Source organism: Lepidochelys kempii, chromosome 21, assembly GCF_965140285.1.
Source record: "Lepidochelys kempii isolate rLepKem1 chromosome 21, rLepKem1.hap1, whole genome shotgun sequence".
Taxonomy (NCBI): Eukaryota; Metazoa; Chordata; order Testudines; family Cheloniidae; genus Lepidochelys; species Lepidochelys kempii.
In genome coordinates, this window is record NC_136400.1 from 12,073,507 (window position 1) to 12,215,356 (window position 141,850).

General features: G+C 51.2%; 3 protein-coding genes, 1 long non-coding RNA gene and 1 pseudogene across 5 annotated transcripts; 3 read left to right on the forward strand and 2 right to left on the reverse strand.

The window, feature by feature from the left end:
• The first annotated feature begins 17,936 nt into the window (after positions 1-17,936).
• LOC140901412 (uncharacterized) lies at positions 17,937-31,724 on the forward strand. Its single transcript, XR_012155842.2, has 3 exons — positions 17,937-18,148; positions 23,489-23,596; positions 24,738-31,724. It is a non-coding gene; the product is annotated as an uncharacterized LOC140901412 (long non-coding RNA).
• TBC1D22B (TBC1 domain family member 22B) lies at positions 25,473-62,677 on the reverse strand. 2 transcript variants are annotated; one of them, XM_073320223.2, is made up of 13 exons: positions 62,407-62,674; positions 56,536-56,592; positions 55,114-55,418; positions 52,354-52,533; positions 51,927-51,997; positions 49,904-50,032; positions 49,293-49,358; positions 47,126-47,240; positions 32,235-32,341; positions 30,658-30,733; positions 28,041-28,168; positions 27,647-27,742; positions 25,473-26,484 (listed from the first exon to the last, which is right to left on the reverse strand). In XM_073320223.2, exons 1-13 carry the CDS (start codon positions 62,460-62,462, stop codon positions 26,356-26,358), a joined length of 1,515 nt encoding a protein of 504 aa, XP_073176324.1. In that variant the 5' UTR covers positions 62,463-62,674; the 3' UTR covers positions 25,473-26,355. The 2 variants fall into 2 exon arrangements, with proteins under 2 accessions (XP_073176324.1, XP_073176325.1); XM_073320224.2 differs by having other exon boundaries at positions 26,397-26,484; positions 27,647-27,864; positions 62,407-62,677.
• A 14,847-nt stretch (positions 62,678-77,524) lies between these two features.
• Positions 77,525-78,103, forward strand: TMEM217 (transmembrane protein 217). The gene has a single exon (XM_073320410.1). The coding sequence runs from the start codon at positions 77,525-77,527 to the stop codon at positions 78,101-78,103; it is 579 nt and encodes a 192-aa protein (XP_073176511.1).
• A 3,311-nt stretch (positions 78,104-81,414) lies between these two features.
• Positions 81,415-87,412, reverse strand: PIM1 (Pim-1 proto-oncogene, serine/threonine kinase). Its single transcript, XM_073319834.2, has 6 exons — positions 87,095-87,412; positions 86,632-86,738; positions 86,346-86,396; positions 85,827-86,193; positions 83,573-83,749; positions 81,415-82,833 (listed from the first exon to the last, which is right to left on the reverse strand). Exons 1-6 carry the CDS (start codon positions 87,171-87,173, stop codon positions 82,676-82,678), a joined length of 939 nt encoding a protein of 312 aa, XP_073175935.1. The 5' UTR covers positions 87,174-87,412; the 3' UTR covers positions 81,415-82,675.
• A 40,606-nt stretch (positions 87,413-128,018) lies between these two features.
• On the forward strand, positions 128,019-128,432 carry LOC140901456 (protein phosphatase 1 regulatory subunit 14A pseudogene; annotated as a pseudogene).
• Positions 128,433-141,850: the final 13,418 nt, after the last annotated feature.

The following is a 141,850-nucleotide window of genomic DNA, read 5'->3' on the forward strand; positions in this document are numbered from 1 at the left end:
GCTCCAGGGACGGAGCACTTTAGAGGTGCGTTGTGTTATCGCTGACATCAGCTGAGACCTGATGAAGAGCTCCGGGTGGCTCGAAAGCTTGTGTCCAGTAAAAGCTATCACCTCCCCCACCCTGTCTCGCCAACTGACCAGAGTAGGCAGGAGTGGATAAATGCAACACTCCCAAGGCAGCACCTGCGACTGGGCTAAGGAGGAAATACCAGGGGGCTAGTGATCTGTCCCCCTTCCCAGACCTGGCTCTGTGCCACAGCGGAGAAGAATGAGCCCCACCACCTGGGCTTGCATCTCCCACTCAGAAACCGGACATCAGCGGAAGCTGGGGACACTCCAGCACCTCTCAGGATCAGGCCTCATGCCATGGGGAGAGCGCTCACATGGCCTGGTGATTCTGAAGCACTGTAAGTGGACAGCAGATGTTTGGTGAGGGGCTGAGACCCCAGGGGGCCTTTGCTACCAGTGAGCAGGGCCATTGCTTTGTCAATTAATCTGCCTTTCCAGTTGGATTCAGCAAGGAGCTGGCAATCCCTCTCCTGCCTCCCCTCGCCCGCCCTGAGTTTAGCAGGCAGCTCTCACGCTTGTCCGTCCTCAGGAGGGGGAACGCAAGACAGTCTGGGTTGCCAACGAGTGCCAGACCGGCTCCACAGAGGCATCAGTCACTGGCACCCGTTGTCTGCACAGGGGCCAAGTGTGTGCTCAGACGAGAAAACAAGCTGGACGTGGCCATCGCCGCAGGACCAGCTGTCGGCGGCTAGCTGTCTTCAAACCAGAGTCACTAGCACTAAAATAACAGCAACAACACTCTGCATCTCTGCAGGCCTGTTTATTTGACAATCTCTACGTGCTTTACAGACATTAGCCCCACCCCCCAGCCCTTCGGGAGGCAGGTGCTTTCTGTTAGCCCTGTATTGCAGATGGGGAAACTGAGGCACAGGAAAGCTAAGTGACTTATACCAGGTCACAAAGTGTTAGAGTCGAGGCTAGAATCCAGAAGTCCTGAAGCCCTGTCCTTTTCTCTCACTAACAGGTCACTCTCCTTTCGGGAGTGACACTACCTGATCCTGCCCCTTTGGCTCTCCTTGAATGTATTAGGCCAAAGGAACCAAATTGCTCAGCGGATAATAGCTGAGGGTGGTGCAGAAGAAGCTCATAATCAGCTGATTGTAAGCCACGCTGTGTCCCCCTCTAGTGGTGACTAGGATTTGAACACAAGAGGGTGGGGGTGCTACAAGCCTTTGGGTCCTGCTTTGAGATCCCGCGGTCGCGGGTTCGATCCCTGCTTAGTGACTCAGCCAGGGGCACAGTGGAACAGGAGCAATATTGATTCTCTGACACTCTTTATACCACACCCTCTTGAGGCCTTCTGAACTCATGACAGTGTCTCAAGTCTAGAAATGCTGTCAGGAGTGAGTCTGAGGACCCGCTGGCGGGGGGAATGGGTTTATGATACTTGTTGGGTGAGGCTGGCACCCCGGCACCCACTGGGGCCCGCTCAGCGTCCGAAGCACTCGCTCCCCCAGATGGAAACATTGGGCGGAAGGGGAGCCGCTCTGGCGCAGCACGGGATGACATTTTGAAATCCACCCGTCGGGATTTGACCTTTAATCCAGAGCAATGTTGACATTTCTAGGATGTCAGAAGAAATCAAGCCTGCTTGACTAAGTGCAGAGTGGGGCAGGGATTGGAGGGGGTTGAAATGGCAGCGTGATGCTACCGGAGATGGGGTTGGGAAGGGGTGTCGCTCCCTGGACGCCTGCATCCACGGGAACTGGGGCTCTCGCCAGCCAGGGGCTGAGTGCTAACCCACACACAGATGCAGCAACCAGCACCACTGCTTATGGCCCATGAGACCCCTGTGCAGCCTGCAGAGGACCGAGAGCCTGATCCTGTGCAGTACTGAGCTCCCCCAGCTCCCACAGGGGTCGGTGGGAGTGGTATTGATTTCATGGGCCTAAATACCTTTGAGGATCTGGGCCTCTCAGGATCAGTCCCTTATATATCCCCTGACACTCGGGCCAGGCTTTAATCTCCTCCCAGTCCATCCCCACACAGATTCGTTTTAGTGGGGGAGGGTTAATTTGCCTCATACCCACCCACTAGACCGAGGTCCTGTTCCCAGTCAAGTCCAATGGCAAAACAGCCCTTGATATCAAGGAGAAAAGTAATGGGTGCTTTAATGCCACACTGGAGGCAGTGTGGCCTAGTGCAGGGAGCCTGGGACTCAGGAGACCTGGGTTCTAATCCTTCCTCTTGCCTGCTGGGTGATCTTGGGCACGTCACTGCCCCGCTCAGTGCCTCAGTTTCCCTATATGCAAAATGGAGAGAATGTTCCTGACCCCCTTTGTAAAGCACTTTGAGATTATGGATGAAAAGAGGTAGGCATTACTAGATTAATGTGCTTCCTGGAGAGTGCTAATTACTCATCCCCTCTCCCCCCCACCGGCCCATGCTGGTGTAACTCCCATTTCTGTGTTTTATTTCATGGGGTTCAGCCTGTAACCCTTATGGCTGTAATTCCAGCTGCTGTTGCTAGTGGTGCTCCCACAGGGGGCAGTACAGAGCCTGGCGGGAGGGCAGTTGCCATTTCAGCCCCCTAGAGGGAGCGTGGGAAGTTTGTGCCCATGCCCAGTAGCTGTTTGGAAGCTGGAGTGGAAGGCTCCATTAAGGGCAGCATCCCCGCTTGTGCCCACATCTCCCCTTAGTTAGAAGCTGGGAGCTCTGCCGGGGTCAGGTGCAGCCTAGACCTGCAGGGAGGAGGCAGAGCTGCCAGGGGTGACCCAGACTGAGCTGTGGGGTGGATCTCAGTGCAGTTCCCTCTAATTGCACGGGTTAGTTGGATGTTACGGGTCTGCAGCAGGCAGGGCTATGCGAAGGTGTCTGTACAGTCCTTCGTCCCAAGAAGGAAAATAAGTTGGTTTTTATATTGCAGTGGATTAGGGACTGGGAAATTAGCTACTTGCCTGAAAGCGTGGGGCCTTACCTGTGTTAGAAGTCAGTAGGTTTCAGTGGTAACCGTGTAAGTAAGCGGGGCAGTTGTGTTTGTGGGACTGTATCCATTGTGGAAGCACAGAGCATGACCCTGTGCCGTGACTGGTAGAGCAGCTCTCCAGCCCCGCCCTGCAGGGAGAAGATAGAGCTGCTGGGGGTAACCCAGACGGGTCTGTGGGGTGGATCTACCGTTCCGGGCAGTGCCTCATTACAAGGGACGTCTCTTGTCTTTTCATCGCTGTTCCACAAGAACGGGAGTTGCTGAGTGCTACCAAAAGCAGCAAGAAATATCCCTGGTGAAAGTAAGTGAGTCCTGCTTAGTGTTATTATGAATAGTGGTGATAATAATAATAATATCAGGAGGGGGAGGTGCTAAGAAAACAATCCCTTGTTTTGAAATACAATGTTGGCAAGCCTGGTTGGATCTCCGTACAGGTTCCTGTAATTTTACACAAGTCAGTGGGATCGAGATGGGGAAGACCCCATAAAGGCGTAATCGCAGACTGGAGGCCAGATGTCTTCAGGAGGTGTGTCTGAAGCAGAGACTGTGCGTGAGCCTGACAACTGCACGCATTGTCCGGTTTCTCCCTTTTTTGCTGGAAGTTGCGTCTGTGCCCAGTAATATGGATGCTGAAACAACTGAGTATGTAGGACAGCCATATGTTTTATTTTAATTGTCACCATAATACGCAGGGCGAGCCTACGTGAAAGCAGATCTCCAGTTGTCAGAGGTCCCAGCCCCTGCATTGATTTGGGAAGGTAGTCTCTGGATTTGGGGTTTAGGCCCTGTGTTCTGTCCTTCATGTCAGAGGAAAAACAGCACAGCTCTAGTTAGTGATGTTAGTTTACCCAGGGGCCTTTGCAGTTGCGGTGGTGCAATGGCTTATCCGTCGAGTGTTATTTGTAAGAAGGAATTAGAAATTAGTGTCTGTGTGTGTGTGAATCCGATTATAATTTCCACTGTTAGTATTTAAAAGGTGTTTTTAGAAAACCCAGCCGTTGTCCCTCTTGCAAGGATAGGAATTCATGATCTGTGCAAATACTTTGTCAAAGAGAAGAATGCTGCGGCACAGAATTGGCAAGTCAACTGACTTACCTCCCCTCTACCCAGGTTATACTGGGACTTAGTCTCCCAGATTCTTGGTGGTGCTTTGCAGGGCCGGGGCTCTGCAGCCACATCCTCCGGGGAGGGTGGGATCATGCTGCTCCATTATCCCTGCTCCCTGTTTCCCATCGCTGGGATGGAGCAAATGCCCCAGCACTGGCTGTGCGTCCCAGCCTCATCTGCTTGCTCCGGGGGAATTCACACTGGAGTGCATAGGCTCACCCCAAAGGCTTTCTTCCCAAACCACAAATACCGGGATGCCTTGCCACCCACAACACTAACCCCTGTGCCTTCCCCTTTCAATCCCTGCTTCGCTGGAGGAAAACCTCTGGAATGAAATCACTCGTGTTGGAATTAACACAGGGCCTGCCCTTTACTGGGATCAATCTCATTTGCCGTAGGCAGGTATTACTGGATAATTCCAGCCCTGGGGTTTTGGCCGTCCCTATGGGCCAGGTTGTGCCTCTCTTAATCACGGTGAGCAGCATCTTGCTCTGTGAGCAGCCCCATTGAGTTCGGCAGGAGAACTGGCAGGGTGAGGCACTGGTCACTCCAAGTAGCCCTGGCCCTGGATGGGGTAGTGAGGAAAGAACCAACATCCTTATTGATTGAGGCTGAGCTTTGCAAAGGGAGTTAGACACCCAATGAGTTTTCGAGCGACGTAAGCATCCAATGCCCTTAGGCAGCTTTGTAATAATCAGCCTTGATTCTTAGCAGGTCCTCAGAGGAAAGATATCCCTGAGAGAGGAAGGATAGAATATTTCCTCCCCTGAGTCTCTCCAGGGCTGTCACCTGTGCTGTCATGGTGCCCCTGGTGGATCGCTCTTTGCAATGGGTGACGTGGGGCTTTGCTGGCCTTCCCATTCTGCAGAGCACTTTGTAAGAGAAGGGTCTCCACTGCTTGGCTGCTAAGATATTTCCCTCCGCTGGTCCAACACGAAGAGCTCCAGGGGCCACAAGTAACCCATTGGTCACTGCCTCATCAGAGACCACTTACAAACTGGGGCAGGACATTGCAGCCCCACCGAGGGGACCTCGGTGACACACAAGAGTTTAGTCTCCTGAGGCCTGAAATGCTTTAGTTTAACCCAAGTCACTAGGGTCAGTGCAGGAGAAACAGAATGAAATCGACGGGGTTGTGGTGGGAGGTCGGGCGAGATGATTTGGCAGTCCCTTCTGCCCTGAAACTCTCTGGAACTGTGACACACACGCTTGGAAACAATAACTACGTAAGTGCTGACAGAAATCTTGACAGCACTTAGGCAGTCAGTGTGCTGCGGCCACTGTTGGTGATGTTGACCAGTATTGTCTCGTTGTTTCCTTGTGCTTCCCTGCCTGTATCCACCTGTTGGCCTTTGCCTTTTACTTAAATTGTAAACTCTTTGAGGCAGGGACTGTCTTTTTGTTCCATGTTTATACAGCCCTAGCCCAGTGGGGACCTGCTCTAGGACTGTGGTTCCTGGGTACTACTGCATTGCAAATAATGAATTATAATAATCAATCATAATAATGGCTGGGTGCTGTTAAGCAGCTGCCAGGTCTCACCCAGAGGTGGCTGCATCTGAGTGGTGGGCAAAGCAACCCTTATGCATGAGTTATATATTAGAATGACAGCCACGCTCTGCACTTCTCAAACATCTTTCCTTCGAGGATCGCACGCTGCCTTACTGTGACAGAATGCCTTCACACCTGGCACACTATTTTGTAATAATCTTTGTACAAAATATGCCTTGTAAGGTATAATTTGAAAACCAATAACTTGCTGATCAGTAATGTCATGGTGAAACTCCGGAGACTTTTAAATAGGGTCATCTGAGCTATTTTATCCAGCGCTCCAAATGGAAAGTGCATGGGGCTCTCCCACCCCAAACAACCAATTCACTAAAAAACTAACCTGGAATAACAACAACAATGGTCTGGCATTCATGGCAACCCTACAGTAAACAAACGAGTGAAGGAACAGCAATCAAGATGCAGGACTAGCTGCCACAGAGCTGTAACAGGGCAGTGGGATTTATTTTACAGACAGAATCAGCATCTCTCTCGCTGATGATTTATAGCCCTGACAGCTCAGGCTTGCTCTGGCTAGAGTGAACCAAACTTATCTGCGTCCATGCCCCTCTCCGTATCAGGAATTCAGTCTTTATCTGGACCAGTGTGGTCCAATGGATAAGGCACTGGCCTGGGAGTCAGGAGGGCTGGGTTCTAGCCCAGTTGTGTTACTAACTGAGTATGTGTCCTTCAGCAAATCAATCTGCCACTCCCGCCTTGTCTCATTAGGCTAGAAACTCTTCAGGGCAGGGACTGGGACTGGCTGTTCCCACTGTCACGCACAGCACCTTACACGAGTAAGTTAGTGTCTCTAGGCACTGATGAAATACTGACAGTGGCAGGAGCCCCCCAGGCAGCTGCTAGGCGCTCAGCTGTCGTGAATGGGGCTGAATAGCCTCGATTCTTCATTTTAACCCGGCGCCTTAAACTTCCCGCAGTGCGTGCCGTGTGGTTGAACTGGCTCAGCCTTTGATTTACTTCTGCAGCAGCTTCCCCAGACAGCTGCCAGGGTTGCCTTTCAGGCGTCCTCAGTCTTTTCTAATCAGCCTCACTTGGTTGGCACATCCGAGGCTTTGCTTGGGAATACAATTCAATTAAGGCTTTCACGCTTTTGAAATGGAAATTCCTCCACGAGCTGACGGGCCTTCCTGCCAGTGGGCTCTGCTGTACCTGACAGCAGCCTCCTGGGAGGTGGGGGGAATAAAGGAAACCCTGTTGGTTTCTTGGGAAGGGGTTGGCCTGTCTCCTTGCAGCTTGACTTTCTGCTCTCCCTTGCCACAGAGCTCCGCTCATCAGCTCCTGAACAATGACACAAGGTCTCCGGCGCATCTGGGAGGTGTCAGAGCAGGGATCTGATCTCTGCTTTCTAAGGGAACTCATGTCACAGCAGTCTCCTTCCCTCTGTCCCTCTGTACATACCGCAAAGGAGGACTAAGCAGAAAGGGTCGGACATCAAGAGCAGATGGATGGCGCTAGCCAAGTTCTTTCCCGCCCCCACCTCCCTGCTGTATATTTCAGTCCTTCCCCCATGTGCCTGATCTCTTTTCAACCACATTTATGGCATTGGCTTTGATGGTCTCTCTCAGCAACTTAACCCCTTGTTTACTTCCTTCTGGTGCTATGGGTCGGCTTCAAATGCCCCACACATCCTTTCCTCCCAGGGTACAGTTCTTTGATAGCTCGGAAATCATCCAGGGTTGTTTTTATGCCCAAACATCCTGCCGCTGGAAAGGGGAGCAAAAGAACTCAGCATCTCCTAGAGAAAGGCGGAGGAGGCGGTTGCGGTTGGTGATTTCTATTCGCTCCTCCTGTGGCTGCATCTAACGCTAAACTGAGCCTTTTCTACTGCGGCCAGGCACCAGGCTGAGAGTTAAAAGGTTTGCTCCCCCCAAACCCTTGAGCTGCCTGGAGGCGGCCGCAGCATTGGTTTGCTTTCCTGCAAACAAAAGGAGTTAGAGGGAGGGAAATGAATACTGGGGCTGCTCATTCCGAGGAGTTATTTTTGGCTAGTTGATCTTCACAGGTAGGCACATCAGGTTAGCTTCAGCTGCTCTGTAGCCGCCCCACTGAGCTGACAGCGCCCAGACTACAGCCCCCTGGGCCTGCATGGCACCCCATTGACTTCAGAGCTCATGGCAGGATCAGGCCCCGGAGTCTTATGTATCATCCTCTGCCTACCTGGAGCCCCAGTTCGGATCTGATCCGAAGCCCATTGGGAGTCTCTGTGTTGACTCAGGGAGCGGTGTCCTGCTTCAGTGCACTTCCCATGTGGTACTTCAATATAATTGCACCTAGCTCTTACCCAAGGCTTTTCATCCATAGGGCCCAAAGAAGCGCTTTACAAAGCAGGTCAGGATCACGATCCCGGGGGAACTGAGGAACCAGCCTGGGGAAACTGAGGCGCCAGGAGGTGAAGTGACTTTCCCAAGGTCGCCCAGTAGCAGAGCTGGCATTAGCATCCAGGTGTCCTGAGTTGTAGGCCAGTGCTCTGTCTTGTAGGCTACCCTGTCTAGTCTTGAAACTCCAGTGCTCTGTTCAAAGTCATTTTAGAATAGCCATGGTCCGTCTACCTGTTAGAGAATTACAGAAATGTGGGGCTGGAAGGGACCTTGAGAGGTCATCTACCCCATGCCGAGCCCCGGACCAGTGTTTCTCAACAACCAGTCCATGAACTGGCACCGATCCTTGAGATTTTTCTGACACAGTTTAGGAAGGCAGCAAGCTGGTCCCTGGTATCAAAAAGGGTGAGAAACACTGACCAAGACCATCCCTGACAGGTATTTGTCTAACCTCGTCTTTAAAACCACCAACCACAAAGATTCCACATCCCCATTGGTAACCTGTCCCCGTGCTTAGCAATCTTTAGAGTCAGAAAGTTTTTCCTAATACCCAGCTTCAATCTCCCTGCTTGCAAAATAAGCTGCTTCCTTCTTGTCCTGCTCTTGGTGGACATGGGGAACAATGGATTGCCGTTCTAACCCTCACCTCTTCTCGTTGAATCAGAAGGAATCGTAACCAGGAGTTGACTCAGCACTTTTGATGCTGTTCTCTTTCTTGCTGAATTTCACTCCATTTGAGCCAGGCAGACGGTTAATGGCTTTGCAGCCAGGTCACCATTTGCAGCCCCGGGCCTGGCCTGATTTCATGCCGGGAATTTAGCATCTCAAGGAAGGGAGCTGTTCACTTTAGCACAGTTGATATCCCCCATCAAGGGTATCCAGTGCACAGAAGGAACAGAGCCAGGATTCTACCCACCATGCTAGCGCTTCCCCCCTCCCCCATCCTTAAACCAATAAGCACAAAAGGGGAAACTTCTCAAGTGTGTTTGACAACCTTAAGGTCCTTGTCAATTCAGGGCATTTGCCTCCATTCCGGGCAGCTGCACCCATGTGAACCCCTAGTGCAGAGAGGCAAAGCTCTTTGCACCAATGCTCACTTTTGCTTGAAACTTGCCACCGCAAGGTGTGTCCTTGGCGGTCCCTCGGCCTCTCCTGTTCTTTGCCTGGGGCACATGCAGTTGTCTCCCGAGGACTGAAATGCTTTAGTTGAACTCAAGTTATTTGGGCTCAGTGCAGAGGGATTTGGGTGCAATGGAACAGCCTTTGCTATGCAAGAGGTCAGCTCTATGCATCTATGAAACAGGGATCAAGTCCCCCTGGTGCAAACGGCAGCTTTGTCTGTCTGTGTGAGGGGCTGGCCTCAATGCAGGTGCCACCAGTGGCTGGAATCGGGGCAGATCCCCATTGCAGCTGAGGCCTCGATATCATCCGCAGCATGTCCTTGAACATCACCAGTAAGAAAGCTCCATGGCACCAATTCTACCTTCAATGCCTCCCATCTCTGCCCCCTCTCTGGCGCTGCCTCTGATGGATTTCCGCTGCTATAACCACCTGGGGGTAAGCAAGCGATTCCAGTGCAGATTCACAAGCGGGAATAGACTCCAGCTTGCTCTTGCCTGAGCTCTGCCGGGCGAAGGAGCGTAAAAGGCAGGAAAGATCTTATTTATCACTGAGGCCAGCGGGTAGGAGTGACCCTCACTGGGAACAGATCTGTTGGGTAGCATGGGGCCATTTCTACATCGTCGCTTTTCAAAACAGAACTGCCCTGAAAGCGACAGAGGCAAATGCGTTATGCAATGCGTCTGCTCTGCATCCCCTTGCAGCTCGCGGTCGTAGGTCATGAGTGAGGTGCAAGAGGCAACCGGAGTACAGCAGGGAAGGTTGGAGCCGCTAACGGGGGCGTTCAGAGAGGCTGCAGCGAGGTGGGACTAGACCCAGCTGTAGGATGGAAAGCAGCGAGGGGGTAACGCGGCCCAGGAGAAGAGCAGAGGGTATCGATAGCAGCGCAATAACAGAGGCTGTTGGGCCCTTGCAGCCAGGACATGGCCAGATACGGCAGAAGGGAATGCAGCCTAGCCACGGCCAGAGGTGACCAATCAGGCCAGAAAGTGGCGAAGGTGCAGGCTGGGGACTGTGGAAAAATCCCCATCTCTGAGAGCCGTCTGCTCTCCCGATATCTGCGGCGGTATTAATTAGATAATGCGAGAGCGAAGCAGGCCATTAGCAATCAATTACAACAAAGCGCTGGCAATAAATGCAGATAATTAGGCTCCCAAAAAGTAATTACGTTTGTTCCACTCCAGTGAACTTTTTATTTTAATAGTAATTAACTCCGGCTGGGGGCAGGGAGGGGAGGTTTTCATGACCTGCTGCGACCAGCCCAGTCTGCATGAAAAATGGAGGGTGTCTTCTTCCAGCTATGGACTTTCCCTGCTCTCCTTGAAACTTTTATATGCTGGAGGCCGCTCCAAACAGATCTTTTTTGGGTCACATTTTCCAGATAGGCGTCACCTAGGACGTGGAACCCGAGGATTTACCACAGATCATCATCATGCTCTTTTGCCCGGTCAAACTATCCCTGAAGTTTCCTAAAGCCTCGTGGGATAATTTGCTTGGAGACATGGGCGGCAGCTTTCGTTGCCACTGAACATGGCCAAATGAGGCATCTCAAGCCGCAGAGGGTGCTGCTAATGAGAATGCCATCAGCTGATTTATCCCTTTGACTAGAGGAACTTCTATGACCCTGTAGCATGAGTCCACAGAGCAGCTGTCTGTGCCCCTGGACCTGTTCTCCAAGAGGAAATGTTTGTAAACTACATTAATTTTTCAGGCTCGCCTGAGGAGCCAGTTGGCCTTTTGTTCACTCGTGCATTACTCAAACCACAATCAGCCCTATGACTGAGTGACAGCAACCTCTCTGTCTCTGTTTAAAAGAAACTCCACATCAAAGGGTATCCATCCAAGCCAAGGAAGGCCTTCGTATATATTTGAAAACACAATAACATAGGAATTATGAAACATACAGGCTTCAAAGCAGCAACATCCCTTCCCCTGCCTACGAAACATCGTGTGACCAATACAGCTTAACCGTCCCACCAAGAGACTTGAGTGAATTTGGTGTTGATGAAACGTGGTGGATTGACAGCTTTGGGCCAGTTCTGCACTAGAGATCTGAGCCATTGGTAATCTGACTGGTACCATTGCATTTAGGGTAAATTGGCTGAAATTGGCAACAAGGGGCCAGTCGCCGTGAGGGGTGCGGCTGGTAAAGGTGGATTGCAAAGTCTCATTACAGTTGAGAGTGATTAGAGTAAACTTCAGAGGATGCACACAGCCACCTCTGATGTAAGACCTTTTTCAACTGTACATTCATAATAAGTCTCCCTTAACTCATGTGTTCAGTTTCTGTTACTTGAAAACGTGGTGTTAAAGTATAAATATTGTAGCCAGTTACTTCATTCTATCATTCATTTATTGTGTGTTGTGTGATGTTAAGTTTACCTAACATACCATGTAATATATAATCATTGTATGTTGAATAGACTGAAGTGGTAGGATTATAGGCCTATAAGATTGATCAGTAATTAGAAGGGATAAATATGTATTAGGTATCTAAGTAAATAGGGCTGAAATGTGAGGCCTACAGGCTGAGGCCTGTATGATTTTAGCTTAGCCATACTACGCCTTAGAATTAAGAAAGGCTTGACATAAATGACCAAAGAATAACCCGATGCCATAAGATTACAGGGGAAAAATGTACCAATGGGTGATATTGCGAAAAATTAGCCGTAAGATTCATTTTAGATCACAAAATGCCCGAGAGGTACCTTTTTTCTAACACATGCCTTACCCGCAGGATGCAGGTTGTGCATCAGTACTAACGAGAATAAAAGGAACTACACACAACCTATGAGAAATGCGGTACCCCAATATTCTTGGAGACACAATATGAATGAGGAAAAAGAGGGTTGACACTTTCACACACAGGCATAGTCAGAATCACATTGAAAAAGAGGGTGCCCAGATTGGGAAAATTGAGTTCCCTATGGGAAAATTCCAACAGGAACCATCCCTCTCCTGATGATCAATTAATGAGAGATCCATCAGACCGTAAGACTATCTAGGAGGATGTGAGTATGACTGTAGCTATAATTTGTGCGTGGATATGTGTAGGATTTATCTATACTTGAATAGTCATAACTTTGCTGGTAATTTAATAAAATTTAGAAAGGCTGTTAGACATTGTTCTTGTGACTGTCTGTGTTGCTTTCCTTGTTCCTAGAGGCTCTAGATCTGAAACAAGTGGCAGAGGTAACTTTCATTCTGTTGAGACTGAGACCGTAGCCAGTGGTGTAAAACGACATTATTAAATCCACTTTAACTAAAATAAAAGGTCACAATATCCCTACATTCTGGTCTTAAACAATGGGAATCAAGCAGCATGGATACAATGCATCAGAAGAGAAGAAAGCATGCCATATAAAGAGGTGTGACCAAAGCATTTCTGGATCTAGCATCTATGGAATGCAGGTAGGAAGGACTCTTGGTCTCTTGACCCCTTCAGTATTTCTGTTCTTCAAAACAAGCACAAGGAATTATCACGTAGAGTTTACTAAGGGCCACGTTCTTAGCTGGTATAAACTGGGGCAGCTTCATTCTTCACCTCAATCGAGCTACACCATTTTACACCAACTAAGAATCTGGCCCTAGAAACATTGTTCTGATTCTCCACCCACACTGTTCAGTGTTAGTCAGAACTGGAACCTGGAAGAAAGAAGAACATAAACTTTCCATGCTCGTTCATTTCTAGGAACATTTTAGTCTAGTCGATGAAATACCAGACACCCTTTTTGTGCTAACTGTTATGGCTTTTCATGATTAAAATGATCACCCCTTCCTGCTAGATACTGAAAGCATAAATTTCTTCCACTTATGCCTCTGAGAAGATTTAGAACATTGCTCTGCTGTGTCTGCAGGATAATTATTATGATTAAAACACATATATAACACTGTAAATAGCTAGCGTCAAGTAGGTTCCTCTCCAGTCTTCAGCATTCTGATGCCAAACTGATTACCCTTTAAATTACATGTGGTATATAACCGAATTCTGAATCCACTCCCAGATCTCGATTGTGTCAATATTCCTGTCTAGATTTCCTTGCCATTCTTTATTTCTGTGCTTTGGAAAATAAGACTATAGTACTTTGCATTACCAGCTGAGGGGAGGGTACAGCCAGTGGTGAGCTGGAGCCGGTTCCCACTGGTTTGCTAGAACCGGTTGTTAAATTTAGAAGCCCTTTTAGAACCGGTTCTAAAAGGACTTCTAAATTTAACAACTGGCCAAAAGTGGCGCCTTAGGTGCCGACTCCGTGGGTACTCCGGGGCTGGAGCACCCACGGGGGAAAATTTGGTGGGTGCAGAGCCCCCACCGGCAGCTCTCCGCCCCACCCCGCGCCCGGCCCCAGCTCACCTCCGCTCCACCTCCGCCCCTGAACGCACCGCCCCGCTCTGCTTCTCCACCCCTGCTTCCCGTGAATCAGCTGTTCTCGCGGGAAGCCGGGGAGGGCTGAGAAGAAGGCGGTGGCTTCGCGCTCAGTCCCAGGGAGGTGGAGGCGGAGTGGAGGTGAGCTGGGGCAGGGGTGGGGGTGCGAGGAGGGCCACCTGCACCGCAGCAGGTAACCTGGGGGTGGGGGGCACGCAGGGGAACCGCTCTCCACCCCAGCTCGCCTCTGCCTCCCTGGGACTGAGCACGAAGCCGCCGCCTGCTTCTCAGCCCTCCCCGGCTTCCTCTCCCTGTGGGTGCTCCAGCCCCGGAGCACCCACGGAGTCCTTTTGATGTGATCAGTCGGGGGAGCGGCTGCTTCCCCTGTTCCCCCCCAGCTACGATCCCCAGGGACCTGCCAGCTGCTTCCTGGGAGCTGCTCCAGGTAAGCACCGCTGGGACTCTCCACCTCGCCCGCCAGCCAGTCCCTCTGGCTCTTAGGGGCGGGGTGAGCACCCACTACGGTGGCCCACGAGACCCTCCTGTCCAGTTCTGGGGGCAGTCAGGGGACAGGGGAGGGGGGTGGATGGGGCAGGGGTCCGGGGGGGGCATCAAGAAACGCGGTGGATTGGATGGGGCAGGAGTCCTGGGGGGCACGGGTGGGCCACGACCCCCTGGTGTGGTGAGGAGAGAACCGGTTGTTAAGATTTTGGCAGCTCATCACTGGGTACAGCACCTCTCTTAAGGTCTGATCCACAATGGTTGTTTATCCCCATTTCAGCTACTGTTTTTTGCTGCACAAGTGCAAACCCTTAGCGTAGATGGGGTAAATTGCTATCAATCACTGTTTTCATCCATGCATCTAATACTGGTTTCAAGCAGGGGTAAAGTGCACCAGTGCAAATTGCAGTTTATAGCCTGTCTACCTAGGAGTTTGCACCAGTGCAGCTATCCTGGGGGCTGTCTAGCAGTGGCTTAAACCTCCCATGTAGCCACGGTCTTTGATTCAGTTAGAAGCCTGGTACATAAATTGCCCTAAACTGTTGAGATTGGAGAGGAACTAAGCATTTCATGTATCAGCTTGATTGTGGACCCCTTCCTTTTAGGCTAACGCTAAACTACGTGCTTTTCCTTCTGTCAAATTAGCTGAATTGTTTACATGCAGGATGTTTCGAAGGTGCAGTAATTCGAGAGACACATAGTCTGGATTCAGAGTAGCAGCCATGTTAGTAGGTATCCGCAAAAAGAACAGGAGGACTTAGAATACCAGAGTTGGAAGGGACCTCAGGAGGTCATCTAGTCCAACCCCCTGCTCAAAGCAGGACCAATCCCCAATTAAATCATCCCAGCCAGGGCTTTGTCAAGCCTGACCTTAACTTCTAAGGAAGGAGATTCTACCACCTCCCTAGGTAACGCATTCCAGTGTTTCACCACTCTCCTAGTGAAAAAGTTTTTCCTAATATCCAACCTAAACCTCCCCCACTGCAACTTGAGACCATTACTCCTTGTCCTGTCCTCTTCTACCACTGAGAATAGTCTAGAACCATCCTCTCTGGAACCACCTCTCAGGTAGTTGAAAGCAGCTATCAAATCCCCCCTCATTCTTCTCTTCTGCAGACTAAACAATCCCAGTTCCCTCAGCCTCTCCTCATAAGTCATGTGTTCCAGACCCCTAATCATTTTGTTGCCCTTCGCTGGACTCTCTCCAATTTATCCACATCCTTCTTGTAGTGTGGGGCCCAAAACTGGACACAGTACTCCAGATGAGGCCTCACCAATGTCGAATAGAGGGGAATGATCACGTCCCTCGATCTGCTGGCAATGTCCCTACTTATACATCCCAAAATGCCATTGGCCTTCTTGGCAACAAGGGCACACTGCTGACTCATATCCAGCTTCTCGTCCACTGTCACCCCTAGGTCCTTTTCCGCAGAACTGCTGCCTAGCCATTCGGTCCCTAGTCTGTAGCTGTGCATTGGGTTCTTCCGTCCTAAGTGCAGGACCCTGCACTTATCCTTATTGAACCTAATCAGATTTCTTTTGGCCCAATCCTCCAATTTGTCTAGGTCCCTCTGTATCCTATCCCTCCCCTCCAGCGTATCTACCACTCCTCCCAGTTTAGTATCATCCGCAAATTTGCTGAGAGTGCAATCCACACCATCCTCCAGATCATTTATGAAGATATTGAACAAAACCGGCCCCAGGACCGACCCCTGGGGCACTCCACTTGACACCGGCTGCCAACTAGACATGGAGCCATTGATCACTACCCGTTGAGCCCGACAATCTAGCCAACTTTCTACCCACCTTATAGTGCATTCATCCAGCCCATACTTCTTTAACTTGCTGACAAGAATACTGTGGGAGACCGTGTCAAAAGCTTTGCTAAAGTCAAGAAACAATACATCCACTGCTTTCCCTTCATCCACAGAACCAGTAATCTCATCATAGAAGGCGATTAGATTAGTCAGGCATGACCTTCCCTTGGTGAATCCATGCTGACTGTTTCTGATCACTTTCCTCTCATGTAAGTGCTTCAGGATTGATTCTTTGAGGACCTACTCCATGATTTTTCCGGGGACTTGTGCACGTCCAGCTTTTCTAAATAGTCCCTAACCACCTCTTTCTCCACAGAGGGCTGGCCATCTATTCCCCATGTTGTAATGCCCAGCGCAGCAGTCTGGGAGCTGACCTTGTTAGTGAAGACAGAGACAAAAAAAGCATTGAGTACATTAGCTTTTTCCACAACCACTGTCACTAGGTTGCCTCACTCATTCAACTATAGGCTGAGCAAGTGCAGAATGGTGGTAGAATGTGCCTTTGGACGTTTAAAAGCTCGCTGGAGCTGTCAGACTTCAGCGCAACCAACATTCCCATTATTATTGCTGCTTGCCATGTGTTCCATAATATCTGTGAGAGTAAAGGGGAGACGTTTATGGTGGGGTGGGAGGTTGAGGCAAATCGCCTGGCATCCGATTTTGAGCAGCCAGACACCAGGGCGATTAGAAGAGCACAGCAAGGCGTGCTGCAGATCAGAGAGGCTTTGAAAACCAGTTTCATGACTGACCAGGCTTCAGTGTGACAGTTGTGTGTATTTCTGCTTGATGCAAACCAACTCCCTTTGTTAATTTTAATTTCCTTGTGGCACCTTAGAGACTAACCAATTTATTTGAGCGTAAGCTTTTGTGGGCTACAGCCCACTTCATCGGATGCATAGAATGGAACATATAGTAAGAAATACATACAGAGAACAAGAAAAGGTGGAAGTAGCCGTACCAACTGTAAGAGGCTAATTAATTAAGATGAGCTATTATCATCAGAAGAAAAAAACTTTTGTAGCTCATCTTAATTAATTAGCCTCTTACAGTTGGTACGGCTACTTCCACCTTTTCTTGTTCTCTGTATGTATATCTATCTATACATCTATCTTCTTACTATATGTTCCATTCTATGCATCCAATGAAGTGGGCTGTAGCCCACGAAAGCTTGCGCTCAAATAAATGTGTTAGTCTCTAAGGTGCCACAAGTCCTCCTGTTCTTTTTATAGTCTGGATTATTGTTCTTTTTATTCAAGATTTGCCAAGTAGATACTGGCCAATTTCTCTGCCAAGACAAGTAATAGGGAAGTAAACCATCACCTGCTGGCTTCAAACAAGTCCTTTACCACAATGGCTTTCAACTTGTGGTCCACAGACCTCTGCAGACTATGTCTAAGATTTCCAAAGGGGTCTGCACCCCCATTAAAATTTTTTTTAGGGGTCTTCAAATGAAAAAACGTTGAAAACCACTGCCCTACCGCTTCCTTCATAGCGGTAACAACGTCAGAGCAGACCTGTTGGAACGCTTCGTGTCTCAGCCTATTGACTGCTGTCGGACATAAAAAAACGAGAGCTCCTATCCATTCTACTCCAGCTTGCGTCTCATCCCCCAGCTATGATGGACAACCGCAGGAGAATACAGAAACCTTGGACAACCACCCTGGGGCATGTTCCGCTCGTGGACTGCAACCCCCACCATGCCACAGGGGACTGGGCACCCTACAGCTGACGTCCGCCTGATGGATTTTGCTCACACCACTTATAAAGGTTCTAAGAATAATCATGGGGTGGGCCAGACCAGGGCTCCATGTTCTGTGTAAAATCTGGTCTGCCCCTACCCAGCACACTGGGGGCAGGTCAGGGCTAGGAGCATGCACCAGGCTCTGCCCCCTGCACCCCACCGTCCCCTGCTCCCAGCCACAGGGGCCTCTCAGGGCACATGTCCATGTCAGGCTCTAGCCCCTTCGGCGCATGCGTATCCACCGCCTTAGCCCCAGCTCCTGCCCGAAGCACATGGCTTCGCTGGACTATGCTGCGCATGCGCCACCTGACCTCCAAGCGGCCGCTCTGAGTGCGCACGCGCCTTCCGCTCTCGGCCAGTGTTTCCCTCTCGGCCTCTGTAGTTTTGACTAATTAGCGAGCTTATTGGCCTACTCCGGGTCACGTGACCTGTTAATCGTCTGTGGCCGGGTGCGTGACGCCGCGGGAGCCCCAGTCCCGAGATGGCGGCCACCCGCTGCCGGCGGTTTCCGGAGCGCTGCGAGGAGTGGCCGCGGGAGGAGACCAAGCGGGCCCGGGACCTGGGCGCCTTCCCGCGGCAGCGGGGGCCCAGGCCTTCCGGGAGGGGGCGAGCACCCAGGTGAGCGCCGCGGGGCGGGAGCGCGGTCGCGCCCCCAGCTGGGCCGGGGGGGCCGGGGCCGGGGCCCTGGGGGGGAGACAGCCACGGCCCGCGCCTCGCAGCCCCCCCCCCAGCTACTCCCGGGCACCTACACCCCGTGCAGCCCCCCAGCCACCCCCGGCAGCCCCCCAGCCACCCCCGTGCACCCCCCAGCCACCCCCGGCTTCTCTCCCCTTCACAACCACTGCCCCCCCCAGGCCCCCAGCCCCACCCCAGCTACTGCCTGACACCTTCACCCCCTGCAGCCCCCCAGCCCTCCCCGGCCCTCACAGCTCCCCCCAGCTACTCCCGGGCACCTACACCCCCTGCAGCCCCCCAGCCACCCCCGGTTTATCTCCCCTTCACAACCACTGCCCCACAGCTCCCCTGCCCCCCCCCCAGGCCCTCACAAGCCCCCAGCCCCACCCCAGCTACTCCCGGACGCCTACACCCCGTGCAGCCCCCCAGCCACCCCCGGCTTCTCTCCCCTTCACAACCACTGCCCCACAGCCCCGCCCCCCCAGCTACTCCCGGACGCCTACACCCCGTGCAGCCCCCCTCCGGCTTCTCTCCCCTTCACAACCACTGCCCCCCAGGCCCCCCGGCCCTCACAGCCCCCAGGCACTCCCTGACACCTTCACCCCCTGCAGCCCCCCAGCCACCCCCAGCTTCTCTCCCCTTCACAACCACTGCCCCACAGCTCCCCTGCCCCCTCACAGGCCCCCAGCCCCACCCCAGCTACTGCCTGACACCTTCACCCCCTGCAGCCCCCCAGCTTCTCTCCCCTTCACAACCACTGCCCCACAGCCCCTCTGGCCCCTCACAGCCCCCCCCCCCCAGCTACTCCCGGGCACCTACACCCCGTGCAGCCCCCCAGCCACCCCCGGCTTCTCTCCCCTTCACAACCACTGCCCCCCAGCCCCGCCCCCCCTAGCTACTCCCGGACACCTACACCCCGTGCAGCCCCCCTCCGGCTTCTCTCCCCTTCACAACCACTGCCCCACAGCCCTCCCCGGCCCTCACAGCCCCCCCCAGCTACTCCCGGACGCCTACACCCCGTGCAGCCCCCCAGCCGCCCCCGCTTTATCTCCCCTTCACAACCACTGCCCCACAGCTCCCCTGCCCCCCCCCCACGCCCTCACAGGCCCCCAGCCCCACCCCAGCTACTGCCTGACACCTTCACCCCCTGCAGCCCCCCAGCCCTCCCCGGCCCTCACAGCCCCCCCCAGCTACTCCCGGACACCTACACCCCGTGCAGCCCCCCAGCCACCCCCGGCTTCTCTCCCCTTCACAACCACTGCCCCACAGCTCCCCTGCCCCACCCCAGGCCCTCACAGGCCCCCAGCCCCACCCCAGCTACTGCCTGACACCTTCACCCCCTGCAGCCCCCCAGCCCTCCCCGGCCCTCACAGCCCCCCCCAGCTACTCCCGGACACCTACACCCCGTGCAGCCCCCCAGCCACCCCCGGTTTATCTCCCCTTCACAACCACTGCCCCACAGCTCCCCTGCCCCCCCCCCCAGGCCCTCACAAGCCCCCAGCCCCACCCCAGCTACTGCCTGACACCTTCACCCCCTGCAGCCCCCCAGCCACCCCCGGCTTCTCTCCCCTTCACAACCACTGCCCCACAGCCCCGCCCCCCCAGCTACTCCCGGACACCTACACCCCGTGCAGCCCCCCTCCAGCTTCTCTCCCCTTCACAACCACTGCCCCCCAGGCCCCCCGGCCCTCACAGCCCCCAGGCACTCCCTGACACCTTCACCCCCTGCAGCCCCCAGCCACCCCCAGCTTCTCTTCCCTTCACAACCACTGCCCCACAGCTCCCCTGCCCCCTCACAGGCCCCCAGCCCCACCCCAGCTACTGCCTGACACCTTCACCCCCTGCAGCCCCCCAGCTTCTCTCCCCTTCACAACCACTGCCCCACAGCCCCTCTGGCCCCTCACAGCCCCCCCAGCTACTCCCTGACACCTACACCCCTGAAGCCCCCCCCACCGCCCCCGTCACCCCCTTACACCTGTACCCCATACACGCCCCTTCAGGCACCTTGCCTTACATCTCTGCCTGTTGTCACTGCCCCCCCATGCCCCTCACAGCCCCCCCCCACACACCTGTACCCCCTACACACCCCTTCAGCCACCTCTTCTCTTACATTTCTACCTGCAGTCACAGTCTTCTCCTCTGGCACCCCCAATCACCCCCTTACACCTATACCCCATAAGCACCCCTTTTAGCCCTACAGCCACCTCTTCTCTTACATCTCTACCTACAGCCACTGCTTCCCTGTCTATTGTCTGTTTTATTCACATGATTAAGATTTGCTGGGGGGGTTTTCTTCAGTGCTGTCTGCTACACATGTTGGTTGCTCTTTGTCGTTTGTTGAAACGTTTCCACTTTAATTATTAATTGGGCCAAAGCAAGAGGTAGCTCTGAGACGACTTCCTTAGTTCAGTGGTTATGGTACTGAGCTGTGATGTTGGAGGCCTTGGTTCAATTCCCACCTCTTCCTGCCACGAAGGGATTTGCTACCTAAGCTGTTTTGTTTTGTTTTAATTAAGTGAGCACAAGAGGAAAAAACTTAAAAATGAATCACTCTTGTCCCGGACCCCTGTCCAGACTATGGGAGATCCAGTCCCCCCTCTGCCAGGGGACTTGAACATGGATCTCCCACATCCCAGGGACCACCCCCCTGCACAGTGGGTGGTTCTTAATTCAAGCCCCCTTCCTTTCTCAGGAAGACAATGGCTCCTATGAATGAGAGGGGATTTAAACAAGGACCCCCCCACCTCAGTCACCTGGGAGAGAGGAGAACCCTCTTCAAACCCCTTCTAAGGGGCAGAGGGAGGACTCAAACCAGGATCGCCTGTATTCTGGGCGAGAGTCCTAGCCATGGGACTATAGAGTGATTCTAGCTTTTTAGTTGGCCCAATGAATAGTTTAATTAAAGTGGAACAGCCTCAATAGGCAAGACTGAGGGAGCTCCCTGTTCAGATCCCAGCTCCTCATCAGGCGGAGGGGGAATCAAACTAGGGTTGCTAGCATCCCAGTAGCAGACCCTGACCACTATGCTAGAGAGGGCTGCTCATGTCTGAGACTTGCTTGGGTCCAATTAATAGTGAATTAAAGTGGAACAGCTTCAGTAGGAAAGATTGAGGGATCTTGTTCCACATGAACACTGCTCATTTTTGCCCCTAGCATTGTGCAAAAGAGAGATTTCGTCCCATCCCAAGAACAAGCATGAAATATCAGCTGGGGTGTGTCAGTAACCTAATTGCATGCTGTCATTTATAAGCCTGCTCCCATTATCTACAGAGTGAGCAGTTTTGAGGGCAAAGAGGCAAAACACTCCGACCTGGTCATCTATCAAAGATGATCCAACAGTCTTGGGAGGTAGCTACGTCTCTGCCTGTTGATGGCTTTCTAAATTAGGACCATTACTTTGAATTCGTGGCATGGACAGACCTGACCTAGCCAGACAGATAAAGCACCAAGCAGTAGCTGACAAGTAGCCCTGGCTCAGTGTCATTAGCAAGATTTGAAGGTGGGTAACTGCAAGACAAGGCAACTGCACTTCTTCAGCGTCAGCAGCCTCTGACTCACTGGTATCTTTGTTGTACTGTGGGGAGAAGCAAGCAACTCTGGATAACATGCGCGAACACAAGTGAGCAACTGTCACCAACAATAGCCTCCTTCAGGCAGCACCTGAAAGGTGCAAATTATCAGTCATACATAATGGAATCATGCAACAGGTCAGTATCTTCAAGTGTCCCCTGTCAACAGGGGATGGGTAAGAGATAGCATGGGCCAGCCAGCTTCTAGAGTGATGATGCTGCCACCTGCTCCAGCCGCCATCCTCCCCTTTCTGCAGTGTAGTTGTGTGAGTAGCTGTGCAACAAGGAGATATAAGTGCTGCAGGGATTTGGGGCCTTCGAGGCTCGCAGCTGGGACAGTGACGAGTGTAGCAAACGTCTATTGAACACATCAGAGACAGATTCTGAGGGGTGTGTTAGAAACATTTCAACTCTCTGCCACTTACTGAGACTTTTTCTGAGTGAATATAGCTCAAAGGAGTGTTGCATTAGACATGCAGCAGCTCATAGTGATATGTAGGGTTACATAAGAGTATGTGGTTATACTTCGTTATTCACACATGACAGTCTACAGCCCTTCTACTAAGAGTCATTACTGTTCTGTAAGTAGCTTACGTGTACTGTCCTTGTATTCAGTGATAGGACGGAAGAACCCCATGCACCACTACAGACTAGGGACCGAGTGGCTAGGCAGCAGTTCTGCAGAAAAGGACCTAGGGGTTACGGTGGACGAGAAGCTGGATATTTTGGGCTGTATAAGTAGGGGCATTGCCAGCAGATTGAGGGACGTGATCATTCCCCCCATGTGACATTGATGAGGCTTCATCTGGAGTATCCAGTTCATCTGTGTCCAGTTTTGGGCCCCACACTACAAGAAGGATGTGAAAAATTGGAAAGCATCCACCGAAAGGCAACAAAAATGATTAGGGGACTGAAACACATGACTTCTGAGGAGAGGCTGAGGGGGGATTGTTTAGTCTGCGGAAGAGAAGAATGAGGGGAGATTTGATAGCTGCTTTCAACTACCTGAAAGGGGGTCCAAAGAGGATGGATCTAGACTGCTCTCAGTGGTAGCAGATGTCAGAACGAGGAGTAATGGTCTCAAGTTGCAGTGGGGGAAGGTCTAGGTTGGATATTAGGAAAAACTTTTTCACTAGGAGGGTGGTGAAGCACTGGAATGCGTTACCTAGGGAGGTGGTGGAATCTCCTTCCTTAGAGGTTTTTAAGGTCAGGCTTGACAAAGCCCTGGCTGGGATGATTTAGTTGGGGATTGGCCCTGCTTTGAGCAGGGGGTTGACTAGATGACCTCCTGAGGTCCCTTCCAACCCTGATAGTCTATGATTCTATGATAGTAAGGTAATTACAATTGTATTATGTGGGTTTTAGACTTTTCTCCAGCTGAGCACATAACATCAAAACTATATGTTTTATAATTAGCTGCAGAATGTCATAAAAATAGCAGACAGATAAAACTTTACTCAAACCAGTCCATTCTATAAATGACAAGATGTTGTGTGACTACACACTTTAGCTTTGACTGCAGGCCAAAAAGTATAGGAAAATGCATAAAATATATCAGCTGGGGTAAAGAGTTTCCAGACGTTCCAAAGCAGTACTATTTTGAGTACATAGTTGCATTATCAAATGTATTTAGAAGCTTTCTGCCAATTTTGATAAAATTAAAACGATGCTTCTACAAGTTATGGCCCTCTTTGTGATTTTATGATTTTTTCAGACAGGCACAAGAAGAGAAGTCACAGGTAGCAGGAGGCTGGATGGCTCAGGGGAAGGGTGAGAAGATGGAATCTTTCATCTTTAAGGTCCTGCTTTGAACCCAACTCAGGTCAGTATTGGCCAAAACTGTCACCATCTGAGGCGGCAGCATGGTCTAGTAGACAGGGCCCTTGCGAGGGAGTAAGACCTGGGGCAGTCACTCCCCACTGTCCCGGTCTTGTCTATTTAGATAGTGAGCTCTTCTTGTACTATGTGCACGTACAGCGCCTAGCACAATGGAGCCTCTAGGGTAATAGCCACTTGGTAGTCTAATGAATTGGTCCAGGTGCCAGTGGGTATATATCCCCCAGACCATTTCCCACGCTGTACCTGTCTCAGCACTGGGAACTTTAGCTTCTGTGGTGTTTACCGCAGCACATTTCCCCAGCAGTAAGATTCATGTGCAATCTTTAATTTAGAAGAGACGTAGGTTTTATGGAGTCTAGATTCACAGATTGTAAGTCCAGAAGGGACCATTATGATTATGTAGCCTGACTGACCTCCTGCATAACACAGGCCAGAGAACCTCAAGTATAGCAATGGCTGCATCAAACCCAATCATTTGTGAACTACAGCATATCTTTTAGAAAGACCTGGAGTTTTTAAAATCAAGACTGGAAGCAATAGAGGCTGTGGAGCTGGAAATTAATTCAGAGAAGAGAGGAAGCAATAGTCCATCTATTTGAAGTCCCTTAGTAAATAATAATTATCTTTAGCCCTTATATATATACATATATATATAGCTTGTCGTCCAAAAACCTCAAAGCACTTTAGAAAGGAAGTCAGTATCATTATCCCCATTTGACAGATGAGGCACAGGAGGTGAAGTGACTTGCCCAAGGTCACCCAACAATCCAGTGGCAGAGCTCCACTTACACCCCTTCTCTCCCCCTCCAACAAATCAAATAGCTTCTGGCACACATTTTAGTTGGGTTTTTGTTTTTAATTAGTCATGTTAAACTAATGACCATCGGGTCGCTCTCTCAGAGAAAACAACAAAAGGCACACACAAAAAAAGTAAAGTCAGAATGCCTGAGACAACAACTCCAGCTTAGGAAAGCAACTCTTGAGACGCTGGTTGGAGTTATATTGGCAACATGGCTCTCACATCCTCCGGCCTCGCCAGCAATTGTTATTTGACTAACGCCACTGGGACTCTCTTTCCAAAAGAACAACAACTCAAATAATAACCAGTGCGCTCTGGTCCCCAGGGAACATGCCGAGATCACCTCTTGGAGCAGGGGGAGGAACTCCCCCGTGAAGAAATCGGCCCCAAGAAATCAACATTTGGCACTGAAATGGCGCCTTCCGTCAGGAATAAAACGTTACATTAAAACATTCAAATTTGGGTTTTTAAAAGCACATTGAGGCAAGGTCTGTGTGTGGAGGGCAGAGAGGGAGGAGTCGTGGGGGCATAAGCCATCTCCTCTGTTCTCTCTGCTCCCTAGGAGTGCAGACAGACACACGAGAGCGCCCAGGCCTCTCTCTCTTCGTGGCCCTGAAGAGCCCATGGGACAATCCGATAGGGAGGCAGGAGAAAAGAAGCAGATTGATGCTCATTCCCCTTTAACAAGGATACTGCAGTGATGTACACTAATGGCCCAAGCCGCCACACTACGGTGCTTGGGGAGAGGTTACCGGAGTACTCTTCACAAGGGCATGGCCAAGTGTGGAGAAGGTTGGCCGACACCCCACAGTTCACATCCCGGCTCTTCAGGGGCTGCTCCTCCCCCATCTCCGCAAAATACCCAGCCCCTCTTGAAACTGATTTGTAAGTTTCTAGTCGAGTTTTCCTAATAGGAATTCGACACTCGTCTCTTAACGTGCTACTGCAGAAACGCCTACAGCTCGGCAACCCCGAACGCCAGGGAGACCGGAGCCCTCCCGTACTTGTACCTAGGCGGCCTTTGCACGCATGAGACGCATATTATAAATATAAAATCATATCTGCTACAAACAGAAGACGTATATTGTACATCTCTTACCCATATACACAAGACCACAATATACACATATGCCTTGGAGGACGAGGAGTGTCATCATGGAAAGAGGATTGTAAGAAGCACAGCTCCCCCCCTGCCAGCCCTGCTGGGGGGGTGGGGTGAGGGGCTGTGCGCACAGCAGGTCAGATCAGTCACAGGAGGAGTCTTGTCCAGTGGACATGTGTCACTCAGAACAGTGCATGGATGGGCCAGTCTCCCTCACACATGTGCATGCCCCACAAAATGCATTCACCATGTGCTGCATGAGAGGAAGAGAGAGAGTGCACAAGCCTGTCTCCCGTTACCCTTGAAGTGCTGCGTTTCTTCAGACACTTGGAGCGAAGCTAGGCCCTGAGAGCTTTTTGCATCCTACAGCACGGCTGCCCTCAGAAAGGGTTCCACCCAGGCAGGTCTCTGGTAAGGCATCTTCGTCTGGGAGTTGGATCAAACTGTGTCTGAAGAGAAAATGGACCCAGCTGGGAGCGTGTGCGCTTGGGTGGGCTAACAGGAGGCAGCAAGGCTCAGATGGCTGGTGACAGCCAGGCCTGCGGAGGCATCCAGAGGCTCAATCCTTGGCTCAGTTTATACTTAAAGCCCCAGAAGCTGCCACTCTTTGCCTCCTTTCTCCCCAGACTCGGGCCACCACAATGGCATGGAATACTGATGGTCGTTTGAGTGGCACATCCACACACGGAGTGGCAAGCAGGCAGACGTAAGAGTTAAGACAAAAGTCGATGTGAGCTTTGTACAGCTAGGAGTGGCTCCTGGCCAGCGCGTCCGAGGACGTCGACGATGAAATGCCACAGTGATTAGATCAGGCCGGGGTGGGGAGACCAAGTCCTGGCACCTATCGGCGGTAGTGATTGGGGGCATCCGCAAACATGTACTTGAGTCTGTAGGCTTCAGCAAGGAGGAGTCCAATCTCTTCGTTGCCCCAATGTATTGTTGGTAGGTTTTGTAACAACATTAGAAGACCCTGAAACAAGGGAAAAAGGGGTTCTTATTTTGGGAGGCAGTGGAGCAAGGATTCCAGCCGTAGGGCAAATTTAGATCTGGTATGAACAGGCACAGCAGCACTGAATCATGGTATGTTCTAGCTTTAGTATACAGAGCACTTTCCATCCATCAAAGTGCTTTACAAAGGTGGTTGAGGGGGAAACTGAGGCACAGAGCGGGGATGTGACTTGCCTGAGGTCATTCAGCAGGCCAGCAGCGGAGCTGGGAATAGGACCCAGGTCTCCTGAGTCCCAGTCAAGTGCCCTGTTCATGCTTACCATGCTGCCTCCATGATGTCAATGGAGTTGCACCTGTTTACACTAGATCTGAACATGGTCCTGAAGGCAGAGGTAGAGAGAGCCTCATCAACACTGCACATACGCAGACACACACCTCACTCCTGCATGCTGGCGGCCACCCAAAAGTGGACAGTGGACTCTTTATTAACCATGGAAAATGGAGTCCCATCCCCCTGCCCTTTTCCTGATGCACTGAAGCCTTCATACCTCACGTCTGCAGCACACAAGTCTTTATAGCGAACAAGCCTGATCTCAGCACACATGACGTGCTCCCTCTTTATCCAACTGGATTTCACATTCCCTGGTCTATTGAAACGATTGCAGTGCTCAGACCCCGGCAGCAGCAAAACCTGCTTACCCAGCTCTGTGTGAGAGTTGGATACACACCCTGGTATGCCCCTCTTCAGCTTCCAGGCTGCTTCCGGAGGGTCTCAGAGCACTTGTCAGAGGGGCACTAACGGAGCCTCACAACCCCACTGTGAAATACAGCATTAACACTCCAGCTTTACAGATGGGAACCACAGCACAAAGACACACAAGGTCAGACAGTGAGTCTGCAGCAGAGGATCCCAGAGCACCTGGCTCTGCCCTGTGCTCAGTGTAACCAATCACGTGTCCTCTATTAACGTGGTTATGGGACAGTCGTGCAGGGGTCCTCCAGTCAGAGGAGTTGAATGGTGACACCTGGGTGTAGATTTTATGATCTGATCTATCACTTGGGTGCAATCAACATGCGCACAGCCGCATGCGGTGCATCTCAGTGCCTGATGTTTAACCACTTACACGTAAACCACCCAACAGCGGCAATTATGTCGCCCGCCCTCCTCCCCACCAGGGATTCACCTGGAAGTCCTCCTCATCCAGGATCTCTTTCCGCCACTTGATCAGGAAGGCGGCACAGACATACAGGTGGAAATGGGAGAATCCTTCCGGCTCCGACTGGAAAGGACACAAAACTGGGTCAATCCTTGCAGCATGAGGATAGCACCGGCAAGCCCAGCGTAGCCTGCCTTTGCTCCAGGCTCTCCCCAGCAGGCCTGTGGCAGGCACTCAGGGCTGCACTGCACAACAAGGCAGACAAGAGGAAGGAGCAGGTCACTTTGCTGCTGCTGATCTCTCTGAGCGCAACAGCCTTCCCAGCACTGCAGCTGCCCCACGCCCACCACTGGGGAGGCTGTGCTGGGAGCCTGCCCGAGGGCAAAAAACGGGGAGGCTGGGAAGTTTTAGTCCTACATACCTGGTAGGTGTCCCACAGGCGGATAGTGCAGCGCAGGGGGAGCTCCCTCATCAGCAGATTGTTCATCCAGCGAAAGGCAAACTGCAGGTATTCGACCTCATATTTCCTAAAGTGATTGTGTACCTGCTCTGAAACAGCACATTCCATTACACATCTGGATCCCCATGGGGCCCAAGGCTCTGTGCCCTAATGCCCTGCGCCTCAAAGCACTCTCAGGACCAATCCCCTCCCCTGTCCAAATGCATTTCAACCCAATCCCCTCTCCCCATTAAACCAAGCCTCCTCCTACCATGTGCATTAAAGTCCCCTGTTCTGTTAAACGATGCCCCCTTCCACATGCATTTCAACCAAGTCCCCTCCCTTGCTAAACCTCAGTCCCTCCTACCATGTTTTCTCTTGCCAAATGACTCTGATTTGTGCCAAACTATGCCCTCGCCCACATGCCTTCCAGCCTAGCCCTCTCCCCTGCCAAGCCAGGACCCCAGCTGTGTCTCTTCCACCCGAGTCCCTTCTGCCTCCTAATCCACCCCACCAAAACCATGTCGCCTCCCACATGCCTTCCAGCCAACCCAACCCCCTTCCTCATCAAGCCACATCCATCCCAACTAATTCCGCCGCACTTCCCCTCTCCAAACCAAGCCCCACTTCCAGCCCCTTCCCATGGTTGGTATCCGGATCAGGACAGAGGCTACCATCTGGCACAACCACTGGTCTTTGGGAACCTCGTGGGGGGATGGGAGAGGAATTGTTACAGCGCAACCCTGCTCTCTGCCTCTGTGCGTATGCTAGAATTCCAGAGGGAAATCGTGTCCATCAACAGCTTCCACCCTGTTGGATACTCCACTTCTTCAAATAAAGACCCATCATATCACTGCAATCAGTGGTTACTAAACAGTAATAAGTCACCAGGACCAGATGCTATTCGCCCAAGACTTCTGAAGGAACTCAAATGTGAAATTGCAGAACTACTAACTGGTATGTAACGTATCATTTAAATCAGCTTCTGGACCAGATGACTGGAGGAGAGCTAATGTGACGTCAATCATTAAAAAAGGCTCCAGAGGTGATCCCGGCAAGTCTAACTTCAGTACCAGGAAAACTGGTTGAAACTATAGTTAAGAACAGAATTATCAGACACCTAGATGAACACTATTGGCTGGGGAAGAGTCAACATGGTTTTTGTAAAGGGAAATCATGCCTCACCGATCTACTAGAATTCTTTGAGGGGGTCAACAAGAATGTGGAGAAGGGTGATCCAGTGGATATAGTTTACTTAGATTTTCAGAAAGCCTTTGACAGGGTCCCTCACCAAAGGCTCTTAAGCAAAGTAAGGAGTCATGGGATAAGAGAGAAGGTTTTCCCATGGATCAGTAACTGGTTAAAAGATAGGAGACAAAGGGTAGGAATGAATGGTCAGTTTTCAGAATGGAGAGAGGTAAATAGTGGTGTCCCCAAGGGGTCTGTACTGGGACCAGTGCTGTTCAACATATTCCTAAACGATCTGGAAAAAGGTGTAAATAGTGAGGTGGCAAAATTTGCAGATGATACAAAACTACTCAAGCTAGTTAAGTCCAAAGCAGACTGTGAAGAGTTACAAAGAGATCTCACAATACTGGGTGGCTGGGCAACAAAATGGCAGATTAAATTCAATGCACATTGGAAAACATAATCCCAACTATACTGATAAAATGATGGGGTCTAAATTAGCTATTACCAGTCAAGAAAGATCTTTGAGTCATTGTGGTTAGTTCTCTGAAAACATCCACTCAGTGTGCAGCGGCTGTCAAAAGAGCTAACAGAATGTTGGGAATCGTTAGGAAAGGGGTAGATAATAAGACAGAAAATATCATGTTGCCTCTATATAAATCCACGGTACGCCCACATCTTGAATACTGCATGCAGATGTGGTCGCCCCATCTCAAAAAAGATATATTGGAATTGGAAAGGGTTCAGAAAAGGACAACAAAAATGATTGGGGTATGGAACAGCTTCCATATGAGAAGAGATTAGTGAAACTGGGACTTTCAGCTTGGACAAGAGATGACTAAGGGGGGATATAATAGAGGTCTATAAAATCATGGCGGGTGTGGAGAAAGTACGTGGAGAAAGTAAATAAGGAAGTGTTATTTACTCCTTCTCAGAACACAAGAACTAGGGGTCACCAAATGAAATCAATAGGCAGCAGGTTTAAAACAAATAAAAGGAAGTATTTCTTTACACAGCACAGAGTTGACCTGGGGAACTCTGCCAGAGGATGTTGTGAAGGCCAAGACTATAACAGGGTTCAAAAAAGAACTAGATAAATTCCTGGAGGATAGGTCCATCAATGGCTATTAGGCAGGATGGGCAGGGATGGTGTCCCTAGCCTCTGTTTGCCAGACGCTGGGAATGGGTGACAGGAGATGGATCACTTGATGATTCCCTGTTCTGTTCATTCCCTCTGAGGCACCTGGCATTGGCCACTGTCGGAAGACAGGATACTGGGCTGGATAGACCTTTGGTCTGACCCAGTATGGCCGTTCTTATGAGCAAACTGCAGGGGGTGAGGAACAAGAGCTGTGCACAGCAAGACCTCCCCCTCCTGCCTTGCTCCCATTCGGCTCTCCTCACCACCTACCATCTATCCGGCTGACGAGCTCCTCCAGTGCTTTGACCTTCTTCTGGATCCCGGGCTGTGCAAAGGTGTAGTTATCCTGCAGGAAGACAGTGAGAGTCAAGGGCAGCAGCTACTGTAGTGAAAGCATCCTGGAGCTTGGAACCCAGCTAAAAGACCTGCTCTCCTTCTGCCTACTCCTGGGATCACTGAGATCAGCTGTCACACTTTTGCTAAGAGTCCCTGGATGTGAATTGTCCAGGAGACAGTGCGTTTGGGGTGGTGGGATCCTCTGCTCTGGAATTCACCTCCCTGTTGGGGAAGATTGCTGCCCTTCCAGGCCCAGTGTAAGCCAGACTCCCTGGAAAACATGAGCATTAGGGTTTTGCTTAGTGAGGCAGGGTGGTCTAGTAGTTAGATATACAGACTGAGAATCAGGAGACCTGAGGTGAAATCCTGACCCTACTGGGCTTTTTGCTGTAGACTTCCATAGGACCAGGCTTTCCCGCCTGGATTCTATTCCCAACTCACGCTGTAACTCTAGGTGAGTCCCTCAACCCCTCTGTGCCTCAGTTTCCCCATCTGTAAAGCAGGGGCAATTTTTTAAGGTGCTTTGAGATCCCCCAATTGGTGCTAAGTGGTAATTACTCTATTTTAAGTGGAAGGTGTTCGACTTTGATGTGTGTCTCATTGTGTGTTTTGTTTCTTGCTGCATACGGGGCGCTCAGATCACAAGAGAGCACACTTGAGAAATCTCTAAATAAGTGAATTTGTGTCAGGGAGCAAGGAAAGCGATTTGGAGCTTACAGAGAAAAATTCCTTTTTAATGGAGACATACATAGGCAGAGAACGAGAGAGTACTTAATTCTCGCTTTATTAGGAAGGTCGATCCTGATAAAAGAGGGGAGTGTTTTTAATAAAGAAGACAGAGGACATCTATCATTGCCACTTGTAAGTCCATGTGTCTTTGTGGGACCCTGATCAAGTTGGTCCGCAGGCCTGTGTGGGACCACAAGCCAAGGCGGGTGGGTAGAAGTCTGCAGCAATATGGGGCAATGAGAAGCAGAGACGTGAGGAGCCGCACGTGACTGGGGAACAAGATGCATGAGAGATCAGAGAGCATACGCATGGAGACAGCTCTCATCAGAGAGGAGGGGTGGTGGATGTGGGAGTCAGTGTGTGGAGAAGTAGGATACCAGCCAACTGTTGAACAAGCAGTTTCAGAAGTCAGGCTAGAAGGGGGTCAAGAATAATCTCGGCACAACAGCCCTCTGAGGAACGACCTTCATTTTACTGAGAGGGGACTAGACACAGATAAGTGACTTGGACAAGGCCACTGAGTAATCAGTAGCTGAGCCAGGATTAGAACTCGGAAGTTCCTGGCTTTGAGTCCCCAGCCTCTAAAACTAGACAGGACGCAGCTTGTAACCAGAGGGGTTAGGTACAGGGAGATCACTAGGAATGTCACTCAGATTGGGGGTGCGGCCTGAGGGTAGAACAGATGGCTACCCAAAAACAGAGGGAGGACACTGGGATTGCTACCTAAGGGAGAGGGAGGAGCAGAGAGAAATCTGCTCAGGCCCATTTCCCGGTGCACTTACCTGTATGCCATCCAGTAGTTTGCTCATACACCAGAAGCTGTCGGCTTCAATGCTCCGCAACACATCCTGAGACAGGGTCGTCACGTCAAAGTTCTCCACATCCTCTTCTGTAAAACAAGGGGGAAGAGAATCCAGAGGACGTGTCTCCAAGGGTGTGGGGAGAGGAGGAGAGAGGATGCATGAGTGCCTCGTATCTTTAAGAGGATCCTTTAATGTGGAGGGATGCCAGGCTGAGTTCCCCGTAGTGCCACCATCCTTGCTGCAAACACATTTCTGTGTTCCTGGTGCAACCTACCCTTGGCTTTGAGTCACTCTTCTGCTGCCAGGATCAAGGGGGAAAGGGGTGGGTAGAACTGGTTCTAGAAGCCAGAGCTGCTATGAACAAGATTGGTAACGAAGCTGTGCAGCACAGCAAAACATCAGCCCGGGAAATCTGGAAAGCCCAGTCCCCCTGCGTGTGGGACAACCACGCTGCCTGGGGATCACCTGTAACACAATTATGCTTTGTAGGGCGGTAGTGTCTATGAGCCCCAAGCGCAGACCAAAACCCCGTTGTGCCAAGCGCTGCACAAACGGCGAACAAACAGTGCTTACAATCTAACAGTGCACCTTACCGTGACAGGAGAGCTGAGCCCAGAGCTACAGTGCCATTCCCTAGATAAGCCAGTAAAGACGCTCCAATGGCTGTGGGTTCCTTACCGGCTCTGGTCCTACTGGCTAGAATATGTACCAACATACCATCCCCAGGCACCACATCAAGGTCACCACAACCAACAAGTCGCTTCCTTGCTTACAACTAGGCTGGGCAGAATTCGATTTTTATTTTTGAGAATATTGAGGTTCATTTGTAAGCATTTTCATCAGTTTCAGCTGTCACCGTTGGGAAATTGGGGGGGGGGGGGGTGCCAAGCAATCATTATTTAATGACAATAGGCATTGAGATTCCCAAAGTGAAAGCTCTATAACCATTAAAACACAAACTGTCAACATCACATGTCAGAATATGCAAAATAAATATCCTTAATCAACAAATCACGTGTTTTGACTGCTCATTTGCTAGCCCATATGGAAGAAGCCTAATTCAAAAGCCTAACTCCCTGGATTTTTGACTCTTAAGTTCTTAAGCAACTCGCCTAGCTCTGCATTTTGATTATTATTGCTGGAAATATTTTTTGTGGGTTTGCGTACACTGAAATTGACGTTTCTCTATATTTACCAATAAAAACCTGATCCATCCATGCCTACTTACAGCTCGCCTTTAAGAGTATTGGTGGTGTATTAAAGCAAAGTCCCTAAAGTCAGGCCTGCAGGTCCAAGAGGACCAGCCATCTCCTTGGATCAGAGAAACAGTTTATCTGGAAGCTGGGTGGGGAAGATCAAGGAGACCAGGCTGGGAGGAAAAGCCTGTCCAATGGGGTATTTTGGGGGGCGGGGGAGTTTGCCCCATTTATAATCCTAATTCATCCCTGTAGGCCATGGGGATGGCAGGATGGTCACACAGCAACTCCCTTTGTGAAAGCAGGGGGATCATGCCCTAATCCAAGCTGAGAGAGATGCCCCAAGAGAAGCACACAGCATAGTTCTAAAGCCTGGGATTCAGATAGGGATGAGGAAAATGCCACCAGCCACGCAAAGCCTTGTGTTCCTTTGCAAAGGCAGAGAAGGGGCTCCCTTGATTGCATATTTGATCTGGGTTTGGTTCCTCCAGAGGCTGCTTGCAGCAGTTTCTCCTCGGGCTCCTTCCTACTACACTGATTACCAAGGCAGAAACCCCAGAGCTTTAAAGGCAGCAGAGAAATTACCAGCATGCCAGCTCTCTGCGTTCAGTGGCGAGTGCCCTGCTAATAGATCTGACAGCTAGTGGAGAAAGTGCTCCTGATGGGCTGGTTTTGCTGTTAGGACTGAGTGGGAGGCTAAACGTTGCCCTCCTCATACAGCCACCAGAAAGATAACGACAGGCCACTCGAGCCTCACGCAGAGTTAACAGCTGCTGAGCAACTGATCTAGTTCTTTGAAGGCAGGTTAAAGGGGTGGAGAGCTCGAGCCCAGAGGAAAGTCAGCAGCCCTGGCATGCAGAACCGACAGCAAGCCCTATGGAGGCAATTCAGGAAGGGAGGGACCCAATGACACTGCTGCTTCTGCCTCTTTATAGCAAAAGCTGCGTTAAAGTTAGAGTGCCTTTCACACCAAACAGCTTCACACCCCAAATCAATTCACCCACCAGTGACATGCACCCACCTCTGCGGTGGAGGGCAGCACTGTTTAACAGGAAGCAGCACCACAGGGCAGAAAGGAGAGAAGACTACTATCATGGCAGGGGAGATTTCAGGTACATGGAATTTAATTGCCTGAACTGGAATTTGGCTGAGATACACGGGTCTTTAATGATGCAAAGCAATCAGGGCCTTGATTGTATCTGGAAGAGGGTAACATACCATAAAGGGAACAGCGCCATCTACTGGATCACGAGCAGCCACGTGGCAGAACATGGGTTTGACTGGGAGCAGTCAAGTCTGATGCTGCTTCGATTGTCTGAGGAGATCACAACCCAAGTTATCCTGTCTCCGCAGGGGAAACCTGCCATTTGGCTGAAGTTTCATAGATTCCAGGGCCAGAAGGAATCATTGTGATCTAGTTGGACCTCCCTGTGTAACACAGGCCAGAGAACTGCCCCTAAATATTTGTTTGAATTAGAGCAGATCTGTTTAAAAAAATATTCAATCTTGATTTAAAAATCACCAGTGCTGGAGAATCCACCATGACCCTTGGTATGCTGTTCCCCTGGTTAATTACCCTCACTGTTAAAAATGTACCCCCTCATTTCCAGTCTGCACAGAACACCAAGAGGCAGGACTTGTGTACTACCACGGCCTGCAGATCCCAGTCTTCTGCCTAGGCCTGACAACCACCACCCCACTGCTGGCCTGCAGAAAGTGCGTGTTGGATTTATAGAGGATTCATTTGAGCACCAGGCACAATGTCGTTCCTACAGGAGGGGCATGCCCGGCTCTCACAGTCTACTTCCTGTAGGCCTGACTTCTGCTCAGTTTGGTTCTGGGTCTGCACAGCTATCGTTCATGGTTTTATGGAGGAGAAGGCCCAAAGAGATGCACCATGCTTGGCTACAGAGCCAGCCTGCCAATGGCCCCAAATGGCATACGTACAGGAACCACTTGAGACCTGAATGCTGCCAAGGTACCTCCTCTGGTGACCCTTTCCCTTCTAGCATCTCCCCTCATCAGTATCCCAAAAAGCCCTGCAGGGTGGGATGGGCTCTTACTCCAGGGAGCAGCCGGGTCATTCCGTCCACTGCCCTGCCCTCAGATCACTCCCTTGCCCAGTACATGCTTCTGCTTCCAGGCAGATGGGGAGTGGGGATAGTCAATGGCACCTGTGCAGTCTAGTCTCCCCCCCCCCCTGCAGTGCCCAAAACCAGTTGCTCCTTCAGTCAACACAAGTACTGATGAAGACGATGGTATGCTGTGCCCCTCTATAGCTCCTTTAATCTAAGCAGCTCCAAGGGGCTTTTCCCACAAGTCACCCTGTGCCCCTAGGAAACCGGGAAGCCTCGTGACCCCTCCGGCTACTAATGGGCAAACGGAGGCAGGGAGAAATTAAGTGACTTGCCCACAGTCACCCAGCGTGTCGCAAACAGCATTAGAATCCGTGATTTGGGACTTCCAGTTCCATCCCCCCCTCCCTTGCCAGGAAGCGGAGACCCCAGCTGCAATTCACAAGTCCCTCCAGAGCGCAGCCCAGGGTTTGGAGAAGCCAGTATAAAAGGCTACTGGATAAAAAAATCAACATGGGCCTTGGAACTAACATGAGCATCTCTAACGCCAGCTCGTTGTGAAACCAGCCGCTCTGCTGGGATGAGAAGCCCTGCTCCCAGCAGGAGAGGCAGCTGCTCAGCTGCTCCAGAACCAGCTGCATCATAAATACAGATCTCCTTTGGGCCTGGGGTGCGAGCAGCATGTCCCGTGGACTTCTATACTCTGCATAAGCCTCTCTTCTCTCTGCATTTCTAGCCTTAGACCCAGCCGTTCTCAGGGCAGAAAAGGCTGTGGTCCGATTCCACATCAAGGTAAGACGGAGGCCCCGTGAGAAAGGGAGGGCTGAGTAATCGGAATGCTACACATCACTGGTATTGCTCCCCCAGCTCTTCCTGGGCAAGTGATGCTTGTCTAAGAGCAGAGACGCTGATCTAGGCTACATTAGAGAAACGTAGATCCTGAACGTGCCCAAACGCCTGGGAGCTAGACATGCAGATTTCATGAACCTCATGCTCAGGGTATAAGCCAATCTCTAGTTACTAGGAGGAAACCTAACGAGGGTGGGGGAGAAGAGAGGGATTATCCCACAGCTGCCTCAGGTGCGGTTTCTTGAACCTTCCTCTAAAAGCACATGTAAGAGAAAATCCTGATCCAGATGGCGCAATGGTTAGGCCATCACGAGGGACGTTTAAACACGCATCTGAGAAGTTGTCTCATCAGCTCCCCACCCATTGCAGTTCCATCCTTTAAACAAGATCTCACGACCAGGGTTTATCCCGGCAGCTGTAGGCAACCTTTCTCCTCCCCCCACTGCTGCTTCTCTCCACCCCAGAGACAGCTGCAGTTCAGTGATGTTTGGAATAAACGGTGCTGCAGGAAGCATGGTCTGGTGGTTAAAGCCAGAGAGAGCTGGCTTCTATTTCTGGGGCTGCCACAGACAATCACACCCTTCTCTGCCTCAGCGTCCCTGTCTGTAAAACAGGGCTCATACCTCCCTACCTCGCAGGGCTGGCAGGAGACTCGGGGCCCCTCTTCCAGAGATGCAGAAGCGCCTGCGTCTCCCCTCGATCACCACTTGCACTGCAGGTGCAGAGCACTTCTCAAAATCAGGCCCCAGTGAAAATAAGGGACGAGGATTATCAGCTCCTTGGGGCAGGGCCGTCTTTTTGTTCTGGGTTTGTACAGCACCTAGCGCAATGGGGTCCTGCACGTTGCCACAACAGACATAATGAATGGTAGGTGCCCAACTCCCCTTGAAACTGAAAGGGCACTGCATTCTCCCACCCTTCCTGTCTAATGGGCTCCTCAGAGGGAAAGTCCTAGAGACGTGCAGTGAATTGGGTGCGGGCTGAGAGCTTAAATCACTGATGCCCATTTCCAGTTAGTGGAGGAACCGGATTCACCTTTCCCTTTCACATCTCCCCTTCCAATCGCCTGTGACAGCCCTCCACCACAGCAGGGCAGATTGCACGGGAAGCCCACTGGCCTCGCAGCAGCAAGGGAATGGAGAGAGCAGCGGGGCCCTAAGCACGACAACGCCAGCGGACAGGGAATGGCAGCGAGGCACTGAGAGGCGGCTGCTGGAGTCTCTGACAGACGCTTGGTCAGCACAGCTAGGGGATTTTTGGGGAGGCTCGTGACCAGGCCCGCAAAGGTCTGAAAGTTAAATCTGGCTCGGAGCAATTAGCTCTGATGAACTGACAGCGGCGCCTCTGCTGTGCAGCTCCAAAAGCACCCCTTCCCTCTGCCGTGCAGCTCCAAAAGCACCCCTTCCCTCTGCCCCTCCCCGTGCAAAACGTGAAAGGAGAGCTCCAGTACCTGCAACCAGCCTTGTGCATTAGAGGGGCAGCATGGAAGATTCTCTTCTGGGCATTGGGGGGGGGCGCATGGGTGGACTCAAGATTTTCACAGACTAGTTTTTCCGAATCCAGCTAATTAGGATCACAGCAGGCAAACGCCGCTGTGGGTTCAGTCCTTGAAGGGTATGCAGAGCGTGAAAGGCAGTTCATCACTTTTAACAGGTCCGTGAGCCACTGGAAAGGGGCGGGAGGAGAGTTTCAAACCCAGATCAGTGCGTGACGAGAAGTTGTGAGCAGCACAGTGAGACAACGCTGCCTTACACACAAGGCAGTGCTGCTCCAGGCACAATCCAGAGACTGCACTACACAAGGCAAGAGCACATCGGGACTCTCACCCAGCACCTGGTCCTTGAAGTCAGGGCATTGGGAGAAGGGCAGTGTGACCTAGTGGATAGGGCACCAGACAGCATCAGGAGACCTGAGTCCCATTGCTGGGTCTGGGCAAGTTGCTGTGCCTTTCTGTGCCTCAGTTTCTCCACTCACTCAGTCTTATCTAGTTAGATTGTAAGCTCTTTAGGGCAGAGGCTGCCTGCATCTGTTCTGTATCTAGCCCAATGCAGCCACCAGAGGCTACTGTAATGCTAATTAACAACAAGAAGATGAGCAAATTCATTTCTCAAACCCACCCTGGCCCTGAAATTCTTTATTTACTGCTGCTTAGGAATCAATGCAAGAAGAGGGGAAATGAAAATTCAAATGAAAGAACTGCCTGTGCCCCACTTAGCCCAGCCCAGCTTTGGGAAGGGGGGTTGTTCTGTCCCCTTCCTCGGTGCTTCGCTTGTGCTAAAAAAGCTGTCAGTGACTCACCCTAGGGGATCCTGACCCCTAACTAGCTTAAGAAGTTAGTTTCAGGTTCACCCAGCAGCCACCATGGCTCATGTCTCTACCTGGGGCGGTTTGGCCTGGAACCAACCCCAAAGCTGAGGTTTATAACTGACAGACTCGTATTTAATCCTTTGTTAATTTCTGCTTATCATCTAACAACAGGATTAGTAGGAAGCAGGTTCTCTGGCTCTGGATAGTTTTCATAAGCACGGGGATTGTTTTAATGTGTCTTCTCCCTTCCCCTTCTCCAGTGGTTCAGAGACCCAAAGGATTGTGTTAGTATTTTAAAACTTAGCATCTTTCCTTCATGACTCCCCCACATCGGTCCAGAGCAGATGATTACACATCCAGAGGGAGACCTCCACCACACACCTACATGCTGTGGAAGTGATGCTCCTAATTCTGGCACACTGGCAGTTGGTTCACCTTGAAACTAGGGGAGGGAACATCAGGCTGCTGAAAGACACCATCTTTCAGATGCCAGGTTCCAACCCAGTCCTGACCAGCAATGGCCACGGAACATCTCATGGCACTGCTCACAATTGGAGCGCCCAGCTGGATTCTGCCACCTTCAATTTCAGTCGGGTACAGCACTCTGCTTCTTGTCCCAAGCTAAACTCGGGCAGAGTTGCTGTGCACCAACACCTGCTACTTTCCCCCCCCCCCCCCCCAGAGGTGGCTGCAGCTCACTGACTCAGCCGTGAGCTCTCTGTACGTTTGTATTTTTATTTCTACAGTACCCTGGGAGCGTCTGATGCTTTGCAGACCAAAAAAAACAGAAACCAAGTCTCTGCCCTGGGGTGCTTCCAGTTCAGCTCAGACCAAGGACAGGTAAGAACATCAAAATGAAGGAGGAAGGTTAGCGTACAAAGGACAAAAGGGGAGAAGTGGTGGATCACAGATCAGAATGGGAGGGGCAAATTAAGGCACAAGACTGAGGGCGCAGTTCACATATCCATGTTGGTCTTGCAGGGAGACGGTATCTCTGCCCAGGAACTCAGTATTATTCAATGGACTTCCCCCTGCAGGGCAAGAAACCTCCAAGGCCAGGAGCCCTGGAAAGCCAGGACAGTAAACGCAAGTGGGCTGGGGAAGCTTGCACCATGCCTGGCTGTGCCGTACCAAGCTTGGGGCAATGCTGGTAAAGGAAGAGAGCCTGCGGCACACGTCCCGCTCCATCCTTCAGAACTGCCACTCACAGCACAGATCCCCGCTGACTGGTTCGGAGGCAAGTGGCACAATCAGAAGGGAGGCACGAGCCAACTGTCCTGGCAAACAGAAGCTTTGATAAACCATCAGCACAAACAGCGGTTCCGCGGGATCATTAAAAAGGTCCCGCATAAAGAACCTGGCTCTGACCGAAACTGAAAAGGAGCCAACAGCGGAGCGGCAGCCACGCGGCTCTGGGGTGCAGGAGGTTCTAGCGTGGCTGGGGCTGTCGCTGCAGCACAGGGTGCCTGGCGTAGTGTTCGGAGCATGCCCAGCTCCCTGCTGTGCCAGGCATCCCGCTGGGGAAAATAACGCTCCTGGCAGTGGCATCAAACTGCCCCACCCAGGGGCTGCAGTAGGGGATCTGGTTGGGTAGCTGATGAAACTGACGAACCCCGGAATTCCAGACCACCAGCCCCAGCACCTTCCTGTGAACTTTGACCCATCTCCGTTCCCACTAAGGGATGGATATTCCAATTCTAATCACGGCATCCCAACTGTGGGGTAGGTTGCTGTCTCTGTATTATGGGCCGGGTGCAGGGGCTTGCTGGATATTTACACCTGTTCCTCGGTGCACAGCTCTGCTAGGGATTGGATGTGTGTACAATGATGGTAGAATGACTTTTCTAGTGGCTTGGTCAAAGGCAGACTCCTGGCTTGGCAAGTGTAGGATAAAAAGGGCCCAGCCTGAAACATGCATACTGCTATGTCTAGCATTTGGCTAGTTGAGTCTAATGCCACCACTGACAGTCAGGTCCAGGGGCCACTCAGGACTCTGTACAAGCACCACTCACAGTAGCTGGATAGTTCTCTATTAGTTGCTGTGAAATAGGTAGTGTCCTGATTACCATCAGTAGGCTTCAGAGTTAACACTAACTGGGATGTACAGGGGCAGTCTAGAGGGATTGTTCTTATTTGAAGACTTGGAAAACAAACAAAACAATACACAGAACTGACAGGTTCCTTTAGCAACTGCCAGAAGCTAGAAACTTACAGTTATTAAAATATAAACATCAACCTAACAACAGAAACTAGTGGGAACGGTAAGCAGTGCTGGTACAGTGCCCTGGCCAATACCAGCTCCAGCCAACAAGGAGAGAGAGTCACCTTTACAACCTTCTTCGGATTTAAAGGAGCCGTATGCATCCCTAGTCCCATTGCTGCCATTACCCTACCCTGCTGCTTCTCTGAAAGAAAGGCAACCCTGGCGGCTGCAGAAATCTTCCTTCCCTAGGAGGTCGTCGTGGGGTAAGCACAGTGCTTGGGTTGTTAAGCAGCCCATGACGTTCTCTGTAAGAACTGGCACATTCAACCCCAATGCCCCTGACCCCCTGAACTCTCCCCTGCCTGCCCTAACTCAGCTCGGTTTGCTATGGGCTGGTAAACTGAGGCTGCATTTCACCCAGAGGTGGCTGCAGGGAGGCCAGGGCACAGTGTGTAAAGTGCTCAGAGAGGAGCTTGACGAGCACAAGATGAGCAGCAGTGATTCCTGGGAATTACATGTACCATATCCTTGCCTCCTTCCTGGGCCACGTGCAGCCACCTGCGCTGGAATGAGCCATCTGCACACAGTACTCGAAGGCCAGCTTGCATCTCCTGATTGACCACTCAGCCTCACACGCCTGCCCCACCTGCAGGACACAAGACAGCAGGCACAGCTGCTGCTGCTTCTGCAGCCTTGATGCCTCCCACAAGCGTGTCTGTCTCAAGGCACCAGCTGAAACAAGCAGCGCTCAGCACTCTTCAGCTGCAGCCATTGATCGGATGGGAGCAGCAGTCGCTCCAGAGATAGATCTGTTGCTGGCGGAGGCCCAAGGCGTCCGAGGGCTCTGCCAGCTCGCTGAGGCAGCTGCGTTTGGTGCAGCAGGCTGATACAGAACATCTTGGGAACACACAAACCGACTCACTGCTGTGGAGGCAAGGATGGGACTGAGGGACTCAGCTGCAACCCACCTACTAAAGATCTCAAAGCTGTGAGCAAGGGGGGGAGCGGGGCAAGGGAGACAAGACGACCTTCAGCAGAAAGCAAATGCAGAGACAGGGCTGTTCTCCAACCCAACACCACCTCACTGGGAAGGAAACAGGCAGCAGGAAATGGCATCGGGGAACTGACCCCAAGAAGCTCCCCAGGCAGGAAGTAAAAGACTAACCTGCCCTTGATTGACCTGAGAGGCCATCACCCAGGACAGGCACACGTGGCCGGAGCACTGCAGCCAAATATACCTCTCAGCAGACAGTGCGTCGAGTGACTACACCATGAGAAAACCCAACCCCCCCTCCCTTCTATTTCCTTTAAGCACCAATGAAAGGGACCAGAGCTACAGTCCAAGGAGACCCAAGTCCTGTACCACAGAGACAGCAGTAGCATCCGCCACAGCACTGTGTCAGCACGTATCACCCTGGAGCAAGCTTGATGGCTGCTGGAAGGGAGCGGAGTTCCATCTCCGGCCAATCCAAGCATTAGCCTCCCTACTGCCAGAAGAGCCCATGGGAGGGAGGTTAACAGTCCCTGTTGGCTGGGAACTGGACCGAGACCCAGCAGCTCCTGTTAGTAAGGTGACAGCCAGAAGAGAGCAGAAACTGAGGTCATTCCCAGCCTGGCCTGGAGGAGAACCAGCCATCAAGAGAGGCCAGGCTCCAGATTCCACTACCAGTCATGACTGCTTCGCCCCCAGAGTCTCCCACATTCAGCAGCTGCTCATTCCACAGGCAGTGCTGGGTGTTACAGAACTGGGACCCCCACCCAGGACATGGCATTTCTAGCTTTCGAAACAACCCCGGGCTAAGAAGGCCCGAGCCCCTTGTGGAGGGGTTTCTTTTGATCACATGTAAAAAACTTTGAGGGTAGCTATTGGCTAGTGCCTTGTCAAAACAGCATCTTACTCCCTGATCTGTTCATACCACGGCTGGACAAGTGTCAAACCTGGCAGCAGACCCCTCCCACTGCACGCTGACAGAGCCTTTCGCCCAAGACGTGTTTCTGCGGGAGGTCCCTATTTCATAGATGGGAGGAAAACCCCGCAGTGAGTGACCAGCGAAGGTCACACAGGGAATTGGGTCTCCTGACTCCCTGTTCTAACCACTAGACCACCCTGCCTCACCCGTGGCTAATGAAGTGAGCCAAGTTATGACTGCAGAGCGTTTACTGCTAGTGACAGCCTCAGAGGAGGGAAGCTGCTGGCTTTAAGCTTGTGAACGGAGCACTTTTGATACTGAAGCCATTGAGGGAGTAGACAGTGCCCTCCCTGTGTCTTTTATGATGTCACGTAACCATAACTTCCATGCACGGCTTCTCCCAGGACCTCCCCTCCCACTCCTTCCTACTAGTTGGAGTGAACCCAGACAAGCTTCTTGGAGAGATGGTTCTGGCTGCTGCTTGTTTTAACTCTTGGCCTGGCCCTTTTACTGATTGCGACCGAGAAGCTGATCAGCCGGAGACATGTATTGACCAGCCGATCAGTTAAGAGGAGAGGTTGTAACTGACCTGTATGAAAGCCACTGCTGTGTTGGCTTGGAATACAATACCTGCCCAGGCATGAGGAAGGTTAAGGAGTCCCAGTGACCTTCCAAGCTGGGCTCATCTATCACTGGGGGGGGCAGATGCTAAAGGAGAAACTAGTAAGTCTAACAGTAAAAGGCTCTGCTGTCAGCTTGGACTTGTGCTGAACAGTTATTTCCCGACAGCACCCTGGGAGCTGCTTTGGTCCTGCTGACTCAGCTGGCTGCAGGCTCTGCTGTCAGGGGAGGGAGGCGTTTGGAAAGCATGCAAGTCAGAGATCTGGAGAGGGTAGTGAGCAGCCAACTACATGAACTTGCAGTAGACTATGATGCGAGGAGAAAAAGCGGTTCTTTTAGGCTGCACATACCGAGCGACTTCTAAGAGCCAGCCACACAAGGGATGTGGTGGGGCAGGCAGTTGTCTGAGTAGGAAAAGGAGCTGAATGGGGGGTTTCAGATGGTCCATGGTGGGTAGGAATAATGGGATGAAGTGAAAGAGAAAGCTCTTCCCAAGGGGATCTGTTCGGCTGAGGTACAGGCCCTAGGGTAAGTGATGAGAGCACCATAACGGAACACCAGCTTGGACAAACAGGTTTGGAAGATGAGCTTTTTATCAGTAAATAATCTGTCAATTTCATCTTACACATCTAAACCAATGAAAAATCTTCTCAGCGATAATCAAAGTTTACAGATGGGAAAATGCAGCTGAGAATTTAGTAGAGTTTGATTTAAGGCCATTTCCTTCGTATATTTTGATCTGTGATGTTGACATTTGTGTTTTAATGGTTATAAAGCATTAAACTGTTTGGATCTCAGTATCTATGGTCATTATTGTCTAATTCCCTCTCCACTGCCTGACCTCCCAACCCCAAAGTTTCCCCACAACTGGGAACATTTAAAATAAATTGAAAAAAATGCTTAAAATGAACATTGATATTATCCACCAAACTTAATCGAATTCTGCCAAGCTTAACTATGAAGAGACAATCTTGCAATGGTTGGGGACTGTCAAAGGACTAGATCGTCTAGTTGCCTCCTTCCCATGGCTGTAGTCCTCAGAAGTTAGCAATCGCATTCCTTACAATAGGGCTCTGGGGACCATTTACTCCATCAAAATGAACACAGACTACCTCAATCCTTTTCCTTTCAAGCCACCTGCCAGATTCACCACTAGAGGAGACTGTCCATTGCTGGCTCATCCACTTGCAAAGAACACCCCCCCCTCCAGATGTCTGCAGAGGTGTGAAAGCAAGTGGGGAGTATGAGAGGTTACTGCTCTGATGGTCGAGCACCATCTTCCAGTAACTACCCCGGCCAGGTCCCCTCCGCTACCACTCTGATTCAGATGCTATCCACAGGCATGACACAACGCTGCAGGTACATGCAATATACTCAGAGGGTGTAGGAGCGCAGCAGGGCCACCCTGCTGTGGGGGTGGCTCTTTGGGTCTGTGCTGCACGTATCCCAGAGAGCGAAAGCATGTACTTCCTGGGGACAATACCCTGTGAGACGCGCCTTTAAAGAGCGCAAGCCACAGGGCACAAGGAAGAGTTGCCCCAGAGGGGTATGTCTCCTTACAATGAAAATCCACCCAGGGGACCTTAGTATAACAGGCATAAGTCTCTCCACGTTACAAGCTATGCAAAGCTGAATGCTCAGAGTGGAGTCTCTTCATTCACTCCTGTTGCAAAAGCCCAGGTACTACCCCAGCCCTTCCTGATCCTTGGGATCACAGGGGTGAATGACTGACAGAGCAAGAGAACCTCCAGCACAAACCTTTCCAGGAATCACCTGCTCTTGTACCTGCCAGCAAGGGCTGCTGCCCTAGGAACAACCCCGGCTCCACACCACCAAGTGAGCAGTAAGTAGGTGAACTTGGGGCTAAGTAGCACTATGTAGCACCAGTCCAGTGTAGCCAGACACCGTGCAGGGTTCTCCCACCTCTCTAGGCCAGTCGATCTCTGGAGACATGCAGCGCAAGCCACTCATCCTTCCCCAGGCCTTTGTTGAGCAAAAGCTTGCCACAGAGTCAGACCACTATCTCCTTAAGAGACTAGAGGTCATTTCACTTGTGATCCAAACTAGATTTGAACCCAGGTCTCCAGAGGTGAAAGACTGAAGCGTTAAGCAGCTGTGCTCCTGGAACCAACTCGGTGAAAGGGCTAATCTCTCAAGCCGAAAATTTTCCTCTCTCTCATGTTTCAGGAGCAGCTTCTATCAGGAGGGAGCTGTTCAGGGAGAAGGCTTTGAGCTTAAGGGCTAACAGGAGTGAAACCCAGTCAGGGCCTGTCACTGTGTGAAACAGACATTCAGACTAGCATGTCTGTTACAGCACAGACTCCATACTGTGTGGCCCTATGGCATTTTCAACCGCAAGAGACCAGCCCCATTACCCACTGGCGATGGACACAGTGTACCAGAAGTTTTAGACTAGTCCTGCACTCAGCCAGGTAATTCACTCTGCCGCACAGCTCTGCCTCTAACCCAGCCGATCAGACCAGAATGATGAGCCACAGCGGGGACTTGGGGCCATCATGCACCATGGTGTCAGTATATTAACGCCTAGAGAGCACTCAGTTACAGACTAGCCAGGGGCCTGCTCTTAGTCGCTTCCAGGACACAAGTTTGTTCCTTTTGTGGATACTTAAAGGAAATTCACTAGGGCAAAAAACAGCAAGCCCCTTTAGGTTTTGTGCCATTGTTTCCCCAAATCATTACGCAGAGCACAATCCTGCTAGATGCTGAGCACCCTCAGCTCCCACTGAATGCAAGTTGAAAGGACTCAGCCCCTCACAGGATCAGGCCCTTGGAATCAAACACTGTCAACTCAGTGTAGGCTTGCAGGGACTGATCCAAAGCCCAGCGAAGTCAGAGGGAGTCTTTCCATTGACTTCAGGGTACTTTGTATCAGGCCCTTCATGGGAGTTTGAAGATACGCTTAACCTCATGACAGACTAGCCATCCCGTTTCTAATAAGGTTTTCTAAACCCCTATGTTTAAAAAGCGGCCACAAAAGCTTTTGTGGGGCAAGGAGCAGTTTGACTTTAAACATTCTCCTGCAATGCAGTGAACCCAAACAAGACAGCAGAGACTAGAGAACTGGCATTTCAAGTGCAGACCAGACACAGTAGTGAAACTGACCAGCTAACAAGGTGAAAACTTAAAAAACCCCCACCAAAAAAACCACAAAAAACGAACATAAAACCAGAAGAGCAGAAGTGGGAGAAGTCAATTCATGTTTTAGAAGCTCTCCGGTTGAATCAGCTGTGGCTGCATAAGTAACACAGAGCACCAATCTTATTTTAATTTTTCAATTTAAACAGGGTCCCTTTATAGCTCATGTGCTCGGGCGCTGAGTGCGTGCCAGCTTGGGAATTCCAGCCAGAAGAGCAAGAAAAATGCAGTTATGGGTTTGAGCAAAGCCTCAAAACGAATAAAAGGCTTCACTGTGTGGAAAACTACAGCCGGATTAAGCGCATTCAAATGTAAATACACACTCGGCACTTTCGCCTCTGCCGAGCCCTGTACACTAGGTGGCTAAAGCCAATCCAAAAGGAGGAGAAAAGTGGCAGGAAGGTTAAGGTGCAGCTCCAGCTTTGTGCAGCAGCTGAATAGCAAAGAGATCCTCTCCAGCAGGATTAGCTTGTCTGAGCCTAACAATTCAGAACCACTGCAGCAGCACCATCTCAAAGGCAATTGCACGTTCTGAGCGTCAGATGTCACTTACCAACATGTTCGGAGAGGAACACGACAAAGAATGGAGTGACCAGGTCATTAATCCCTTGGACGTAGCCACTGGCTGGGTGTCGGATGGCCCAGATAAACAGGATTCTTTCAAAGATCTAGGAAAAGCAAGGAGGAAAGCCAGACATCTGTGTTAGCCAGGCCCAGAGGAGAGGCAGAGAAGCATGCATAATAGACAGATGGGGCAGGGCAAGGGGTCAGTGGGGGAGATCATGGTTTGGCAGAGCCATTCCTAGCAGCAACGCTGATAGGATAAAAAAGTAAGCAAGCTAAAGAACCAGGACTCCCTGGGGTGTATATGAAGCACAGCTCCCACTCTCAGCCCAGCCCATACCTCCCCAAACCTCAGCATTAGGTTTCCTTGGTGAGTGAACACAGAGCCTGAGTTTCTAAGATCCAGATGCAGCCCTAGATGTGGTGTCAGGCCCTTCCAAAGGCCAGGTAGAGTTTTCACGGTATTACCAGAGCTGTCTGACTGCTAAAAATTGCCAGAGTGAGTTACCCAAGACATTTGCCTCACACAAGCCTGACCACTGTTAGCTCCCAGCTAAGCCAGTTCCCGGCTGTGGAGCATCCAAGTTAGAAGCCAGGCTAGGGTGTCTCTTTACTGCAGTAGCACATCCTTGTTATGGCCCCCAAAGTAGTTCTACAAGTCGGGCACCCAAGGGCTTTTCTGATTTCCTGGAGAGTTACAGAGCATGCTGTGACTGACTCCATACAGGCTTCTTCCCAAGTATCCCTGTGCCTAGGCTCCAGAATCCCATGCCCTCTTCTAGTATGTCAATAGCCTGTGATCTGAGTCTCTAGTGGGGAGAGAGATGTCAGGTTCCCGGTGCCCTGGCAGAGCTCTTCCTAAGTCCTTGAGTTCCTCCTACAACATACACTAGTGAGTCCTCTCAGGAAACTGGCAGACCAAGAACTCTGCCCTAAGTGCAGATCAGTTCCGTTCAATCTGATCAAGCTGCTTGTACCTCCTAGCAACCCCGCTAAATCTTGGGTGTCTCATACAACAGAGGCTGGGATTCTCATGCCTGCTCCCACCAGGGAAAGGCTTGCACATCCAACTTTGATGGCCAGGCTTTAATGTAGCCTACTCTGGCACGATGGCCTTGGGCTGGTTTCAAAGAGCACTTCAGATTTTTGACCAACTCTGAGTTACCTTTAGCCAACTATATCAATCTGTGCCCTTCATAATTGGAGCTCCTGGCCAGAGTCCCTAGAGCAAATCTTTAAAATAGGTCTCCAAAAAGTTTAAAGGCTAAAGGAACTTCCCCAATAAAGTCATAGGGCACGTTAGGACTGGTCTACGCTGGGACACTTACCCGCAGAACTGTACCAATATAGTATTACTGCTATAACCCTCCACCAGCACACCCTTATTCTGGAATCCCAGGCTAACCTGAGCCAGGCCCCTAAGTTTCTTTCAAAGCATGACAGAGCCCAGTCGTGGTTTTGTTCCTTCAAAAGAAGAGCCCACACCAAACACACTCTTGCCACACGGTAAAAGGGACTGGATGTGCCATCCAACAGCTAGAACAGCTAGCTGTTAGTATGGCACAGCTATTTGTAGTCAGATGGATAGAGCACTGGATTGGAACATAAGAGACTCTGCCAGCAAATCACTTCCCCCCTTTGTCTTCTCTATTTTCATGGTAGACTCTCTCAGGCAGGCACCGTCATTTACTGTGTGCTTGTACAGCACTAAGCACAAGGGAGTCCCAATCTCGGTTGGGATGCCAACACCTCCTCCCCACCCCCCCAGTACTACCCAGAGGAAACACCCAGCCTTGTGCAAGATCCCCCTTCCCATGGGGTGCTGGTGTCTGAATGGTGGGGTGGCTACATTTACATCCAACATCCCCCTCCAAACAGATGTGGTAAGGCTGATCCTAAACTGCATATTAGAAAGGGGGGAGGCCTGCCCTGGGTGGAGGCAAGTCCCCAAATCCAGATGACTAGATTAACTCCACCGGGCTCCATTGGAATGGCCCTCTCAGCACAGAATACGTGCCCCTAGGAGCACGCCCCAAAGCCAGATAGACCTGGTGCCCTGGGTGGAACGGAAGCGTCTCCCGCTAGAAGCCCATGGTCACCAGCAGGACTTGGCCTGCCCCACTGCAGGGAAGCTAGAGAGACTCATCCCGCCTCACCTCCTGGACTAGCGGCTGCTGGAAGAGTGGGATGAGAGGGTTTGTCCTGGGAATGTCGATGTGGATCTGAAAAGGAGAGAGGCAGAGCGGGTTAGACACACTGACCTCGTGGGGAGGAGAGGGAGCTGCGATTCGAGGCGCTGATGGAGAGGAAAGAGGCCAAATCCCTCAGCCGCCCCACAGGGACAGACCTTGCTTAGAGGCAGAGGGAAGTGCCTAAACTCTAGTCCCCACCGCTCAATTCTGGGGAAGGGGGAGCAGCTAGAAGGGCTAGCAATCGGTGCACGGGCGACAAATCCAGCCGATGAGAACCACTGATGCATCTGATACAGCCGCTAACAAGGCAGGATGGGGCACAACACCCTGCCCTCACTGGGGGAGATGGACTCCACCTTGTACGGGTTGCCCCAGCTCTAGCTGCTGTGATCCTATGCAGGCCAGAGAGCAGTGGCAAGCACAAGAGGCAGAACGGGGAAGAAAGGAAGCGTCATACTGGGGGGGAGCGGGGGAGAGGAGGAGAAAGGGGGGGGGAGGCTGGCCGGCAGGAGGGCCTCACCCTTGGGTGCAGGAACCCAAAGGAGGAGGAGGAGCAGCAGCAGCAAGGCCTGTACCTGCCGGTAGGTGTCCTGATGATGCTCTTCATTCCTGGAATCGTAATACTGCTCAATGAAGCCGAAATACTCCTCCCGCTTGCGCTGCAAGGTCAGCTTCCTCCGCTCCTTGTTCGCAGGGAGATAGCCCTGCGGCAGAAAGCAGCCTGTCACAGTAGGTCCCCTTCCCCTCTCCCTCCTGCCCCAACCACGGTCAGTCCCCTGCAATCCTGCCAAGCAGCAGTTTGTCCAGGAAGCGCTTCCAGCCTGCATGCAAAGGTTGGAGGAGGGGAATTCTCCAGAGCTTCAATGCTCCCAGCATATGTCTGATATCCTTCCTGCCTGACCCCAGGGCAACCTGCCAACACCCTGCTGCATGAGATCTGATTGCTTGTTTCCACACGAATAGCTGAAGACCGCGCTCTCTAAAGCTACAGGAAGATACCGAACAGGTGTGCGAAGCGGCAAGTAGGGCTCCACTCCAAGCAGGAGGCAAGACCACACTGACATGGGCGTTCAGATCATGCGGTGCATGAAGGTGCTGGATAGCACCTGTGTGTTAGCTAGAGCCTGTGAGATTTGGTGAGGAAAGGGGCTGAGGCGGAGAAAATGAACTTGTAGCATACACAAGATGAGAGCTCCGCTGAGGGAGAACTCGTCGGCTTTAACACTGAGGCCAAACTAGCCTTCATTGTATTTTAACATGGCTTGTTACTGACTGCGCTGATCCCCACTGCACGGTCATGCCCATTTCAGGGTGCCCATCAGCGACCTCAGAAAGCGTGGGGTTTGAAGGTCAGGAATATCAGATCTCCACTTCCCCGGGTTTGCTGCAGGACTCCACAGTGAATTGGAGAACTGGCAGCATTGAGACATCCCACCCGACTCCAAAACCTGTGTGACTGCGGGGAGGAATTTTTAAGCATGACAGATGTTAGCCGTGCAGCTCAAGGAAGTGCTGGAAGGTGCTCACGTACTGTGGTGCTGAGTGTGACAAACTATTCTGTGCTAGAGAGTCCATTAAAAAGAGGGAAGCCGCCAAGCAGGGAGGCTCTCTCTGCTGGAAAAATTAGGCCATTTTAGATCACAAAGGAGCAGCAAATGAGACAGGCAACAAAAAAAAAAAATCTTTGCAGATTCCTCTTACAGGCTTGGCCCAAGGCCATTCAATGTGGTTGGTGGGGTCACCGCTCTGCGCACCGTCTGCATTCACATGCACCAGTGTACACCTCAGTGGCATGCTAGTGACGCTCTCAGACCCTGCTGCTGGTTTCTGGAGCTGGAGCAAAGTATGACCACATCACCTTGCTGAGGTCCCTGCCCTCCACCCATCTGGGAGTTCAGGCCTTGAGGCTCTCCCCTTGTCATCTGACCCTAGACCCCTCGCTCCTTAGGTGCCTCTGTCTCCTCCTCAAGTTCTTGAGCTTTCTCCTCCTAACAGTCAGATCAGCCTCCCATTCTCCAGCCGGTAAGTGACCCCCCTTCCCTAAAGCCCATTTATTCCAATGAGCCTCCCGCACGGAGGAGCTCTGCGCCTGGAATCTTATTTGCCCAGGTGAGACCGCAGGCTCCTCAGGGCAGGGCTCTCCGTTCCGTTCTGCCATACACCTTTAAGGTGTCCTGCAAAGAAGAGTTTGGATTCTTTGCTGGGTAGCATATAGTGTGGCCTGCACAGGAAAGGGCAATTTATACATAAGGAACGGCTCCATACTCAAGGTCATGGACCACCATGGAACTGGGCAGTCCCATGTCTAGATAGTCATACATGGATTTGCCCCGGGGCCATGCACTGAGCTGATCGGACCTAGTTCAATGCACACAGGAGCATTCATGTTTAGCAAGCCTAAGGCATGTTCATTTGCACGCCCTTCTGTGTGTACACATCCCCCCGTGGGCCTCTGGGCTGCCATCACCCTCATGCGCCCGTTGATTGTGGCACCGGGGCAGATTTGAAGGTGTCGTGCCGGGTGTTGCTGCACCCAGCTCCATGCGAGGCTGCTCAGCCTTTCCCCAGGAACCCCGGGCCGCAGTGGTCGGCACTCACCGACAGGAGTCGCCATGTCACAGGCCGGACCTCTCTGGGCACGCCAGGCCAGCTGCATTTCCTCAGCTCATCTGCAAATGGACAGTGGTGTCAATGGATTAGATCCCAGGCACGTCCCGAATGAGGTCCCCGGCTAGGTAGAGCTACACCTAAAAGGAGAGGAAACCCCAGTCTGCTCCTGCAGGCTCCGGATACGCTGAGCCCCCAGGGAGGCTCCATGTCTCTGATGCCTGGGACACAAGTGCAGAACAAGCACGCTCATTGATAACATCGACAGGAGACCAGCCCAGCCCAGCCGAACCAGCCTCCAAAAGACCCAGAGGCCCTCAGCAATCCCATCCATCACCCCAGTGACACTGGCCCACATCTGACTGGCACAGAAGTGCCCTCGTGACCCACCCACCTTTCCACCTAGCCCCGCACTCACCCAGGTCCGTGTTGTGGCTGGAGAGGAGCTGCCGGAACTTCTCCAGGCGTGTTTTCTCCCGCACTGTCATTGGGGGAGCCCCCGACGCGTTCTGGTCAGAGATGCGGGCGACAAGTGGAATGATGGGTCTGAGTGGGAGGGACTGCTGTTTGTGCAGGGTGTTCCGCATGCAGACATCCTCTGGAAGAGGGTTCAGATGTGCTGTGAGCAGGGGCGGGGGGGGGGGATGGCCGCGTGCAGTAGCAGTTAAAGCACAGAACTGGGGTCAGGAGATCTAGGTTCTACTCCTCATTCTCCTACTAATCCACGCCTCAGTTTCCCCACCTGCATAATGGGGATAAATCCCTCCCTCAGAATTCATTCCCTCACATTTGTACAAGTGCTTTGGTATCCTCAGATGGAATGGAAGTATCTCAGGAGCCCCCAAACAAAGGAGAGTCCCCCCAGGGTCAAGCTGCTCTCTAGTCACTGGAAAATGCTTGAAAAAAGTTTACTGGTCGAGAAAGAATTTGATCTGGTCTCTTGAGTGCACCCAGGCACCTGCCGAGATCCCCACCCTTAGAATCGGAGTGTTTCAGGCCAAAAGGGCCCACCAGATCACCTAGTCTGACCACCTGTATGGCACAGGCCACCCCTCCGCCCCCACTAAACCTAACTACTGAAACTAGACCAAAGTGTCTCAGCCCACAGGAGACTGGATTGTTATATTCCACAGGCAGAGAATAGGAGGGACCGAGGTGCACCAGTGCCTGAAGCCCCCGCAATGGCAGGGAACTGAATACGCAAGAGATACCCAGATAATCCTGGCAAGTGACTTGCCCTCACATGCTGCAGAGGAAGGTGAAAACGCCCCCACAGTCACTGCCGATCTGACCTGCTGGAAAGTCCCTTCTCAACCCCCAACAGGATCAGTTAGACCCTGAACATTTGATTAAGAACCAGCCAGCCAAGCACCTAAGACAGACAATGTTCAGTGCCACCTCAGAGACCCGGCCCTCCCCATCTTCAGCTGTGGCCAAATCTGGTATTTTACAGGAAGGAGACCAAAAGAAAAAAATAATCGGAATACGTTGACCCCTGCAGGTGATGGACGCCCTGAAGCATGAGATTTTGGGAACATAAGACAAACCAAAAGGAGGCCCCAGGGCTGCCAAGCCCAGCACTCTGCCATCACTAGCAACCCAGCCCTACAATCCCACTCACGCATTTGTCCAGCTCTCTCTTCACTAATTATATTGTTTGCCCAGCCCCCCCAGAACTGCTAAGTCTCCCATAATTCCCAATGACCATCTCACTGGCTTTCCCCCACCCTGTACCACATCCACACTCCCACTGTTGGAGAGCCAGGCATCCCCGCTTTCCGGTAGCGGCTCTCACACTTTCATACCATGAACCACTGATCCAGCCTGAGGAAGTCACAGCGCAGAGAGGGGATGCCAGGAGGGCCTGGCTGCAATCCCATCAGCCAGGATGGAACAAGGCCAGCTCCCTGCAGCCGTTCTTCCATCACTTCCTCCTTATCGACCCTTTCCTCTCACTCCTGATGTTCGTCCTCTCCTTCCTTCCCCCCTTTTGCATGCAGCATGCCTGCCTGCCACTCGACCAGCACTCCACCACAACTCAGAGCGGGAGGGGGCTTGGGAGTCCCAGGGAAACCGACCTTGAAGTTTACCCCACCTTGCCTCCTTTAGCCTACCAAGCAGTCAGAGCTTGAATAGAAATGGAGCCATTACATGGCCTCTGATGCCACCTAGTGGCTGGACTCATCTGCTGTCTCCTTTTCACATGGTGAGTATCTCGTCCGGCATTTCTAGGTCCACTGGCAGCACAGAAGGACACGTTTAGACGACCTCAGACTTTAAGGCCAGAAAGGACCATCATGATCATCTAGTCTGACCACCTGCACATCGCAGGCCACAGAACCTACCCATCCACTCCTGGAATAGACCCCCAACCTCTCAGTTACAGAAGTCCTCAAATCAAGGTTTAAAGACTTCAAGTTACAGAGAATCCACCATTTACACTAGTTTAAACCCACAAGTGACCCATGCCCCATGTTGCAGAGGAAGGCAAAACCCCCACAAGGTTTCTGCCAATCTGACCTGTGGGAAAATTCCTTCCTGACCCCAAATCTGGCAATCAGTTAGACCCTGAGCATGTGGGCAAGACCCATAAGGCAGACACCTGGGAAAGAATTCTCTGTAGTAACTCAGAGCCCTCCCCATCTAGTGTCCTGTCACCCTGCAGCCTCTGATCAGACACTGACAGATAAAGCAGTCACATGCCTGGAATCAGACCAGGGTGCAGCACTGATGTGGCAAGACACTCAAGCCAGAGGAGTTAATCTAGTGCACCAAGTACAGCGCTCCGGCTGGGCAATCAGGCTAGGAACAAGGCAAAGCGTCCCATCAGACTCAAAGGATCCCATTCCGACCTGTTCCAAGTGGGCGCAACTCCACCAGAGCTGTATCCGCTTAGGAAAGGTCTGAATTTGGCCCAGAGATTCCAAGAGCAGCACATGGGGTTCCAAAGAGCCATAGGCAGAGCATCTCTGACAAGGCTGAATCAGATGGCCTAGATTTGAAGCACTGGAATAGAATGGAGGATCACCTGGGCAAACCAAAGCTTTGAAATTAGTAGCTGGAGGCTGAATTCCACAGTCAACCAATACAGCATGTGGGCACTAGCTTCAAAGGCAGACAGCTAGGATAGCATATGAGCAACAGACTGGTGACTGCCTCTGGAGAGAGGCTCTCTTACCAGGTGATCTGGACAGCTGGGCCTCGCTGCTGGACTTGATGACCTTGCAGTTGGCTGGCATCTCGCTGAGAGCAGACTGTGCCCGCTCGGGTTTCACACGCAGCTTGCTGTGGTTCTCCAGCACCTGGGCTGCCGTGGCCTTGGCTACTTTAGAGTTCAGGGTTTGGAAAGAGGAGGAGAAGTCTTCATCTTCATCATCGCCGATGTCCCAGGCATCACTGGTGTTGCGTGCAAACTCGTGAAAGCTAGAGGCCTTCTTATTTTTCAGGGGCAGCGCATTGCCCTTGGAATGTTCCTTAATGAAGCTGGGAGTCAGGGACAGAGGGTAAATGCCACGGAAAGAGCCAACCCCAAGCTCCTTACTCCTCCCACAAGCCCATTCCATGTACCCTCTTCTCTTCCTCCCGTGGTACAATCCCTTCCCCTTCCAAATACTTCCTTCCCTTTACCCTCTGGTATACCCCGCAATGCCTCTTCATCCCATGGTACCATCTCCTCCCTCCTTCCTAGGCATGAACTAAGGAACGCATGAAATCCCTCCAAGCAACCCCCACGGCAAGTACAACACTGGAAGGCAAAACAAAGCTGGTACAGTCTCAACACAGGGAAGACCAATGTACCAACCTAACCGTTCCTATCAGGAAGGTGTTCAAGTCTATCTACTCTACCCAGCCGGGCAAAGGAGAGGAACTGATTGAGCTCCAGGCTGCATGAGGCCACTCCTAGGCTTGCAACTGCCTCAGCCGCATACAAGAACAGGAAAAATAATGGATAAATTCAACCCAGGGAGATGTACAGGAGCAGCTCTGTGCTCACACACGCAGGATACAACTGCAGGCCAGACTGGCCTGCTGATGATTTCAGACACAGGGAGAGCGCTCCCACTACCTTCAAGCTCCACGAGTCAAAGTCCACCGTGATAAGGAGCCAAAGCCAGGCAATAAAGTCTCCCTTTCAGTGCTGGGGAAACGTGCTGACTTGACAGTCCTAGGGGCTGAAGTGCTGCCCACTGACAGGGCAGAGACAGCAGGGGAAGCAGCAGAGATGTGGTTCCCAGGTCCTCCCTATTGCCCGGGAGGGATCCCCTCTAAGAGCAAAGGGGGAGGTCAGTCACCATCACCCAAGGAATCCTTGGTCTCTTCTGCTGACAGCACCCAAGGGGGTGGCTGTGACAGTAGTTATATGATGCGGATTCCTTGCTACTAAGGTGAGGCCATGGGCTCATTTCACACAAGCCAAACAGCCATCAACTGGGAATGTGGGTCAGAGTCAAACAGATGACCTACCGGTGCATGGCTACAAGGGAGTACGGGAACTCTGGAGAGCCCCCGCCCAAGAAGGGACAGAGAACATCCCAGCAAAGCAAGCCCTCCAATGGAAACAGAGCTCGGTGAGACGGGGGCAGGGAGATGCGACACTTACGTTTTGGTGAGCCGGGGATCCAGAGGAGGATGCTGGGCTCCATAGACGGGTTGAATACTGCAGGGGAAACAAAAGCCACAGAAGATTTGCGAATAATTGCCTCAGCGTCGGACAGGGTCACATTCCTCAGCTGTTCTTGGAAGCCTCAAGCAACTTCAATGGGATTCAAAGTTCAAAGCCTTTGATCAAAGAGCCACAGTCAGCTGAAGGTTTATTCTTTCCGAGAGCAGAAAAGACACTAAACTATCAGCCGCACTCTGGCTCAGCTGGGAAGGAGGGGGCGGTGTATTGGGCATTAGGGTTCTATGCCTGGCTGTGTCACCAATTCATTGCTTGAGTATGAGCCTCCGTTTCCCTCACCTGTAAATTCAGGCCAACAGTTATTTACATCAATGGGGCATCAGAGGCCTAGTTTGTTATGCCTTGAAAGCCTTGGATGAAAGTGCTTAGCAAAGGGCAAAGTATTACAGCCATTAGCACGCTCGTGTCTTGGAGAGAAAGATGGGGATTTGAGCTCCCCACAAGGTGCTAGGTTCTCGGTTGCTGCTGAGCAGTGCAGAAAGTTACGAGGAAAACACTGCACTGAGAAGCGTGATTGGAGCTCAAGTCCCAGCTTGGTCAGGGATGGCTGGGCAAGTAACTTCACCGCCGTGCCTCGGGCTCTGTACTTGTGGAACAGACTAACACTCCCCTCATTCAAAGGGGGCAAGGATGCTATGAAGCTCTGAACCGCTATGCAATGAGGCCTAGCCTTCACAGATGTTAAAATGAGGATATCGCTAGTTTCACAGGCAATTTAAAGATCCCCAAGGCAATTTCCACAGAGCAGTAGGGGATTCAGTCCAATGTTTAGCCAAGACTCAGGCTAGTTATACATGTCCCCAGCCCACTCCCCTTCCAACATCCAGGCTTATTGCTCGGTCTGCCTCCACGCCAATGCTCTGAGAAGCACAAGCATTCCCGGAGGATGGTTCTCTCAATAACCAAACCCCATCCCTCTGCACATACGTCACATACCTTACTTAACAGCAGGGCCCATTCTTAGCTGGTGTAAGCAGACTGAGCTCCACCTAAACCAATGGAATTGCAATCGCTTTCACCAGCTCCGGATAGAGCTGATGACTCCAGGCAGAGCCAGCGGCACAGAGAGCTGGACCCTGCGGTACAGGAGGGAGAATGCAGTCTGGCTGCAGCTCGAGAATGCGCTCAGTGCTGGGAACTATCTGGCTAAGGGGAGGGGGAAGGCGGCAGGACGTACGTGGCAGAAGGGAGAAACAAACAGAAGAGCGAACAGAAGAGCTGCAGTAAAGGCACATGGCGACAATGGGCCCTAAACCCAAGAAAAGCAATGGGTGACGAAACCTAGCATGGGCTTTCTTTGCTGCATCAGCAACTCCCATCTTTCAGCCTACAAAGGCTAGCTGTATTTCCCCAGTAGTGATTAGGCTGGGAAGAAATTTGCTGGCTAATTAAGATCTAGGTGTCAGGATGGCCATTAAACATAGGTGGCTGTGTTGGTGGAGACGATGAGCAGATTATCCAGGGCAAAATGAGATTGATGTTGCTGACAAATGACTCAGATCGGTTTCTTTCAGAGGCCAGGAGAACCCAGACAAATTGTTTTAAAGCTTAACATGAGTTTTACAAAGCTCATCAAGTTGCCCCTCTGTACGCAGATCAGTGTCAAGTGTAACACAGAGAATCCACGTGCTCCTTCTTGGAGAGGATCCTCATTTACATACAGGAAGGGCACTGGGAAAAGACTGACACAGGAATATTGGAGTCCCCTTTGGGAACACACCACTGGTCTCTCAAAACTAGGATCCCGCCTCAGGCTGGCTGTGGTTGCAAGCAGCTAATACTCAGAAGTACAGACCTAAACTTTTGAGTGAGTGCACCCTCTGGGAGTCATCTTAAGGGGAGGGGGGAGTCTGACACCCAATACCAAAACCCAACCCAGATCACTAGTCACTTCTGAAAACGTAACCCAAAAGCCTGGGTTATTTTCATATAACAGCTAAAAATGTTATTGGGCAAGTATTTCCCAGCCCCCTTTGGGAAGCTAGCGGCAGTATCTGACATTGGCTTCCTGCAGCAGCAAGTTCCACAGGATGACACAAAAGCAGCATTTCCTTTAGTTTGTTATGCTGTTCATTTCACTGGCTGAACCTTTTGTCCTTTTATTATGGGATGATATAAATGGCAGAGTGAGGAAGAAACAAACACTCCCAAGGAGAAAGCTACAACGGGGTTGACTTCTAGGGTATGTTGGCAATTCCATGAGCTTCCTTCCACTTTAAAGAAAAAAAAACCTTGTTTCCTTAGGTGGCCATCCCCAGCCAGTAAACTAGGTCATAACTCTGATAAGGACCAGCTGAGGACACTGTGGACTTCCCTTAACAGGACTACTTATAGAACTGCTGAAAATGACTCCAGTTAGCTCTGATTTTATAGTGGTTAGAGTTTCTGCAGAGGTGGATAGGAAAATCTATGTAAAAATCAGCTTCAAGAGCCAGTCACATCAATACTCTGCCTGAGACAGCCAGAGATATAAAAATATCCAGAACAAGACTGGGAATAGCCTAGCAACCAACATGGGACTACTGAAAAGTAATAATACTCAGTCCTTAGTGTCTGATCCTGTTCCCATTGGCTTCAAAAGCGAGGAGGATCTGGCCATTATGAAGTCCCCTTCAGTGGAGGCTCTCAAATGTTTTCATGGAATGTTCAGATTTCATTTCCTTTTGTTGCATTGAAAAAGGAAATGTCATCAACTTAGCTAGTGAAACTAGTGTGATCAATTCCACTTTATCTAGTCAGTTTCACTTGCTTGTTCTCTGCTCCACTAGTGAAAGGCTGAGTCAACAGAGGCATGCAGTGAATAGGGCACTGGCTCAGGAGACCTATGCTTTGTTCCCATCTCTGCCACCATCCAAGGTCACAAAGCAGCTCAGGTCACTTTATCTCTCTGTGCCTCTCTTCACTCTCCCACCTTTGTCTGTTTAAATTGGAAGCTACTTGGGGCGGGGCCTCTCTCACCACATTCATGTATAGTGCCTAGCACAATGGGGACCTGACCTCAGCAGAGGCCTCTAGGGTCTACTGTCTATAAACAGATAAGATTGCTTGGGTTGCCAATACCTCAGCAGAAAGTAAAAAACCAAAAAGGCTGTCAGTGACTCAAAATATTTAACATTTTTATTCTCTTTATTATTAAAACCCTAAGCACGGGTCCCAAACTTCCCAGTGCCCTAGAGAACCTCTCCCTATAGCAGGGGAAACCTGGACACCAAGCCATGTGCAGGAGAACAAGTGAAACTGACCAATCTTGTTTCACTGAACAAAATCCAAGAAATTAACTAAATTCATTATTCCCAATGTAATAATTTATGGCAATCATTTATTAGCAGGAAAACCCCCCATACAGTCTCTTTGCATCTGATTTTATTTTATCTTGACAGCAGTAACCTTTTAATGTTGATGTGCCATTGAACCAGCCTGTCTAATCTGAGAGGCCATGTGGCTTGGCAGACTCAGTCTGGGATGTTGCCAGCTGGGTGATGATGGGCAAGTCACTTCACCTTTCTTATGCCTCAATACCCCCCCTCCTTAACACCCCAGTTTCTAAAAATGGGAAAGATACCATCCACAAAGCGCTTTAAGATCTACAGATGAAAAGCACTACATTTGAGATTTGGTGGATGAAGAAAGCATGAGTGCTTCCATCTCCAGTCCCTTCCAGGGTGATCAGCACCGAGGGAAGGAGCCAGCAAACACACAGGAAAAGACCCCAGAAGGTTTGGTTAAGCAACTCTTAAATAACCTTAACCTCCTGAGGCCATAAGCCTAGCATCTCCTTTTTCCCTCCTCTACTATCCACTGACCTGCCAAGAGGGACAACATCAAAATGGGGGTGATTCAGAGCAAGATTTAAGAACAGAGACATTCCCACATTACACTGCTGGAATTGATAGAATATTAGTACGCTGGCCTGTTGGGCAAGAGGAACAGTTTATCCAATACCTTGTGAAGTCTGGATTTCTTGTCTGGGCTGGCTGGTTCCTAGTTCTGTCCCCAAACCGGTTTGCCTGGTTAAGCTCTCAAAAGTTGAGCTCAAAGTGGTTAAAGATGGAAGAGACTTGTTATCTTAAAGACCACCCCTCTTCACAGGAAGGATGTGGACTCCCGATAAAGAATGTACCAGATAGTAAGATTACACTTAAAGACACGTGCTTACACATTGTGGAATTTATTTTCCAGAAGGAAAGGAGGAGTTGTGGGTTATGTCTGCAGCTTCACACCCCCCCCCTTCCCTGACCTGGTTTGTCCCAACAACCTGAGTTTGAGCAGGGACAGCAAGTGAAAGTGAGAGCGCATTAGAAGGAAAGAGAATTAACTGGCCAAGCAGGACTTAAAGCCAGCTAAGCATTTCAAAGGCTGTGCATTTGCACACCAGGAGGGGATTGCAGGGTCAAGATGAGATTAATGGGGGTGTAGAAACCATGAAGCCCACATGAACTCCTCAGACTTTAACCTAACCTTGTAATACTCCTCACATGGAGGTCAGTGAAATTCCCCAACCTTTTCCCTTTCTCCTGGGGATTTGCTGTGTGTTTTTCTATGGGAACCTTCTTCTCAAAACCACACAGGAGGAGCCTCTCTCCAGGGCAGGTTTCCTGCCCCCCATTCTCATAAATCTATTTTAATGCAGTGGTTTGTGCATTTCTCCCTATAAGTAAGCGTCCCTTGCTCTAAAGGAAGCAACACCTTGCTGCTCCCCACCCAGAGGAAGTGAGGTGGGGGAGGTACCCCCATAGACTGTCACTGACACTTCCTGAGGACAAACCCTCAATGGAAGCAGAGTTTAAGGGGAGTCCAATGAATTAGTCTCATGGGGATCCAAGGCCACCCATTCTGCTGTCTGCTTGGGGGCAAGGATAGGTTTTGCTGTTCAAGGAGAAACCTCCAGGGCATTGTATGGGGGGGGGGGGGAAGAGGAAGGGAGGGGGAGGTGAAGGGCTTCTGCTTCAACATTTGCCGGGGAGGGGGCACTGTATGCCCCTCAGCTCTGAAGTTGCCCTTTGGATGTCCAGTAAGCCCCTCTCCACATTGCCTCCTACCTGTCTCGCTCCTGGATACGGCATGAAAGAGAAAAGACTTGCTGATTCCTCACCCCACAATATCCAGCCCAAATTGTTCCTCCTCTTGCTTAGCTTCCCCCACTGAATGGGGGGGGGGGGAAGGGAGAGAAGCAGGTGGACAAGAGTTTAGTTAACTGGCTCCTAAACTCCTCTTTTGTCACTGGCTCCCATTCCCTTGCAGGAGCCTCATGGGGGCAGGGATACAGATTACCGATACCCACAAATCGAAGTGGGAAGTGAATCCCGTTCTCAAGCAGGTCCCCTCCTCTTAGGCCCAGGCTGCAGATGAACAGGAGTTCATCGATACGACAGGATCAATCAGGAGGACTATTAGAGAGGTCGGCTTCTTTCTCCCTCCCTGGACAAGCTGCCCAACTCCACTCATGCATGAGCTGGGGGGGCGGGGGAAATTTGGCACCGACAAAGCAATAACAACCATCCTGCCCCCCACTCTCCCAAAGAACGGATGGAAAAAGGGGGTGCCCCCTGCCCGGGCTGGGAGATCACCACTTAGTATCGATAACCCATCAGAGGGCAGGGGGAAGGAGTGTGTGTAGGGAGAGGGGAAGGGTCACCGACCAGCCAGGATCAGGATCGGGACCGAGTCTGAGGTGTGGGTGTGTCACCGACCGACCGGGACCGGGACCGGAACCGGGACCGAGCCCCGGGGAAGGTGGGGGGTCACCGACCGAGACCGGGACCGCTGTCCGGTGCCCCCGGCCGCACTCACCTCCCCGGCAGCTTAGCGCTCCGCTTCCAGAACTGCCTGCTGCTCTCCGCGGCCATGGCGGGCGCTGGGGCCGGGCCCCGGCCGGCTCCGGGCGGGGGGACAAGCAGGGGCCGCAGGTCCCGGAGCCGCGGGCCGAGGCCGCTTCACCTCCTCCCTCCGGAGGCCCCGCTGCCAGGCTCCGGCGCCGCCATTTTGGATCCGGGAGGGCCCACCCCGGCCATTGGCTTCCTGGCCCCGCGGCCTCCGGCTCGGCCAATCCTGAGCCGGGATCCGGCCCGGTCGTGAAGCGAGGGCGTCCGGGCAGAGGGGCGGGGCCGCGAGAGGCGGGAGAGACCATCTGCGGCCAGGGAGGAATAAACCATCTCCGCTGGAGTGGAGTGAACCATCTCCACTGAGGAGGGGGAAGGGGTCGGGTAAATCACCTCCACTGATTGGGAAAGGGAGAAGCTACTCTGCTTGGGAGAGGAGTGGGAGAATAGGGTAGATTTTCTGCCTTGAAGAGGAGGGGTAGAGTGTGTTAAACTATTTGCGTTTGGAGGGAGTTACACGCTCTGCACTGGGGAGGAGAGGGTTAAGCCATGCGCCCCAGACGCGGCGTGGAGTGGGATTAAACTAAGGAGTGGGTTAAACCATCTTCGCTGGGGGAGGATAGGTGGAGAGGGTTAAGCCATCTGCACTGAGAAGGAGGGAGTGATGTAGGATCAAACTGTTTGCACTGGGAGGGAGTGGGTGATAAAGCTGGCGGGCTCCTGCTGGGTCCCCTATGATTCAAGTCCAACCAATGTTTCCATATCACCCCCCTTTTCAGGTGCTTGTAACTTTGCCTTGGGGAGCCCTGAAACTTCCCACCTCTGGCCTCTGCCCAATGACAGTTTGTTTTTATTTATTTTAAGTTAAATTGGACAGGAAACATTCCAAATTCTGACACTTTCAGCTGAGAGTGGGGTGGGGGTCGGGGTGGGGGGAAGCACTTTCTCCATTAGCATAAAAATGTCTTAGATGTTTCAGTTCTAGGACCTGAGTGGTTTGGGGCTGAATCCTGGATTGCATCAAAAACACAACTCCCAGGTTGATCGTGTGCCTCTTGGAATCGTGGTGGAAATCCACCTTGATTTGCCCAACCTTAAAAAAAAATCTTTTTTTGCCCATGCAAGTGGGGTTACACAAGGAAAATGGTAATGCAAATTTTAAAACTTGTAAGGCGCTCAGTTATCCCGGTGATGAGCACAGTACATACGGCTAGGCAAATCAAAAAATAGGTCAGATGGATGGGTATGCATGGCAATTATATAAACAAACATTTCTCTCTCCTTGTGAAAATGTTATCGAATGTAATAGAAATTGGTAACTTTTCCATCGTGTTTTTGAACCATCCGATTAAATGCGATAAATAATTATAACTCTGCTATAGAATTCTACAGGATGGTAAAAAAGGAACTCACAGAAAGCTGCGGTGCCCTTTCAGATTTCAGTGGGGAGGGGACAACTTTCAGCAGGAGTCCAGAGGCTGTTTCAGTCCCCAGAAGCTCTTGGATTATTTGAAGAATAAAAGTGTAAAAATGAGCCTATTTCAGGAGCATTTGTTGTGATTATTTCCTATATGTTTAATAACAATTCATGAAGGTTTACAACAACAAAATGACCAGCACTGGACAAACAGGAAACTAAGCAAGCTAAGCAATCTGCACCTGTGGCATGTAGACCCAGTACCAAATAAAACCTATTTCAATTTGAGAAAACAACAAGGGTCCGAGCATACAGAAGTTTGCGAATACAGACTAACACGGCTGCTACTCTGAAACCTTCCATAGGAATGACACTCAAAGCAGACATCCCAAACCAGTAATTAACTAACAAAGTCAACTAAAAAGAAAAGGAGGACTTGTGGCACCTTAGAGACTAACAAATTTATTTGAGCATAAGCTTTCGTGAGCTACAGCTCACTTCATCGGATGCATAGAACTAAGTCAACTAATAAAATCTAAAAAAACCCTCCAAAAACAACCACTCTCCCCCAAGCAGAGTTTTGACTGAAAAGGGTGAAGTGCCAGATTGTTCATGTAATTGACTAGGGACTGTGCTAACACTCTTGATTTTATGTGGAAGGCTCTCAGATATTATGGTGAAGGGCGGCAGTATAAAACCCATATGTAGGGACACAGGCAGGTGCTACCAGTAGTCATTCTGAACAGAAACCTGTGTTTAGTCCAAAATGCTTTTGTGCATAATGAGCAGAGCATTCTGAATCATTGCTTTGTTTGGGAAGTCCCTAACATTCATTCGTAGGCTGATCCTTGTCAAACATTTTGAGCTTTCACCCCATCTTTTTCTCTTGTAGTACAGCAATTGCTCACCATGATACCACTTTGGGAACAACCACCCCTCCCCCCGCCCCCCCCGTTCATCTAATGCCATCCACTGTCACTTGTGCTATTTTAGGGAGGAAAATTCCACAGATTCTCTTTAAGTAGAAACCTGGTCCAGGCAGCAGGTGTATTCCCAGCTTGATTGCATGTTCCTTCTCTTATACTGATTTCACGTCAGGGCAATTGCTTTGCCACGAGTGGAATCGCATCCTGATTTACACAGGCGCACGTGAGAAGAGAAGCAGGGCAAAGAAGCTCCTTTTCCTTCAGGCTGGTGTGTGACGAAGTGGGACTGTTCTTAATGTTTTCTCTGAATATTGTGGGGGTGCCTCAGTTTCCCCTATGCAGTTCTTAAGTATCTAGGTGGTGGGATAAGGGTGTATGATCATTGCAGAGCCCTAGAGGGCAGCTGTGTGCAGGGGTCTGGACACAGAGAATGGCCAGCACCCTGTTTCCTGGCAACTGATGGCCTGGCCCTTCCCCCCTGCAAGGTGACAGCTAAAGGGTTGAAGACAAAGAGATCAGGTGACCTCCTGGCCCAGGAAAGGGACAAAGCCCAGAGGAGGAGGAGCTGGAGAGAGTTTTCAGTTTGGGGCTGGCTCCGGACGTGGAGTGAAGTGCAGATGCGGTTGTCTGGCTCACTGCCCCCAAAATGGGCTCGGCTGAGGGGTCCTGTTCTCTGTACCGAAAAACTCTGTTTTAGACCATGTTCCTGTCATCTAATAAACCTCTGTTTTACTGGCTGGCTAAGAGTCACGTCTGACTGCGGAGTTGGGGGGCAGGACCCTCTGGCTTCCCCAGGACCCCGCCTGGGCGGACTCGCTGTGGGAAGCACACGGAGGAGCAGAGGAGGCTGAATGCTCCGAGGTCGGACTCAGGAAGGTGGAAGCCGTGTGTGAGCTTCTTGCCCTGAAGACAGTATGCTCCCAGAGAGGAGACTCCCCCTGAGTCCTGCCTGGCTTTGCAGGGAGCAGTTCCAGAGCATCGCCCGGGGACTCCGTGACATGGTGTTCACTAGCAAATAAGAATGTGCTGGAACGTGCTAACTAAAATGATCTCAAATGCAACTTTGCAGGCAGTCAGATGGACCTGAGCTTAAACCCCAAATCTGAAGATACCCTCCATACACCTAACATACCTAAAGTGACCATGGGCATGTCTACACTGCAATGTCAACCCAGATTTTGAACTCAGGCTCAAGCCTAACCCCCCTTTCATCTACACAGAAATTGCACTGACCCAGGGCTCGGACCCAGGACCCTTCAGGTGTGCAGGGTCTGAGTCTGTGTCAAGTCAGGACACAGGGATTCAAGCCCTATTGCTTTTCAGTGCGGATGCAGTCCCACTGGACTGGAGCCCACCAAAAGTATCCCACAATCGCAGGGGTCGACTTTCTTTGTCCTCTGAACAGTCAAGTATGGTGAACAGTTAACTTTTCCACAATGCATCATGAACAAAGGGCTAGAGTGGCCACCTTCTGGGAGGGTGCTAGGAAGTCTGGGATATGGATGGTGGGAGTCAAGCCTGCACAATGCAATGTAGATGCTGGAGCCTCAGGTTGGGACCTAGGGTTCAACACTTCCTAAAATGGGGTTAGCAATGAACGTAGATGCTCCAGCCCTAGGTGAACAAACCCAGTGTCTGCTTACTCAAGTTCTACTAACCCTGGGCTTACATTACAGTGTAGACATACATCATATGTCCTGGTTTTTCATCTGTATCCCTGGATCTTCTTTTGGAACATCTGGGATGGATGTGTTTGTGTCTCAGTGAAGCTTCCCCCCCCCCCCCCACTTGTTTTTGTTTTACATTAGACATTCAGGGGTTTTTTAAACCCGGAAACTCTCTTGGAGATTGGAGGGCTGTTAGCCTTGTAGGGGGGGAAGGATAGTTCAGTGGTTTGAGCATTGGCCTGCTAAACCCAGGGTTGTGAGTTCAATCCTTGAGGGGGCCATTTGGGATCTGGGGCAAAAATTTGGGATTGGTCCTGCTTTGAGCAGGGGGTTGGACTAGATGACCTCCTGAGGTCCCTTCCAACCCTGATATTCTATGATCTATGGAACTCAAACGTGGGAGAAACACTTGGGGCATCTTTGTTAAAGATCCCACACCTTTCCATTAAGGAGTGGGGAAGGAAGAGACACTACACAGTTGAGATCTCCAAAGAATTATCCACCAAGAGCAGGAAGGAACTTTCCATTGTTGATATTTCCAAGGTTAAAAAACAAGCAGAACCATACCTCCCCCAACACCCCATGCACTCCCCTTTTTTTTAAAGGGGGGAAAATCTTCTGAATGTGAATGTGTGATACAAGTGACGTGTTGATCTCCCTGCCCCTGTCCTGCGGAGCGGGGGTGCAAGTACCGACTATAGAGCTCCTGGGCTTTAGTTTTTAGGTGGGTGTAGGTTTTGTGGCTGCTTCTCCAAGGAGCTGATCAGCCAGGGGGTTTATGACACTTGTGCTGAATCTGCTGTTGAGGGAAGGGAAGAAAGCTTCCTGCTCTATGGGAGGGGTGAAGTTAGAGGCGGTCAGTGGGAGCCTGCAGCAAAAGCTTGCCAGCCCCAGGAAACTTGCTGGAGTGCTGACTTTACCCTGGCATTTCCTATGTGTCTTTGGCTGCCTCCCGCAGGGATACAATTGCCAGCTAAGCCAGCTAACAGGGACTTGAGCAGAGGCCAGTTCCTAGACTGATGCCGTAACCGCCGGCTCATCCTTCTTCTCTGATGACTTCGGATCAGGACCTTTGTCCAGGACTCTACACTTTACCATTGCCCAGCAACTAGTTCCACATTATGGAATTTCTTTTCTGTATCAATTTTCTTTTCCTCTCTCTCTCAGAATAAAAACAACAAAATCCAACACCGTAAACATTGCATTACAATCGCTGTGTTCATGAAGAGAACACAAACGCTGCAAAGCCAGGCACCCCACGCCAGGGCGTTCCAAAGCGAACATTTCCCAGGCACCCTTAACTCTGTCCCTTGGCCTGGCTGCACTATTCGCCAGCTTTTTCAAGCCCTCAGCACCCACAATTGGTGCCAACGTTTCCTGAGAGTGCAGCTCCTGGGTAGACATCTAAGGAGGGGGCCAAGTTTGCAGACATGCTCAGCCCCTCACAGCTCCCATTGAGAACCATGGCCTCTGCTTTTGAGTCTCTAAATGGAAGCCGAGCTCCTTTGAAAACGGATCCTGTCGTATGATGTTCAATGACACGATCCCCTCAAGGGAGCTCAGAGCCTCTACAAATCAGGTCCTAAGTCTCCCAAGGCGGCCACTTTTGAAAATTTGGACCCAGGTTTATTTCTCCTAGCTTGTTTTGTAAGTCAATGAGGAGGGGTGGTTTGGCTGCTAAAGCAAAGAGCTGGACGCTGGGCCTCCTGGACTGTCTGTCATAACCTTCATCTGCGCGCTGGCCCATGCTCAAGTTTGTTCCTTTGAGTCCATCAAGGCAGCTAAGACCTTTGCGAAGGCCAGTCTGGACCCTCCTTAAACCAGTGAGACTCAGACGGAGGCTTGCGAGCCACGAGTGGTTCTTTAATGGGTCTCCTGCAGCTCTTTGCAGCACACAGTGTTAAAACATTGTGTGACTGAATTATTAACCAATCTAAGTTATTAATCAATCAGGATGCTTTTACTACCTTATTAACCAATTAAGTTTCTGACTTGCACTAAGTTATTAACTTATTTGCTGTGAGAATAATATATATATTTCCCCATCATTCACACAACTGTGTCTCTTTTGAGTAATGTTGATCGCTCCTGAACCACTGAGGTCTGAGTATCACTGCCCTAAACTTTTGTTACAGGCTGAAAACAAAACAAACATTTGCAATTCTGGAATATGTATTTGGGGAGCATTCAAACTGGCCTGTGCAGACATATATTAATTGCCTTGAGATAATTAGCAATCAATTTATTCAAGGTAAAAACTCAAGTGTCAACCTGTCCGTCTGACTGAGGGCAAGTCACTGCCCCGCTTTGTGCCTCAGTTTCCCCATCTGTAAAGTGGGGATAATAATGCAGGCCTGTGTCAAGAGGATTCCTTCGATACTCTCAAAAGTGCTGTGAGGACATGAGAAGGAAGGTGTTCTAGGTGGGCAAAATGCTATTATTTGTATAACAATTCAAGAAGAGAATGGGTCTGATTCTCCATTGCCCTGCACCAGGCGTGGTCACTTACACCAGGGCTAAGTGAGCAGAAAGTAAGTATAAACTGCTGGCGGGCTGATTTGCTGGCGTCGCTGGCCCCCTGTGCATGAGCGTGAATGATTTACATGCAGTGTGAGGTGAAGGAGAATGGCCCCCCATGTTTCTCTTGAACATTCAAGTGAGGAAGTGTCTTCTTTAAAGTTAGACAAGGATTCTGAGGACAGATTTTCTAGAGCTCAGCAGACACCACTGGGGTCAGGTTTTCAGACGACCCAAGCACTGAGCACATGAAAATCTGGCTCTTTGTTTCAATGCCTCAATGGGACACGCTAACACCAGAGGGCAGTGCAATTCTACAGCTGATAAGAAGCCAGGACACCTACACTCCCCTGCGCTATACACCTTACAGAGCTTCTCTTTTCTTCTGAACCAGCCAGCAGGAGCCTCCCAGCTGGAAGTTGGCCAAAGGCAAAGGCCAACTTTCGTTTCTGAGCAAGACTAAAAGTGAAGGGACAAGAATCAGTTCCCCTTCCTGCGCCCTGCCAAGCAGGGGAAAGTACTTAAAGCCAAGAGAAAGTTAATGTTGTGGCTCCCAGCTGCAGCGAGATCAGCCTCTCCAAGGCAGGGGCAAAGTAGGGGGCATGCATGCTTCCTCTTAAGTCCTATTAGAACAGAAAGCTTCAGAGTTTCATACTTCCATAGACTTTAAGGTCCGAGAGGACCATTAAATCACCTAGCCCAGTGGTTATCAAACTTTTGTACTGGTAACCCCTTTCAGATAGCAAGCCTCTGAGTGTGACCCCCCCCTTATAAATTAAAAACACTTTTTTATATATTTAACACCATTACAAATGCTGGAGGCGAAATGGGGTGTGGGGTGGAGGTTGACAGCTCACGACCCCCCATGTAATAACCTTGCGACCTCCTGAGGGGTCCCGACCCCCAGTTTGAGAACCCTTGACCTAGTCTGACCTCCTCTATATCATGAGTTCTCAACCTTTTTCTTTCTGAGGCCCCCACAACATGCTATAAAAACTCCTGGGCCCACCTGTGCCACAGAGGTACAAAAATAAAAAAAGAGAATATTATTTTTGTTTTACTTACTTAGTGTGAAACTCGTTGCTGATGCTGACCCACAGGCAGGGTGGCCTGCTGAGGTGAGTAAAGGGGCGGAGGTAGCGTTCCCTCCCCGAGTCCCACCGCCTGGGGCTGAAGCCGGGTTTATTTTGGCAGATCCCCTGAAACCTGCTCACGGCTACCCAGGGGGCTGCAGATCCTTAGTTGCGAATCACTGCTTAGAGAACTGCAGATACTCCTATAGTGAGCCTAGTAACTTGTGTTTGGCTAAAGCATATCTCCCAGAAAGGCACCCAGGGCTGATTGGACAACATCAAGAGATGGAAAATCCACCCCTTCCCTTGGCCACTTGTGCCAGTGGTTAATCGCCCACATTATGACAAATGCATGTCTTATTTCCAACGTGCCCTGTTTCTAACAGGGGCTCAAGGTACTAGCAGTGATCATCCTTGTGACGTCTTACATAGCGATCAGCCTGAGTCACTGCCCCCCCGCCACTTCCAAATCCTCAACATCTGGCAGTCGGCATCTCACTTTCATAAACGGCCCCTCTCTTTATAATGGGCTGGAAAAGACTTGAGATCAAAACACATCCCCCCCAAAGATTAGGCTGATCAAAATCTGCAACCAGCTTTTGCAGCTGGAGCTCAGCCTTCCCTTCCATCTGGTTAGCAAACTCACCATGCACCGCAAACGACGTGAACACAAATCACGTCACCGAGAGACAACACCGCTTTGCTCATAGCCCTTTGCAAACCATGAATGCACGAAACCTCACAACTTCATAATCAGCGGGCGGTCAGATCTGTATTACTAGTCCCGGTTTGCAGAGGGGGAAACTCTGGCACAGTGAGTCCAAAGGTCAATGGTTTCTGAAGCGGCCATCGACTCGGGTCACCTCCAGGTTCGGGACACCTTGGTGCCTGAATTTCAGAAGCATGAGGCACCTGTAAGTGCAGCAGAAGCCAATGGGGGCTGTAAGTGCTCAGCATCTCTGAAATCAGGCCTGCTTACCATGCCCCGGGGAACGTAACCTCCTTGAACCAGGGGACAGGCTTGACAATCTGGTCTAAGTGCTCAGGGTCTGCCCCAATTCCCACTGAAGTCTGTAGAAAGATTCCTTTTCATGTCAGTGGTCACTGAATTGGGTCCTTCGCAATCCAGGCTGGATAGGGTGATAAGGAGGATGGAGAGGATAGGTCAGGACAGGAGATAGAGAAAATTCCCTCTCACTAGGAATTTTACCTCTGGTTTCTCCACAGATTGGCCCCACAGGCTTTGTTCCTTGGGGAAATTGTTTGGGAACGACTCCGATGAAATCAGCCCTAGTTACAAGACATTCCCCTCCTCTCTGATGGGCTAAGCCAGCATCCCAATTACTGCCCCCCAAAGGAAGGTGGTGCTCAGATTTTAATCCCTTACTTGCCATCTCGCAGCAGGGTGGGAGAGGAAAAGTTTGACTTTAAGGTTTTATTCTGCCCAAATCCTGGTTTTCCCATGACAGGTGAAATGCACCCCAGGGCAGAGGGCCCTCATGGGGCTAGACCGGCAAATGAACTCGCAGACAGATAGTCAAGGGCTCAGCATCCGCAACTGGGACGTGGTTTTCTAATGAGCTCATTCAGGCACCTAAGGGGATGAAATACCACCTGCAAGCTGAGGAAAGGCACCGATCAGCAAAGGGAGCCAGGCTCCAGCTGTCTGAGGCCAGCTCCCCATTCCTGTGTGACATCAGTTTGGTGGGGCTCAGCCCAATTCCCAGCAGCCAGGCATTCGCTTCACACAAACACCACAACCAGCAGTGACTCAGGCCACCTGGTCAGCAGCCTCAGTGGAGAAGGCAAGGCCCTACTGAGACTAAATTCCCCCATCAGGCCCTCCACAGCTGAGTCTCATTGACAGATTAGGATGGGGGGAAGCTGGCCACGGGCCGAAGCAGAGCAAGAGGGAAGGGAGGAAGCCCCCATTAAAAGAACCAGAAGTCCTAGAGATCACTCCAGCCCTCAGCTCAAAAGCCTCGTCTCCAGCCCAGGTCCGTCACGAGTAAGCACAGAGTGGGGAGGGAATACTACAAAGTTTATGGTAACGCTGGTTCTGGGGGTAACCATGGTAGGGAGGGATGGGACGGAATAAAAAGCATGCGAGCGGTTAGGGAGCTCCCACTGGGGTCAGGTATTTACGGCTGGCGGGGGTGAGTGTAAGGGCCAATGGAGGGAGTATTTAGGGGAACTGGTGCCACTCGCTCAGTGTGGCACGGACGGGTATGCTAGGCCCGATGTGCTTTCAGTGACGCCGGTATAAGCCTCCAAGCGAAGAGGGGCTCTGGCCTACATGCGACGCCCGCGAAGTCAAGAGTTACTCCGGGCTCACGCTGGCCCAGGGTTTGCATTGAGAAGGATTCTCAGACGAAGCTGACGAGACACGGTCCGGCAGCTAAGGGAGCGTGGGGGGCGAGTGAGCGTACGTCGGCTCATGATGATTAGTTATGATTGGTACCGTGGGCGGGGGCGTGCCCAGGGAGCAGGGCCCCCCTGTGCTAGGCGCTGTACAAATACAGTTCCAAAGGCTGTTTACTGTTGATGGCTCCAGCATAAAACGAGAGAAAGAGCCAAGACAGTGGAACACTGAGGCTTTATTCATTCCCACCAGGCCTCTCTCATCAAGCACTTCCTGCCAGTAGAGTTCCCAGATATTACCCTCTCCATACCGTCATCCTCTGACACCCCCTCTTGGGAAGCCGTCTCACGTAACACTCTCAGATGCACTGGTACTTATGTTGTCCATGAATGCCTCAGGAAGCCGTTGACTAGGCTGGAATAAAACCTTATCAGGCCATCTTATGTTCGATCAGTGCTGGAGTGGTACCAGTGCCGCAAGGAGCTCCTCGCTCCTATGATAGCAGCCCCGTCAAAGGCTCCCTGAGCTGAATAACAGCCCTTGTCAAACAGCGACTTTGGGCAAGTTTGTCTGGGCCTCAGTTTCTCACGGGTGACCTGGGGCTAATTGTACCTTTCCTCTCTCCCACTCTTTGCTGCCCTGTCTGTTGAGATTGTCAGCTCTCTGGGAGAGGCGTTGTCTATTGTGTATATATATGTGCAGCATCTAGCACGATGGGGCCCTGGGCCCCACATACACAACAGAAATAAGAATAGAGTCCACACAAACAGACTCACACAGCCCTGATCTTGATTGGGGCCTGCAGGCGCTCTCATAATGTACCCTGTGGTCTGGGACGGCGCTCTTTGGCAGAAGGGATACAGTAATACAAATTAATAGATTTCCATTTATTTGGGTCCCTTTGGAATCCACATACACCAACCTAAGATGGCCCCCAGAACTTTTTTTTTTTTAAAGTTTGGAAAGGGGGAATGGGAATTGCTCAAACCTGACTTCGATAGAAATTTTTTTTAAAGTTGCAATGAAAGCCACTTGTATGTGGCTGTTAACAATTCCTCTGCAGGATTTGCCACCCAAACCTTGCAGCTTTGGGGTAAGGCACAGAGGCCGAAAGTGAAACTGATTAGACTAGTTCCACTCTCCCAGCTGGAAACATTCGCAGTGGTACAGAGTAATTGAGAGTCAGGCCACAACAATTATGAGATTGGCTTAAAAATCATGGTTTTTAAAATGAATAAACATGGGTTCTTTGTCTTGCCTTTAGGCAGAACTCGGGTAACGTTTTCTGGATTTTCTCCACAACCATGAGGGCTAGAAATTTTTTTTTAAACAGAAGTCGACATTCTCACCAAATCACTTGCCTCCAGGAGCTGGGGCTTTAAGAAAAACACCAAATATCGCAAGTCTCTAATGAAGATAAAATGAAGATAAAATGATGGGAGTTGACAATACTGCCGTTCTTGCCCCAGTGAACCTATAATCTAAGGCCCTGATCCTGAAAACACTTGAGCAGGTGCATAACTTTGCATCTGTTAAGAGTGTGCATGATGGGAGGGCCTGAATTCTTTTTAGCTTCTTTTAAGGGAGGAAGCCAAACAGAGTCACTCCCCATCCTAAAGTGCAGGATCTAGGGCTGGCAGTAATACATCCCTGCCCCATGTGGGGTCAAAAATCTCTTCATTGCCTGAACAGACCAAGGAGGCACTACTGATTTCTTGGCCATGGAGACAAGTCCTCCCCCAGGCCCCTGTCCTAGGTGCTGGTCTCCAGCAGGGGGAAGCAGCTTACCTTTTTCTGGCTCTAGGCAGGTGGATAATTTGGTTTCTGCCAATATTTGGGTCAGGTGCCTTCTGTTTGGCCATAGTTAGTGTCTAACTGTTAGATTAGCCCACTGCTACCTTCTGTTTTTTGTTTGTTTGTTTGCATCTTCATCTGAAGCATCTGGCACTGGCCACTGTTGGAGAAAGGATCCTGGACTAGATGGACCTTGGTTCTGATCCCATCTGGCAATTCCTGTGTTCCCTTTGCTTTATAGGTTCCTGGTGAGCTGAGTAGTTGGAGGAGTTATTCCTTTAGCAGAGCAGGGTCCCAATGGGAAGAGTATATGGTCTCTCAGCCATTAACGGCTAAGGTCCGTGGCACAGTGGCGAGGCATCATTTCCAGCCGGTGCAAAGATATCGCAGCCGATCCATCCACCAGGTCTCCTCCCTTTTCTCTCTCAGAAGGAGGTACGTTAGCCCTGACCTGCTCACTGAGTCTAACCTTTGAGGGGCTGGAAATGCCTCCTGTTGGTGGGAATGAAAGATGGAGACGAAATTGAAAGGCCTATTTCCGGATGTCCCCATTCAAACAAACTTCCATTGACACTGATGGGAGTTTGCTTGATTAAAGCTCCAGGCTTTGGCCTTTTGAGTTCAGTGGGAATTTCTGGCAGTCATAGCCTAGAAATCTGGCCAGAGCACCACAATGGGAGCTTCTGAGCACTGAGCTAATTTGGTCAACCTGGCCTAGAGAGCAGGTCCTGCTGGGCTCTTATGAATCTGGAAAACATGGTCTGTGGATTTCCAGGAGAGCTGTGGGCGCTCAGCCCCGCTGAGGAGTCAGCCTGCAGGCTTGGCTTTGCACCTTTTCTTTTAAGTTATTTTATTTTATTTTGCAATGCTTTTTTTTTTTTTTTTTTTTTTAAATGTCTGTGTCAGTATAGAGCTGGCTCAAGGGGCCTGCAATCTAGAGCTAAGTGGTTACACTGCAGCAAATAATTGATTCAACATATATTTGGTGATTTTAATGAAATAATAATAAAGACCTCACTCTAATCTAGCACTTTTCATCTGTCGTTCTCAAAGCGCTTTACAAGGGAGGGCACAGTAGCATTATCCCCATTTTACAGGTGGGGAAACTGAGGCACGGAGAGGGACGTGACTTGCCCAAGATCACCCAGCAGCCCAGTGGTAGAGGTGGTAGAACCCAAATCTCCTAAGTGCTCTATCCACCAGGCTGCCAACAGCTGGGAGACTGCTAGACTCTATGTTATTGAGATTAAAATAATAAGGAGGCCTATGCAAGGGCTTAGGCACCTAACATCATTAATTATTCGGTAAACACAATTAAATTTAATCTCACCAGCATTAAAATTAGTTCCACAGGAACTCGAGCAATCAACCACCTGTCCCCTTCACTGTTTCTAAAAGGGGACTAGAGTGGGCCCCCTTTACAGCAGGCAGGTCTCTCAATGCAGGAGCTCAGGAGCATGGCTTGTTGTTGATTAAGGGGGCTGGGAACCCTTCTCTGCACTTGAGGGTTGGGGGATGTGGAACGCGGTCAAGAGCACATAGGATCATGGGGGACATAACCAAGTTTTGGTTTAGCAGGAATCTTGGTGAGATGGGGCTACAGAGTGTGTGTGTGTGTGAGTGAGATGGGGTTACAGTGTGAGAGAGAGAGATGGGGTTACAGTGTGTGTGTGTGTGTGAGAGAGAGAGAGAGATGGGGTTACAGAGTTGTGTGTCTGTGTGTGAGAGATGGGGTTACAGAGGGTGTGTGTGTGTGAGTGTGAGATGGGGTTACAGTGTGAGAGAGAGAGATGGGGTTACAGTGTGTGTGTGTGAGTGTGAGATGGGGTTACAGTGTGAGAGAGAGAGATGGGGTTACAGTGTGTGTGTGTGTGTGAGAGAGAGAGAGAGATGGGGTTACAGAGTTGTGTGTCTGTGTGTGAGAGATGGGGTTACAGAGGGTGTGTGTGTGTGAGTGTGAGATGGGGTTACAGTGTGAGAGAGAGAGATGGGGTTACAGTGTGTGTGTGTGTGTGAGAGAGAGAGAGAGATGGGGTTACAGAGTTGTGTGTCTGTGTGTGAGAGATGGGGTTACAGAGGGTGTGTGTGTGTGAGTGTGAGATGGGGTTACAGTGTGAGAGAGAGAGATGGGGTTACAGTGTGTGTGTGTGTGTGTGAGAGAGAGAGAGAGATGGGGTTACAGAGTTGTGTGTCTGTGTGTGAGAGATGGGGTTACAGAGGGTGTGTGTGTGAGAGAGAGAGAGAGAGATGAAGTTACAGAGTGTGTGTGTGTGAGAGAGAGAGAGTTACAGAGGGTGTGTGTGTGAGATGGGGTTACAGTGTGTGTGTGTGTGTGTGTGAGATGGGGTTAGTGTGTGTATGTGTGTGAGAGAGAGAGAGAGAGAGAGCGTTACAGAGGGTGTGTGTGTGAGATGGGGTTACAGTGTGTGTGTGTGAGAGAGAGAGAGATGGAGTTACAGAGGGTGTGTGTGTGAGATGGGGTTACAGTGTGTGTGTGTGAGAGAGAGAGAGATGGAGTTACAGAGGGTGTGTGTGTGAGATGGGGTTACAGTGTGTGTGTGTGTGAGAGAGAGAGAGAGATGGAGTTACAGAGGGTGTGTGTGTGAGATGGGGTTACAGTGTGTGTGTGTGAGAGAGAGAGAGATGGGGTTAGTGTGTGTGTGTGTGAGATGGGGTTAGTGTGTGTGTGTGTGTGTGTGTGTGTGAGAGAGAGAGAGAGAGAGAGAGAGAGAGAGAGAGTTACAGAGGGTGTGTGTGTGAGAGAGAGAGAGAGAGAGAGTTACAGAGGGGGTGTGTGTGAGAGAGAGGGAGAGATGGAGTTACAGAGGGTGTGTGTGAGATGCGGTTACAGTGTGTGTGTGTGTGTGTGTGTGAGAGAGATGGAGTTACAGATGGGGTGTGTGTGAGATGGGGGTACAGGGTGGGTGTGTGTGTGTGAGAGAGATGGAGTTACAGATGGGGTGTGTGTGTGAGATGGGGGTACAGGGTGGGTGTGTGTGTGTGAGAGAGATGGAGTTACAGATGGGGTGTGTGTGAGATGGGGTTAGTGTGTGAGAGAGTGAGAGAGAGAGATGGAGTTACAGGGTGTGTGTGTGAGATGGGGGTACAGGGTGTGTGTGTGTGCGCACACGCTAATCAATTCTCCTTGGGAGTCCAAACGACGATCTCCCACCACACGATGTTTCAGCCTGATCCTTTTCCTTTCCAGCACAGCCGTGGGCTCACTGGCTCCATACCTAACACAAGCCCCGCCGACGTCTTTCCTCGCTTGCCTTTCTACTCTGCGACGCTCCTTCGGTTTCCTTGGCCAGCGAAGTTGCCTGTGGAGAAAACATGATCATCTTGTGCCCGGGGGGGTTCTGTGGCATGACCCCCAAGGCCGGGGCCATTGTCGCTGCTGTCTACATGATCCTAGTGACCAACATGTACCTGATCTTTGAGTTTGGCCACTTTGAACGAGCAATGACAGACATGGCGCAAATCAAGCCCTTTAACATGACCAAGCTGGGGAAGATGCTACCGTATTGCTACTATACAGCCATCACGCTGGCCATCATGACCTACCCGGTGTGTGTCTTCCTCATCTACTCAGTCCACAAGCGGCACTACAGGGGGTTGTTCGCCTATGTCGCATGGATCACCTTCTACGACCTGGCTAACTGCTTCGTCGTGGCCCTGGCTTACCAGGTCTCCAAAGAAGCCTGGTTTTCCCTCAGCCCCCTGGAGTGGTTTGGGCTGGCCACCAGGATCCCCATGGATTGCTTCTGGCTCTCCTTCATTGTCACATATGCCCTGCTGATTACTGACAGCAAAGGGAAAGGAAGGCTGTCGCTCAGGCTGAGGCGGATCTCTAAGAACGTGTCAGAACCGCCCAAGTTTAGGTTGAGCTCCATTGCTCGGAAAGGCGTGTGAGGGGAGGTTTCGGAGCACTGCATTGGGCTCCATTTTCACATATTTCCTACTGGTGGAGATGAGAGACCATTACCTGTATAATCTCCTTCCTCTGTTGTGTAATTCAGTGTTTCTCTTGCTGTTGCTGCATTTCCCAGGCTGTGCGTTCAAGTCCTGAATAAACCCCCCAAAGCCCATCGTTTATATTTGTGTTTTAGGTTCTTCCCAGGCTTTTATTTTGCAACAGGGAGCCACAGGATGTGGGAACTGGGAGTCGGCAGAACTGGGCCTTTCCACAGCTCTGCGACCGACTCACCAAATGACCTTGAGCAAGTCACGTCATCTCCCTCTACCTCAGTTTTCTCATCTGTAAAAGGGAGAGAAAGATCTTGACGTATAGTATATAGGGAAGGCACTTGAAGCTCGAGGGATGAAAAGCCTGACATAAGGCCAGCTTTTGAAAGGTATTTAGGCATTGCGGGGCTCAGCATTGCAACACCTAACTGATTTAGGAGCCTCACTCTCATTTTAAAAAGGGATTTAGGCACTTGGGACAGCTGTAAGCTATGATCAGGGTATTGTAAGAGCCCCGTGGCAGATGCTGCTGAGAGGATGCATTCAAGTAGACCACGCACTGATGACTTTTTGGCCTATACACTCACCTGGGCTGACTCCCTATCTGATGGAAGAGGCTGTGGCTGCTTTTTCCTGCTACGCCCTCCCGCCCGTGGACTTTCTGCCAGTAGGGGCCTCTAGCAGGATCGGCAGCACAGATCTTTGGCATGCAGCCTAAGCAAATTGTTGCATGGTTGCCAGGTAAGAGTAAACAAATACAGCACCACACTACTGACATAACTACGCAGCTCCTCTATCTAGGACGTAGGCTGCCACAAAACTATTTACGTCACATCCCAGGAAGCACTGGTTTTGAGCAGCACCTTCGGGGGGACAGTGTAGGAACTGGAGCTTAGCAGTGCAGTTGCACATTGTGGACAATAGCCAGGCAGAGTGAGGTTAGCGAGCACAGGTGCCAGCCCAGACTGCAGGTGCACCTTGCTTTGCGGAATAACCTCTCTAATAAAGCACAGGAACCTCCGGACCTGCCAAAGCGGAGAATAGTGCCAATAGGTTTTGTTGCATCTCTGTTGCCCATCAGGGCTATCAACACTGTGTTGGGGACGTCCCCTACCTAGCTGCCAAGATTTTGGAACAACTGAAGAAGAGAGCAGCTTCCAGAAAAGCCAAGCCAGTGCATGCTGGGGCAGGACTTTGGAATTTTTGCCTGGTGCTGTCAGAGGCTCTAGCTAGCCCCCTGAGCTCAAGCCCATTCTACCCGCGGGGTCTGAGATCGTGTGGCTAACGCTAGCCTCCACAGGTTCCAAGATGTCCACCCTGCTATTTTCTAGGGTGTTCCCAGCTGCAGTGTAAACATACCCAGTTAGGTGCCATTGACTTCCCAGGGCTTCAGCCCACGTTTAAATGTTTTCCTGAACCAGGATCTTAGATGGATTTAACTCCCAGCCTCAGTGAGAGTTATGCCTACGTGACAAAGGGACTAATTAGGCTCTATGTGCTCCTTGGTACTCTGCGCCATTTGGATGTCATGTCTCCCTGACAGCATTTCCCTCCTACTGAGCTGGCCTGGCCGGGCAATAGACATAAGCTGCAGCAGGAAGCATAGTGACTATCATTGCATCGGTCTCTGCAGGGCTTGACACTCTGATCTGACTTGGCCTTTCTGTGGTGAGGTTTCTAAGAAGTGGAATAGCAGTTGAGCAGTGTGTTTACGGGAAGGAAGGAGAGCCTCCACTCAGTGGGGAGCAGTTTGCTGTGATACTGTAACTGCGCCCGGCTAAATTTCACTCACTGCAAGAGACTCATTTGCTGCCCTAAATGTGTGAGATGGACTTTCTCAAAATAAGGAGTTATAAAGTTTGTTTTGGTCTAGCACAAGAGCCTGCAGTTAAATGAAAACCACAGAGCTCAGTAGCCCCCAGCCTTTGAAGATGTGGAGCTGAGCTTTCTTGTTCAGCCCACCTACAAAAAAAAACAACTCACTAATGCCTTTCCTCAAAGGGACCTGCAAGGGCTGTACAGAGGACTCTTTACAGATGGGGAAACTGAGGCATAGAGCAGAAAATGACTTGGCCCGGGGTACACAGCAAGGAAGTTGCAGTGCAGGAATACAACTCCTATATCCTGCTGCTCATGCTTGTAGTCCAGCGCCATACCTAGAAGACTCTAGGCAACCCCAGTGCTCACTTGGTGGCAGGCACCTTGCTGGAGATTAGCAGTGCCGAGAGGGTCAAATATTTCCCCAGGAGGCTACAACCAACAGGGTTTTAAAAAGAAGTGCACTGTGCAAACAATGCTTGCAGTCACTGCTCCATCTCTTAACGTTACACAGCCCCACACTTGAACCAACAGCATAGGTTTTAGACAACACCGTGAATATTACAGCCAGGTGGAGCAACTGTTCCATTCAACCCGCAGACACCCTGAAACGTAACAGGTAAAGAATAGCTCCTGCCTCCACCAGGGTAAAGCAGAGTTTTAAAGGTTGCCGCTAACTCAGTGCTGCACAAGTTACTGTTCACACCAAGAGGCCGTTGCCTGCACCATGTGGTCGCTGTAGTTTAACGAGGGGAAGCCCAGCTTATTTGTGCTGAAGAGTGTGAAAACGACCACGTTCTCCTAGTCTGGACGTCAACAGCTCCCGTGGCTCTGGGCCAGCCCCAGCCTGGCTGAAGATGGTGATAGTATGTAACGAATCAGATGCCTCCAGAGCCTGCCACACAGGATCGGTTAACTGAAACCCCATGTGCCCAGACATGGATGGTCAGCATCCAGTGTGCCACGTGCATGGGTAACATACTGCATCATCAATGCAGCACTGACATTTACCTGCTTTGTTCACACACGACTAGGCATGAATGGAAACGGTATGTACATACTTTATGCCTCAGCCATACACCTTTGATCTCACAGTTCAGTGAAGAAGGCTGCCAGAGATGGCCAGAACCAGGACATCTGGCATGGAGAGTGCACCAGTTCAGATCCAACACTAATAGCTGACACCTTTAACGGGCTGAACCAAAACACTGCATCTGAGTGACACGGCTTTGAGGACATGTGAATTCAAGCTTTGTGGTTTGGGCTGCTATCTCTAGCTGTAGCTTACTCATCTCCTGCTCCGAGAGCCGCGCGCTTTGGTGGTGCTCTCGGCGTTTGGATCACGTTATGAAGGGTCCTGAGTTTCGACAGCACCGCTTTGCTGCGCTGTGAAACTGGCAGTTTTACTCCACCCGAAAGAGAAGAGGTCTCAGGTTAAGTCAAGTGATTCATTTTTATTTAAAACCGCATGTATAAAAAAAATAGGATTTCTGAATTCCCCTGTACAATATTAACTATTAACAAAAGCAGCAGACTACACACTGATGACATATACAGGCTTGACAGTGTTGGAGTCCAGGGTACCTTCCCCGACAGCTCGGCAAAACCAGTGCTATATACACATGACGTCCCGCAGCCCAGACAAATACCCGTGGAAATGCCTTTAAAACAATTGAACACACGCGTGGAAGAGGAACACCGGCAGCCGGAACTATTTACAGACAGCTGGGAAGCAGTCAGCCACTCCACACAGTGGTGAGATGTTAACAGAGCATTTTAAGAAGGGAGTGCAGTCGGGTGGGGAGACCCCAACTGGAAACCAGATCAGCAGCTATGGAAGCCAGGCATGGGCTCTGAACCCACATGAATTATAAATAAATAAATAAGTTATCCTACAGGTTCGGACATTTTCCTTAAAAACAAACAAACAAAAAATAACCCAACCCCCTGAAAATAAGTTAAAAACAAACAAAAAAAAAGTAAAAACGTTACCATTATAAACTACAGTCCTCTGTACACCAAGCTTCGCTCCTGTATAATTCTGTACACATTTACAGCTCTATTGGGTTGCATTGTTTGTGCATCTGTGAGGATGCCCCAGCTTTTGAGACTCAAAGCAAAGAGCTGAGGAAGAAAAGTTTCTGCTAGACAGCATACCTCAGAAACAACTAGCCAGGGTGCACTGTTTTCACCCATGGCTGCTTCTGACCTGTTCCTTAAGGAGGGGAATATAAAATAAACCCAGGTGAATCTTGGAGAAGCAGAGGTGTAGGAAGATTCAAGTATTTCCCCCAGCACAGCCCAGATCGCAACTGAAGGCACTCAGAACACGGTGACACAGTGAATAAGACAGGTATTCAAATCAGTACCTTCCCTCCCTCTCCACAGCCAGTTTCCCCAAGCGAAACTTTCTTGCTTATTCTCTGGTCCTTGCTCAGTTCCTATTCCAGGACTCAGCAGGTCAGGGACACTCATGGATGTGCCCATAAGACATCAAAAAAGTCTACTGGCAAGACATCAAGTAAGGCAGGACCTAACGAGTTCAAGACCAGTCCACCTGGGATGGATGGTAACCTCCAGCCTCTCAGAAGATTCTCCAGTTAGCTGAGCTCTGGAATGAGATATGCATGTTCCCATGTAACAGGCAGACAGTTACTGGTGAGAGTTTTTTCTTTTACACCCAATGGATGAGAGGAGCTGCTATTTGCCAGACTCCTGAATTAGACTGTGCAGGTGGATCTCTGCCGTTTTCTGTGGCAAGAGGACGTCTTGCATCCAAGAATGATTTAGAAGGTCTTCAAAGGATGGCCTCTCGGAGGGCCTCAAGGCCAGACACCATTTAATGAGGTGCTGGCACTCTGGGGAGAGAAAACAAGCAGTCAGTGAGAATCTGCTGCTGAGTAATGTCTGTGAAGCCTACAACAAGCCTCCCTATTTTGCCATCTGCAAGTCTGCTTTGGGATCTGCCTTTCTTGCTTCACAGGACAGATTACCATGGCTGTGGCTAGGTGTTGTTTCTGAGTTACGCCCCCCCCAGCCCCCGTACGTGGGTGAACCAGTTCCCATCTTTGGGAGGAGACTCCGAAAATACACAAGGGAGCAAATTGGCAACGAAAAGCCGTGAACAGCCCATCTTCCCCTGCCATTCACACCCAGGCTAATAGCAAAAATCAGCTTTCCCTTCCCCAGTGAGATGATTAAACCGGAGAGCTACTTGGTTCAAGATCTTTTGTCATTTCCACTTTCTGTAAGACTGCTTCAGCAGCCAGCTGCAGTAGCCACATTAAAGACCCCAGCAAGCGGCAGGAGAGTCAAGTGCTGAAGTGAACTACAACAGTGAGCTCTGAAACAGCTGTCTAAGGCAGAGAAGACAGCGGGGTCCCCCGCACTTTGCTGGGATTCAATAGCATTAAACATCTCATTGAGTTTAAGACAAGAAGGGACCACTAGATCACAGAATCATGCCTTGCACGTCTCACTGGTTGCATGAAGTGATGGTAATGCATCTCTATGGCATCATATTATCACTTTGTCAGTGTGGCATTCAGGCTAAGCAGTTGTTTGCCCAACTCTAACACAACAAAGGAGAGTGCTCACCTGGAGAGACCCTCTGTCTGAAGTAGACCTGGCCCTTAATAATCTCCTCATCATGTTCAAAGGGGATATCCCCGCAGACCATGTCATACAGCAGGACCCCCAGAGACCAGACTGCTGCTGACCTGCCGTGATATCGGTGACAGCGGATCCATTCCGGGGGGCTGTACACTCTGGTTCCTGTAGAGAAGATTAGAGGATCATGGTTAGCAGAAATATTTCATCTTGTACCCTAAGCAGAGCAACCAGTTATTAATTCTTTTTTCAGGTGTTATCAGGGTGGTTTGAAGAGACCAAGTCAGGTACTTCAGCCCCAAATTTAGTTAAACAATATTAAGATATTGCAACCTATCAGCCCAGTCTGAGTGGGATTTAAGCCCCCAGCAGTTTTAGCAATTGCAGAGTTGCACTAGGGCACAGACTACAAATGAAGCAGAACCAAATGGAATGCAAATAAACATGTTTTCCAGCTGCAATACAAGCCACAATAAAGAACAGGTTTCTTAAGGCCACTGTTGTCCTGACTTTCTCGCTGTCGATGTAACCATTTCTCACTGAGGTAAAGAGAGAGGCAGCTTGCAGATGCTTCAGTCCATGGTGACCCAGTGTAGACAGAGCATTTGGGGCGGGGCTGAGGCCTTGTCTACTGCACTACAAGGAGCCCAGACAACCTTATAGTCCTTTCTTCATAAATGGGTTTCCTTGTGGAACCCAAAGAAGGGCAGATACCTTGAAGAGTTTTTTCCTTTTTTGGCATTATACCTGACTGACTCAACAGTAGCCAAAGCCAGCCTACTCCAAAGCTGTGGACAAAGGTTTGTTGTACAACACCAAGGGAGTGGTTTTAGTTAGTTCAATTGTGCATGTGATAATTATGCTTGGAACTCAGATTCCACCCTGCTTTTGGCCTCTGCAGATGCTTACGCCCTTTGCCTTTGTTGTATTTGATCTCTTCCCTTCTGGCAGGAAGAGGAGACTGAGGTCAGAGCTCCTAGTCTGGTTCCTGGCCACGTGACTGTTGTTTACAAACTTTGGGTTGTAAAAAGAGACCCGATGCCCCACCAGGGGGCACCACTAGCTTGGGAAATTCTGCAGAAGAGAAGGTGGTTGGGAGGGGCAAACCCATCCCTTGTCATCAACCGTTAAATTAAAAACAAAAAATGCAGCATAGCCCAAGCCATCCGGCAAAGCAGAAGCAAAACAAACCCTCAACAACAAACAGTGATTTTTTTTTGAAAGTCAACGGCCCTACCCTGAATATGCCTTTCAAGTGAGTCAAAAAAAAGCCTACCACCAGCAACACAAGGCAGCTCTCTTTATTTGTCCCCCACGCAGATCCCTGCACCCCTGCTCCAAGGTCAAACACTCCTCCCTGGGTTTATAGCTCCCCCCTCCCCAAAGATCTGACTCAGGTGCCTTTGGGCAGCAGAGGAAAGGGAGCCTGCTGTAAGCAGATCTCCTGCAGATCCTATTTCACAACATTCATCCCGTGACAAAACACAACTTTCCAGTGAAATGAATAATTTAGCGAGATGGCGGAGACAGCAGCTTCTCCTCTTGATCCCCTCCCCAAATTGATGTCCATCCATCCTCACAGAAAGAAACTGTACAAGAGCCCTTCTCTTTATCCTTAGGGGGGAAACATCCCCTCCCCTGCATTCTAGCTGCTAGATTAGGTTAGAATCCAGCATCTGAGCAGCCATGGCTGCAGACAGGTTTAACTCAATCTTTCCCCATCTATGAAATGAGGCAGATCTTGTTTGCACCCCCCCCCCCCCCGGAGGGTGGAATACCAGCCAGATCCCTGCTGAAATGCTACAGATGTGATGGACCTAGAGAAAACCAAACCACTGGAACCAGAACCCAACTTTCTCCTCTCATTGCTCACAGGGACTCCAGAGATAGATTCTTGTGAGTTCACACCCGGTTTCTGCCATGTGCCCCCCCGCCACCCCCTGCATGACATGGGCAGCTACCACCAGTGCCTGTGATTAACACCCAACAAAAGGGCAAACACATTTGTGAAATGCTTTTTGGATACAAGGCAGGGAGGAAAACCCCAAAGGTATCAAAGCTGCAGATCATACAACAGTATATTTAGCAAGTGACAATGGCAGGGGGAGGAGGGAACAAAACATTCCTTGGCTGGGAAGTTACTGAACATTTACAGGCAGGGAACAACCCATTTCAAAGAGGAATTTCCCTGGCTTCCCTCCCTACGCAGATAAAATAGAAGGGGATGGAAATAGACACTCACCATCAAAATCAGTGTACACTGTGTCCTTGAGTAATGCCCCAGACCCAAAATCTATCAGTTTCAGTTCCCCGCTGTTCAGATCAATCAGGATGTTCTCGTCCTTGATATCCCGGTGCAATACCCCACAGCTATGACAGTGCCGAACCGCCTCCAGAACCTGGCGGAAAAAGCTGCGGGCGAGCTCCTCAGGGAGAGCACCCCTTTCCGTGATGAAGTCAAACAGGTCCTGCACGGGATCTGGCCGCTCCAAAACCAAGATGAAGCTGTCCGGTCTCTCAAACCAGTCCAAAAGCCGAATGACCCCCCGGAAGCCTGAGCCCACTTTCTTCAGGAGCAGGATCTCCATGGGCACTCTGGTCCCGCCAGGCTGCACAGAGAGAGAAAGGAGAGCTCCATCAGAGGCAGGCAAATTGACCCACAAAGTCAAGAGCTACCTATGACACCGGCTGCAACCTTCACTACAGAGCCATGACCATGCAATGCAGAGCCACAACAGCTATTCCTGCCCCAGGCACTTACCAGCTCTCCCCAGTCAGAAATCCGGTCCCGGGCCACGTGCTTGATGGCCACCTAGAACACAAACAGAACCCCACAGACAATCAGAGTCAGGTCAGGCAACCCCAGAAAGAGGGGAGGCAAACAAGGGACCGGGGAAGGGGATGCAAGATGGTGGTTCTGCCAGGGCAAAGCAAAGGAGATGCAAGTGGGTCAGGGACAGGTCTCTCACCAAAGGTAGAGCTCCGTAGAGCAGCAGGCATGGGGAGCTGGCTGCAGGGGTGGGGGGGCGGAGGCGGGCTCTACTCACCGGGGCGCCGTCGGACAGGCGGGTGCCCGAGTAGACAGACCCAAAGCCACCACTGCCCAGCAGTGGGCCCACCTGGTACAGCTTCTCCAGGGGCTCCTTGTCCTTCCCTGCAGGCAGAGACAGACAGACACCAGGATCAGACCCAGCTGTTGTCCTCAAAAGACCGGGCCAGCCCTCCAGACCGGACCGGACCCACATCCCTCCTCGGAACGACCCCGAACTGGACCAGACTCATCATCCCTCCCCCGACCAAACTGGATCAGACCCCCCCATGCCGCCTCAGACCGAACCCCGCCAACCCGGACCAGACCCCCCGAACCGGATCAGACTCCTCTATGAGCCTCCCCAATGCCCCGCAGGACCGGGCTCCTCCCGCACCGAACCCGGACCGCTCTGGGGCGCCCCACTCCAGAGCCAGCCCCGGCCGCGGATCCGAGCCGAGCCGAACCGAACCGGGCCTCACCTGGCTGTAGCTTGGCCGGGTGCTCCCCGCCGGACCCGGAGCACAGGTGGGCCAGCGAGTTGATCTTGGAGAGCAGCATCCCCGCCCCGTCCCCTTGCTCCGGGACCGGGACCGGGACCGGGACCGCCCGAACCGAACCGGGCGCCAGTGGCTCGGCTCGCAGCCCCGCCGGGTCGGAACCAAGGGGGTGGGGTCCGGGCTGGCGCGGGAGGGGCGGAGGCCGAGGGGGGAGGGGGGGCGCGACTGGGAGCAGAGCCGACGAGGCTGCTGCGCTCGGTGCCGGGCTCCCGTGTGGCGCCGGCTCCCCTCGCTCCAGCCGCCAGTAGTAAGGGGAGGGAGGGAGCCGGGGCAGGGGCGGGGCCGGGGACAACCTGGGGGCGGGGCTTCGGCGCGGGGCCCGCCCCGCCCACAAAGCCGCTTGCAGCCAATCAGCCGCGGGGCCCGTCCTCCCCTCCCCCCCCCCGTCAGAATAGGACGAGGAGACTAAAGACGTGGCGGGAAGGAAAAGGCGCCAAGAGGGGGGAGGGGGCGGGGGAAGGGGAGAATAAAGGAGCGGGGCGGGGGGAGAGACTGGGGGGAGCGGCCTGAGGGGGGGAAGAGGGAGGGGAAGCCTGAGGAAAAGTGAGGGAAGACAGCAGGTGGATGGGGCAGGGGCAGGTGGAAAGTTTGGGAGGGGCAAATGAGGGGGGGAGGGGCAGAGGGTGGGAAAGGGGGGGAGGGCTGTAAATACCCCCCCCCCAAATCCAGCAGAAAATACAAGCCAAAATAAACTAACCCCCCCCTTCGCTCCCCCCGCCCCCGCTGGGCTCCCTGGGATCAGTGTGGTTACAAGCAAGAGGGCAGGGGGGCACCCTCCCACCCTCCATCTGTCTCTCTGTTTGGCTTGTAAGCTCTTCAGGGCAGGGACCTCCAGTAGGTTCCTGTACAGCGCCTAGCACAATGGGGGCCCCCATGACCCACCCATAAAACACATCATAATCCAACCACCCCCATGCAGTCACCTCTGGGGTGGAGGGTGGTGCACTGGCAGGAAAGAGAAAGGAGGAGATTTCTGGTAACGCCCCTATTCCTGCCAGTTGGGCCATGGGCTCTTTAATGTCCACCTTGACCAGAAAAACGCTGGCATTTTCAGATCTCACCTGATGTAGATGGTCAACTAACTCGGTGGTCAACTAACTCGGTGATTCTGCCCTCACACCAGTTTGACGCTGGCACGGTTCCATCGATTTCAGTGGAGTTACTCTCTTGATTTACACTGGCGCAAATGAGCTCAGACTCGTGCCCTTTATCTTGCGTATATGTAAAAATAGGACCCATACACGGTAAACAACATGGCACCCAGTCCCTTTGGCTGCTTTAAGGCAGTGTATAACGTCTCACGCTCTTGCAAGTAAAGATTTTTGCAGCATGTTCCAATAAACGTGCTTTTTAAAAAACGTCACTCCTTCACTTAAATTGTCCCTCTCAGCCGGCTCTGAAGGAGAGCTGTGTTGTGTGCTGTAATGTGTACATTGAGCTAGAGAAATACAAATACAACCTTTAAATACGGTCAATTCAAATTTGGCCCCATCATTTTTATTTTGGATAAACAAGCTGTTATAAAACCTAAAGCCAACAGAAATCTCCTCACAATATTTGTATTTTAAACAAATTCTGGCAGGAGTAGCTATATTTAAAACAAACAAACACTTCCCAGCAATGCTTGCAAGCCAAAGGTTGCAGCAACCCGAAAGTGAAACTGACTATAAACACAAGTGAAACTGACTAAATTCCATCATGTGCAAGATAAGTGCAAAAAGGTGAACAAAGGAAAAATGGTAGAAAATAAATAGGACGTTAAACATGTTTTCTTGCCTTACGCTTTGTGTAGTTACTGACAACTGTGCACAGTGGGTGTAAAAACACTATTAAACCAGAATTCTCTATTCATCCACTATATGCTCATTGTGTATGGGTGTAAATGATGGCAAAAGCAAGTCAGTGGAGATGCAGGCTCTTTTCATTAAGTTATTGTCCAAACTTTCAGTTCTTCTATTCTTCTAAACTTATAAAGAGACGGCTAAGGGGAGATATGATAGAGGTCTATAAAATCATGGCGTAGAGAAGGTAGGTAAAGAAGTGTTGTTTACTACTTCTCATAACACGAGAACTAGGGGTCACCAAATGAAATTAATAGGCAGCAGGTTTAAAACAAATAAAAGGAAGTATTTCTTCACACAATGCACAGTCAACCTGTGGAACTCCTTGCCAGAGGATGTTGTGAAGGCCAAGACCATAACAGCGTTCAAAAAGAACTTGATAAAATTCATGGAGGACAGGTCCATCAATGGCTATTAGCCAGGATGGGCAGGAATGGTGTCCCTAGCCTCTGTTTGCCAGAAGCTGGAAATGAGTGACAGGGGATGGATCACTTGATGATTCCCTGTTCTGTTCACTCCCTCTGGGGCACCTGCCACTGGCCACTGTTGGAAGACAGGATTCTGGGCTAGGTGGACCTTTAGTCTGACCCAGTAGGGCCGTTCTTATACAATATAACTATTTCAGAGCAATAGCACCCAAAGCATTATGGTCCAGATTTTGACCCACAATTCTGGCTCCTCTGTATAGGGTCGCCAGTTGTGGTTGGACGAATTCCTGGAGGTTTCATCACATGACATAATCTTTAATTTTTGGAGACTCCAGGACAATCCTGGAGGCCTGGCAACCCTAGCTCTGTCTTGCTCTGAAACAGCTAGGAAGCCATCTTAACCACCTATCTGGGAATTTGTCTTTTGCACAGAGAATCTTTGGATGGGTTGGGCCAGTCTAGTGGCTCTGTGCCTGCCTGCCCTTTCCCCTTGATCTCTAGTACCAGAGATGTGGATAGGGGAAAAAAGTATAGCTATAACAGTGGTGGCTTAAAGGATGGGGGATCAGTGTTGCCTAACAAAGTATTGAGCTAGCTTGAAGAGACCAAGGTTCAATTCTTGACTCTCCCACTTGCCTGTTGAGTGACTTTGGGCAAATCATATCCCCCCTCTGTGCCTCAGTTTCCCAGCTGTAAAACAGGGATAATGATACAAACCTCCTGCTTTGAGATTGCTGGTGAATCTATGAAAGCACCCTCTGTTCCAGCTATTCTTAGCATTAGAATGGCCCTAGTAGGGATAGTAAGCAGCCAGGTGTAAGTTAGGTTTGAGCATCTCTCAAAGGGCAGGACTTCATAACAGAATTTCCATTTGGTTGAAATGTCTCATTTTTCTCAGTCGCGTGGTGAATTTCACGTGGGGAATTCTGTTTGGCTGATTTGAAACCATAGCCATTTCACACAGTGCATTTAACTTGATATCCTCTTCTTCTTCAGTATCCTCTTACCATTGTCTCTCTCTCTCTCATTTTTTTTTTAACAAAAAAGATGATGATACAACCTTGTGGTTGAAGTTTTTACATAAAATACTCAAGAAATTCCAAAATGCTACAGCTGCCCCATCGATCATAGTTTGGGCACTGTATACAGAGCTCAAAAACACTATATAAATGCAACGTGTTCAAGTTACATTTGTTCTGAAGAACCACCGTTTAGAATTTCCCCATTTCCAGCTGAAGGAAATCAGGATGGAGAGGATCTTGATAGAGGAGTCACTGTAAAATTGAAAGGTGTTAGAGACAGGGATGGTAGCCCCATAGAAAGAATAGACTGAAACAATGGTAGGTGGTAGATAGAAATGAGAACAGAGCTTTGAGCTTCTGCACAGAGGAATAATCTACTGTCAGCAGAGCAACCACCAGGGATACAGAGAGGTAGGAGGAGTGATACCATGTGACGAAGAAGCCAGCAACATCAGTGTTTTCTTCAAAGCTTTCCAAGGGGAGAGTGTCAAACAGTGCAGTGGCTGCAGGACAGAGTCTGGTACAGATAGAGCCTCCCGGTACAGAGAGGAAGGATGGGTCAGTAGTTAGGGCACTAGCCTTGCACTTAGGTCAAGTTGCTGCTTTCCGGTAGACTTCCTCTGTGACCTTAAGCAAGTCACATACACCTAGATCCTCAATGGGAGTTAGATGCCTATATACCTTTGAGGAGCTGGGCCTCGCTTCCCCAACCGTAAAGTAGGAATCGTTGCATTTCCCTACCTCACCAGGCTGTTGTGAAGATAAATACTTACATGATTAGAAGGCGCTCAGCCACTGCAGCAATGTGGGGGGGGCCATACAAGTACCATAGACAGACTATGGCAGTGAAGTTAAAAGATGAGCCCCTGGTTTTGTTGGCGAGGGGTGAAATACAGTGGGAGCAGTTTTGTCAGGTGCTGGTCCTGTTCTGTGGGAATACAATGGCTCTCTAACTGGTCTAAATCCAAAAGTACTTGTCTTGCAGCACTGAAGGACTATTTGGTAATAGGATGGGATTCATGAAAGGATTTAGGTGCCTAAACCCCAGATTTAGGAGCCTAAGTCTCAGTATTGGCTCCACTGAGATTCACAAAACTCCCTCTGAACCCTAGGTGCCTAAACTCTCTTGGTGCCTAAGTTTTTCAGGATAAAAGTTCCCCAGGTAAATGCTAAAATAGTCACTGGGGGAGGTGGGGAAGAGCAAGAGAAAAAACTCTGTAGGCCAGCGGTTCGGGCACCCACATGGGAGACCCTGGGTCTAGTTCCCCTGCTCCAATTACTCGTTTATTATTTAGCCACAGAGGAACACCTGCGACAGGAGAGACTCAGAGAGCCACCCCACCAGAATATGCCATAGCTCAGTGATTAGGTGGGAGACTCCTGTTCAAATCCTTTAGCAGAGAGGGGAGAATAGAACCTGGATTGCTCACATCCCAGGTGGATGCTGTAACCACTGTGCTAAAAATTAGAAGGTGGGCACCGCCTTTTGTGGCCATTTTCCTTAGGCAAGTCCCCGCCTACTGTGCTGGCTTTTGTGCATTGCATTCTAAGGCACCTCTCTCTCCCCATTCATTGTACAGGGAATCTAGACACTGAACTCGGCTATGTGGATTGTAGCATTCCTGGATTTTCTAGGCCCCATGATGCTCGGTGTTGCAACGCACAAGTCCCTTCATGGATCCCACCCATAGTGCCTGTCAATGCTGGCATCATCAACACAAGCCAGACCCCTTTTGCCGCCTTGAAGAAGTCAGCTTTGATTGGCTTTGGGTATTATTGTAATTACGTCATTGCTTCCTGATCCACACACAGACTTTTCCCTTTTCTAGTAAAAGTGGAGATTCCAGCTGGGAGTTCTTGACCAACAGCCTCTTTCCACAGAAGTCGCTGGCTGAGATGCTTTGCTGAGTTCCAGAGATAAGATAAATAATTTACTGGATGTAGGGCTCTGATTACTCACTCTATTAGCATTTAGAGCAAAGAGCTTCAGCCACTGGGAGCTAAATTATTACAGATGAAGCCCATCTGGGCTCTTTTTCCTGAGAAGCTCAGGGAGCTCCCAGCACCCACACATACTTGTGGAATGAATTGCTTAAATCTAATGGGTTTTACTGGAAATTCTGGTGAGCCTTGTTTTCTTTTATTATTTAAAAAAATACACAGCTGCTGAGGCTCCTTGCTGAGTCAAAACAAAACTCCCCAACTGATTTTCAAAAAGTACACAGGCTCCGATAGTTGAAAACAGAGTTTCAGTCTCAGACCCTGTCATTGTCCTAAGAGACAGATGGTACGTGGCAGGAGCAACTCTAAGAGTTGAGATTAAATATCTTTCTAGCACGGAGTATCTCTGCTTTCAAGAGAAGTATGTTACCATATACAAAAAGGAAACAAATGTTCACATCATTTCTACAAGTGGACCAACAAGCAATTATAGGCATAACAAAAGGGCCACACCTGTAGCTGCAGTGCAGATTCTTATAATTATTTGTGTTTTTATAGTGCCAGTCAGGAACCAGAACCCTACTGCGCTAGGTGCTGTACAAACCCAGAACAAAAAGACCATCCCTGCCCCCAAAGCCTAGAAGACAAGTGACGACTGATAGAGACAGACAGGGGAGCCCAAGGAAACAATGAGGTATTATTGGTCAGCGTGGCAGACAGTGAGCTCAGAGTTGTGGAGTTTTTTGTAGGCATCACGGCAAAGGAGACACCCCGCTATTCTGGGAAGATATAAATACAAGATGTGGCACATACTCAGATGGGATCGAGCTAAAAGTGAGCAGCGTGATAAACGCACGTTTCATTCATTAAGGATGAATCCACAAAACACTTTGCCTTCCCACCTTATACTGTTCGCCAAGCATTCAAGGCTGCAAAAGAGTTTCAATTTTCTGTTTTCGGCTTACTCAGAACTTTCTGAAACATCCTCTTGTGCAGCTGAAATTTTCTAGGCTTGGTCTCTGGCCAAAGGTGAAATATTTGTTGCTGGAAAGTTTGAGGAAAATCTGTTCAGTCTTTTCTTGAGTGATGCAAGGCTGCAAAAAAAACCTCCCAGAGCCCTGTGTCTCTTACTGCTCACGCCAACAAGTAGTCTTGTGTCAGGCAATGGGACTACTCATGGGAGCAAGCGCTCACAGTTTGCCCCTAACCAATTACTGAATTCCTTACAGTGATGATGAAAGGTCCCAAACGGACTGCCCTAGAAATGGAGGTTCTCTGTTTACAAACAGAGTGGACGGAGCAACCAGGCAAGCTTTCCTGCCAACGTGCCTTGATTCTCACCTGCAGGGACTTCCTCTAAAGAAAGGTGGAGGAGGATGTACAAGCAAGCCTCTCTGTTGAAGCTGCTAATCAGGGCCAAATGTAGCAGTGTTTCTTGTAACATGGACTCCTAGGGCCAAATCCTCAGCTGGTCTAAATCAGTCTACTTCAACTGATGTCAGTAGAACCAAGGCAATTTACACCATAGAGGGTCTGGCCCATGCACTGGTGTAAATGATGTCTCACAGAAGCTTTGCCTGTCTATGCTAAGGGATTGTCCCATTGCAGCTACTCTAACAGTCCCCCAATGACTGAATCTGGGGGAACCTCCCCAGTATAGACAAGACTTTGGAAGTGGACTGAGTCCCACACCAATTTATTTCCCATGGTCCACTGAACAGCTGTCACGTGGTGACAACTTTCTATCCCTACTGACTTGTGCTGGATTTAAACTGGTGATCTAGAAGCGAAAAGCTCCATCTCTCATCACCAATGGCCTAAGCTAGCCATGCTGGACCGAGATAGCATGGGGGTGCATGCAATTACTACGTGTCCGTTTGTTGCTGGTGGCTCAGGCCTATCTTTCTCTCTTCAGGGTGTTCCATGAGGGAGTAGATCCATCCCCCAAAATGGACTAAATGGTGTGTGAAAAGCCTCATTCCGCTGAAACCAAGGTTTGCATGTTTGTATTTAACCTGGCCCTGATTCCAGTCCAGGCTTCCCTGCTTGAGGCAATTAGGATGTGTCAGATGTGAAGTAAATAAATGAATAAATAAATAAACAACCAACCAAACACTCCAGCTCACTACCTGGTGTGTGTTTGGTTGGTAGGGTAACCTAGTGTTCTGGTTGATTCCAAAGTGCCCCACCTCTCCCCCTGGCAATCTGCAGTCAGGATAAAAGCTGCAGAGGATGTCAGCCTCTTGACACCATCAGCATCTGTTCCGTGCAGTTTAGCGCCTCTCAGGGACACCCAGGCCTTCAACCAGGGCAATTTACTGCCCATTTCAAGCAGGCCCCGCTATGGCAGCAGATAGGGGAGGCTTCCCTGGGCTTCGAATCACTGCGCTAGCCAACGGGAATCCCCTAAATCAAGTGTGGTCCGCTTGTGTCTGTCTGGTTCTTCCTCACTCTCTCTCCATCTCCAGGCCAAATTCAGCCCTAGAGAAAGCGGCTGTCGCTCTAGTGAAGAAGGCAGCGTTTGCGTGCAGTGACACCAGGGCTGAATTTGGTCCTGCTGTCTGAGAGGCGCTCACATTTCTCGCAGAGCAGACTGGGAGAGTAAATCTTAGACAGTCTGGGGAAAAAAAAAAAAGCAAGCAAGCAAAAAGCCGGGAGCAGGAGAGCTGGGCGTGTCGGCAGGCTTCCCCAGAATCTCGCAGTCAGCTCGCGCCCCATTCTGTCTGCAGCGTGGTTTGTCGGCACAGGATTGCACAGTGCACAGTCTGGTGACTGGCTGAGCCAAGCACCATGCAGACATCAAAGGATCAGTCCCCAGCCCTGCAAACAATCCCTCCAGCTTGCAGTCTCTTCAGCTGCATTCCAGTCAAACCATGGCTGCCTTGCATGATAATCAGGTCTAATTGCCGCTTTATCCCTTGATTGTTGTGCTGGGCCTTTGGCGTTGCAGTGTCCCTTTCTCAGTTTATATTTTTGTTTCCTCTCCCCCACCCCACTCTTTAGATCCTTCAGGCTCCAGATTTTGTCATTACAATTAGCAAATAGGTGAAAATGGTTAGTAGCAGAGCTGGGCTTTATAATTTCAATTCACTGCACACAAATATCTGGAATTGGCTGTCAGACAGGGGCTTGCGCGCCATGCAACATTCTGGACAGCAGAAGGAATATTGCTGGGTTCATTACTGAGGCAGTTAGGTCGACGCTGCAGTGTTGTTCCCACCGATGTAAGTTGCCCAGTACAACAACGCTGATTTAATAACTGCACCTCCGTGAGAGGCGTACCGCTTAGGTCGCTGTAGTTAGGGCAACGCAGTGTCAGTGGAGACACTGCGTTACTTACGTTGGCTTTAGTGGCCTCCGGGAGGTGTCCCACAATGCCGCACCGTGACCGCTCTGGTCACCGTTTTGAACTCTGCTGCCCAGCGGCCAGGTATGCAGGTACATGCCCCTCCCCTTTTAAAACACTGTGAATTTTTGAAATTCCATTTCCTGTTTGCTCCGCATGGAGCGCTCACCTAGCAAGTGCCCAGCTGACCACGCCGGCTCCACGCTGCAGACGTGTTCCCGCCTGGCCTACACAGGAGGTGGTGGATCTCCTGGGCCTGTGGAGAGAAGAGGCTGTATGGGCAACCGTAGAAACGTTGATATCTACGAGCAGATCACTCGGGGCCTGGGGGAGACAGGCTACAAGAGGGACCCACAGCAGTGCCGCGTGAAAGCCAAGGAGTTGCAACAGGCGTACCAGTAGGCAAGGAAGGCTAACAGTTGCTATAGTGTGGAGCTGCAGACACGCTGCTTTTACAAAGCGCTGCCTACCATCCGGTGGAGACCCCACCCTCACCCCCATAGGGCCCTTGGATACGCTGGGGAGCTGGAGTCACAAGCCCCTAGAGTGAACAGTGAGGAGCAGGTATTGGATGAGGAAGAGGAGGAGGAGGAGTATAGGGGACAGGTGACTGGAGGATCCAGTGGTGCAGTGAGCCAGGACCTGTTTTTGACTCCAGAGAAGTTGAGCCAGTCCCTACAGTCCAGCACGGGTGAGCCTGATGCAGAGGAAGGAACCTCTGGTAAATATGCCGTTTGCTTTGATATTGCAGGGACACATCTGTTCATTTAGTGGCCTGATCAGGCTATAAGAGGTAGCAAAGTAACCAAGAGCGGTAGAGTTGCTATCTGCTTCTCATTCCCCTGTACAGTCACGCAGAGGGGGCATCGGGATGTCCCATGACTCTTCCATCGAGATCTTGAGGAAACTTTCCTGAAGGTAGTCTGCAATCCTCTGCCGAAGGTTTCTGGGGAGGCCTGCCTTACTTCTTCTTTCTACCGCGAGAGGACACTTTCCCATGCCAGTCTGCAATTACTTCAGCAAGTACCATTGCAGCACACAGGCCAGAAGCATACGGATCCCGTAAGAGCTGTCTGCTTTCAACCTCGGTTACCCTCAGGAGTGAGATATCAGCTAATATCACCATTGCCTGTGGAAAACAGTGCCAGTATTCAGTTCAGTTGTCCTCGCCGCATATACTCATGCCTGTGAGCTGCCCCCTGCCTCATTAATTGTCCCAGCGTGCCCCCTCCCTGCCAGGCTGTACTCACCCTAGCTGGGACTGCTGCTGCACCCTATGAATCCCAGGGAGAAGAGAGAATGTAGCACTAGTAACTTGTATGGATCAAGGGGAGTGAGTTCAGTATATCAAGTTCCCATTTATCTTGTGAATACACTCACAATAGTACCTCTGTGCATCGTATCTTTTGCAGCCGGAAATGTGGCCTTGAGGATCTCTCCATTCACACCAGCGGGGCGCCCCAGCCAGATAAGGAGGAGAAGAAAGAGGGCACGAGATGACATGATGCAAGAGATCTGCAATCTGGTGCTTCCGATACTGACCACAGGGCTTAGAGGATCACCCTCGTGGACAGAATGGACAGGGATGGAGCACAGAGGAGAAAAGCCCAGGAAAAGGAGAGAGACGTGCAGTGGAAGATGCTAGCATGTTGGAGACTCTTGTTGACCTTCAAGTTCAAAAGGTCTCCCTTTGCAGCCCATAGAAAACTGCATTTCGGGACCTCCCCCAACACACACCCAGGTTCCACCTGGCTTCCAGGGCTGTTGTACTGTCCCTACCACTCCACCCCAGAAGAGAGCACAATCACAGCCGCACATACGCTGACCTGTGCGGGACATGGTTGGACACGTGTGTTTGAAATGAGAATGACTTTTCTTTCCCATTCCAAGGTTCTTTCCCCTGTACAGTAACGGCTCGCTTAACATTGTAGTTATGTTCCTGAAAAATGCTACTTTAAGCGAAACAATGTTAAGTGAATCCAATTTCCCCATAAGAATTAATGTAAATGTGAGGGTTAGGTTCCAGGGAAATTTTTTCCCCCAGACAAAAGACATTATATACATATACAGTATAAGTTTTAAATAATTTGAAACAAACTATTTAATACTGTACTCCCCAATGATGATTGTGAAGCTTGGTTGAGGCGGGGCATAGTGGGGTTGGGGCGTGGGGGTTTGCCCCACTCCAGCTGTCCGGTGCTCCTACCAGGGAGGCGGGTCGGGAACTTGCCTGCTCCGCAGCTGGAATGCCGGGTGGGCAGAGTAGGATAAGCCCCCGCACCCCAACCCTGCTCCCCAGCTAGAATGCCAGGTGGGTGGAACGAGGCAAGCTCCCACTCCCCGACCCTGCTCCCTGGCTGGAATGCCAGGTGGGCGGAGCGGGGCAAGCCCCTGTGCCCTAACCCCTCTCTCTGGCAGGAGCGCTGGGTGGGCAGGTGGAGCAGAGCGAGCCAAACAACCTTGGCACAAAAAGTGGGAGTGTGCTAATAAAGTGTGCGGATGACACAAAGCTGGGATATCTCTGCCAAGACAGAGAAGGACCGGGATATCATACAGGAAGAGCTGGATGACCTTGTAAACTGGCGTAATAGTAATAGGATGAAATTTAATAGTGAAAAGTGCAGGGTCATGCATTTAGGGATTAATAACAAGAATTTCTGTTATAAACTGGGGACGCATTACTTGGAAGTAACAGAGGAGGAGAAGGACCTCGGAGTATTGGCTGATCACAGGATGACTATGAGCCGCCAATGTGATATGGCCGTGTAAAAAGCTAATGCGGTCTTGGGATGCATCAGGCGAGGTATTTCCAGTACAGATAAGGAGGTGTTAGTACCATTATACAAGACACTGGTGAGACCTCATCTGGAATACTGTGTGCAGTTCTGGTCTACCATGTTTAAGAAGGATGAATTCAAACTGGAACAGGTACAGAGAAGGGCCACTAGGATGATCCGAGAAATGGAAAACCTGTCTTATGAAAGGAGATTCAATGAGCTTGGCTTGTTTAGCCTAACTAAAAGAAGGTTGAGGGGAGATATGATTGCTCTCTATAAATATATCAGAGGGATAAATACCATGGAGGGAGAGGAATTATTTAAGCTCAGTACCAATGTGGACACAAGAACAAATGGATATAAACTGGCCATCAGAAAGTTTAGACTTGAAATTACAGGAAGGTTTCTTTCAGAGTAACAGCCGTGTTAGTCTGTATTCGCAAAAAGAAAAGGAGGACTTGTGGCACCTTAGAGACTAACCAATTTATTTGAGCATAAGCTTTCGTGAGCATCCGATGAAGTGAGCTGTAGCTCACGAAAGCTTATGCTCAAATAAATTGGTTAGTCTCTAAGGTGCCACAAGTACTCCTTTTCTTTTTATGAAGGTTTCTAACCATCAGAGGAGTGAAGTTCTGGAACAGCCTTCCAAGGGAAGCAGTGGGGGCAGAAGACTTATCTGGCCTCAAGACAAAGCTTGATAAGTTTATGGTGGAGATGATATGATGAGATAGCCTAATTTTGGCAATTAATTGATCTTCAACTACTAGTGGTAGATATGCCCAATGGCCTGTGATGGGATGTTAGATGGGTTGGGATCTGAGTTACTACAGAGAATTCTTTCCGGGTGTCTGGCTGGTGAGTCTTGCCCATATGCTCAGGATTTAGCTGATCACTATATTTGGGGTCAGGAAGGAATTTTCCCCCAGGGCAGATTGGCAGAGGCCTTGGGGGTTTTTTGCCTTCCTCTGCAGCGTGAGGCACAGGTCACTTGCTGGAGGATTCTCTGCACCTTGAAGTCTTTAAACCACTATTTGAGGACTTCAGTTGCTCAGACATAAGTTAGGGGTTTGTTACAGGAGTTGGTGGGTGACATTCTGTGGCCTGCGTTGTGCAGGAGGTCAGACAAGACAATCATAATGGTCCCTTCTGACCTTAAAGTCTATGATTCTATGATTCTAGGATCCAGACTTCTCACAGAGATGGCGGATGTGTGGGTTTGCAGGGAGAGGTGCAAAATATTATGGGATGCACATAAAATTATAGGATGGAGAAAACTGCATCGTGGGACATTGAAACCATGTTCCCAGGCACTCCTGCGCAACTCGTTTGCCCCCAAGAGGCATTGCAAACTCTTCCCAAAACACCCTGCGCTAGATGGTAGCGAGCTGCACAGTGGGATAACTACCCACATTGCACTGCTTTCTGCATTGATGCAAGCGCTGCCAATGAGGATGTGTACCACCGACACACGGAGCGTAGTATGGACATGCAAAAGTGATTTAATTACTGCAGTGGCTGTGCGTTGACATAACTTAGGTCGACTTACTTTTGCAGTGTTGACTTACCCTAAGTTCAAGACTGAAACAAAGATTGTCAGCCAATGCAGGCTTTGAGATGTGTCTCCATTCTCAATTCCCTGCCATTCCAGAGTGGATGAGAATCACAAAATTCACTTCAGCATTGCCAGAAAAGGAGGAAGGATGGGCTAGTGACTAGAGCAGTGGACTGGCAAGCCATGAGGTCTGTGTCCTGCTCCTAGAACTGTCGCTGACTCACTGGACAACCTTGGGCAAATCATATTTTGACTCTGTGCTTCAGTTTATCCACCCATAAAACTGGTTACCACTTACTGACTTAACAGGGGAGTTGGGCATACATACATGGGATCATTTTGAGTAACTTGAGCTTAAGCACACACGTAGGGTGACCAGACAGCAAATGTGAAAAATCGGGACAGGGGATGGGTGGGTAATAGGAGCCTATATAAGAAAAAGACCCAAAAATCAGGACATCTGGTCATCCAACACACGCTTCTGATTGTAGGTTATTGTTGGACATGTGATACCTTTTTAGTGGACTAGCAAATAAAGGCACAGACCTCCCCCTCCATACCACAGGGTGTGTGTGACAACTTCAAAGCTGTGCATCCCCAGCACTCGTGAGCCCCAGAAGCAATGAAGCCCTAGGTCTCTCCGTTGGCTCTTGAAAAAAAGGGAGACCTCCAAAATCAATGGATGCTTTGGAAAAGGGAGGTGGCCTCATGGCCTGAATCACTTCCCCTCCCGCAGATTCCCCAGGAGCAGGTACGTCTCAGGCTCCTGCCCTTAATGTACTTTGAGACCTTGCCACAGATTCTTGTTCCAGACCTTTGAGACCTTGCTACCCACTGGCCTACTAACGGGGGTCCCGGAACCGACCTTCCAGCTTCACGCAAGGGCAGCCTTGGGGTACAACAGCTCCCCTCCCATGAGAACCTGGAGGTTCCCCAATTGTGGAAGAAGAGGGGCACAGTTGGGGCGCCCTGCCCTGTGGGACATCCCTGCTATGTGGGAGAAAAGCCCCCAACGCGGACTAGAGAGCTTTGGGTTGAGTTTTTCAGCATGGGCTTTTTGGGGAGTAGGTGCTGCATGTCAGGAGGGAGCAGTCGCCCTTGGAGGCAAAAAAACCATCGCTAATCTGCTTTGTGAATGGAGCTGCATGGGGGGCTGGAGAGGGGAAGATGGGAGGGGGAGGGAGCCACATGCTTGAAATTCCTTTATCTGGGTGGGCTCTTTCTCTGCAGACTCTCAGGATGTGGGAAATGGAAGATGAAAGAAGCTGCGTTTCCACCCTCTCCGGTTACAATGTCTAAAACAGAAAAGGCTGGTGGAAGGGGGCGGAGGGTGGGGGGCTGCTGCAGGGAGACCTGGTTTGGGAAATGGCATAGGGAGAGAGAGAGACTTTGGGGGGGGGGGAGGGTGCTGGGGCTTGGGGGGATCATGTTTCACATCACATCAGAGCTGTGGAATTTCCTCTGGTCTGGGGGTGCCTTGCAGAGAAGGGGTAGGCTGAGATTTTAAGGGGTTTTAAGGCTAGCTTGGGATGAATAATAGCCCAGAGGCAACTGATGAAGAGTGTTACTAAGTGACTGATGTTTACAAAGCTAACCCTCCCGCAGAGCAATGTGGGCGGGGGGGGGGGGTATGTGTGTGTGTGTCTGAGAGAACCCTGTGACACAGCAGGGACTGGGTGTGTGGGGGGTATATCTAGCACTTCCCTTACAATCAGCGCTGGAAAAATAAATCCCAGCCACCAGCTGGTTCCTCTCATGCAGCCGCTTTCTCTGCTTGAGGGAGATCCAAGCATAGGTGCTGGAACTGCGTAGCGGCAGCACCCCTTGGCTAGACGTGGTTTCCATTGTATACAGGGTTTACAGTTTGGCTCAATAGCTCTCAGCTCCTCCCTCCCCCCCACTCTACAAATTGCTCCAGCACCCCTGGATCCAAGATCGGATCTGCATTTCCTCAAATGTACCCTTTCTCCGGATCTATCTGAAGAGCAGCCGTGTCCAGTTTTCTTTATAACTCTGCCACTTGATCATGTATATTCTCAGCAGCAATTGGTTGGGCAAGTCACATGGACATGGTTTCTGCCACCCTCCTTGGCTGAGGACAGGAGTTCTGCCAGCGGGAATATTACTGCCAGTAGCTACAAAATTGGCTTTCCCTGCTTGTGTGTCCTGGGCTGCTCGGAGGATCCAAGAAGAGTGTAAACACAGGACCAGCGAGATATCTTCAAAAATCCCAGCAAATATTGTGGGAAATATTTCTGCATCATTCCCTCAATGATACACAAGATACAGATCCCAGTACACACATGTGAAGTGGAAGTTTTGCCCAGTCTACCCCGGTTTTAAATTAAATTCGGGAATCACAAACTGTATTAGAACCATCTTTAAAAATCACAGGCCAGCCCGTCAGCTGGTAGTAACTTGGCCTAGCTCCACGGACACCCACTGATACCAGCTGAGAATCTGGCCCCATTTTCTGGCCTGGGTTTTCACCATGTTAACACCCAGGTTTGCAAACCATCTGGAAGGAGCAGGTTAGCAGAAGAGCTCAGCTTCCACTTAGGTACCAAAATGAATGTACAGATTGGAAAATCTGCCCTCAAAGGGTCACAATGCTCGGAACAGAGCCCTTCTGAAAATCTAGGGGCCTAAATGTGAGCTGAAGTCTGTGGATACTGAGCCCTGCTGTGCTAAACCTGGGTTAATGCATTTTTTGTCATTCTTGTTATGAAGCAGTGTTGACCCCATGTATGCTAGCAGGACCAAAGCGTGATGTTACAACACTGTCTCCCAAAGCAGACTAAGCAACCAGCTTTAAACAAGGTCAATTTTTTAGGCTGTAGCTTTTTTAAGGGGGAGGTGTGCGCATGTGGAAATTCACTTACAATTGCATAGGCTTTGGGGCAGCTCTAACATGGACCACCACTGTGGTCACTAGAGCATCACCTACCCCTGCTCATAGACATCACCACCAAGCAACTGAAACGCTGATCAAAGGGGAGAGCCTGGCTGAAGGGCAACCAGCCAGCCTGTGGTGAGAAACATCTAATTTTGTAAGGACACTAAAAGTGTTAAGATCAGCTTAGAATGTGTTTTGTTTTTATTTCATTTGACCAAATCCAACTTGTTGTGCTTTGACTTATAATCACTTAAAATCTATCTTTTGTGGTTAATAAATTCGTTTGTTTATTCTACCTGAAGCAGTGCGTTTGGTTTGAAGTGTGTCAGAGACTCTCCTTGGGATAACAAGCCTGGTACATATCAATGTCTTTGTTAAATTGACAAACTCATATAAGCTTGCAGCATCCAGCGGACACAACTGGACACTGCAAGACGGAGGTTCCTAGGGTTGTGTCTGGGACCGGAGATATTGACTAGCGTCATTCTGTTGCACAATCCAAGCAGCGGCTGGCCAAAAGTGTTCACTCATGTAGTTGGAAGCAGCTTACATGCCAGAGGCTCTGTGTGAACAGCCCGGGAGTGGGGGGGGTCTCACAGCAAAGCAGGGTAAGGCTGGCTCCCAGAGCCGAGGATTAGAGTGACCTAGCAGATCACTGGTCCAGATAACACCAGGGGAACGTCACACATCCTTCCTGTACATTAGTGGTGGCAGAGGCTGTGACAGAAGTGCTGGTGTGAATGCCATAAAACAACCCCTGACTCCAATCCAGTTCAGCAGCACTGTCTTACCCCCTTCAGTCTATAGGGGTTACCACGTTCTGGACAGGTCACTGTAGGTCCTTCCCCTCCCCACCCATTCATTAGATGCCTGTTTGTCCTGGGAGCGGATAACGAAGGCTCCAGGGCACGGCCCATGCAGCTGGCGGAGCAGCAGGACTGCCAGGCACTCACATCACTCAGACGGAGCCAGCCAGTTGGCAGCGGTGTTGCCAGGCTGAGCTCGCTCAGAGGGATGCCCTTTGTGGGTCCCAGCATTGCCAGGCTCTGTCCATGCAGGAAAGCCCAGCTGGTGAGGATGGCGACAATGCCGGGATCAGGGCTGGAACGGCAGCCTCCCCATGCTGACGGGTTCCAGGAGCGGGCCTGAGGACAGGGGGGTGGGTGTGCCAGAAGCAGGTGGTTTAAGGCCGCAGTAAAAACCAGCTCAGAAGGCAAGCGGTTTCCCTGCTTCTGTCTCCGGCCAGTCATTTTAAGCCAGCTCTGTGTAGTTTCAGAAGTGAGCAAAGCACTGGGTGAAGAACACTCGTTTGGGCAGGCAGGTGCCCTGCCTACGACTCCTGTGCAACTCTACCTAGTCCCAACCTGCAGCACCTCCTGCTCGTCCCGTTCTGGGCCTCTTTGACACAGAGACAGTGGGGCTTCCTTGCAGGAGGAGTGGAATCGGCCCAAAGCACATGATGGTTGTTTGGCAGCCACTGGGATTAAGGTGAGCCCCACATCACTTTCATTCGGGCCAGAAAGCCAGGATCTGAACGAAGTCTTAGGAGTGAACAGCTCAACCCCCCTGTGCTGTGTAACGGAGCCTCTCGTCTAGGATGTGCTTATCTGGGGCAATTTGCCCAAGGCTTCTCTTTATTAATTGCCTTTATTTACAGACCGACCCCCGATCGGCAGGCTCCATGTCAACTGATGACACAGCAACCCAAACCCAGAGCATGGCTCTTTGGGGCTTTTACACACGTCCACACCATAAGCACCACATTCACTCAGCGCTAACAGGTACTGGGCCCTGCCAGGGGCAAGATGCCCGGGGGAGCGGGATGGACAAATGGGCTGACCTCAACTGAGAGGTTCCTTTGATCTCTCTTTCTTGCCTGACCACAAGCCAAAGGAGCTGCATAGAAACCTACCCCTGGTTTGCCCCATCCAGGGAATCCACAGTGTCTACACTCTACTACGAACCTCAGGGCTGGCAAGAGGATTTCTGCACCCAGGCCTTAAAAGTTCTGGGCCCCGTTACCCTGGCTGTCGGTCTGCAGCACGCTCCTGCTGTCCCTTTCACATCACTGTTTGCATTTCCCCATGGCATGACCTGGAGAGTCCCACTTTTATGCCAAGGGTGTGTGTGTGTGTGTGTGTGTGTCTCAAGTTCTTGGATATTAGGGACAAAGGACATAAATCAGGGGATGCCAAGATAGGAGGAGGAGAAATGCTGATTGTGCACAGCACAGTCTAGCGATCAGAGCAGGGGCCTGGGCATCAGGTGCACTTCCTAACTCTGCCACTGACTCACTGTGTGACCTTGGGCAAGTCCTTTCACTGCTCTGTGCCTCGGTTTCCCAGTTTCTAAAGAAAAGGGATAACGATACCCCCCCGACTTGGGACTGATGTTGTGGAAGTGCCTTGAGATCCTCGAATGGGAAGTGCTAAGGAAGGGCAGAGGCTTAGCAATAGGCCTTAGCTACACTGGAAATTAGCTAGTCACTGAAGCAGCTGCAACCCTGCATGCCCCCAGTATACAGCAGGAAAGCTGTGATCTGTCCCCACGCAGCCCCCCCCCCCCCGGTTTCAAGCTCCCCTGGTGCAAATAGCATCGGTGCTTGCCTGCACTGGGGGGGGGGGGGGATTCACATGGGCACAGCTACACCAGGGGCTGGACTTGGGGCTAATTCCCAGCATAGCTAAGGCCTTAAATGGAGTCAGTCTCCAGTCCAGCCGAGAGGACTTGCTGACGTCCGCTGCTCTCCACCGCCTGTAAAAGGAAACACCTCCCCGGGGACTGAGAAGGGAGAGTCTGGTGCAGAACACGCCTTTGTCCTGTGAAACCTGAGGCACTGGGGTCACAGTGCCCTTGGCACAGGCTGTTCCGTGGCACCTTTGTTCCCGGGGGCACATTTGGTTGGATGGCTCATGACCTGGCGGGGAGGAGAGGTTACTGCCATTTGCCCTGGCTTTCACTCACTGCATGAGTCTGACTGGAGACCCCAGCACTGGCCGGGGGTTGGTGGGGCCTGGTGCACAGTAAGAGAGGCGGGGACCTTCCTGCAGGTGGGGGAGGGTTTGGCACAGGGCTGGCCGGGGGCAGGGGGCTTTGACAGGACATTGCTGGAGAATTGGAGCGACGGGGGAAGAGGGGGATCAGGGTGCTGAGGGCAGGGCAAGGGTTTGACCAGTTTGAATTAGGTGGTGGGTAAGGGGCTGGCAACTGGAAGGGGGGCTTCAAGCCAATGGGGAGAGGCCCTCCCCCCTGAGAAGTGTGGGGCCCAATGCCAATGCCCCAGGTGTCCAGCCATCTGCTGAATGTGCCGGTGCTCATCAGAAGCAAAGAGTCTTCTCCCCTCTCGGATCCAGGCTGGGTCAGTTTCCACCCTGCGCAGTTGATCTTGCATTGAAAAAAAAAAGGGAAGTGGGCCTCCCGGCTCCCAGACCATAAGACGTCCATCGTCTGCGATTGGTGGGAAATGATGTCATGTGTGGGGACCCCGGAGCGTCTGGGATTGGGGGCGGGGTGGGGGGTGCTGTCTGTGGTGGCTGCTTCCTCTCTCTGAACCTTGACCTTAGCAGATGAGCGTGAGATCAGGGAAACATTTTACCCATTGTGAGATCAGCCCTTCTATTTAAAAAGCTCCACAAGTCACACGGCATCCCTAGAGGAACACAAGAGCACTTGTCTCTGGCTGGCAGGTGACCGTCTGATGAGCTGCCTGGCTTTGATCCTTCCAGAAGCCACTGCCCCAAGTGGAATTCCAGGAGTCAGTCGGGATGTCCATTTACGGTGCTGTCCTTGCATCAGATTAGTCGCTTTGTTTGTGTGTTCAGGGAGGGCTGAGGGTGGGGGCAGTGGGGAACTCACTAAAGGGAAAGTATCTGCACAGTCCACTGCTGCAGCCCCAAAGGTGCGCCCAGGCCAGGCCAAGCCCAACCTCTTGGGGCTGGATTCCCCAGGTGGCTTTGGTTCTTGTTGTGTTCCCAAAGCAAATGAAAACATGTTACATGGGAGAGGGGTGTTAGAGCAGAAGGCTGGGACTCTGGACGCCTGGGTTTGATTCTCAGCTCTGACAGGAGAGTGTGATCCAGTGGTTAGAGCAGGGAATAATGATTAGGGACTCCCCTGTTCTGGTTCACCTCTGAAGGAAGCGTTACCTAGTGGTTAGAGCAATCAGGACGCCTGGGTTCGACCTGCAGTTCTGCCACATATCTGCCATGTGACTCTGACAAGTCACTAACCCGCTCTGTTCTTCTGCCTGCCCATATGTAAAAATGAGGCATGAACGTTTACCTACCTCACAAGGGGTCAAGAGGATGGTAAGTGCTTGTGCAGCAGAGCTGGGCAAAAAAAGGTTTCCCATTCCACAAGAATTTTGGCGATATCGAAAATGTTTCCAGAGCTGAATCGGGACAAAGTCAAAATCTGGACAATTTCACAAAGCAATCAGCTGAAGAAAGAAAATAGGATCGGTCAAGCAAAGCCTTGTGGTTTCATCATTGCAAAGCATTTTGTTCGGGTTCCAACCTTTGACAACGTTTTAATCTCTTTAGTTTAAATCAACTCAAGTTTCAAACCAAACAGTTGTTCCAACCCCCGAAACAAAGCTTCTCAGTTTTTTTTAAAAAGTCACATGGGTCGTTTCAACCATTTCAAAGCTTTTTTTTTTTTCCCGCAGAAAAGTTTTTTGAGTCAGGTAATTGATCAGACCAGATCATCTCCCACGAATGGTTTCGATGACTCAGCATTTACCGATGGGGTAAAGAGGTTCAGTCAGAATTTCCCAACCAGCTCCGTTGTCAAGTGCTTTGCAAGGTGCAAAGAACCATGCCACACTTTTCTTTCTATCGTGCGGATGGGACAGGCTTGCGGATGTCCAATATTAAGCACCGGAGGGTATTAAAATGGGAACCGATCTCCAGGGAATGATTACACAGGGGATTGTCAGCTCTGTGAAGCTGAGAGAGGCAAAGGACACTGGGCGTTTGACTGTAGCTCGTTCCTAACCTCAGTGTGGAGGTGGCTGTAGACAGCTGCCCCATGTCCAGGATCAGGGAAAAATCACAGCACAGCAAGGTGAAGTAAAATCATCAGCCAAGATTTTCCATGGGGATTCTGGTGGATTCCATCTTTGGGTCCCTCAGACCTTAAAGAGGCCTGATTTCCAGACAGCAGGTGCTCAGCACTTTCTAACTGTCATAGGGCCAGCCACCTTCCCCACACATGACCAATGGTGGCTCTGCAAGCAGTCCCTGCCTCAGTTTCCCCCTTCTTAAATAACCTCCACACCCAGACTTTGCATCCAATAGCACCCATTCCTCAGGGTCTGGTTTTATTAACAGACCAGTTCAAAATAAAGTGCTCACATCCATCTGTTTACTCTCTTACTGGGTCACTCCCAAGCCTTCCCTGCCTGTATACTCCCACTTCAAGTCCCAGGTTTCTCGGCTGGAGCTTGCTCACACCCAGCAACTCAAACTCAACTGCACAACCATCCCGCCCACTTTCTGCACCTTCCGGCTGCTTTTTATAGGGGAATCAGCTCAATCCTGCACAGCTGTGCCTCCTTAGGAACCAGGGCTCTAGCCCTTAAAGGGGCCAGTCACCTTGTTACAGTAAAAATCAGGCCCCCTGTACAGCATCTCAAGCTGAAATGACTCGTCACTTTTGCAAGTCGTGGCTGGCGCTCTTCTAAGTGTGGAAAGCATTGCTGCTTCCCAAGGACTCTCCGCTGTCCAAAACCACATCCAGGCTGTCCTCTGAATGGAAATGACCCCTCTGTTTGGCGGAAGCATGGCTCCTGCTACCCTGAAACCAGAGTGGTCTCAGTCGCCCGCTACCCTGAAACCAGAAAGGATGCTTTCCCTCTGCAACCAAAATGCACCCCTAGGCGTTGAGGATCTGTTTAGGGTCCAGCCGCCTGGTGGCAATGCGCTCTGACCATTGGAGCTGGTGCTCTCACACTGTCTCAACAGGGCTGCTCTTCAGTCAGCTTTTTGAGCCTGGTTGCCCCTAATGGGGCCCTGGGATGGAAGGTGAACGAGGAACAAGGATGCCGAGGGGAGAGGAGCCTCGTAAGTCACCGGCACTCCTCCAAAACGAAACCAAGCCCTGCTCCAGGGAATGGTGCCATTTTGCCTCCTTCTGTCACCTTTGATCTGAGCATCTCACAGCACTTCCCAAACAGTAATTAAGCCTCAGGAGCCCCCTGCAAAGTAGGTTGGTAGTATTATCTCCACGTTAGAGATGGGGAAACTGAGGCACATAGAGCTTGCCAGAGCTACGCGGCGAGTCAGTGGCCAAGCTAGAAATGGAACCCAGGAGTCCTGGCTTCCAGCTCCTCCCTTTAACAGCTACCATGTTTCCTTGAGCTCTCCCCTTCACTGAATCTGCGCCTTTCAGAGGCCTCAATCTGGCCCAGATGGATTGTCTCAGGAACAGCTGGGGAACCAGTGAGACAGAGGGAAATGTGCTGCAGTCAAGGGGAGCTGGGAATGCAACCCCTGCCCCTTTCTCCCCAACCCCTAATGTGCACAGAATGTGGGCGGGTCATTTGTCACTAGCTGTGGGTCCCATCCCTGGCTCTGCCACAGCCTTGCGGCATGACCTTGGGCAAATCATTTAGGGCTGGACCATTCATGGTGCTGAGGGCTCTGGCCCTGATCCAGCGCAGAAGAATGTGCTTAATTGTAAGCGTGCGAGCAGTCTTGTTGAAGTGACGGGCTTAGCTGGATCAGGGCCACCATGCAAGCACAGAGTGATTCCCTTCGCTGAGATCAGGGCATGCAATGTCAGGCCTTGCTCCCGCAATCAGAGCTGCGTGGGGACTCTTGTGCCTGCTCAGAGTCCCAGTGAAGTCAATGGGGATCTCAAAGGTCTGCTTGCATGGATCCAGCTGCAGGATCGAGACTGAAGGGCCCAGTCCAGGCAACCACTTGCAACCGGGCAAAATGCTTCCTGCTGGGAGCAGTCTGATTGGTTTCCCTGTTTGCACCCCATGTTGGAAGCATGCTGGGTAGGGAGCGATTGCCTAGATGGGAACGGAGGGGAGGGAGGTCAGGAGGAGGACACACGTTCTGGGCCAGACTCTGAGCTGGTGTAAATCGGTGTCACTCAGGGGCCACGGAGCTGAGTTTATTTGCAGCAGCGGAGGAGATAGAGCGCTGCCAGTTTACACCTAGTGAAGATCGGGTCCTGGGAGTTCAGCCAGAACAGATTCCTTAAACAATGCAAGATTTTTCACAGCGGCACCCAGAAAACTGGCTTTTTATATTTCAAGCCATTCACAGCTCTTTTGAGAGTTAAAGGGGAGCTTGCTCTCACAGCTCCATGTGTCTCTGCAGGTCCTGAGCAAAGGAATTGCCCATTCCACAGGTACATTCCTTGCATTCTTCTGTCCATGAGCACTGGAGAGAATGCTGACCCCTGCGACCATGGGAAAATGCCTCTCTCTGCTGTAGGGAATAGGCAAGGGGTCAGGAGATCAGACAGGAAGTCTCTTTCATCTTTTCATGGTCCTTAGCAAACACATCCAGCCTGGGCAACTTGGGAGAGCCCCTGGAGAATCGAGGGCAGAAGACAGCATGTTTCATTCGTGATCCGCTTCTGCAAAGGGAGCTGCCTCGCACCGGGCTCAGGACTAGAGCAGAGTGACGTTTTTCGGACACCCCTTTTTTTCCACTGAAAAATGCAGGTTTGGGTCGACGGAAACATCCCGTGACTTTGTGTCATAAAGTGTTTCCGTCCGAAACAAACTCCGGCCAATCGAAACACTTTGACGGTTTCTAAAGGAGACGTTTTGATTTTTCCATTTGAACAGCTTTTCCTTTTGAATTTTCCTTCCGTTTTATTTTTAACAAAAGGGTAAAAAAAAAAACAACAACCCAACCCTCAGAAATGGGATGAAATGCACGGAAGGTCATTCAAAGCCCATGTCTATTGAGTCCTGGCCTTCCCTGTATTGGTGCCTAGGGCATATTGGCTCATCCTGTCCAGAGATGTGATTCACGTCCGTTGCCTGTTTTCTCAGCCGCGGATTGAGATCTCCTTGTCCCCCTTGGAAGTGAATCTGCTTCCATGGTGGAATCCAGGGTACGCCGGTGATTCTAGGTCTCAGAGGCAGAGGTGTCACAGAATTTGCCTGCATGGCTCCAGTCCTCTCCCCTCTCCCACTGCTAAGTGCGATGCACTAGAGAAGAAGCAGTTCAGTGCATCGCTCCTGGAAAAGCTGACGCCAGCTAATCAATGTTGCAGACAAGTACATGGAGTGCCGGCTCAGCTGCCCCTGGACAGCTGCTGCTGCTATGTGATATTTCAAGCACCTGCCTGGCCCACATTCTCCCCTTCTGGCCCACTGGACATGGCCTTGGCCGGTATGCAGGAGAACTCACGCCTAATTGTCCAGCGCTTTGGAAACGGGAATCCCAGAGTTCACTGGGAAGCAGCCACGGTGCCCCAATGGCACGGCTGTGACCTCCACTTGCCGGGACAGGGGCTTGGCGGGGTTAAAAAGGAACGAGGATGCGGTGTGGAAAGCCACTACCAGGCATGTCAGCGCTCACGCTGGAATCATCCTCTAGCCCGCACGGGCCCAGCGATGAATGATCTGTGGAAACATAGCTTCTGACAGCCAAGAACGCCCCCCGCCTGGGACGCTGTGACTCCCTGCAGGCAGAGGTGTGGCTGTCACGCTGGGGATTCAGGCTGCGAATCGTGAGCTAGGCCCTGAAAGCCAAAGCTAGCACAGCCCGTCTCAGGACAGGCTGGCTGCACAGATAGCTCCGTCCCCGAACGGAGAGCCCTGGCGCCACGGGACCCTGGGTGATATGTAGATGACCTCGCTGCAATTGGCTCCCGCTCAGCCGGAGCTCTCCGTTGCCAAAACAAGACTATTCCCCAGCACCGTTTCCTAGCTACGAGGCGCTGTCATAACAGCCGCTTGTGCTCTGGAGATCGGTGTCTTGCAGTTACTGGATGGAGCCCAGGTCAGGAGATTCAAACCCAAATACGAAAGCCGGGCGTGCTGCCATCGCGGGCAGTGGGACCATGGAGAGGGGGCCGAGCGTGTCAACTGCCCGCCCGTTCGGCTGGCATTGTACCAGAGGCAAGGCAGTCAGATGCACAAGCTCCAACCTCCCTGAGGGAGGGCTCTCTTTTTGGGGCTCCATTCGGGCAGGAGTGGGGTTGTCTGGGGAGCCATTCACAGCACCAGCTGCTCACACTCCCCTCTGTGTATTTATCCTCATCATTGCAGGGGCCTCCCACCTGTTGCACCAGGAAAGCTGCTGCTGCTTTGGTATTCATGGGAGCATCATTCAGATTCGTACAGCCGTGCAGGCTGCGGGAAGCGGGCAGAGCCGCAGTGTTTGATCCACGCCTCCATGTCGCAGGGCTGGCTGGGCCCAGGGGATCCGTTCAGCCCGTGGCAGAGATCTGGCCAGATCAAAACATCAGCGAAGCTCAGGGCTGATAATCATAGAAACGCAGGCCTGGAAGGGACCTCGAGAGCTTACCCAGTCCAAGCCCCTGCCCTGAGGCAGGACCAAGTAAACCTAGACCAGCCTTGACAGGGGTTTGTTCAACCTGTTCTTAAAAACCACCAACGACGGGGATTCCACAGCTCCCTGGGAAGCCTGGTCCAAAGCTTAGCTACCCTGATAGCTAGAAGGTTTTTCCTACAATCTAACCTCAGTCTCCCTTGCTGTAGGAGAAGCCCATTACTTCTTATCCTACTTTCAGTGGACATGGAGAACGACTGATCCCCATCCTCTTTCCAACAGCCCTTCACACATTTGAAGCCTGTTATCAGGTCCCCCCTCAGTTTTCCTTTCTCAAGACTAACCGTACCCAGTTTTTTCACCTTTCCTCACAAGGTCGGGCTTTCCAAACCTTTTAGCATTTTTGTTGCGCTTCTCAGGACTCTCCAGTTTGTCCACATCGTTCCCAAAGTGCGGCGTCCAGAACTGGACCGAGGACGCCAGCTGACACCTCACCCGTGCCGAGTAGAGTGGGACAATTACCGTCCATGTCTTACACACTGTGCTTCTGTTAATACCCCTCAGAATGATATTAGCCTCTTTCGCAAGTGTGTCACACTGTTGACTCATATTCCATGTGTGAGCCACTGTAATCCCCAGATCCTTTTCAGCAGTATTACCCCCTAGCTGGTTATTCCTCATTGTGCATTTGATTTTTCCTGCCCATGTGAAGTACTTCGCACTTGTCGTTTTTGAATTTCATCTTGTAGATATCAGATCAATTCTCTAATTTATGAAGGTCATTTTGATTTCTAATCCTCTCCTCCCAAGTGCTTGCAATCCCTCCCGGTTTGGTGTCATCTGCAAATTTTATAAGCATCCTCTCCACTCCATTATCCAAATCATTAATGAAAATAATGAACAGTACCTGACCGAGGACTGACCCCTGCGGAACCCCACTTAATACATGCTCCCAGTTTGACAGTGCCCCATTGATAACTACTCTTTGACTACGATCTTTCAACCAGTTGTGCACCCACCTTATAGTAATTTAATCTAGACCTCATTTCCCTAATTTGTTTATGAGAATATCATGCAGGACTGTGTTAAAATTAAGATATACCACATCTACTGTTTCCCCCCTCCACTAGGCCAGTAACTCTGTCAAAGAAGGAAATTAGGTTGGTTTGGCATGATTTGTTTTTGACAGATCCATGCTGGCTATTCCTTAATTCCTTATTATCCTCTGGGTGCTTAGAAATTGAGTGTTTAATAATTTGTTCCAGTATCTTTCCAGATATCAAAGTTAGGCTGATTGGTCTCTAATTCCCCAGGTCCTCTTTGTTCCTCTTTTTAAAGGTAGGTTCTATGTTTGCTGTTCTCCAATCATCTGGGACCTCACCCATCCTCCATGAGTTCTCGAAGATAATCACTAACGGTTCCGAGATTGCTTCAGCTAGTTCCTTAATTACCCTAGGATGAATTTCATCAGGCCCTGCTGGCTTGAATACCTCTAACTTATCTAAATATCCTTTAACCTGTTCTTTCCCTGTTTTGGCTTGTGTTCCTTCCCCCTGTGTTGTTAATATTAATTGTGTTAAGTATCTGGTCACAATTTATCTTTTTAGCGAAGACAAGCAAAATCAGCATTAAACACCTCCGCCTCCTTGATGTCCTCAGTTATTTGTTCTTCTTTCCTGCTGAGTAGAGGGACCTACACTTTCCTTCGTCTCTCTCTTGTTCCTGTCTCGCTCTGGGCTGTTTGCAGGTCAGGCAACACGGGCGTCAAACCATGGAATTATTCAGTGGTAAAGCTTGCAACAGAGAAGGATCGGCCAGGATTTAAAACCTCCTCAAAACTCATCGTGGCAGGTCCTTTTGCTCTGACTCCACCCACACAAAACAGGGGCTCTCCCACCAGCCTTTCGGCCATCAGGTGACTGATCCTTGCTGGGGCTTGCTTGGCTATGGAACTTGTTCTTCCGGGACATTTGCCTCAGTCCAGCTCTTTGCAGCCAGACTGCGGCGTGTTCGGGTGTCTGATCTGTATATGTAGAAGCCTGGGGTTCTGTTCCTTCCTCTCCCTGTGTGACGTGGGGCAAGTCAGCCTTGCTCTGTGCCTCAGTTTCCCCAGCGGTAAAAGGGATAATGATACTGACCCCACCTGGTGGGATGGATTGTCTGTGCAACTCGCTAAGGACTGCAGGCAGTCCAGAGGTCACTTGTTTAGAGCAGGCCTGTTGCTAGAACGACCCAGCTAGGAATAAGGGAATGGGGATCTGTTGGGTTGGCCTTTGGAGTCACGGTTGTACCTACGCAGGCAAGATGTTGGGAGGGTGAATCTTGACTGTCAGTAAAGGCCCAGGATTTGGGACAAAGTGCTTTGAGATCCCTGCATGAAAGAGTCCATATCCATGCAAAACAACGGCAAGGCAGCTACGCTGTGTAACACCAGCTGAGGATCTGCCTCACTATTATGATTTACAAATATTGGTCCTCATTCTATTCTAGTTTGTAATACTCTGCCCATCACACTGGTATCTGAGCCCCTGTAACTCCTCTGAAGCACTTGGATATTCCGGTACCTAAAGTCACTCTGGACTTGCTCGGCTGTAAGTGAGACCAGCAGCTGGCCCGCCTCTCACACGGCCTGTGGGGGAGACATCAACTCTGCCCCCTTTGCAGGAACATCTGGGTCTCTGATATGGTTCTGGAGCTGCCATGTTCTGTGCTGGCCTCTTCCCTGACGGGGAGTTTGCTGTTGTATGTTTAATGCTGTTGAAAGGTGACAGATTGACACTGCTGGAGATGGGGGTCCCCTCGTCATCCCCAGAGCAGGGACATCGTGGGCGGCGGCTGGGCAAGTTCCCCCTACAGTCCCCGGCCTATGAATATGCCTCCATTGGACTATGCCTCCTCTCTTGTTTAGAGCCGAGTCCAGTCTCAATGACCCCTTGAACCCTTGGCCTTTCTGCTGCCAGCCTGTGAATAAGAGGTTCAACTCGTACTAGTTGTAGGGGTGGTTTTGGGATGTGGACACCTGGCCGCTAGGATCTGGGTTGAGAACTGCCAGACTCGTTACATATAGGCCTTGGACAGCCGCTCATCCACTAGGAACTGGCCTGAGACCAGGGGCAGCTGCGTGTTTGTATTTGGACAGGGCTTTTCCTCTCGCTCCCTGGTGCCCAATCAGATCACAGGGTTTGCTCTCCCTCCCTTTCATTGCCTGCTGCTAGCACAGATCCAAACCCTTGGAAATCCAACGTCCAGCCGGCGCACTGGCTGTTCCCCCTGCTGCAGCCCATCACCCTTTGCTGGGGATCGGGTCTTTGTGTCCTTGGCCGGGGCTCCGTGCCTCCATCTCAGCCTCCGCAGCGTGACTGTCTGTGCCTCGCGGTGCGCTGAGCGTCTCCCAGACCCCTGCTGCTTCGCCCACATAGGCGGTGGGGAGCTGGGCGTCCTGCTGCCAGACGGACTCCAGCTTCGGAGGAGCAAACTCCTTGGGATGCGCTTTGCTAATCCCAGGTGAATCATGGCGGGCTAGGAGCTTCCCAAACGATTTCCCTGCCTGGCTGCATTGCCAGAGCCTTTGGAGTCGGGGTTGCTTTTGTATTTGAGTGCAGGGCGGTGGGGGAAGCTGATTTTCCCTGTTTATAAGGAAAGAGCCCTAGCGCTGGGTTCCTCACTCAGCTCTGCTCATGCAGCTCAGTCCCGACCCTTATTCCAGTCCCAGGGCCCCACAGAGCTCTGCCAATGCCCCCCGGTCCTGACCCATTGCAGCCCAAACACTCCAGTCCTGCCAGCCAGTGCACCTGTCCTTGGAGATGCCTCTCTACCTTGGTTGTTCCCACCCAGTGATGAGGGCGGTGGAGGTGAGCTTCCTTGGACGTGGCAGCACTGACTGGGGGATCACGACTAAAGAGGAAGCAGTTTCCACCATCCCGGCTCAGCCTCTCACGATATGAGAACCTCAGAGCAATACTGATAAAGAAATTCCATTCCCGACTCGTCTCCCTCTATCCCTCACACACACCTACTGTAACCAGACAGCAGACGGATACCAGCTGCAAGTATCCTCTCCCTGCCAGCTGTGCCTTGACAGCAAGTGGGCCCTGCAGGAGGCAATGCTGGCTTTTATCCGCTAAGTATATAACATGCCACGTTATAATGATCCACTCAGACCAGGGCCCCATTGTGCTAGGTGCTGTACAGACACACGACAAGAGACAAGCCCTTCCCCTAAGTGCTTACAAACTTAACTAGACAAGACAGAGAAGCGGGCGAGGGGAAACAGGGCCAGGTGACATTCCCAAGAGCACATAGCAAGTCAGTGGCAAAGCCAGGAATACAGCCCATGCTGATTCCTAGGCCACTGCCCAGACCACTAGGACAACCTGCTCCCCAGGGATAATTGTATCTAAAAATCTCTCTTCTGGGGCAGGGAAGAGGACTGGTTTCTGTGTCTCACAGGTTGGTTTCATGTCCCTAGGGAGGCTGGCCTCTTCTTTCTCCCGAAGAAGTCTCGGTGGGCTTCACATGTGGCCACCAGGAGGAAGAATCAGCCTCCCCATGAGAAGGCCTATCTGGGCAACATCAGGGAGGGACAGCGCAGGAAAAGTGCATGCGGGGACAGGATGGGGCTGACGCATGGCAGGAGGTTGCTCAAGGGAGTAGAAGGTGTGGCCCAGTTCGTGTCAGCACAAAATCTGGGATGAGGAGATGGAGGAGACGGGAAGGGGCCTCTCAGGAGAACATGAGGCAGGGGCATATTGGGACAACATCAGGGAACAAAATATCATGGCAGCATCGGGACACAAGGCGGGGATGACGAGCCATGTGAAAACCCCATTAGGAAGATGTGTGGGAATCTTGACCAGTTCCTCATGGAGATTACTGCCCCCAAAGCCTCCCCTGGTGGGTTTGTCCATGGGGCACCAAGATGTGGGCCAAGGCCAGTGGAATACCATGTTGCATCCTTTCACCCTCACTATCACCTGTGTGCTGTCCACGTGGATCATCAGCTCTGTCTGTCCTACTCCAAACCCGCAGTTACAACTTGCAGTGTTGATGGGACCCGGCTAGCCATGGGTCGGTGACTGGGCTAAAGCCACAGGCTGTGCAGGGTCCTGACTTGGTTATGGGGGTGTGGCTAAGATCTACCTACACCAGGCCCCCCTTAGTGGTCTTGTAACCAGGCCTCTGGCCCACACAGCCTAAGAGACCTCGTCATCAGGACATTGCCATTGGTATTGCACTAACTCCTAAGGGCTGCACCTGAGGTCAGGGGCTCATCATGCTGGGTGCTACAAGCAGGCCTCGTAAGAGACACGCCCTGCCCCAAAATGTGTACACACTGAATAAAGAAGTCAGGCAAAGAAGCAGGGACTTTTTGTTCTGTGTTTGACCAGATGTGGGGTCCTGGGCCAGGACCAGGGCTCCTAGGCACCACGCTAACACAAATAATAAATATCAGTGATGGGCTGGGTGCCTTAACACCAGCTTCTCTTTCCTCTCCAGAACAGCCTTCCGACTTTGCCTGGTCTTTCTTAGTTCCCTCTTATATCCCCTTGGCCACCCACCACGACCACCACCACCACGCTGGAAGCTGCAGACTCTTGAGCCCAAATTACAGTCTCAGAAAAAAACCTGCCCCAGTGCAACCTGAGGAGACCTGGCTGGGTTAACGTCAGCTGGAGCTTCCTCTTCTGGGCGGCTGGTCAGCACAGGCATGTTCTCCTAGCTGCACCCGCCTGGCAGCGCATGCTCCAGAGGTGTCTGCATCCCACAGGCTGGCTTCGAGAGTGGGGAGATTTGATCTCTGAGGGAAGGCTTTGTAAAGGGAAGCGATCCCACCACAAAGCAGCCTTCTCCCCTGGGTTTGTTAATTTGGCTGGTTCTCAGTGGTGTGGCGCGATGAGGGAGTCCATCGCACACGCAAGGCAGATGGTCAAGCAGGACTAACAAGATCAAAGATGAATCCTCAGTTTGTTCCCAAGTCACAGAATCACATAATTACTCACAGAAGCTAGAGATGGATGAGACCCACCAGATCATCTCCACTCCCTGCCCATGCAGGATTGCCTCTCACCGTAGGGAGACAAGGGACAGATTCTCACGTGGGGTAAATTGATGCTGCTGCCTCACAGGTTTGGGGGATCTGTCCTACTCCTGAAAAGCTAAGCCATAGGGCTTTCACCATCTCCCTTGGGGGATGCCACTTCACAGCCTCAGAGTCCTCCCAGTCTTCTGCCTTTCCTCCCCTGGCTCCCAGTTATAGCCGCAGGCTATACAGAGGTGGATGAGCCTTCTCCATCCCATGTCTTACCTGTTCACACCTTTCACATAGTTGTTACCATGATCCATTGCCATTTCACTGAGCTCCACAAATTCAGCTGTTTTAATCCTTCCTCCAGCAACCAGATTATTTCTGGGATGAGCAGGAACTGAACTCCCTAGAACTTCAGACTGGTTCTCCTCTTACCCTGGTGTAAATCAGGAGTAACTCCATTGTTCCTGGTTCTCCCCTCACCCACCCAGGTGTAAATCAGGAGTAACTCCATTGGGCTTGGGTCTCCTCTCCCAGTGTAAATCAAGAAGTTAGCCGAGTTCCGGTAGCTGTAATATTAACGCTAGACTCGGGCCCCAGGAGTTCAACCCTTTGGGCCCATCTCACTTTATAAATGCCCAAATCCTTATTCAGGCAGAACACTCGAATTTGTGGACCAAGGGAAAAACACGCAGGACTTGGCCCACCGCTGATCTTTTGCGAAGACCTTGGCATAGGGCTGCGTGAGGGTCGGAGGGACTTTTGTAACTGCCTCAGGGCACGGCTACACTGCAAGCTGGGGGGTGCGATTCCCAGCTCAAGGAGACGCTGATGACGCTCACGTGCAAAAACTAGAAGGCAGCAGCGGCAGTGCGTGGGACTAGCTGCCCTGAGCTCGCGCTCATCCGTACATACTCACCCTCCAGTTACTCGCGCAGCTAGTTCGCATCGAGCTAGCGCGGGAATTTCACCCTCCCTCCCCCCAGCTCAGACATACCAGGGTGGCCTGGAGCACGCCTGGCACTAGGCAAACATTAAAGAAAAACACATTGGCCTATTCACTGGCCTTGCTGACTCACTTCTATAGCAGCCTCCACGCACCTAACTCCTTCCATCCCTCACCCGCTTCCTGTTTGCTGTTAGGGTTTGCAAAGCCTCCTCTTGCGACCCTCTGCCCTCCAGAGGATGATATCTGGCCCTTGTCCTCATTAGCTGCGATGTCTGATCTCCACAAGACAAGTTTCGAAAGGGCCCAGCATTCAGCACCTCCCACTGTTCTCAGCAGGGACTCATAGGCACGGAGTCCCTACCTGCTCCATTACAAGTCGTGGTTTACCCCAGTGCTTCACATCTATGCTCTGAACTAGGGATGCCTCTTAAAGCTACCCACCCCTGATTCTCCTCTCACCCAGCCCTAACGCTGTTGATTTCAACAGCATTCATCCCGATTGACACTGGGCTGAGCGAGAGGGGCCTCAGCCCCCGCAGAGTTACTCTTGATTGCCAGTGGGTGAGTGAGAAGGGAATTAGGCCAAAGGTGGGTTACTCCAGATTTACACCAGGGTGAGTAAGAGGAGAATTAGGCCCAATGTAGCACCCATTCCTGCCAAGAGGCTCCGCGGGGCATACGATCGAAGTGCTATCTTCGGGCAAGCAGATCCAGCCGCTCGTTGGCTTGTACCATGTTTACCTTTGCTTCAGCATCAGTGAGTCCAGAGAGGAAGTGTGAGTAAATGCAAAGTTTCGGGAGCACATGCTGCTGGGCCACATAGTTTCCCTATTAACACACATTCCTCCGCAGCGCATACCAGCGGCCTCATTATCAGCGTGCCTTGTTTGTTTGCTGGAAAAGGGTGGTAGCGGAGCGGTGACCCAACACTTCCTTCCTTTCCTGGAAGCTGAGCACTGACACCCTCCCGCGCTGATAACCAGCCGCTTTCACAACACAGCGCAGAGCGTGGGTTTCACAGGGCGGGGCTGGCTTTGGGATCCTTTCCCCGCTCCTCGCCCCAGCCCTCGGCCCCGGCTGTGTAGGTGGCTCCTTGAACAGGATGGGCCGGGGATGCGTTTTTCTGAATCAGGGCTGGCGGCGCCAAGGTCTCACCGGCTGCTCTGACTTTGGCCCCGAAAGGGTGCAAATCTGGCGAGATCGTCTTCTGGGCTCCTCGCAGTTAGACCTGGCCAATAATCTCCTTCTGGTTTGACCTCCAACTCACTGGGGGCGTGGGGGGTGGCTCTGGGGGTGTCGGTTCGACCCTCACATCTCTCTGCCTGAAACTGGGCGAGTTTGCATCGCTAGAGGGTCTGGGCCAGGCCCTCAACTGGTGTAAATTGGTGGCACTCCACTGAAGTCAAAGCGGTGATGCTAATTTACGCCAGCTGAGGCTGTGACTCTCGGCATCTCAGGAGAAGGATGCTCCGACAGCTCTCGCGGGCTCAGAGAGGGATGTTTCCACAGCAGCCCCGTGGCGAGATGCCTTTTCCCAGAGGCATTAGGGCTCCTGGCTGTGGAACCATGCTGGCGTGAGCAGGTGCAGTACATGCTTGGGAACACTAGAGGGTGCTGAGGCAAGGATTCTGGAGAAAAGGGAGACTTTTAACTCCACCAATCCGTGGGTGTGTACAGCACCTAGCACGATGGGGCCCCGATGCCCAGCTGCGGCTTCTAGGCGCTGCTGTAATACAGCTAAGAAATGGGAGCCATGAAGCAGGATTCAGCATGGCCCATCTGGCCAACACTCCAGCCCAGCACTTGTTTGTCACGGACACCGCGGGACATGCTCTTTGGGAGCAGAGAACACAGTGTGCGTGAAATAGTCTGCAGGTTTTAGAGACCCCCAGGGGTGTAGAGACCCCCAGGTCAGTTTGTAGAGACCCCCAGGGGTGCAGTGTGGGGCGGCTGTCTGATAACAGAAAGCGGGCTAGTTAATCTCTTCCCTTGCTCTGCCCTTAACAAGGAGGTAGGGTATGGTTCCTTCACGGGCTCAGTGCCCGAGCTGGAGGTGGATTCACCCCAGGGAAAGCACTTCACCCTGTCAATGCCAGCACCCGTCGTGGGCACAGGTCTGGGAGGAGGCCCCCCCCAATGGCTCCAAGCACAATGCAGTGGGGCAGCCAAGTCTGAGGCCATCTGGCACTTGCCCACGGCTGCTCCTGGGCAGCGAGGGAGTTAGTCCAGCCCCTGCTTGATTTTGCGGTGGGGGGGATCCAAATCCACAGGTCGAGACAAGCTACATTGCCTTGACGTGCAGATTGGTGCTTGTCACACCTGTAAAACAGGGGGTGACATTACAGCTGATCATTCGGCCTGAGCTGCTGGCCTAAGCCATTGCCTGAAGTGCAGGACCCAGCCCTTGGCGGGCTCTGCTCTGACACAGAGCGCTGCCCTGCACAGCCTCCCCTTTGGGGATCTCATAAGAACGGCCCTAGTGGGTCAGACCGAAGGTCCATCTAGCCCAGTATCCTGTCTTCTGGCAGTGGCCAGTGCCAGATGCCTCAGAGGGAATGAACAGAACAGGTAATCATCAAGTGATCCATCCCGTCGCTCATTCCCAGCTTCTGGCAAACAGAGGCTAGGGACACCATTCCTGCCCATCCTGGCCAATAGCCATTGATGGACCTACCTTCCAGGAATTTATCTAGTTCTTTTTTGAACCCTGTTATGGTCTTGGCCTTCACTACATCCTCTGGCAAAGAGTTCCACAGGTTGACTGTGCGTTGTGTGAAGAAATACTTCCTTTTATTTGTTTTAAACTTGCTGCCTATTCATTACATGATTCTTGTGTTATGAGAAGGAGTAAACAACACTTCCTTATCTACTTTCTCTACACCAGTCATGATTTTATAAACCTCAAGCGTATTTCCCCTTAGCAGTCTCTTTTCCAAGCTGAAAAGTCCCAGTCTTATTAGTCTTTCCTCATACAGAATCTGTTCCATACCCCTAATAATTTTTGTTGCCCTTTTCTGAATCTTTTCCGATTCCCATATATCTTTTTTGAGATGGGGCGACTGCAGCTGCACACAGTATCTCAAAGCACTTCAGAGACATCCACTGCTGCCTTGCACGTTAGGTATCAGGGAACCCCATTTCACAGGTGGGGAAACTGAGGCACAGAGCTGGGACCTGACTCACCCAAGCTCACAGAACAAGTCAGTGGAATAGAACCCAGGAGCCCCAGCCCCCCCTCCCCCATTGTACGAATGAACAGCTACAGGTGTATGATAATTAAGCACCTACAGACGCTCCTTTTATTGTTACTACCTGTATTATTACAGCAGCTGGCTTGCCTGGTGATGGGTGAGGGCGTGTTAGCATCTGCCTTGTGAAACTCGTCATTCAGGAGTTTATATAACTTGGCTGCAGAGCGTTCACTCTGAGCTGAGACCTGCTTCCAAAGCTGGGAGACTTTTCTGACTTAAAAAACCCAAAGTGCTGCAGTCCCCGTACCTTTTCCATGTAGTGGATGCAGAATGGTACAGGGCGGTTTGGGGATGTTTCCCAGAAAGCCACAACTCAGAAAACAGACACAGGTTCTCTTAACATATAATCCAGTTGGATCAGAAGTGAGAGTGGCCATCTGAGGGACATTCAGTGTAGCGAGTCTGGGGGGTTCTCAGCCCTGCTCCATTGGGAACAGCTGTCCACACCCCAAAACCGCCAAGACAAAGGGTACTCAGGGGCACATGGGGTGCTTGGCTCTTTGGGAAATCTGGCTCTGACTGTGGATGCAGAGACACCTTGAACATCTGGCCCCGAGCTCTTTGCGACACCTAGAGGGGCCAGGAATGAACAGGCTGAGATCCCTTGAGTCCCTGATCACCCCTGGCAGGCAGCGGTTGAGGCAGAACAGTGAGATGGGGTGTGTGGGGGGGGGGGGGGGCGGTTGCACTGTTGCTACCCATGCTGGTGTGTGGATAGCTAGAGCCCAGCCAGTCACCCTATTTCAGGGCAGTTCTCTGGCCCATTTTATGGAGGAAGTCAGAGGAGATGATACAGTGGTCCCGTCTGGCCTTACACTCTATTAATCTTTCCCCGTGAGCTTCAGGCAAACAAAATATATATTTTAATAGTAGGACCTTAATCAGTGATACAGACCAGTCACTGTATGTGTGCCCCAGGTACACGAGTTATGTTGGAAGCTATCTTGATCCCTGTACAGCTAATCTTATGTTTGAGTGTTTCCATAGCATCCAGAGGCCTCAGATGAGGTCCAAGACCCATTGAGCCAGGTGCTGAGAGACCGCGACTGATCCAAATTGCTCATAATCCTTCTCAGTGGTATCTGAGCATGGCACAAAGGTTAAGGAATTTAGCCTCACAAACCCCTGGGAGGAAGGGAGCCATTATTTCCTCCATGTTGCCAATGGGCAAGCAGAGGTGCAGAAGGCTAATGGCTTTGTTTTTCGAAGGATCAAGGCACAGCAATGGGAGTCAGGCCAAATACCTTTGAGGCTCTGGGCCCAAGAACCCCAACGCCTCTGAAAACCCAACTCTGGTGGTGATGGTTTCTCCATCACTGTAGAAAACCCACCTCTGTGAGAGGCGGCAGCTAGATGGACGGAAGGATCCATCTGTGCCTAGTGCAGGAGTTAGGTTGACGTACCGACACTGCACAGGGGAAGAAATGTTTCCCAGCCCGGAGCGCCGCAGCTAGGTCGACCTACGTTTGAGATGTAGCCCAGACCGAAGCGACTCGCTCAAGGTCACACGGGGAGACTGGCCGAGGCAGGAACTGGACCCTGATCTCCTGCCTGCCAGCACCTTACGCACAAGACCTGCGTGGTTGCCCTGGGTCTCTGCTGCTGCTATTTATGCTCCACCTGAGGGACACTTATGATGTTGTTAGCATGTCTCTAGTTCTGCTGTAACAGTGGTGCGCCAGGCCCTGAGACTCCTTGTTTCCTAGACAGCTGCAGACAGAGATCCAGCCTGCATCCTGCTGTCCCTGGCTCGCAGCACTTTCCACGCCCACCTTTCCATCCGATTTTGCAGTGTCGTGTCTCCTCTTAACCAGATTCTCTTTGGAGCTGCCCAGTGAGGAAGTGGACGGTAGAGTCCCCCGTGAGTCACGGATAATGGGGAGGTAAATACCTCTTGCCCGAGCAGCCCAGCAGGTTGGGGCCAGAAAGGCACCCGTTAGGGCTGGGGAGGAATGTGGGGGCTAGTGGAACCCATAGTTAGGAGGCGGGCAGCTTTATGCATCGGACACATCCACCTTGCCTCTCCTAGATGGCGGTGGGCACACCCTCGGCGCTCTGCCATGCAGAGACCTCCCAAACAGTGCTCTGGGCACTGGCACTGCCCTTCCAGGGGAGCTGGGTGGGCCCCTCTGCTCCCCAGCCCCACTGAGATGGTTTAAAAACGGCACCCGAAGCGAACGAATCCCACGTCTCACTGCGGAGGGTGACAGAGAGAGCAGGGTGCTGCCTGCTGCCAGTGCTGGCGAGGCCAGGGGGAAGGAGGGGAAATGTGTGTGCGGGACAAAGGTGTATGCTGGACAGATGTGCTAAAGAACAGAACAGCCCCCAGATGTGGAGAGCCCAGGAAGGGAAGCTGGCTGACTCCTAGAGCCAGAGCCCAGCATCCACCCACCCCCTGGTCCTTGGGAAGACCCAGACTTCCCAGCGAGGGCTTGGGTCTGGACAAGGACCCCACCCCTCATTTGGGCTGGCCTCCATTCGAATGGGCCAGAGAAGGCGACTGTGTGTGGAGGTGTCAACACCTTACACAACAGAGCTGCTCCCGGGGTGGGTCTGTAAGTCACCTCTGCTAATGCCACCCCTGGGCAGAGGCAGGGAGCCACGGGACGGACGGTTCTGTAGAACCACAAGTCAGACCTGAGCGGGCCTTGCTTTTCCAAGACGTGCCAAAGCTTTGATCGACAGTTCAGATACATGAGAAACGGCAGCTTATTCCTAATACTACTGTTCTGAACACCTCTATCACCTTCATCACATCGGAGTGTTTTACACCCATCAGTAGGTGGTTGGGTCTTCATCATTATTAAGGCCACTTTCCAAACGCGGAAACCGAGGCAGAGAGGGGAGCACATCCTGCCCAAGATCACACAGTGAGTCAGGAATAGAATAATAGAAATCCCAGAACTGTAGGGAGAGAAGGGACCTTGAGAAGTCATCTAGTCCAGCCCCTTGCTCTGAGGCAGAGCCAAGTAAACCTAGACCAGCCTTGACAGGCGTTTGTTCAACCTGTTCTTAAAAGCCACCAATGACAGGGGTTCCACAACCTCCCTTGGAAGCCTGTCCCAGAGCTTAACTATCCTGATGGTTAGACATTTTTTCCTAATATCTTACCTGAATCTTCCTTGCTGCAGATGAAGCCCATTACTTCTTGTCCTACCTTCAGTGGACAAGGAGAACAACTGATCCCCATCCTCTTTATAACAGCCCTTAACATATCTGAAGACTGTTACCAGACTTCTGTTCTCATGACTAAACATGCCCAGGGTTTGTAACCTTTCTTCATACGTCAGGTTTTCTAAACATTTTTGCATTTTTGTTGCGCTCCTCTGGACTCTCTCCAATTTGTCCCCATCTTTCCTAAAGTGTGGTGCCCTGAACTGGACACAGTTCTCTAACTGAGCCTTTTCCATAAATTCATCACACTCAATTGACTCTCACTGGATTCGTGATCCACTATTGCCCCCAGATCCTTTTCAGCCTAGCCGCTTATTCCCCATTATCTAGCGGGGCATTCGATTTCCCGCCCCCAAGTGAAGGACTTTGCACTTGTTTTGATTGAATTTCACATTGTCGATTTCAGACCAATTCTCTGATTTGCCAAGGTCGGATTTGAATTCTAATCCTGGCTTCTTTAAAGTGCTTGCAACCCCTCCCAGTCTGGTGTCCTCTGCAAATGTTATAAGCATATAGCTTAGGAGTCCTGATTCCCCATCCTGTGTTCTTCAACACCATTTTCTCCTCCTGGGCCTGAGCCAAAGGCTTTTGGAGCCCATGGGATTCTCTCCCTGTGCGAGGCAGGTATACATAAGAAGGTGCTGGAATGGAGTGGCTGAGATCATTAGGCAGGCCGGGATTTGGTATCCAGGTAAATACAACCCTGGCTGTATCATCACCTCTGTACCTCTCAGGTGTAACAAATGCTGCCACCCCTCCTGGACAGCCTGCCCGTAACCCAGCTCAGAAAGACCACATCAGCGGACATCTCTTGTCACCAACTCTTCTGCGGAACCTTCCCCACTGAGCGTCACTGCTCCGTGCTCTGCTGAGACTGAGGCATACGAACCGGGGATAAAGGGGAGCAGTAGAATGGGCTGGAGAGGCTGGGCCAGGAGCACCCAAGTTTTGCAACCCAGGGGGCCTACACGGCCACCCTGCCAGCACCACCCCCCTCTTCCCCCAGCCGCATGGCTACATTTAGATAAGGAAATGGAAGCATCCAATAGAAAAGGCACTGGACTGGGACTCAGGTGTTGGGTTCTATTCCCTGCTCTGCCATGGGCTTGCTGGGTGACTCTGGGAAAGTCACTTCCCTGCTCTGTGCCTCAGTTTCCCCTCCCACCCTTTATCTTGTAAACTTGTTGGGGAGGGACCAATATTCACAGAGAAGGGCCCAAGCTGCAACACTCAGATCCCGCAGGAGAAGTCCAATGTCCCTAGTTTTGCGGGTGGGGGTGAGGGAAGGGGAGCAGTTGGATTGGGTGTGGGGTCATTGCAGACCCATGTCTCCCTGCGGTTTGCTCCCTGCATTGCTATCCCTACACTGGGCCCACAGACGTCAAAGCGAGCATTTCCAGTGGCTTCAGTGAGGCCAGGGCTTAGACCCTGGCCGCGGCTTTGCACTTACAAGGAGGAAGCTTCAGGGCATGTGTGAGATCTCTGCAGCCCCTGCATCCTAGGCCCCCTGCTCGGCCCCAGCCCGCAGCACCTCAGTAACAGAGCGGGTGGGAGTGATGCCAAGGGGGAAGGGGGAAGATAGCGAAGACTCAGACTGGGGAGTGCCTGATTCCCTCCCTTGGCCGCATGGACAGGTGAGGGGGCAGCTGTCCAGCACCCGGCTTGCAACAAGTTTAACACATTCAGAGCTAATGCACAAGCCTCTTCCCACAACTCAATACCCCCCAGCACTATTCTTGGGAACCGCAATGAGAGGCTGTTCCATTATGTACCGAGGCGATTCCCTGCAGAGCAGGGGTGGGGTGTGGGACGCGGCACGCTGCATTTTGCAGGAGTGGGGGGTATGGGGCACGGCACGCTGCATTTTGCAGGAGTGGGGGGTATGGGGCGTGGCATGCTGTATTTTGCAGGAGGGGATTTTTGGCCCAGCCTGTATCTCATCCCTACTGTCTAAGTGTGACAGATAATCCAGCCTTTCCTCTCCTACCTCCAGGCGGAAATAGCAGGAGCCCTGTACAGGGGCCGGAATAATTAACCAGAGAGCAGTTAAAGGATTTAGGGCCGAGAGCTGTTTAACCATGATCTGCAGCCTCCCAGTGACCTATCGAACCCTCTGGGATTTCTGTGGACACTGAGCGGGGTTGCGGCTCTGGGCAGGGATGGCTGCGAACCGGGTGGGCAGGCGGCTGGGACGGGGGTCCCCGGCGCGCTCTCCGGGGAGTCCACGGGTGGAGCCGGCCCGCAGCCCCGAGATCTAGAAGCGCCAAGCCCGGGTGATGGTGAAGTACGACCGGCAGGAGCTGCAGCGGCGGCTGGACACCGAGAAACAGATCGACGGGCGCCTGGAGGAGCTGTGCCGGGGCCGGGAGGCAGAGATGCCGGAGGAAGTGAACATGGACGAACTCCTGGAGCTGGACGCAGATGGGGCACGGGCCGCGCAGCTGCAGGGCACCCTGAAGTCATGTCACAACAGCCCGCAGGCCTTCGTGCAGGAGCTGCTCCTCAAGCTGCAGGGGCTCCAAAAGCAGCAGGCCCTGCGGCGGCCCAGCCTGGAGCTCCAGGAGCGAGCGTGACCCCTGCCCAGTCCAGTCCCTGCCCTGCGGCCCTTGGCAGCGGCAGCTTCCTCCAGACGAATGGGACCAGCGAGGCCCCGCAAATCCAGCCTGGGGCCGGGGGCTGCTCGGCGGAGCCTCCTGACGCAACAGCTGGTGCCCCTGCAGCTGGGGGTGGCACAGGCCTGGCTGTGCACAGAGCCCAGACGCGCCCCCCCCCCCCAGCCCCCTGGACAGTATCCCCCTGCTCTGGCCTATGACTGGCCCCTGTGTAAATCTCTGACGAGCTGAGTACTTGGGGCTCAGTGGGTGCCTTTTGGTCTGTAATAAAGCCTTGCTCTGGCGCACTCAAAAAAAAAAATCACAGTCTATTGATGGGAGGGGCCCGAAATGGGTGGATTGTGTCAGCCACTTTTTCCAGCAGGGCTGCTTGCTCCAATCTGGCCTTCACAACAACATGACCCTCAGTCATGGCAGGATTGATTCGAGCTGTCAGATCCCTTCCCCCTGGTGATGCGGGGAGTCTCTGCCAGGACGAGGGCATGCTGTGATTGCAATCGCCACTGAATCTGCATTTAGACGGATGGAGCAGCAAGACACACCAGTTATGTCAGCCACCACGCCCAGGTCATTCAGCATTGAAGGTGTTAAAAGATACATAATTGCAAGGGAGTCTGGCATCATAGTAGGAGTAAGAGATTGGGAGTCAGGACTCCGGGGTTCTGATCCCAGCTCTGAGAAGGGAGTACGGTCTAGTGGTTCGAGCCTGGCAATGACTCCGCCACTGACATGCTGTGTGACCTTGGGCATGTCACTTTGCCCCCTTATGCCTGGGAGGGCCGAAGCTCATGAGCAGAGCTACCTTCTGTTCAAATGCTCAGGCAACTAACAAGGCCCATGGGCGACAGTTCCTGGTTCATGGCTGCCCGAAGAAAATCTGAACCTTTGTGACTTCTCCTTATCTGGGCTCCGCAGGGGGGAAGTTGGCAGGGTGGATTCCATTGAGGAAGGTAAACAGAGAACAGGTGGGAAGACGTGCTCTCTCCTGAGCTCAGTTCAAAACACCCATTCAGCCTTGCCAAGGGACCGAGCTGGGTTTGCACAGCCAGTGGCAGCTTATCTGCCCTAAGATGCCTTCCCCCCGGCACAGGGATTCTCAAACTGGGGGTCGCAACTCCTCAGGGGGTCACGAGGTTGTTAGGTGGCGGTCGCGAGTAGATGCACGAAACAGAGCAACTGCTATGAAATATATCATTTACATCGAGTATTTTAGAAAATTACACACACCTTTCCGTCGCAATCTCGTGTGTTTACTGCAAAAAGTATTGTCAACGGATAATGTTTGCGAGCGCTGTTCCTGAACAAAATATATATTTGGATTAGCACCACTTTAAGGAAATTGGAGTCTGGGGATTGTCTATCTTGTGTGCAGGTTTGTTGTCGAGACTAAAATGATGGGACTGAGACAACATGAGAGGGCTTGATTGTTCAGCAGCTGACGAGGCGCCTAAAACCGCAGACCAATCAGTACACGGAGATTGGCAAAAAAAAAAAAAAAAAGAAGTAATTTTATAATTTAACAAGCAGACACACAGGCAGGAGTGGCGCTGGGGGAGGGGGGCCTTGCAGGGGTTATAGGACTCCCAAAATTTGCTTTAGCCGCCCACCGTAGCCACCCCTCCCAAAGCAAATGTCAAACGAGATGCAGAGGTAAGGGTGGCATGGTCTGACATGGCCACCCTTACGCCTGCAGTTCTGCGCGGCTGCTGGAGGTGGCTTTGCTTTCGGAAGTAGGCATCCAGCCCGCCACCCAGCTCTGAAGGCAGCACCTGCTTCTAGCAGCAGGGCAGAAGTAAGGGTAGCCGTGGGGTTCCAGTAAGTCGGCTGCGAAAAGTGATAGTGTCCTTTCTTCCCAGGATTAAACAGCAACTCTTGAAAAAAAAAAAAAAACACCAAAAACTTTTCTGCTTATGACCATAATTCAACAAAAACGTCTTTTCGTCTTAAGTGAAAAGCGGTGAGAAAAGGTCAATTCATTTTAAAGAATTGAAATATAAATCGAACATTTAAAATAGCGCGAAATCAAAAATGGGGGGTGTTTTTAATTTAGAAGGGGGGGGGCCGCAGTCGGAGGCTTGCTGTGTGAAAGGGGTCACCAGTCCAAAAAGTTCAAGAACCACGGCCCTAGAGAGACCGCTCCAGCAGCATCAGCCACACTCAGCCCTGCCGGCTCCCCATCTCCCCCTCAGACATCCGAACCTACTGGGGCCGACCCAGTGCTGCGGGGCCCCAGCAGCAGAAAGACCAGGGTTGAAGTAGGGGCGGCTGCATCCTCTGCCTGCATTTGCCAGCAGATTCCCGCCAGCAAGGCTGACCTTACCCCCTTCCTCTGTCTGTAAAGTGTGGGGTGTGAGGATGGGGCATGGTCACAGGTCTCTGCAGGGCTCCTTTGTAGCCCCCAAGAGGTTCTGTTTCCAGGAAGCTTCTGCCCCAAGGTTAATTCCTTCTCCTTGCCACAGGGACTCATAATATCTCTGCCCGAGCCTGGGGGAACAGAGGCCTTTATCTGTGGGGTTACCTCTTTGGTACTTTCCGAGCGTGAGATCGCCGGGGCCTGGCACCTGCTCCTGGTGGGGCAGTCTCTGCTGATCAGGAAGAGCTATGTCAGTGCACAGGGCACCGTGTGAACACGAACGGAGCCAAGAAAGAGACAGACCAGCCAGGGCCCTAAACCGGGACCCCCACATTTAGCATAGCACATCTGAGGGCATGGAGGGGCCTGACCTATATACTGGGGCCCGGCTCTGTCAGATCCTGGGTTCAATTGCCAGCCCGCCTCTGCGTGTGCGCGTGCTAACATAACACCAGCCTACGCAGAGCCCAGAACCAGCCAGCCAACACACAATTAATGAATGACAGAGCAGGGGAACCTGGCCTAGTGATCTAAGCGCCGGGCAGGGAGACGGGAACTCCAGGTTCCAATCCCAGCTCTGGCACTGGCTTACTGGGCAGGGCAGATTGCCGCCTGGTGCCTCAGTTTCCCCTTTGAGCCTCTCCCGGCTCAGCTTAATCAGCTAGCACCTGCGTGATGCTTTGATGATGCCCCACGCGAAGGGCGATTGTAAAACGCCCCGGTGCGCTCAGCTCTCGCGGGTGCCCGCAGCAGGGAGAGGCGAGTGCTAATGAAATAGGAACTCCCTGGAGACACCCTGCCGAGCCCGATTAAGGCAGGCAGTTTTATGGTCTCTTTCTGAATAATAGCGATTCACAACAAACCCTCCCAAGCAATAGCGTGAGTAACCCTGTTAGGAAAGCTGGGTGGGGAGGGGGCGGAGTCCTGGCCTAGGCTGTACACAGCCAAACAATCCGCACAGAGGCAGCGGGCGGGGCATAACTTCAGTTCATTCACTGTTAGCCTCCACTCAGGCAAGAAAAGAGAAGAAACTTTTGGGGAAACTATTATTCTTTCCTCCCCTTGTTTTTTTTTCCACAACAATACACCGGCCGATTTAGGGTCAATGCAAGTGGAGGGGTATTAGCATCTGGTGGCACAAGTGTCGGTTTTGGCATGGAGCTCTGCCCGGGCACCTTGCAATGAGCCCTGCCCGCTCTCCCTACACCCTGCCCTGCAGCTGTGTAGCAAGGTGCTGCTGTCCTTATGCAACACCGCTGCTCTTCCGGTCCTGCTCCCTCCCACGGCTCTGGCAGGGAACCTCAGCCCAGACTTTCCCATCCCCGTCCTGGCCCCCTCGCCTCTGGCGATGCACCCTCAACCGGACGTACCATCAGCTCCGTCCTGATGCAGATTTGAACTCATCCTTGAAGTCAGACTCACCACCATCCCTAGGGTGGGTACGTCCGTACCATCCCTGTGCTACAGATGGGGAAACGGAGGCACGGGCTGGGGGACAGGGCAGCGATCTGAGGCTGGGTGTGGGGAGACGGGATCCTGCTACGCCATAGGTGGGTTTTGTGCTGCGAGCTAATGAAGAGCTCAGAGGGTGAAATTCACCAGGGCGCAGAGGGGACCAGAGCAAGAGGCCTGCGGTAGGGTTGCATGGGGTGGTGGGAAGAGTGACCATGGAGGGGGTTCTCTGTATGCCCTGAGCACATCACCCTGCCACAGATGGGAACAAGGATCCATGTTTATCCTGATCCCCTAGCCCCTGTGCTCCCAGTGCAGAGACTGTAACCGCCAGCAGGGGAAAGGTGGGCCTTGTGCCCTGGGGTGGGGATTTTGCTCTGGAAGCCCAGTTCCTGAGGTTTGAAGAGGATGAAGTCAGTTTCACGCACAGGCCCCCAAGCTCCTGGTTCCACTAACAGCAAGAGGGACTGTGTCTGTGATGCCATGAATAGCAATTGACGCAAAAGCCTCCCACTAGACCCGAGTCTCTACAGCGTCCAGCTATCTCTCCCCTCCGAGCCCAAGTACTGCTCCATCCCTTCCAACGCATGCAGGGGAATTCTTTCCCTCTCCTCTCTGCCCGTCCAGTGATGCTGGGAGAGCTTGAGAGAGGGGTTAGGGGAGGAGAGAGTCATGCCAACGAGTTTTCTGCCTTCTGTTGAGCTGCAGAATTTATTACCTAGATGGGGGAAGGAGCAGAGGGGTGAGCGGGAGGACGTGTCTCTGGGGCTGTCAGCTGCCAGCCCTGTGGTAGGAGCCCAGCTGTTCAGAGATGGAGGATTGCTGATTGTGCGGCACTTGAGAGCTGGTGCTTCCAGCCTGAGCGCTTGGCAGTGATTTTGATGATCCCTTTTGTGCCAGTCGGTGTGGACCGAGTGTCACACAGCCACATTCAACCCCCATCAGAGTCAGAGGTGGTTTGGGCCTGATCCTGATCTCCAGGACTGCAGTAGGTACTGGAGGGGCTCAGCACCGCTCATGATCAGCGTCCCTTCGGCGTAGCTCCATTCCTGTTGTAGGCAATTGCCCCCCGGGAGTGGGAGGGAGGGGTTCATCCTGGAAGGTGTTAAGTTCCTTTATGGAGAATTGCAGGGTGCTGAATCTCTGAGCACCTTACACCCTGCACACTCCACCCAGGTGATCTGTGCCAGAGAGTTTGCTGAAGAGTCAGATCTCGTCTACACCACCAAGGCAGCTTATGGCGACCTAACTACGGAAGTGCCTACACTGACATTTCACTCCCGCGGATGTAACAGCCCTGTTACGCCGACTTAATAACTCCACCTCCACGAGCAGCATTGATTCAGGGCCGACGTAGTTAGACCGATGCAGCGTCGGCGTAGACACTGTGCGGCTTACTCTGACTTTCCGGAGCCGTCCCACAAGGCCCCACACGGACAGTGCAGTCGGTGGGGAGGACGGGCACTGCCTGCACAAAGAGCAACGCACAGACACGCACAAGCGGTGCGATTACAGCAGCGGCTGTATGTGGGGTTGACTCAATTTTGTAGCGCAGACGTGGCCTCAGACGTGCATGGAGAGGGGAGCGCGGGTCCTTCTGGGTTCTAGCCCCAGCTCCAGGAGCGTCTAGTAGCCAGAGCAGGGGATTGCGAGCCAGGACGCCTGGGTTCTATACGCAGCTGCTGCACTGCCTTGCTGGGCAAATTCTGCACAGAGAACACACCCCTTGCCAGCAATGGATAGCGGCTGTCTGAAGAACGAACATGTGCCACAAAGTGTTAAGAAACCAGAGTCATATGGGAACAGAGAACCTGCTCCCACTGAAGTCAATGGCAAAATTCCAGTGGTCTTTACCCAGAGCAGGAATGGGCTTAGAACAACTGATGTTAGGACAGGAGGCTATTAACTTCTCTGGAGATTAGAGAGACATCTTCCTTGCCAAGCACAGGGGGAAAGAAAACTCTCTTTCTGTCCTCTTGAAGCCTTCTTAAGGACACTGCCTTACTGGAGAAGAACATTTAACTGCTTGGCTGAAGAGGGAAACAGAAAACGTAGGAATTGCAAGAGTGGGTCTGCAAGATTATGGTTACATGGGCTTCTGGGGCAAATGTGCTCAGTTTACAAGCTACCAAACCTACAAACTCACCCTGAGATCTGAGAGGCAGGATGGATTCTTTCCTTCCTGGGCATCACAATGCCACTCGCCCCTAAGGAGACATGCTCGCCAGGACAAACCAGGCCCTCAGTGACACCTGTGCCATCCCTCTGCCTTCGCGACCCTGCTTCTGTCAGGGGCTCTGCACAGGTGTGGAGTGGAATTCACGTTCCCATCCCGAAGGGCTCGGTAGGGCTGAAAAGCACGAAAGGTTGGGGGCTGCAGATCTGAATGAGCAAACGGAAGAGACGCGGAGGAAATGCATTCAAGGAGCAGCGGGGCCATTTCTGCCTCGTTATTTTTTCAGAGTAGCACCGGCTGGCTCGGCGAGACGCCCACGGGGCTGGAGGCCTGCGTGGAGGGCAAGGAGTGCACCACTCGGACATGCTGTTCTTTAGACCAGTCAGGGCACCAGCAGCCTCGTTAGTTAATTGAATCAGCAGAGGCAATGGGCTGGCATGGAAAAGGTCTTCGCCCGCCCTGCCAGCTGAGACTGAGTCAGAGTGCAGCTGACTCAAGAGCAAAGGGCTGCTACACCCTCCCCTCCAGCCTTTACAAACCTGCTGCTCCTCCTGGCTTCTCAGCCTGCATTTGAGCTCTCATGGCCTCTCCAGTCAAGGGAAGCCAAGTCCTGGGATCGGCCTGGACATCACATTCAGCCATCCACCCATATGGTGGGGGGTGGGAGGAGGGTTCTGAGACGCTGATGTTCATTTAGAAATATACGAGCCAGATCCTCAGCTGCTGTTAATCAGCACAGCTCCCTTGCCATCACCGGGGTTACGGGGCTCTCCACCAGCTGAGCATCTGGCCCTGCGTGGGGTATAGTAATGGTGCCAGCCCTCACACAGTTTGGCTCTCGCCCGGAGCGGCTGACATTTCATAAGCAATCATTACTTTGAAAATACAACTGCATTTAACCCCGAGTCGCCAACCGGCTTGGGACCATTGCAATAATTTCATAAGCTAAATGCATAGAAACAATCATCTGATAAAAGCCTCCCTCCTTAACAGCGTGTGGAAAAGGCCAATTAGAAGGGGAATTCTAGGGCCCAATCCAGCTCCCACTGAACTCAGTGCAAAGACCCCCCACTATTAGAAACAGAGAGATCAGGGTGGCTCTGAAGGAACCTGGCTATTTACCAGCGACCCCTGCAATCCAATCCCTCACACGCCCAACCACCCTGTCCCGCTAATGCAAGAGCACCTGGACTTTTCCATTCTCAGGATGAGATGGCACAAACCAGGATGTGGGGGCAGGTGGAAAAGCAGCTGCATTACAACATTTGTGCCTAGCTGGTTATGTGCACTGAGCATCTCTTGGGAAAAGTAATTATATATATTGATTAGTTCTTCTAGGAGCACAGGAACTGCCAGATGAGACCAATAGTCCAGCGAGCTCTGTATCCTGTCTCTGGCAATGGGCTAAGCCGGATGCTTCACAGGAAGACATAAAACCTGCATGATGCCCCCATAGTTGTGCAATAGTATCTCATGAAGAGGGGGCATTTCTTCTTGGCTCCCCATTTGTGAACACCATATGCCCTGACGCATGAGCATTGAGTGCCCTGGTAAATCCATCCTAGCTAGTGTAAGTGTGGATGCTATTCTCATTCATCTCTTATCCTTTTTTGAATCTCACAAGCTATTTGCTTCAGTAATATCCTGAGGCAGGAAGTTCCATGGGTTATTATTAACTTTTTTTTAGTGATTTACTCATCTTTATAATTAGATATCACGATTACAATCTCTCTAATATCACACTGGAGTTTGTTAGAATTGACTGCATCCCTGTGACATAGATTTGCCCAGACATGTATATTATTACCCCTGTGTACAAACATCTTCTCAATATTTTACCGGAGCGGGTCCTGGGTGGTCTCTAAGAATTCGCTGATCGGCATGGTTATTGTGAGAGGTTTGTATGGGAAAAAGCTTGAGAGAGGTGCAAAGTGTTGAATTCTAGATTTCAAAACCTGAGAAAGTGAAACTTGTGTCCTGAGGCAAGGCAGGTCTCAGGGCTAACGCAATTGGCAAGGAGAACAATGGACATCTCTGTAGCCAGCCCCAGCCCTGTGTTTATGGTCTGGACTTGGTGGAGACTTGGTCAGTCCTCAAGTCAAAAGAACCCCAAGATAAGTCTCTGAATAGGGGACCTCCTGGGCTAAGAGATAATAGAAACTGTACAAGAGATGAAGAAAGAGCATATGTTGTTACCCATTATGGAGGAGACACTCCACCAGTGGGAGTGTCTCATGCAATGTGGAGCCCAGCTTTCTGGCCTGGCCTGGGCAGTAAGCTCTAACCATTGGGTAAGAAATACCTTATTAGACAGCAAAGAAACTTGTTAACAAGCCTAGGCTATCGCCTGCATTCTGTGTTTTTCTTTTATTTGTAACCTGATGTTTCCAAGCCCTTCTACTTGCTTTTATTTGAATCTCTATCTCCAGCTCTGTTAAATAAACGACAATTGTTAAACTGGAGTGCCAGGCTTCCACTGAGGCAGCGGATCGGTGTCCAAAAGACAAGGGCCTGGGCACTCAAATGTGACAACCTGGGGTGTGTAAATTGCTATCTGGGAAAAAGAGTGGGCCTTGTGGAGCGGAGCGCTTGTGTTGCCAGCAGCCAGTGGCTGGGGAGAGTTTCCTGGGGTGGGCAAAGACTTGGCTCCCTCCCGCGGTGAACAGGTGGTAGAGATTCACCCTGGGAAAATGGCCATTGACCCTGAAAAGTGCCCCCATCACCTGGCAGTCACTGCACTGAATTCCATCTAGCATGGAATTGCCCAGTTACCTACTTTGGCTAAACCATTCCAGAGCTCCTCAATCCTCTGCATGGACCTAAAGAACCGGTCAGAAGACATTTTTGCCACCTTGCTCTTCATCTCCATTCCAGGCTTCTAATCAATATATTGAACAACACTGGTCCAAAATCTGATTCCGAGAGCACCAGTCTAGCCTCGTCCTTTTCATGATCACGCCTAGTCCTATTTATCAGCCAGCTTCTAGGGTACGATCTTCAACTGGAGTATATCGGCATTGCTCAGCCACTGGAAACTCGTATGACACCATTGACTGCAGTGGATCAATGCTGATTTACAACCAGCTGAGGATCTGGTCCTTCATCTTTACCTCTCGCACTGTATTTGCCACATTTCTTTGAAGCCCCCGGGCAGGGGCTGCTATTCAAAGCCTTTAGAAAAGACAAGTTTATGACACCGACCTGTTGTTCTTTCTCTACTATTGAACCCGAAGAGGTTCTGGCACTAGGGGGAGCCCATATTGTGTCATGACTGTGGCACAAAGGACAAGAATTTCAAAGGAAAAAGAGGAATTTTCAGGGTTCGGGGGAAGGGTGTTTCCTTAGTCCAGACCTAGCGCTGGATTCTGGAAAAGCCACATGCAAGTCAGACCTCATTTATGGTAAGTTTTTGCTGCTTCAACGAAAAAGCAGGAAGAAGAATGGTTGAGGTATTTCTTTATGCAGCCCTGTAATTGGATATGCCAATTTACCAGCACAAAAGAGATAATATTACTTATCACTTCAATAGTGCTTTTCATAGTAGGATCAAACCCTGGACAAGCATCATTGTCCCCACTTCACAGAGGGATAAACCGAGGCATGGAGTGCACCACTTCATGATTAAGTGGGAGAGCCAGGGACAGAACCCAGCTCTGCTTAAGCCACTGGCCTGTGCACTGGGGCAGGCCTTGCTCTGATGAGTTCACATCTCTCACACAGATGTGCTACATGGGCGGCCACTCCACGTGCAAGAAGGGATGGAAACAACGTGTGAGGAGAGCAGCTGAAGTGGGTATAAGGAAGTACTTGGGATGCAGATGCTAGGGACTTTGCGGGGGGGTCACAGTTCCAAAGGAGTCAAAACAGGCAACAGAAATCTCAACCCCACAAGACACATATCCCTCTCCGGTGAATTAGCCTCATTTCTACCAAGGGGGAAACTGAGGCACAGAGAGGGGCCATGACGAAGAGTCAGAGCTGGGATAATTCAGAGAGTCCAAGCTTCAAAGAAGGGAGCGATGTGATCTAGTCAGACCTACATCCAGTTGAGAATCCAGAGCTCCCTGTTCTCAAACTTCTAGACCATGTTTTGGCCTCTGTGCCCCTCTCAACAAACGTCCCTGATGCCCTGGTTCTGCAAAGCACCTCAGGACACATGTAAGTCACATGGACTTTGGGTATTGAGCATGTGTTCAGGTGCTTTGCTGAATCAGGTCCCAAGTGCAGCCAGAAAACCTTGTGGAGAAGGTTGGGTTTTATGCCTCCTTTGAAATAAAGTCATTAAGCACTTAAGATCTCTGACTCAGACTGGGCAGCGGAGCTGGAAGCTAGTAAAACGCTGTTAATAGTGCAGTAGGCCAGCTAATCCTAAACCCACAAACAGTGACAGCCATCAATGAGACGCACCAGCCGCCCGTGGGGTGTCACAATCCAGACATGATAGATGGGCAGGACTGAGGGAGGGAAGAGATGGCTTCATCATAACACCACCAAACTACAAACTGCAATTCACACACGTTTAAGGTCCACAGTCACAGTGGGGAAGCAGGAGGGATGCCTAACATAAGCATGCTCTTTTCCCCGGTCATTTAGAAATACCCAGAATGAGCAGAAACAAACAAATCCCAATACTCAGCATTGTTCCAGCCCTGCAGGATCTGACCCTAAATTCCTTTCAATGATACCGTGCCTATTTACTCCAATAGGGAATTTGGCCCAAGACCATCTATTCCCTGCCATATAGCACCTGGCTATTAATTGATGCTGGAATCACTGGGTGAAGCGATCAGGAGACCTGGGTTCTGCGCCTGAATCTGCTACTTATTCACTAAGCGGGCTTAGGTAAGTCACTGTGCCTCAGAGAGAATGATCCTTGTCCAATGTTTGGTGGGCCTGTGTTATGCAGGATGATCACAGTGATTCCTTCAGTAAAGTAACTCCATTTGGGAATTAGGTGTTTATATACCTTTGAGGATCCGGGCCTGAGATTGACATGTCTCAGTGCATAGGGTAAATGCTGCAAAGGTACAGAGAGGGAAAGCCCTCCACCCTTGCAACTTTTCCCTACTCGGTTGATGCCTCCCCTTGGTGTGTTCTTCCTCGGTTTGTGGTGGCAGTAACTGGGAGTCACTTTTTTCAGGAAAAAAGAACAGGAGTACTTGTGGCACCTTAGAGACTAACAAATTTATTTGAGCATAAGCTTCCGTGAGCTACAGCTCACTTCATCGGATGCATTCAGGCGATCTTAAAGTCCCGAGGGTTTGTTTTGTTTTCCAGTTTGCTGTGCAAACCCATCCAGTGGCTAAAGCACCAGCCTGCAAGTCGGGAGAGCTGGGTTCTGTTCCTGGCTCCCCTACTGACCTGCTGTGAGTTTGGCCTAGTTCCTCAAACAGTATTTAGGCTCCGAACCTCCACTGAGGATCTGGGCCTTCCTGTCTCTTCTCCCACCCTTCATGTGGGTGGGGCGGAGATTTATGGCTGCCTGGGGAGCCCCGATCCTGCATGGCGCTGGCTCAGCCTAATAGCTGGGGGCACCTCTCAGGATCAGGACCTTAAAGATTGCCAGGGCTGCAGTTTTTTTCGCTTGTGTTTACTGTGTCAGAAAGAGAAGCCGTAAATTCCCTCCTGGTTTAATTGAAAGCCGGTGCTGTGGGTTTGGCTTAATCCGCCCTCCTCCTCCTCCATTAGATAACGTCTCGCTGAAACCACGCTCTGCAAGCTCACAGCATTCCAATCTGCTGATCCCAAGTGGCAGCCGGCTGGGGCATTGCCGCGTGAGTGACTCGTGTGCTGATGGGGCAGATACAATAGACGGTGTGGATTCCCACAGCCATGCCCACCCCAGTGACGCTCCGGCCCTGCTTCCAGCCTCTCCCCAGGCATAACACAAGCAAATTGCAAGATGCTGGCCCTATAATATGCTGGAGGATTGCAGGCGGAGGGGGCTGACCCAATCATGAAACACGACTTGTGTCTGGAAAGCAGGACCATCCCCGCCATGAGTGATGAGCAATCAGGGCTACTGCTGCTTTGGAATTGAATAGGAACGGTGATGCAATTGGAGAGCAGGAGAAAGAGGCTGGAATCCTGCCAGGGGGCATATGGTTACGAGTATCTCATCTCGGTGCTCAGTGTGGGCTCCCGGGAAGGTGTTGGATGAGAAGGTGGGGGAAAGAATCGAGGGCTAAAAACAGTGCAGGGGTGGAGATGGCCCAGGCACAGGTGAGGCTGTGGCCTACCGGTGACGAGACGAGGAATGTGAAAATGATGAAAAGAGGCACCCGGGGGGCTCTGAGTTTGCTGGCTCTTAATGATTCCTGGATTGAATGTGATCAGAGAAAGAGGTTTCTTGCCTCCGCCACCTTCCCAGCCCTGCAGTAACCCTGGGATCCGAGAGCCATGCTGGGATCTCTTCTTTATCACCAGCAGTACGGGCTTTGCAGCATCAATGAGGCTCGGAGGGATACCCGTTCAGAATTTAGTGCCCTCAATGGGTTGGCTCAGGAGGGACCCACTGGAATGCAATAAACCCATGTTTCTCAGTTGGTGGGTTGTGAACCCCCATGGAGGGAAGGGGGGGGCCCAAAAGGGAAGCCACTGGGGCACGTGGTGTTGAAAAGTTTATTGCAATCTAAATAGGGCTGGCCAGACTCCCGAATTCCCATGCCACGGACAAGTGCAAAATTTCCAAACCAAAATTTCACTCTGCCTGAGGCCAGAGCCTTGCATGTCCAGATTTCCCACGGAGTGGGAATTCTGAAAACTCATTCCGAAAAAGAAATCAAACCCACATTTCATGATGAGTTTTTGAAATGAAATTGGCCGGGGAGGGAGGGAGAAGGTGTGTTTCCAGGATCCTTGCCACCGGGCTGGGAGCCCTACCTCAAGCCAGGGCTGCTTGATATTTCCAGGCGGCCCTGCTCCCTGTTACAGAGCAGGGAGCCTAGAATCCGTAACAGCCCTGGTTCCAGTATTCTCCACCAACCTCTCCCACTACACCCCACTCAATTATCTAGGCTTAACTTTGGGGTCATCGAGCCTTTTTAAAAAAAAACTCCTACTTTTATAGTAAATGGTGAGGGGTCATGAACATTTTGACTTGGAATAAGGGGGCATCCAGGGGCAAACGTTGCAAAACACGGCAGGAAAGAATCTGTGGCTGCTGCCCAAGAAGGAAGAGGCTTTAGCTCACTCTCCCCTGCAGGCTAACGGGATTGAAAACCAGGAAAAGTCTTGGTCGCTCAGCAGATCTGTCTCTGTTGAATGCTCAGGACACAGATCGATTGGGTAAGAAAGCACCTCCCAGCCCACACGCGTCCCATAGTACCGTGGACCTACGTCGCAGAGCTCTTCCACAGTGTAATCTTGATGGAGTGTTTCCTGTAGCTGGTGGGCGTA

Excerpts from the sequence above, each read along its gene's own strand:
- TBC1D22B (XM_073320223.2), bottom strand. The coding sequence starts at position 62,462 with ATGGCCGCGGAGAGCAGCAGGCAGTTCTGGAAGCGGAGCGCTAAGCTG. Across the intron at positions 51,998-52,353 it reads CAGCCACAACACGGACCTGG|ATGAGCTGAGGAAATGCAGC; the intron begins GTGAGTGCGGGG and ends GTCCATTTGCAG. Across the intron at positions 50,033-51,926 it reads TGACATGGCGACTCCTGTCG|GGCTATCTCCCTGCGAACAA; the intron begins GTGAGTGCCGAC and ends TTTCTGCCGCAG.
- TMEM217 (XM_073320410.1), top strand. The coding sequence starts at position 77,525 with ATGATCATCTTGTGCCCGGGGGGGTTCTGTGGCATGACCCCCAAGGCC.
- PIM1 (XM_073319834.2), bottom strand. The coding sequence starts at position 87,173 with ATGCTGCTCTCCAAGATCAACTCGCTGGCCCACCTGTGCTCCGGGTCC. Across the intron at positions 83,750-85,826 it reads AGTGTACACTGATTTTGATG|GAACCAGAGTGTACAGCCCC; the intron begins GTGAGTGTCTAT and ends TCTTCTCTACAG. Across the intron at positions 82,834-83,572 it reads CAGACAGAGGGTCTCTCCAG|AGTGCCAGCACCTCATTAAA; the intron begins GTGAGCACTCTC and ends TTCTCTCCCCAG.